General features: G+C 42.9%; 1 protein-coding gene across 4 annotated transcripts; it reads right to left on the bottom strand.

Annotated features, from left to right (window-relative positions):
- Positions 1-44,150: 44,150 nt before the first annotated feature.
- Positions 44,151-112,627, bottom strand: GLDN (gliomedin). Of its 4 annotated transcripts, none has more exons than XM_060005239.1 (10): positions 112,182-112,627; positions 82,711-82,762; positions 68,458-68,475; positions 67,983-68,090; positions 57,713-57,850; positions 55,304-55,432; positions 52,529-52,612; positions 52,306-52,431; positions 50,617-50,767; positions 44,151-48,239 (listed from the first exon to the last, which is right to left on the bottom strand). In XM_060005239.1, exons 1-10 carry the CDS (start codon positions 112,581-112,583, stop codon positions 47,762-47,764), a joined length of 1,686 nt encoding a protein of 561 aa, XP_059861222.1. In that variant the 5' UTR covers positions 112,584-112,627; the 3' UTR covers positions 44,151-47,761. The 4 variants fall into 4 exon arrangements, with proteins under 4 accessions (XP_059861222.1, XP_059861224.1, XP_059861223.1 ...); XM_060005241.1 differs by having other exon boundaries at positions 112,221-112,627; XM_060005240.1 differs by lacking the exon at positions 68,458-68,475.
- Between the last annotated feature and the right edge of the window lie 31,552 nt (positions 112,628-144,179).

Below are 144,179 nucleotides of genomic sequence, written 5' to 3'. Positions count from 1 at the left end.
CTAAGCCTAACCCTTACCCAAAGCCTTACACTAACCCGTCCCCAATCCTAACACGTCCCCTAACAAGTACTTTAAGCCTAAACCAATGTCATACCCAAACCTGGACCCTCAACAGTCCCCGTTCCTAAGCCTAACCCTTACGCGAAGCCTTTCACTAACACATCCCCAATCCTAACCCATCCTGAAACACGTACTCTAACCCTAAACCTCCTTCATACCCTAACCAGTACCTGAAACAGTCCCCATTCCTAAGCCTAACCCTTTCCCGAAGCCTTACACTAACCCGTCCCCAATGCTAACACATCCCCTAACACGTACTCTAACCCTAAACCTCTGTTGTATCCTAACCTGGACCCACAACAGTCCCAGTTACTAAGCCTAATCCGTCCCCAATCCTAACCCGTCCCCTTACCCGTACTCTAACCCTAAACCTCTGTCGTACCCTAACCTGGACCCTCAACAGTCCCCGTTCCTAAGCCTTACCCTTACCCGAAGCATCACACTAACCTGTCCCCAATCCTAACCCATCCCAAAACACGTACACTAACCCTAAACCTCTGTCATACCCTAACTTGGACCCGCAACACTCCCCGTTCCTAAGCCTAACCCTACCCCAATTCTAACTCATCTCCTGACACGTACTCAACCCTAAACCACTGTGGTACCCTAACCTGGACCCTCAACAGTCCCCGTTCCTAAGCCTAACACGTGCCAGTCCTAAGCCATCCCCTAACAACTACTCGAAACGTAAACCTCTCTCGTACCCTAACATGGACACTCAACAGTGTCCGTTCCTAAGCCTAACCCTTACACGAAGCCTTGCACTAATCCACCCCAATCCTAACCCATCCCCTAACACGTACTCTAACACTAAACCTCTGTCGTACCCTAAACTGAAACCTCAACATTCCCCATTCCTAAGCGTAACCCTTACCCGCAGCATTACAATAACCTGTCCCCAATCCTAACCCATCCCCTAACACATACTCTAACACTAAACCTCTGTCGTACCATAACCTAGACACTCAACAGTCCCCGTTCTTAATCCTAACTGGTCCCCAATCCTCACACGTCCTCTAACACATATTCTAACCCTAAACATCTGTCATACTACAACGTGGACACTCACAGTCCCCGTTCCTAAGCCTAACCCGTCCCCAATCCTAACCCGTCCTCTGACACGAACTCTAACCCTCAATCTCTGCATACCCTAACCTGGACCCTCAACAGTCCGTGTTCCTAAGCCTAACACTTACCCGAAGCCTTACAGTAACCCGTTCCCAATCCTAACCCGTACCCTAACACGTACTTTAACCCTAAATCTCTGTCGTACCCTAATCTGGACACTCAACAGTACCCGCTCCTAAGCCTAACCCATCCCCAATCCTAACCCGTCCCATAACACGTATTTTAAGCCTAAACCAATGTCATAGCCAAACCTGGACCCTCAACAGTCCCCGTTCCTAAGCCTAACCCTTACCCGAATCCTTACACTAACCCGTCCCCAATCCTAATCCATCCCGAAACACATACTCTAACCCTAAACCTCTGTCGTACCCTAACCAGGACCCGCAACAGTCCCCGTTCCTAAGCATAACCCTTATCCGAAGCTTTACACTAACCCATCCCCAAGGTTAACCCATCCCTTAACACGTACTCTAACCCTAAACATCTGTCATATCCTAACCTGGACCCGCAACAGTCTCCGTTCCTAAGCCTACTCCATCCCCAATCCTAACCCGTCCCCTAACACGTACTCTAATCCTAAACCTCTGTCGTGCCCTAACCTGGACACTCAACAGTCCCAGTTCCTAAGCCGAACCCGTCCCCAATCCTAACCCGTCCCCTAACACGTACTCTAACACTAAACCTCTGTCGTACTGTAACCTAGACCCTCAACAGTCCGAATTCCTGAGCCTATCCAGGACCCTAACACGTACTCTAACCCTAAACCTCTGTCGTACCCTAACCTGGACCTTCAACAGTCTGCGTTCCTAAGCATAACCCTTACCCAAAGCTTTACACTAACCCATCCCCAATCCTAACCCGTCCCCTAACACGTACTCTAACCCTAAACTTCTGTCGTACCCTAACCTGGATCCTCAACAGTACCCATTCCAAAGAGTAACCCGTCCCAAAACACGTACTCTAACACTAAACCTGTGTCGGATCCTAACCTAGACCCTCAACAATCCCCGTTCCTAAGCCTAACCCTTACCTGAAGCCTTACACTAAACCGTTCGCAATCCTAACCTGTCGCGTAACACGTACTCTAACACTAACCCTCTGTCATACACTAACCGGGACCGGCAACAGTCCCGATCCTAAGCCAACCAGTCCCCAATTCTAACTCATCCCCTAACATGTACTCGAACCCTAAACCTCTGTCATACCCTAACCTAGACCCTCAACAGTCCGCGTTCCTAAGCCTAACCCTTACCCGAAGCCTTACACTAACCCGTCCCCACCCTAACCCGTTCCCTAACACGTACTCTAACACTAAACCTCTTACGTACCCTAACCTGGACACTCAACAGTCCTCGTACTGAAGCCTAACCCGTCCCCAACCTAACCCATCCCCTAACACGTACTCTAAACCTAAACGTCTGTCGTACCCTAACCTGGACACTCAACAGTCCCTGTTCCTAAGCCTAACCCGTCCCCAATCCTAACCCGTCCCCTACCACGTACTTTAAGCCTAAACCAATGTCATACCCAATCCTGAACCCTCAGCAGTTCCCGTTCCTAAGCCTAACCCTTACGCGATGCCTTACACTAACACGTCCCCAATCCTAACCCATCCCCTAACAAGTACTCTAGACTTAAATCTCTCTTGTACCCTAACCTGGATGCTCAACAGTGTCCGTTCCTAAGCCTGACCCTTACTCAAAGCCTAGCACTAACCCGCCCCAATCCTAACCCATCGCCTAATACGTACTCTAACCCTGAACCTCTGTCATACCCTAACCTGGACCCTCAACAGTCCCCGTTCCTAAGCCTAACCCATCCTCAATCTAACCCGTCCCCTAACACGTACTCTAACCCTAACCCTCTGTCGTACCCTAACCTGGACATTCAACAGTCCCGTTCGGAAGCCTAACCTGTCCCCAATCCTAACCCGTCCCCTAACACATACTCTACCCCTAAACCTCTGTCTCACTCTATGGTAGACCCTCAACAGTCCCCGTTCCTACGCCTATACCGTGCCCAATCCTAACCTGTCCTCTAACACATACTCTAAACCTAAACCTCTGTCTTACCCTAATCTGGACCCTCAACAGTCCCCGTTCCTAAGCCTAACCCTTACCCGAAGCCTTACACTAACCCATCCCCACTTGTAACCCGTCACCTAACACGTACTCTAACCCTAAATCTCTGTCACATCCTAACCTGGACCCCCAAGAGTTTCCATTCCTAAGCCTAACCCTTACCCGAAACCTTACACTAATCCAGCCCCAATCCTAACCTGTCCCCTAACACGTACTCTAACACCAAAACTCAGTCGTACCCTAAACTGGACACTCAACTGGCCCCGTTCCCAAGCCTGACCCGTCCCCAATCTTAACCCATCCCCTAACACGGATTCTAACCCTAAACCTCAGTCGTACCCTAACCTGGACCCTCAACAGTCCCCGTTCCTAAGCCTAACACTTACCCGAAGCCTTACACTAACCCGTCCCCAATCCTAACCCGTACCCTAACACGAACTCTAACCCTAAACCTGTCGTACCCTAACCTGGACACTCAACAGTCCCCGTTCATAAGCTTAACCCGTCCCCAATCCTAACCTGTCCCCTAACACGTTCTTTAAGCCTAAACAAATGTCATACCCAAACCTGGACCCTCAACAGTCCCCGTTCCTAGCCTAACCCTTACCCGAATCCTTAAACTAACCGGTCCCCAATCCTAACCCATCCCAAAACACATATTCTAACCCTAAACCTCAGTCATACTCTAACCAGGACCCGCAACAGTCCCCGTTCCTAAGCCTAACCCTTACCAAAGCCTTACACTAACCCGTCCCCAATCCTATTCCATCCCCTAACACGTACTCTAACCCTAAACCTCTTGTACCCTAACCTAGACCCTCAACAGTCCGCGTTCCTAAGCCTAACCCTTACCTGAAGCCTTACACTAACCCGTCCCCACTCCTAACCCGTTCCCAAACACGTACTCTAACACTAAACCTCTTACGTACCCTAACCTGGACACTCAACAGTCCCCGTTCTGAAGCCTAACCCGTCCCCAATCCTAACCCATCCCCTAACACGTACTCTAAACCTAAACCTCTGTTGTACCCTAACCTGGACACGCAACAGTCCCCGTTCCTAAGCCTAACCTGTCCCCAATTCTAACCCGTCCCCTACCACGTACTTTAAGCCTAAACCAATGTCATACCCAATCCTGGACCCTCAACAGTTCCCGTTCCTAAGCCTAACCCTTACGCGAAGCCTTACACTAACACGTCCCCAATCCTAACCCATCCCGAAACACATACTCTAACCCTAAACCTCTGTCGTACCCTAACCAGTACCCGCAACAGTCCCCGTTCCTAAGCCTAACCCTTACCCGAAGCCTTACACTAACCCGTCCCCAATCCCAACCCGTCCCCTAACATGTACTCTAACCCTAAACCTCTGTCGTAACCTAACCTGGACACTCAACAGTCCCCGTTCCTAAGCCTAACCCATCTTCAATTTTAACCCGTCCCCTAACACGTACTCTAAACCTAAACCTCTGTCTTACCCTAATCTGGACCCTCAACAGTCCCCGTTCCTAAGCCTAACCCTTACCCGAATCCTTACACTAACCCGTCCCCAATCCTAACCCATCCCGAAACACATATTCTAACCCTAAACCTCTGTTGTACCCTAACCAGGACCCGCAACAGTCCCCGTTCCTAAGCCTAACCCTTACCCGAAGCTTTACACTAACACGTCCCCAATGTTAACCCATCCCTTAACACGTACTCTAACCCTAAACATCTGTCATATCCTAACCTGGACCCGAAACAGTCTCCGTTCCTAAGCCTAATCCGTCCCCAATCCTAACCTGTCCCCTAACACGTACTCTAACCCTAAACTTCTGTCGTACCCTCACCTGGACACTCAACAGTCCCAGTTCCTAAGCAGAACCTGTCCCCAATCCTAAACCGTCCCCTAACACGTACTCTAACCCTAAACTTCAGTCGTACCCTAACCCGGACCCTCAACAGTCACCGATCCTAAGCGTAACCCTTACCCGATGCCATACACTAACCCGTTCCCAATCCTAACCCATCCACTAACACGTACTCTAACCCTAAACCTCTGTCGTACCCTATCTGGACCCTCAACAGTCCCCGTTCCTAAGCCTAACACGTCCCCAATCCTAACCCGTCCCCTAACAACTACTCTAACCCTAAATCTCTCTCGTACCCAAACCTGGACCCTCAACAGTGTCCGTTCCTAAGCCTACCCTTACACGAAGCCTTGCACTAACCCACCCCAATCCTAACCCTTCCCCTAACACGTACTCTAACCCTAAATCTCTGTCGTACCCTAACTGGACCCTCAACAGTCTCCGTTCCTAAGCCTAACCCAACCCCAATCCTAACCCTTCCCCTAACACGTACTCTAACCCTAAACCTCTGTCGTACCCTAACCTGGAACCTCAACAGTCCCCGTTCCTAAGACTAACCCGTCCGCAATCCTAAACCGTCCCCTAACACATACTCTACCCCTAAACCTCTTACTCTAAGCTAGGCCCTCAACAGTCCCCGATCCTAATCCTAACCCGTCCCCAATCCTAACCTGTCCCCTAACACGTACTCTAACCATAAACCTCTGTCGTACCCTAACCTGGACCCTCAAGAGTCCCAGTTCCTAAGCATAACCCATCCCCTAACACGTACTCTAAACCTAAACCTCTGTCGTACCCTAAACATGACCCTCTAAAATCCCCGTTCCTAAGCCTAACCTGTCTCCAATCCTAACCCATCCCCTAACACGAACTCTAACCATAAACCTCTGTCGTACCCTAACCTGGACCCTCAACACTCCCCATTCCTAAGCCTAACCTGTACCTGAAGCCTTACACTAACCAGTCCCCAATCCTAACCCGTCCCCTAACACGTACTCTAACCCTAAACCTCTGTCATACCCTAACCTGGACCCTCAACAGTCCCCGTTCCTAAGCCTAACCCTTACCAAAGCCTTACACTAACCCGTCCCCAATCCTATCCCGGCCCGTACACGTACACTAACCCTAAACCTCTGTCGTACCTTAACCTGGACCCCCAATAGTTTCCATTCCTAAACCTAACCCTTACCCGAAGCCTTACACTAATCCGTCCCCAAACCTAACCTGTCCCCTAACACGTACTCTAACCCTAAACTTCTGTCGTACCGTAAACAGGACCCAGAAGAGTCCCCGTTCCTAGCCTAACCCTTACCCAAAGCCTTACACTAACCCGTACCCAATGCTAACCCATCCCTTAACACGTACTCTAACCCTAAATATCTGTAATATCCTAACCTGGACCCGCAACAGTCTCCATTCCTAAGCCTACTCCATCCCCAATCCTAACACATCCCCTAACACGTACTCTAACCCTAAACCTCTGTCGTGCCCTAACCTGGACACTCAACAGTCCCAGTTCCTAAGCTGAACCCGTCCCCAATCCTAACCCGTCCCCTAACACGTATCTAACCCTAAACCTCTGTCGTACTGTAACCTAGACCCTCAACAGTCCGCATTCCTGAGCCTATCCTGGACCCTAACACGTACTCTAACCCTAATCCTCTGTTGTACCCTAACCTGGACCTTCAACAGTCCCCGTTCCTAAGCATAACCCTTACCCAAAGCTTTACACTAACCCGTACCCAATGCTAACCCATCCCTTAACACGTACTCTAACCCTAAATATCTGTCATATCCTAACCTGGACCCGCAACAGTCTCCTTTCATAAGCCTACTCCGTCCCCAATCCTAACCCGTCTCCTAACACGTACTCTAACCCTAAACCTCTGTCGTACCCTAACCCGGACCCTCAACAGTCACCGATAATAAGTCTAACCCTTACCCGAAGCCTTACACTAATCCGTCCCCATCCTAAGCCATCCCCTAACACGTACTCTAACCCTAACCCTCTGTCGTACCCTAACCTGGACCCTCAACAGTCCCCGTTCCTAAGCATAACCCTTACGCGAAGCCTTTCACTAACACATCCCCAATCCTAACCCATCCTGAAACACGTACTCTAACCCTAAACCTCCTTCACACCCTAACCAGTACCCGAAACAGTCCCCATTCCTAAGCCTAACCCTTTCCCGAAGCCTTACACTAACCCGTCCCCAATGCTAACACATCCCCTAACACGTACTCTAACCCTAAACCTCTGTTGTATCCTAACCTGGACCCACAACACTCCCAGTTACTAAGCCTAATCCGTCCCCAATCCTAACCCGTCCCCTAACCCGTACTCTAACCCTAAACCTCTGTCGTACACTAACCTGGACACTCAACGGTCCCCGTTCCTAAGCCGAACCCATCCCCAATCCTAAGCCATCCCCTAACACGTACTCTAACCCTAAACCTCTGTTGTACTGTAACCTAGACCCTCAACAGTCCCGATTCCTGAGCCGATCCCGGCCCCTAACACGTAGTCTAACCCTAAACCTCTGTCGTGCCATAACCCGGACCCTCAACAGTCACCGATCCTAAGTCTAACCCTTACCCAAAGCCTTACACTAACCCGTCCCCAATCCTAACCCGTCCCCTAACACGTACTCTAACCCTAAACCTCTGTCGTACCCTATCCTGGACCTCAACAGTCCCCGTTCCGAAGCCTAAACCGTCCCAATCCTAACCCGTCCCCTAACACGTACTCTAACCCTAAACCTCTGTCGTACCCTAACCTGGACACTCAAAGTCCCCGTTCATAAGCCTAACCCGTCCCCAATCCTAACCTGTCCCCTAACATGTTCTTTAAGCCTAAACAAATGTCATACCCAAACCTGGACCCTCAACAGTCCCCGTTCCTAGCCTAACCCTTACCCGAATCCTTAAACTAACCCGTCCCCAATCCTAACCCATCCCGAAACACATATTCTAACCCTAAACCTCAGTCGTACCCTAACCAGGACCCGCAACAGTCCCCGTTCCGAAGCCTAACCCTTACCAAAGCCTTACACTAACCCGTCCCCAATCCTATTCCGTCCCCTAACACGTACTCTAACCCTAAACCTCAGTCGTACCCTAACCCGGACCCTCAACAGTCACCGATCCTAAGCGTAACCCTTACCCGATGCCATACACTAACCCGTTCCCAATCCTAACCCATCCACTAACACGTACTCTAACCCTAAACCTCTGTCGTACCCTACCTGGACCCTCAACAGTCCCCGTTCCTAAGCCTAACCCGTCCCCAATCCTAACCCGTCCCCTAACAACTACTCTAACCCTAAATCTCCCTCGTACCCAAACCTGGACCCTCAACAGTGTCCGTTCCTAAGCCTAACCCTTACACGAAGCCTTGCACTAACCCACCCCAATCCTAACCCTTCCCCTAACACGTATTCTAACCCTAAACCTCTGTCATACCCTAACTGGAACCTCAACAGTCTCCGTTCCTAAGCCTAACCCGTCCCCAATCCTAACCCGTCCCCTAACACGTACTCTAACCCTAAACCTCTGTCGTACCCTATCCTGGACCTCAACAGTCCCCGTTCCGAAGCCTAAACCGTCCCAATCCTAACCCGTCCCCTAACACGTACTCTAACCCTAAACCTCTGTCGTACCCTATCCTGGACCTCAACAGTCCCCGTTCCGAAGCCTAAACCGTCCCAATCCTAACCCGTCCCCTAACACGTACTCTAACCCTAAACCTCTGTCGTACCCTAACCTGGACACTCAAAGTCCCCGTTCATAAGCCTAACCCGTCCCCAATCCTAACCTGTCCCCTAACACGTTCTTTAAGCCTAAACAAATGTCATACCCAAACCTGGACCCTCAACAGTCCCCGTTCCTAGCCTAACCCTTACCCGAATCCTTAAACTAACCCGTCCCCAATCCTAACCCATCCCGAAACACATATTCTAACCCTAAACCTCAGTCGTACCCTAACCAGGACCCGCAACAGTCCCCGTTCCTAAGCCTAACCCTTACCAAAGCCTTACACTAACCCGTCCCCAATCCTATTCCGTCCCCTAACACGTACTCTAACCCTAAACCTCTGTCGTACCCTAACCTAGATCCTCAACAGTCCGCGTTCCTAAGCCTAACCCTTACCTGAAACCTTACACTAACCCGTCCCCACTCCTAACCCGTTCCCTAACACGTACTCTAACACTAAACCTCTTACGTACCCTAACCTGGACACTCAACAGTCCCCGTTCTGAAGCCTAACCCGTCCCCAATCCTAACCCATCCCCTAACATGTACTCTAAACCTAAACCTCTGTTGTACCCTAACCTGGACACTCAACAGTCCCCGTTCCTAAGCCTAACCTGTCCCCAATACTAACCCGTCCCCTACCACGTACTTTAAGCCTAAACCAATGTCATACCCAATCCTGGACCCTCAACAGTTCCCGTTCCTAAGCCTAACCCTTACGCGAAGCCTTACACTAACACGTCCCCAATCCTAACCCATCCCGAAACACATATTCTAACCCTAAACCTCTGTTGTACCCTAACCAGTACCCGCAACAGTCCCCGTTCCTAAGCCTAACCCTTACCCGAAGCTTTACACTAACACGTCCCCAATGTTAACCCATCCCTTAACACGTACTCTAACCCTAAACATCTGTCATATCCTAACCTGGACCCGAAACAGTCTCCGTTCCTAAGCCTAATCCGTCCCCAATCCTAACCCGTCCCCTAACACGTACTCTAACCCTAAACTTCTGTCGTACCCTCACCTGGACACTCAACAGTCCCCGTTCCTAAGCGGAACCCGTCCCCAATCCTAAACCGTCCCCTAACACGTACTCTAACCCTAAACCTCAGTCGTACCCTAACCCGGACCCTCAACAGTCACCGATCCTAAGCGTAACCCTTACCCGATGCCATACACTAACCCGTTCCCAATCCTAACCCATCCACTAACACGTACTCTAACCCTAAACCTCTGTCGTACCCTACCTGGACCCTCAACAGTCCCCGTTCCTAAGCCTAACCCGTCCCCAATCCTAACCCGTCCCCTAACAACTACTCTAACCCTAAATCTCCCTCGTACCCAAACCTGGACCCTCAACAGTGTCCGTTCCTAAGCCTAACCCTTACACGAAGCCTTGCACTAACCCACCCCAATCCTAACCCTTCCCCTAACACGTATTCTAACCCTAAACCTCTGTCATACCCTAACTGGAACCTCAACAGTCTCCGTTCCTAAGCCTAACCCATCCCCAATCCTAACCCTTCCCCTAACACGTACTCTAACCCTAAACCTCTGTCGTACCCTAACCTGGAACCTCAACAGTCCCCGTTCCTAAGCCTAACCCGTCCGCAATCCTAAACCGTCCCCTAACACATACTCTACCCCTAAACCTCTTACTCTAAGCTAGGCCCTCAACAGTCCCCGATCCTAATCCTAACCCGTCCCCAATCCTAACCTGTCCCCTAACACGTACTCTAACCATAAACCTCTGTCATACCCTAACCTGGACCCTCAAGAGTCCCAATTCCTAAGCATAACCCATCCCCTAACACGTACTCTAAACCTAAACCTCTGTCGTACCCTAAACATGACCCTCTAAAATCCCCGTTCCTAAGCCTAACCTGTCTCCAATCCTAACCCATCCCCTAACACGAACTCTAACCATAAACCTCTGTCGTACCCTAACCTGGACCCTCAACACTCCCCATTCCTAAGCCTAACCCTTACCTGAAGCCTTACACTAACCAGTCCCCAATCCTAACCCGTCCCCTAACACGTACTCTAACCCTAAACCTCTGTCGTACCCTAACCTGGACCCTCAACAGTCCCCGTTCCTAAGCCTAACCGTTACCAAAGCCTTACACTAACCCGTCCCCAATCCTATCCCGTCCCCTACACGTACTCTAACCCTAAACCTCTGTCGTACCTTAACCTGGACCCCCAACAGTTTCCATTCCTAAACCTAACCCTTACCCGAAGCCTTACACTAATCCGTCCCCAAACCTAACCTGTCCCCTAACACGTACTCTAACCCTAAACTTCTCTCGTACCGTAAACAGGACCCTAAGAGTCCCCGTTCCTAAGCCTAACCCTTACCCAAAGCCTTACACTAACCCGTACCCAATGCTAACCCATCCCTTAACACGTACTCTAACCCTAAATATCTGTAATATCCTAACCTGGACCCGCAACAGTCTCCATTCCTAAGCCTACTCCATCCCCAATCCTAACCCATCCCCTAACACGTACTCTAACCCTAAACCTCTGTCGTGCCCTAACCTGGACACTCAACAGTCCCAGTTCCTAAGCCGAACCCGTCTCCAATCCTAACCCGTCCCCTAACACGTACTCTAACCCTAAACCTCTGTCGTGCCCTAACCTGGACACTCAACTGTCCCAGTTCCTAAGCCGAACCCGTCCCCAATCCTAACCCGTCCCCTAACACGTACTCTAACCCTAAACCTCTGTCGTACTGTAACCTAGACCCTCAACAGTCCCCATTCCTAAGCCTAACCCGTCCCCTAACACGTACTCTAACCCTAAACCTCTGTCGTACCCTAATTGGACCCTCAACAGTCCCCGTTCCTAAGCCTAACCCTTACCAAAGCCTTACACTAACCGTCCCCAATCCTATCCCATCCCCTAACACGTACTCTAACCCTAAACATCTGTCATACCCTAACCTGGACCCTCAACAGTCCCCGTTCCTCAGCCTAACCCGTCCCCAATCCTAATCCATCACCTAACACGTACTCTAACACTAAACCTCTGTCATACCCTAACCTGGACCCTCAACAGTTTCCATTCCTAAGCCTAACCCTTACCCGAAGCCTTACACTAATCCGTCACCAATCCTAACCCGTCCCCTAACACGTACTCTAACCCTAAATCTCTGTCGTACCCTAACCTGGACCCTCAACAGTCCCCGTTCCCAATCCTGACCCATCCTCAATCCTAACACATCCCCTAACACGTACTCTAACCCTAAACCTCAGTCGTACCCTTACCTGGACACTCAAAGTCCCTAATCCGAAGTGTAATCCATCCCCTATCCTAACCCGTCCCCGAAAACGTACTCTAACCCTAAACCTCTGTCGTACCCTAACCTGGACCCTCAACAGTCCATGTTCTAAGCCTAACCCTTACCCGAAGCCTTACACTAACCCGTCCCCAATCCTAACCGGTCCCCTAACACGTAGTCTAACCCTAAACCTCTGTCATACACTATCCTGGACACTCAACAGTCCCCGTTCCTAAGCCTAACCCGTCCCCAATCCTAACCCTTCCCCTAACAAGTACTCTAACGCTAAACCTCTCTCTTACCCTAACCTGGACCCTCAACAGTCCCCGTTCCTAAGCCTAACCCTTACCTGAAGCCTTACACTAACCCGTCCCCAATCCTAACCCATCCCCTAACACATACTCTAACCCTAAACCTTTGTCGTACCCTAACCTGGACCCTCAACATTCCCCGTTCCTAAGCCTAACCCGTCCCCAATCCTAACCCATCGCCTAACACGTACTCTAACCCTAAACCTTTGTCGTACCCTAACCTAGACCCTCAACAGTCCCCGTTCCTAAGCCTAACACATCCCCAATCCTAACCCGTCCCCTAACACGTACTCTAACACTAAACGTCTGTCGTTCCCTAACCTGGACCCTCAACAATCCACGTTCCTAAGCCAAACCCTTACCCGAAGCCTTACACTAACCCGTCCACAATCCTAACCCGTCCTCTAACATGTACTCTAACCCTAAACATCTGTCCTACCCTAACCTGGACCCTCAACAGTCCCTGTTCCTAAGCCTGACCCATCCCCAATCCTAACCCGTCCCCTAACACGTACTCTAACCCTAAACCTGAGTCATACCCTAACCTGGAGACTCAACAGTCCCCTTTCCTACGCCTAACTCGTCCCCAATCCTAACCCGTCCCCTAACACGTACTCTAACCCTAAAGCGCTGTTGTACCCTAACCTGGACCCTCAGCAGTCCCCATTCCTAAGCCTAACCCATCCCCTATCCTAACCCGTCCCCTAACACGTAGCTTAATACTAAACCTCTGTCGTACCCTAACCTGGACCCTCAACAGTGCTTTCCTGAGCCTATCCCGTCCCCTAACACGTTATCTAACCCTAAACCTCTGTAGTACCCTAACCAGGACCCTCAACAGTCCCCGTCCTAAGCCTATCCCTTACTCGAAGCCTTACACTAACCGGTCCCCTATCCTAACCCGTCCCCTAACATATACTCTAACCCTAAACTTCCGTCGTACCCTAACCTGGACACTCAGGAGTCCCCGTTCCTAAGCCTATCCCATCCCCAATCCTAACCCATCCCCTAACAAGTACTCTAATGCTAAACCTCACTCGTACCCTAACATGGACCCTAAATAGTGTCCTTTCCTAAGCCTAACCCTTACATGAAGCCTTGCACTATCACGTCTCCAATCCTAACCCGTCCCCTAACACATACTCTAACCCTAAACCTCTGTCGTACCCTTACCTGGACCCTCAACAGTCCCCGTTCCTAAGCCGAACCCTTAACCGCAGCCTTACATTAACCCGTCCCCAATCCTAACCCGTCCCCTTACTCGTACTCTAACCCTAAACCTCTGTCGTACCGTAACGTGGACCCTCCACAGTCCCCGTTCCTAAGCCTAACCCGTCCGCAATCCTAACCCGTCCCCTAACACGTACTCTAACCCTAAACCTCTGTCGTACCCTACCCGGGACCCTCAACAGTCCCCGTTCCTAAGCCTAACCCGTCCCCTAACACGTACTGTAACCCTAAACCTCTGTCGTACCCTAAACTGGACCCTCAGCAGTCCCCATTCATAAGCCTAACCCTTACCCGGAGCCTTACACTAACCCGTCCCCATCCTAACCCGTCCCCTAACACGTACTCTAACCCTAAACCTCTGTCGTATCCTAACGTGGACCCTCAACAGTCCTCGTTCCTAAGCCTAACCCGTCCACAATCCTAACCCGTCCCCTAACACGTACTCTAACCCTAACCTCTGTCGTATCCTAACCTGGACCCTCAACAGTCCCCATTCCTAAGCCTCACCCGTCCCCCATCACGTACTCTAACCCTAAACCTCTGTCGTACCCTAACCTGGACTCTCAACAGTCCCCATTCCTAAGCCTAACCCTTACCCGAAGCCTTACACTAACCCGTCCCCAATCCTAACACGTCCCCTAACACGTACTCTAACCCTAAACCTCTGTCGTACCCTAACCTGGACCCTCAACAGTCCCCGTTCCCCCAGCCTGTGTCTTTTGGATTCTGGTCTACTCAGGTGATAGGCCCATCAGTGGTCCTACCAGATCATATGGTAGCTTAACTTTTACCTTTAAATCATCTCCTTTCTGTTCTCACTACTGGCTGTTACCAGTTTACATCCCACCAGCTGCTAGAGTGTCCACAGTTCTCTAAAACCGCTTCAGCATGTATTGTTTGTGGACTCTTGCTGATGATCATTCTGACTATTGTGAGGTGAACGTTTTTGTAGGCTGAATTTGCATGGTTTTATTAATTGCTGATGTTGAGCATTTTTCCATGCCCTTTTATCGTTAAAAAAAAAAGAAAAGAAAAAATGTGAGTAAAATATGCCTCTTGTAATTGTCTTTTACAAAGGTTGCCTTCTTTTGAATTTTGTGGTCGATTTTCGACCCCAGGATTAATTTTTTCGGGGCAGGTGTCATTTGCAGGCCTGCAACAATTGTGAATATTAAGTGACCATTAGCACTGGATTTAAAGCTGTTGTTGCAGGAAATGGAGACAAGGCTGCAGCATTTCTCCATTCCCAAATCTGGTTACTAAGGCAGCAGAGCCTTTCTGGAAGTCGTGTTCCTAGGTTGTAAATTAGAATGGAATGTGCCAGGAAAAACCCCCATAAGTTGATTTGTCATTACTTGTTCGTTTTTCTAAATTTAATTTCTATTTTTTATCACAGCAAATTTGATTACAATATTTTGTTTGTTCTAGGTGTCCAAGATGTGGTTCTTTTACACATATACATATATCTATTCATCTTAGGATCCATTTCTCATGTAGGTGATGACACAATGTTGAGTAGTCTTCTCTTGGTATTCCCTAGGTCTTTGCTGATTATATATTTATCATGTGTTTGTATATCTCTGTTAACCACAATATCCTAATTTATCCAATCCTCACACCTTTCAATTTGGTTAACCATAAGTTTGTTTAATGAATCTCTGATTGCCTTTCACTGTGGAAATATCTTCATTGGTATCAATTTTTAGGTAACAGATATAAGTGATATCACAGGATATGTCTTTGGCTCTCTGTCTTACTTCAAGTTGTGTGTGATTATCTCTAGACTCATCTACGGTGCTTCAAATGGCATTGTTTCATATTTTTCCTTGGCTAATATTCCATCTGTACATGTACCAGTTCTTCTTTGTCCACTAATCTGTTGATGGACTTTTTGGTTGCTTCCATGTCTTGGCTATTGGAATACTGCTGCAGTCAGTTTTGTGTCTTTCCAATTCTGTCTTCTTAAGTTATAGGCCCAGGAGTGGGCCTGCTGGATCATATCGTAGCTCAGTGTTACCTTTAAAGACACCTCCATTCTGTTTTCATTAGTGGCTCTTACCACTTTACGTCCCAATTTAGGTTGAGGGTATGCATTTCTCCACAGCCCTTTCGGCATTTAATTGTTTGCAGGTTTTTTTGCTGATGGTCATTCTGACTGGTGTGAGCTGATACCTTTATGTAGTTGGATTTCCATGCGTCTAATAATTCCTTATATTGAGATATTAGCCATGTCTTTTTTTTTTTAAAGAGTGAGTACATCTTACCTATTCAAATAGTTTTCTGGAAGTATGTGTCATATTTTGAATATTTTAGGCCATTACCTCCCTCAAGACATTTTGAGGGCAGGTGTCATTTGCAGCCCTGCATTCCTTGTGAATATGAACTGATCATTAGCACAGGTTTTAAAGCTGCTGTTGCGGGTAACGGCCACAGGGCAGCAGCATTTCTACATTCCCCACTCTGGTCACTAGGGATACAGAACCCTCCTGGAAGTCTTGTTCCTTGGTTGTAAATTAGAGTGGAATGTGCCCGGACAAACCCCCAAAGATTATCAGAGTTTATTTAATTAGAGTGGTATGATTATCTGGGTGTATAGAATCTGGTCAATTATTCATATATATATATCTGTTCATCTTCTGATCCTGTTCCCATGTAGGTTATTACAGAGTGTTGAGTAGACCTCCCTTGGTAATTGGTAGGTGTTTGGTGATTATATATTTTATATGTATTAGTGATTATATAATTTTTATATTTTATATGTTTATATACATATAACATACATGAGTATATGTATGTTAAGCCCATAATCTTAATTAATCCATTCCTCCCACCTTTCATTTTGGTTAACCATTAGTTGGTTTTATAAGTCTGTGAGTGTCTTTTTCTGTGGAAATATGTTCATTGGTAACAATATTAGGATAACATGTATAAATGATATAATACGGTATTTATTTTTCCCTTTCGACTTATTTCACATAATATGATTATTTCTAGGCTCATGTGTGGCCATGAAAACGGCACTGTTTCATTTTTTCCGAGGTTAATAATCCATTAGATACATGTACCATTGCTGCTTGGTCCATTTATCTGTTGATGGACATTTTGTTTGCTTGCAGGCCTTGGCTATTGTAAATATTGTTGCAGTGCATGTTTGCCTGCCTGTGTCTTTCCGATTCTGGTCTTTTTAGGTTATAGGCCCATTACTGGATCAGCCGGATCATATGGTAGCTCAATTTTTACATTTTAAACACAGCTCTATTCTGTTCTCATTATTAGCTGTTACCAGTTTACATGCAACCAACAGCATAGTGGGTATGTATTTCTCCACAACCCCTTCAGCAGTCATTGTTTGTAGACTTTTTACTGATGGCACTTTGAATGTTGGGTGGTAATAACTTTTTGTAGTTTGGATTTGCATGCGACCAATAACTCCTGATATTGAGCTTTTATCCCTGTCCTTTTATTCCCCTAAATAAAAGAGTGAATAAAACTTACCTCTTTCAATTGTTTTCTTGAAAACGTTTGCGTGTTTTGAATTTTTGGCCATTCCCTACCGCAGGATGCTTTTTCAGGGCAAATGTCATTTACAGCCCTGAAATTATTGTGAATATTAAGTGACCATTAGCTCTGGGTTTAAAGCTGCTGCTGTGGGAAATGGCCACAAGGCGGCAGCATTTCTCCATTCCCAGATACGGTTACTAGGACAGCAGAGCCTTCCTGGAAGTCGTGTTCCTAGATTGTAAATTAGAATGGAATGTGCCAGGAAAACCCCCCGTAAGTTTATGTCCATTACTTCTTGTTCGATGTTTTAATTCTTTAAATCGGGGTAATGATTAGAATACTGTTTGTTGTAGGTGTACAAAATCTGGTTTATTTGTACATTATATCTATATATTCATGTACAGATCCTCTTCCCATATAAATTATTACAAAGTGTTCAGTAGACCTCCCTTGGTATATGGTCAGTCTTTTTGATATACGTATTTGATAGGTATTTGTATACGTATGGTAACCCTAATCTTAATTTTTCCATTCCTCCCACCATTCCTTTTAGATAGCCATAGTTTGTTTTCTAAGTCTGTGAGTGTCTTTCTCTGTGGAAATAAGTTCAATTGTGTCAGTTGTTACCTAACACTTATAGGTGATATCATAGGATATTTGTCTTTTGCTTTCCAACTTACCTCACATTCTCTGATTACTTCAAGGCTCATCTATGGTGCTACAAAGAGCAGTGTTTCATTGTTTTCAAAGGCTAATATTCCACTGTGTACGTGGACTTCCTCTTCTTTGTACATTCATCTGTTGATGGGTATTTTCATTTTTTCCAAGTCTTGGCTACTGTAAATATTGCTGCAGTGCAGGATTACCAGCCCTTGTCTTTTGGATTCTGGTCTTCTCTGGTGACAGGCCAAGCCTTGGGCCTACCAGATCATATGGTAGCTGAGTTTTTACCTTTAAATGCACCTCCATTCTGTTTTCACCTTCAGCCATTACCAGTTTACATCGCCCCAGCAGCTAGAGGGTACGCAGTTCTCTAAAACCCCTTCAGCATTTATTGTTTGTAGACTTTCTTGCTGATGATCATTCTGATAAAAGCTCAACATCAGGAATTATTACACTCATGCAAATCTAATCTACAAAGAGGTTTCAACACAAAGCAGTTGAATGCCCATCAGCAATAAGTCTACAAACACTAAATGCTGAAGGGGTTTTAGAGAACTCTGTACTCTCTAGCTGTGGGTGAGATGTAAAGTGGTAACAGCCAATAATGAGAACACAAAGAAGCTACATTGAAAAGTAAAAATTGAGCTACAATTCGATCCAGCAGGCCCACGGCTGGGCCTTTCACCTGAGAAGACCAGAATCAAGAAGACGCAGGCCGGCAAAGGTGCACTGCAGCAACACTCACAATAGCCAAGACATGGAAGCAACCAAAATGTCCATCAACAGATGAATGGACAAAGAAAAACTGGTACATGTAGAGATGATATATTTGCCAAGGAAAAAAATGAAACAATGCCATTTGCAGCACCATAGATGAATTTAGAGGTATTCACACAACTTGAAATAACTCAGAAAACGAAAGACACATATCGTATGAAATCACTTACAGGTATTACCTAAAAACTTATACCACTGAAGATATTTGCACAGAGAAAGACAATCACAGATTCACTCAACAATCTCAAGGATAACCAAATGGAAAGGTGTGTGAGGATTGGAAAAATAAGGATATTGGGATTAACAGAAATATACAAACACATGTGACATATATAATCACCAAAGACCTACGGAATACCAAGAGAAGACTACTCAACAGTGTCATAACCTACATTGGGTAGGGATCCGAAGATAAATAGATATATGTATATGTGTAAAATAACCACATCTTGCACACCTAGAACAAACAAAACATTGTAATAAAATTTGCTGTGATAAAAAATAAAAATTTAATTTAAAAAAACGGACAAGACGTAATGAGACAAACTTATGGGGGTTTTCCTGGCACATTCCATTCTAATTTACAACCTAGGAACAGGACTTCCAGGAAGGCTCTGTTGCCCTAGTAACCAGATTTGAGCATGGAGAAATGCTGCAGCCTTGTGACCATATCCTGCAACAGCAGCTGTAAACTCAGGGATAATGGTTACTTAATATTCACAATAATTGCAGACCTGTAAATGACACCAGCCATCAAAAAAAAATCCTGGGATCGAAAATTGACCAAGAAATTGAAAACAGGACATTTCAACACAATAATTTCAAAAGGTGTATTTTCCTCCACTTTTTTTCTTTTTTTTAAACAACAACAAAAAAGGCGTGGCAAAGTGCTCAACATTAGGAATTATTAAAGACATGCAAATCCAGTCTACAAAAACGTATCCGAATGACCATCAGCAAAAATTCTGCAAACAATAAATGCCGAAGGGGTTGTGGAGAATTGCATACCCTCAGCTCTAAATGGGATGTAAACTCGTAAGAGCCATTAATGAAAACAGAATGGAGGAGCCTTTACAAGGTAAAAATTGAGCTACAATTCAATCCAGCAGGCTCACTGCTGGGCCTATCACCTGAGAAGACGAGAATCAAAAAGACACAGGCTGGCAATCCCGCATTGCAGCAATATTTACCACAGCTAAGACTTGGAAGCAACCAAAATGTCCATCAACAGATGAGTGCACAAAGAAGTGGTCCATATACACAATGGAATATTACTCCGAGAAAAAATATAAATTAAATTTAAAAAACAAACATAAGGAAGGAGACATAAGCTTTGGAGGTTTATCCGGGCACATTCCACTCTAATGTAAAATCAAGGAACACAACTTTCAGGAAGATTCTGTTTCCCTAGTACCAGAGTGTGTAATGTAGAAATGCTACCACCCTGTGGCTGTTACCCACAATAGCAGCTTTAAAAGCTGTGCTAATGCTCACTTCATATTCACAATCACTGCAGGGTGGTAAATGAAACCTGCCATCTAAATATCTTGAGGGAGGTAATAACGAAAAATATTCAAAATGTGGCGCATACTACACGAAAACAATTTGAATATGTAAGTTTTGCTCACTCTTTAAAAAAAAGCATATGGCTAATATCTCAATATAAGGAATTATTAGACACATGCAAATTCAACGACAAAAAGGTATCAGCTCACTCCAGTGAGAATGACCATCAGCAAAAATCTACAAACAATAAATGCCGAAGTGGTTGTGGAGAAATGCATACTCTCAAATTTAAGTGGGACGTAAACTGGAAACAGCCACTAATGAAACAGAAAAAGGTGCATTTAAAAGGTAAACTTTGAGCTACCATATGATTCAGTGGGCCCATCCTAGGCCTATGATCTAGGAAGACAGAATTGAATGACACTGGCAGGCAATCATGCACTGTAGCAGTATTACAATAGACAAGAAATGAAAACAACCAAAAAGTCCTTCAAAAGATGAATGGCCAAAGAAGAACTGGTACATGTACAGATGTAATATTAGCCAAGGAAAAAACTGAAACAACGTTGGTTGCAGCACCATAGATGAGTCTACAGGTAATCACACAACTTGAAGTAACTCAGAAGGCAAAAGATACATATCCTATGGTATCACTTATAGGTGTTACCTGAAAACCGATATCCGTGAAGATATTTCCACAAAGATAGGCAACCACAGATTCATTAAAGAAACATGGTTAACTGAATGGAAAGGTGTGAGGATTGTATACACTAGAATATTGGGATTAACAGAGATATACGAACACATGTGAAATATATAATTGCCAAAGACCTGTGGAATTCCAAGTGAAGACTACTCAACATTGTGCCATGACCCACAGAGGAAATGGATCCGAAGATGAATAGATATATGTATATGTATCAAAGAACCACAGCTTTCACAACTACAACAAATGAAACATTGTAAACAGATTTGTTATTTTAAAAAATAAAAATCAAATTAAAAAAATGAACAAGAAGTAAAAAGACATAAACTTATGGGGTTTTTCCTGGCACATTCCATTCTTCTTTACAACTTAGGAAACCTACTTCCAGGAAGGTTCTGAACACTCTGTTTTAATTTATATGGGAAAAGGATCTGTACATAAAGATATATATAATGTTCAAATAAACCATATTGTGTACACCTAGATAAATAATATTCTAAACATTACCCTGATTTAAAAAATTAAATTAAAACAACAAAGAAGATGTACTGGGACATAAATTTATGGGTTTTTTTCCTTGCACATTCCATTCTAATTGACAACCTAGAAACACGACTTCCAGGAAAGCACTGCTGCCCTAGTAAGCAGATTTGGGAATGAAGAAACGCTGCCACCATGGGCCGTTTCCCACAACAGCAGTTTTCAACCCAGTGCTACAGGTCACTAAATATTAATATCAATTGCAAGCCTGTAAAAAACAGGCGCCCTCAAAAAAAATCCTGGGGTCGAAAATCGACCAAACAATTCAAAAGAGGGCAAGGTTTTAAGAAGACAATTTCAACAGCTATATTTTACTCGCACTTTTTTTTTAACAACAACAAAAAGGGAAAATGCTCATCATTAGGAATTATTAAAGACATGCAAATCCAATCTCCAAACACATATCAGCTCACACCGGTGAGAATGACCATCAGCAAAACTTCTGCAAACAATAAATGCTGAAAGGGCTGTGGAGAAATGTGTACCCTCAGCTCTAAGTGGGACTAAACTGGTAAGAGCCACTAATGAATACAGAATGGAGGTGCTTTTAAAAGGTACACATTGAGCTACCATGCGATTCAGCAGGTCCGCTCCTGGGACTATGACCTAAGAGGACAGAATCAGAAAGGCAAAGGCAGGCAAAACTGCACTGCAGCACTTTTACAATAGCCAAGAGAGGGAAGCTACCAAAAAGTCCATCAACAGATGAATGGAAAAGAAGAACTGGTACATGTACAGGTGGAATATTCACGAGGAAAAAAATGGAACAATGCTGTTTGCAGCACCATAGACGAGTCTAGAGGTAATCACAACTTGAAGTAAGTCAGAGAGCAAAGGACATATATCCTATGATATCACTTATTGGTGTTACCTAAAAATGGATACCAATGAAGATTCTTCCACAGAGAAAGGCAATCAAAGATTCAATCAACAAACGTATGGTTAACCAAATGCAAAGGTGTGATGATTGGATAAATTAGGATATTGGAGTAAACAGAAATATACCAACACATGTGAAATATATAAGAACCAAAGACCTACGGAATACCAAGAGAAGACTACTCAACATTGTGTCATAACCCACATGGGAAATGGATCCGAAGATGAATCGATATATGTATATGTGTAAAAGAACCACATCTTGCACACCTAGAACAGGCAAAACATTGTAATCAAATTTGCTGTGATAACAATAATTAAATTAAGAAAACCAACAAGAAGTAATGAGACTAAAACATACGGCGGTTTTTGTGGCACATTCCATTCTAATTTACAAGTTGGAACATTACACCCAGGAAGACTCTTTTGCCATAGTAACCAGATGTGGGAATGGATAAATGCCACAGCCTTGTGACCGTTTCCTGAAAAAGCAGCTTTAAACACACTGCTAAGGCTCACTTAATATTCACAAGAATTGCAGCATTGTAAATGACACCTGCCCTCAAAAACAACCCTGGTTTCAAATATCGACGAAAAAGTTCAAAAGAGGGCAACCTTTCAAGAAGACAATTTGAAGAGACATATTTAACTTACATTTTTTCTTTTCTTTCTTTTTTTTTTTGGTTTAACAATAAAGGCCATGGAAAAAGCTCAACATCAGGAATTAATAAAGACATGCAAATCCAATCTACAAAAACTTTTACCTGACAACAGTCAGAATGATCATAAGCAAAAATCTCTAACCAATAAGTGCTCAAGGGGTTTTAGAGAACGGTGTACCCTCTAGCTTCTGGTGGGATGTCAACTGGTAACAGCCAGTAGTGAGAACAGGGAGGAAGTGCGTTTAAAGGTAAAATTGAGCTACCATATGATCTGGTAGGCCCACTACTGGCCCTATCACCTGAGCAGACCAGAGTCAAAAAGACACAGGCTGACAATCCTACACTGCAGCACTATTTACCCTAGCCAAGTCTTGGAACCACCAAAATGTCCATTAAGAGATGAATCCACAAAGAAGAAGTGGTCCATGTACACAAAGAAATATTACTCCTTTAAAAAATGTAAATTAAATATAAAAAACAACCATAAATAAGGAGACATAAGCTTTCAGGGTGTATCTGGGCACAATCCACTCTATTTTACAACCAAGGAACACTACTTCCTGGGAGGTACTGTGTCCCCAGTAAACAGAGTGGGGAATGTAGAAATGCTGCCGCCTGGTGGCCTTTTGCCACAACAGAGGCTTTAAAACCTTTGCTACAGGTCACTTCATATTCACAAGGACTGCAGGGCTATAAATGACACCTGTCAACAAAATGGGTTGAGGGAGATAATGGTCAAAAAATTTCAAAATATGGCACGTACTTCAAGAAGCCATTTGAATACGTAAGCTATACTCACTCTTAAAAAAAAAAGGGACATGTCTATAAGCTCAATATAACAAATTATTAGACTTACGCAGATCCAACCACAAAATGTATCAGATCACAGCGGTCAGAATGACCTTCAGCAATAAAATACAAACAATAAATCCTGAATGGGTTGTGGAGAAATGCATACCCTCAAATTTAAGTGGCTTGTAAAATGGTAAGTGCCACTAATGAAAACAGAATGGAGCTGCCTTTACAAGGTAAACACTGGGATACTGTATGATCCCACAGGCCCACTCCCTGGCCAATAACATAACAAGACAGAAACATAAAGACACAGGCAGGCACCACTGCACTGCAGCAGTATTACAATAACCAAGATATAGAAAAAACTAAAAAGTCCATCAAGGGATGAATGGACAGAATAACTGGCACGGGTACACATGGAATATTAGCCACAGGGAAAAAAAGAAACAATGCAGTTTGCAGAACTATAGATGAGTCTGGAGGTAATCACACAACTTGAAGTAAGTCAGAAGGCACATATGCTATAATATCAATTTTAGGTGCTATTTAAAAATTGATACGAATGAAGATATTTCCACAGAGAAAGGCAATCACATATTTATTAAACAAACTTATGGTTAACCAATTTGAAAGTTGTGAAGATCCTAAGATATATTATGATATTGGGGTTAAGAGAGACATACAAACACATGTGAAATATATGGTCACCGAAGACCTACGGAATTCCAAGAGAAGACTACTCAACACTGTGTCATAACCTACATGGCAAATGGATCCCAAGATGAATAGATATATGTATAGGTGTAAAACAAATGCATCTTGCACATCTAGAACAAAAACAAATTATAATCAAATTTCCTGTGATAAAAAATTAAAGAAACGAACAAGAAGTAATGAGGCATAAAATTATGGGGGTTCTTCCTGGCTCATTCCATTCTATCTTACAAGCTTGGAACACAGCTTCCAGGAAGGCTCTGTTGACCTAGTATCCAGATTTGAGAATGGAGAAATCCTGTAGCATTTTGGCCTTCCTGCAACAGCACTTTTAAACCCAGTGCTAATGGCCAGTTAAAATTCACCTCAATTGCAGGCTTGTAAATGACACCGGCCCTCAAAAAATTTCTGGGGTCGAAAAGCAACCAAAAACTTCAAAGCAGGGCAATCTTTCAAGAAGAAAATTTCAAGAGGCATATTTTACACACATTTTCTCTTTTCTTTTTTTCTTTTTCTTTAACTTAAATAAAGGGCATGGAAAAATGCTCAACATCAGAAATTAATAAAGACATGCAAATCCAATGTATAAAAACATTCATCTCACAACAGTCAGAATGATCATTGGCAAAACAGTCCACAAACAGTACATGCTGAAGGGGTTTTAGAGAACTGTGGACCCTCTAGCTGCTGGTGGGATGTAAATTGGTAACAGCCAGTGGTGAGAACAGAATGAAAGTGCGTTTCAAGGTAAAAATTGAGCTACCATATGATCTGGTAGGCCCACCTTTGGGCCTATCGCCTGAGAACACCAGAATCAAAAAGACACAGGCTGGCAATCCTACACTGCAGTAATATTTACCTCAGCCAGGACTTGGAAGCCACCGAAATGTCCATCAACCGAGGAATGCACCAAGAACTGGTCCATCTACACAATGGAATATTAGCCATGGAAGACCATGAAACAGTGCTGTTTACACCACCACAGAAGGACCTAGATATAATCACACAACTTAAAGTAAGAAAGAAACTGAAAGAAAGATATCCTATGGTATCACTTATAGGTGTTACCTAAAAAATGATACCCATGGATTATTTCCAAGTAAAGGCCACTCATGGATTACGAATCCAAAATTACGTTTAACCAAACGGAAAGGTGTGAGGAATGGATAAATTAGGATATGGGGGTGACAGACCTATACTAATACATATGAAACATATAATCACCCAAGACCTATGGAATACCAAGAGAGGTCTATTCAACACTCTGTAATAATGTATATGGGAAATGATCCAAAGATGGATAGATACATAGATATAATGAGCCAGATTCTATACAACTAGAAGATACACAACATTTTTATCAAATTTGCTGATAAAAAATAAAAATTAAATTTAAAAACAAAGAAGAAGTAAGGAGATATAAGCTGTTGGGGCTTTGCCTTGGCACATTCCACTCTAATTTACAGCCTACTAACACGATTTCCAGGAAGGCTCTGTTGCCCAAGTACCCTGAGTTGTAAATGTAGAAATTTTGCCGCCTTCTGACAGTTTCCCGCAAGAGCGGCTTTAAATCACGGCTAACGGTCACTTAATATCCACAAGGACTCAGGGCTGTAAAGGACACCTGCCCTCAAAAATAGGTTCTGAGGTAAGGAGTGGCCAAAAAAACTCAAATGAGAGCAAATTTTTCAAGAATTTCGTATGAGAGGTAAGTTTTACACACTCTTTAAAAAAAATGGAAAATGGATAAAAGGTCAACATGAGGAATTATTAGACTCATGCAAATCTAATCTACAAAACGGTTTCAACACACACCAGTCGAATGGCCATCAGCAAAAAGTCTAAAAACAATAAATGCTGAAGAGGTCTTAGAGAACTGTGTACCCTCTAGCTGCTGGTGAGATGTAAAGTGGTAAGAGCCAATAATGAGAACAGAAAGGAACTGCGTTTCAGAGTAAAAACTGAGATACCATTCAATCCAGCAGGCCCACCACTGGGCCTTTCACCTGAGAAGACCAGAGTCGAGAAGACACAGGCTGGCAAAGGTGCACTGCAGCAATATCCACAAAAGCCAAGACATGGAAGCAACCAAAATGTCCATCAACAGATGAATGGAAAATGAAGAAGTGGTCCATGCACACAATGGAATATTAGCCATGGAAAACAATGAAACACTGCTCTTTGCAGCACCATAGATGATCCTAGAGATAATCACAGAACATAAGTTTAGTCGGAAAGCAAAAGACAAATATTTTATGATATCACTTATAGGTGTTATCTAACAACTGACACAAATCAACTTATTTCCACGGAGAAAGACACTCACAGACTTAGAAAACAAACTATGGTTATCTAAAGGGAAAGGTGGGAGAAATGGATAAATTAAGATTAGGCTTACCACACGTATACCAATATATATTAAATACATATAACAAAAAGACCGACCGTATACCAAGGGAGGTCTACAGAACACTCTGTATTAATTTACATGAGAAGAGGATGTGTACATGAATAGATACATATAATGTACAAATGAGAGATTGTGTACACCTAGAACAAATAGTATTCTAATCATTACCCTGATTAAAATAATTAAATTCACACAACGAAGAAGATGTACTCAGATATAAACTGATGGGGGTTTTCCTGGCACATTCCATTCTAATTGACAACCTTGGAACATGACTATCAGGAAAGCTCTGCTGCCCTAGTAACCAGAATTGGGAATGGAGAAACGCTGCCGCGGTGTGGCCGTCTCCCACAGCAGCAGCTTTCAACCAAGTGCTAACGGTCACTAAATATTAACAACAATTGCAAGCCTGTAAGTAACAGGCGCCCTCAAAAAAAACCTTGGGGTCGAAAATCGACCAAACAATGCAAAAGGGGACAAGGTCTTAAGAAGACAGTTTCAACAGGTATATTTTACTTGAACTTTTTTTTTTAACAATGACAAAAAGGCGTGGAAAAATGTTCATCATTAGGAATTATTAAAGACATGCAAATTCAGTCTCCAAACACGTATCAGCTCACACCGGTGAGAATGACCATCAGCAAAACTTCTGCAGACAATAAATGCTGAAGGGGCTGTGGAGAAATGTGTACCCTCAGCTCTAAGTGGGACTAAACTGGTAAGAGCCACTAATGAATATAGAATGGAGGTGCTTTTAAAAGGCACACATTGAGCTACCATGTGATTCAGCAGGCCCGCTCCTGGGACTATGACCTAAGAAGACAGAATTAGAAAGACACAGGCAGGCAAAAATGCACTGCAGCACTTTTACAATAGCCAAGAGAGGGAAGCTACCAAAAAGTCCATCAACAGATGAATGGAAAAGAAGAACTGGTACATGTACAGGTGGAATATTAGCCGAGGAAAAAAATGGAACAATGCCGTTTGCAGCACCATAGACGAGTCTAGAGGTAATCACAACTTGAAGTAAGTCAGAAAGCAAAGGACACATATCCTATGATATCACTTATTTGTGTTACCTAAAAATGGACACCAATGAAGATTTTTCCACAGAGAAAGAGGAAATCAAAGATTCAATCAACAAATGTATGGTGAACCAAATGCAAAGGTGTGAGGATTGGATAAATTAGGATATTGGTAAATAGAGATATATCAACACATGTGAAGTATATAAGCACCAGAGACCTGCGGAATACCAAGAGGAGGCTACTCAACATTGTGTCATAACCCACATGGGAAATGGATCCGAAGATGAAGAGATACATATATATGTGTAAAAGAACCACATCTTGCACACCTAGAACAGGCAAAACATTGTAATCAAATTTGCTGTGATAACAAAAATTAAATTAAGAAAATCAACAAGAAATAATGAGACATAAATATATGGGTTTTTTTCTTGGCACATTCCATTCTAATTTACAAGTTGGAACATTACACCCAGGCAGGCTCTTTTGCCCTAGTAACCAGATGTGGGAATGGATGTACTGAGACATAAACTTATGGGTTTTTTGTCTGCAGCATAACCCCCATAAGGGCTTTTGGGGGTAAGCTGGGACGAAGTGAGAGAGTAGCATGGACATATATACACTACCAAGTGTAAAATAGAGAGCTAGTGGGAAGCAGCCACACAGCACAGGGAGAACAGCTCAGTGCTTTGTGACCACCTAGAAGGGTAGTGATAGATACACAAGAAGGGGAAGATATGGGGATATATGTGTATGTGCAGTGATTCACTGTGTTATACAGCACAAACTAACACACCATTGTAAAGCAATTATACTCCAATAAAGATGTTTTAAAAATAAATAAAACTGCCAACATACAAAAGTCCAGGACCAGATTGCTTCACAGGCAAATTCTAGCAAACACTTAGAGAAGATCCACCAGACAGCAGAAGCAAGAAAAACTACAATCCTGCAGCCTGTGAAACAAAAACCACATTCACAGAAAGATAGACAAGATGAAAAGGCAGAGGGCTATGTAGCAGATGAAGGAACAAGATAAAGCCCCAGAAAAACAACTAAATGAAGTGGAGATAGGCAACCTTCCAGAAAAAGAAATCAGAGTAATGATAGTGAATATGATCCAGGACCTCAGGAAAAGAATGGAGGCAAAGATCAAGAAGATGGAAGAAATTTTTAACAAACACCTAGAAGAATTAAAGAACAAACAAACAGAGATGAACAATACAGTAACTGAAATGAAAACTGCACTAGAAGGAATCAATAGCAGAATAACTGAGGCAGAAGAATGGATAAGTGACCTGGAAGACAGAATGGTGGAATTCACTGCTGTGGAACAGAATAAAGAAAAAGGAATGAAAGGAAATGAAGACAGTCTAAGAGACCTCTGGGACAACATTAAACACAGTAACATTCACATTATAGTGGTCCCAGAAGGAGAAGAGAGAGAGGAAGGACTCTAGAAAATATTTGAAGAGATTAAAGTCGGAAACTTCCCTAACATGGGAAAGGAAATAGCCACCCAAGTCCAGGAAGTGCAGTGAGTCCCATACAGGATAAACCCAAGGAGAAACATGCCAAGACACATAGTAATCAAACTGGTGAAAATTGAAGACAAAGAAAAATTATTGACAGCAGCAAGGGAAAAATAACAAATAACATACAAGGGAACTCCCATAAGGTTAAGAGCTGATTTCTCAGCAGAAACTCTACAAGCCAGAAGGGAGTGGCATGATACTTAAAGTGTTGAAAGGGAAGAACCTACAGCCAAGATTACTCTACCTGGCAAGGATCTCATTCAGATTCGATGGAGAAGTCAAAAGCTTTCCAGACAAGCATAAGTTAAGAGAATTCAGAACCACCAAACCAGCTCTACAACAAATGCTAAAGGAACTTCTCTAAGTGGGAAACACAAGAAAAGAAAAACACCTACAAAAACAAATGCAAAATAATTAAGAAAATGGTCATAGGAACATACATATTGATAATTACCTTAAATGTGAATGGATTAAGTGCTCCAACCAAAAGACACAGGCTTGCTGAATGGACACAAAAACAAGACCCATCTATATGCTGTCTACAAGAGACCCACTTCAGACCTAGGGACACACGGACTGAAATTGAGGGGATGGAAAAAGATATTCCATGCAAATGGAAATCAAAAGAAAACTGGAGTAGCAATACTCATATCAGATAAAATAGACTTTAAATCTTACCAGAGAAAAGGAAGGACACCACATAATGATCAAGGGATCAATCCAAGATATAACAATTATAAATATATATGCACCCAACATAGGAGCACCTCAATACATAAGGCAACTGCTAACAGCTCTAAAAGAGGAAACTGACAGTAACACAATAAGAGTGGGGGACTTTAACACCTCACTTACACCAATGGACAGATTGTCCAAAGTGAAAATAAATAAGGAAACAGAAGCTTTAATTGACACAATAGACCAGATAGGTTTAATTGAGATTTATAGGACATTCCATCCAGAAACAGCAGATTACACTTTCTCCTCAACTGAGCATGGAACATTCTCCAGGATAGACCACATCTTGGGACACAAATCAAGCCACAGGAAATTTAAGAAAATTGAAATCATATCAAGCATCTTTTCTGACCACAACGCTATGAGATTAGAAATGAGATACAGGGAAAAAAACATAAAAAACACACAAAAAAATGGAGGCTAAACAATAAGTTACTAAATAACCAAGAGATCACTGAAGAAATCAAAAAGGAAATCAAAATATACCTAGAGAAAAATGACAATGAAGACAGATGATCCAAAACCTATGGCATGCAGCAAAAGCAGTTCTAAGAGGGAAGTTTATAGCTATACAAGCCTACGTCAAGAAACAAGAAACATCTCAAGTAAAATATCTAACCTTACACCTAAAGGAACTAGAGAAAGAAGAACAAACAAAACCCAAAGTTAGCAGAAGGAAAGAAATCATACAGATCAGAGCAGAAATAAATGAAATAGAAACAAAGGAAACAATAACAAGGATCAATAAAACAAAAACCTGGTTCTTTGAGAAGATAAATAAAATTGATAAACCATTAGCCAGACTCATCAAGAAAAAGAGAGAGGGGACTCAAATCAATAAAATTAGAAATGAAAAAGGAGAAATTACCACAGACACACAGAAATACAAAGCATCCTAAGAGACTACTACAAGCAACTCTATGCCAATAAAATGGACAACCTAGAAGAAATGGACAAATTCTTAGAAAAGTATAACCTTCCAAGACTGAACCAGGAAGAAATAGAAAATACGAACAGACCAATCACAAGTAATGAAATTGAAACTGTGATTAAAAATCTTCCAACAAAAAAAGTCCAGGACCAGATGCCTTCACAGGTGAAATCTACCAAACATTTAGAGAAGAGCTAACACCCATCCTTCTCAAACTCTTCCAAAAAATTGCACAGGAAGGAACACTCCCAAACTCATTCTATAAGGCCACCATCACCCTGATACCAAAACCAGACAAAGATGGTACAAAAAAAGAAAATTACAGACCAATATTACTGACAAATATAGATTCAAAAATCCTCAACAAAATACTAGCAAACAGAATCGAAAAACACATTAAAAGGGTCATGCACCATGATCAAGTGGGATTTATGACAGGGATGCAAGGATTCTTCAATATACGTAAATCAATCAATGTGATAAGCCATATTGACAAACTGAAGAATAAAAACCATATGATCATCTCAATAGATGCAGAAAAAGCTTTGGATAAAATTCAACAGCCATTTATGATAAAAACTCTCCAGAAAGTGGGCATAGAGGGCACCTACCTCAACATAATAAAGGCCATATATGACAAACCCACAGCAAACATCATTCTCAATGTTGAAAAACTGAAAGCATTTCCTCTCAGATCAGGAACAAGACAAGGATGCCCACTCTCACCACTATTATTCAACATAGTTTTGGAAGTCCTAGCCATGGCAATCAGAGAAGAAAAAGAAATAAAAGGAATACAAATTGGAAAAGAAGAAGTAAAACTGTCATTGTTTGCAGATGACATGATAGTCTACGTAGAGAATCCTAACGATGCCACCAGAAAACTACAATAGCTAATCAATGAACTTGGTAAAGTTGCAGGACAGAAAATTAATGCACATCAATCTCTTGCATTCCTATACACTAATGATGAAAAATCTGAAAGAGAAATTAAGGAAACACTCCCATTTACCACTGCAACAAAAAGAGTAAAATACTTAGGAATAAACCTACCGAGGGAGACAAAAGACCTGTATGCAGAAAACTATAAGACACTGATGAAAGAAGTTAAAGATGATACCAACAGATGGAGAGATATACCGTGTTCTTGGATTGGAAGAATCAATATTGTGAAAATGACTATACTACCCAAAGCAATCTATTCAATGCAATCCCTATGAAATTACCAATGGCATTTTTTATGGAACTAGAATAAAAAATCTTAATAATTGTATGGAGACACAAAAGACCCCGAATAGCCAAAGCAGTCTTGAGGGAAAGAAACGGAGCTAGAGGAATCAGGCTCCCTGACTTCAGACTATACTACAAAACTACAGTAATCAAGACAATAAGGTACTGGCACAAAAACAGAAACATAGATCAATGGAACAAGATAGAAAGCCCAGAGATAAACCCACGCACCTATGGTCAACTAATCTATGACAAAGGAGGCGAGGATCTACAATGGAGAAAAGACAGTCTCTTCAATAAGTGGTGCTGGGAAAACTGGACAGCTACATGTAAAAGAATGAAATTAGAATACTCCCTAACACCATACACAAAAATAAACTCAAAATGGATTCGAGACCTAAATGTAAGACCGGACACTATAAAACTCTTAGAGGAAAACATAGGAAGAACACTCTTTGACATAAATCACAGCTAGATCTTTTTTGATCCACCTCCTAGAGTAATGGAAATAAAAACAAAAATAAACAAATGGGACCTAATGAAACTTCAAAGCTTTTGTCCAGCAAAGGAAACCATAAACAAGACGAAATGACAACCCTCAGAATGGGAGAAAATATTTGCAAACGAATCAACGGACAAAGGATTAATCTCCAAAATATATAAACAGCTCATGCAGCTCAATATTAGAAAAACAAACAACCCAATCCAAAAAAGGGCAGGAGACCTAACTAGACATTTCTCCAAAGAAGACATACAGATGGCCAAGAAGCACATGAAAAGCTGCTCAACATCACTAATTATTAGAGAAATGCAAATCACACCAGTTAGAATGGGCATCATCAGAAAATGTATAAATGACAAATGCTGGAGAGAGTGTGGAGAAAAGGGAGTTGGTGGGAATGTACATTGATACAGCCACTATGGATAACAGTATGGAGGTTCCTTAAAAAACGAAAAATTGAATAACCATATGATCCAGCAATCCCACTACTGGGCATATATCCAGAGAAAACCATAATTCAAAAAGACACATGCACCCCAATGTTCATTGCAGCACTATTTACAACAGCCAGGTCACAGAAGCAACCTAAACGCCCATTGGCAGATGAGGGGATAAAGAAGATGTGGTACATATGTACAATGGAATATTACTCAGCCATAAAAAGGAACGAAATTGGGTCATTTGTAGAGACATGGATGGATCTAGAGACTGTCATACAGAGTGCAGTAAGTCAGAAACAGAAAAACAAATATTGTATATTAATGCATGTATGTGGAACCTAGAAAAATGGTACGGATGAACTGGTTTGCAGGGCAGAAATTGAGACACAGATGTAGGGAACAAATGTATGGACACCAAGGGAGGAAAGTGGTGTGGGGGTGGGATGAATTGGGCAATTGGGATTGACATGTATACACTGATGTGTATAAAACTGATGACTAATAAGGAACTACTGTATAAAAAATAAATAAAATTTAAAAATTAAAAAAAAATATTTAGAGAAGAGCTAACACCCGTCCGTCTGAAACTATTCCAAAAACTTGCAGAGGAAGGAACACTCCCAAACTCATTCTATGAGGCCACCAACACCCTGATACCAAAACCAGACAAAGATTCCTCAAAAAAAAAAAGAAAATTACCAGCCAATATCACTGATGAACATAGATACAAAAATCCACAACAAAACAGTAGGAAACTGAATCCAATAATACATTTAAAGGATCATACACCATGATCAAGTGGTGTATGATTTAAGTGGAGATTTATCCCAGGGATGCAAATATTTTTCAATATCTGCAAATCACTCAGCATGATTCACCACATCAACAACTTGAAGAATAAAAACCATGTGATCATCTCAATAGATGCAGAAAAAAATTTTGACAAAATTCAACACTGATTTATGATAAAAACTCTCCTGAAAGTGGGCATAGAAGGAACCTACCTCAGCATAATAAAGGTCATGTATGACAAACCCACAGCTCACATCATTCTCAAAAACTGAAAGCATTTCCTCTAAGATCAGGAACAAGACATAGATGTGCACTCTTTCCACTGTTATGCAACATATTTTTGGAAATTGTATCCTCAGCAATCAGATAAGAAATAGAAATAAAAGGAATCCAAATTGGAAAAGAAGAAGGAAAACTGTCGCTGTTTGCAGATGACATGATACTATACAGAGAAAATCCTAAAGATGCTACCAGAAAACTGCTAGAGCTCATCAATGCATTTGGCAAAGTTGCAGGATACAAAATAAATACAGAGATCTGTTGCATTTCTATACACTAACAATGAAAGATCAGAAAGAGAAATTAAAGGAACAATGCCATTTACCATTGTATCAAAAATAATAAAATACCTAGGAATAAACCTACCTGAGGAGGCAAAAACCTGTACTCCAAAAACTATAAGACATTGATGAAAGAAATCAAAGATGACACAAACAGATGGAAAGATATACTATGTTCTTGGACTGGAAGAATCAATATTGTCAAAATGACTACATCACCCAAGGCAATGTACAGATTCAATGCAATCCCTATCAAATTACCAATGACATTGTTCACAGAACTAGAACAAAATTTTTTTAAATTTGTATGGAAACACGAAAGACCCTGAAGAGCCAAAGCAATCATGAGAAAGAAAAACAGAGCTAGACGAATCAGTCTCCCTGACTTCCAACTATACTACAAAGTTACAGTAATAAAGACAGTATGGTACTGGCACAAAAACAGAAATGTAGATCAATGGAACAGGATAGAAAGCCCAGAGATAAACCCACGCACATATGGTTACCTTATTTTTGAAAAGGAGGCAAGAATATAAAATGGAGAAAAGACAGCCTCTTCAATAAGTGGTGCTGGGAAAACTGGACAGCTACATGTAAAAGAATGAAGTTAGAACACTCCCTAACACCATACACAAAAATAAACTCAAAATGGATTAAATACCTAAATGTAAGACCGGATATTGTAAAACTCTTAGAGTATTATAGGCTGAACACACTTCAACGTAAATCTCAGCAATATCTTTTTTGATCTGTCTTCTAGAGTAGTGGAAATAAAAACAAAAATAAACAAAAGGGACCTAATTAAACTCAAAAGCTTTTGCAGAGGAAAAGAAACCATACACAAAATGAAAAGACAACCCACAGAATGAAGGAAAATATTTGCAAACAATGAGACCTAGATTAATTTCCAAAATTTCCACACAGCTCATGCAGCTCAATATCAAAAAAACAACCAATTGAAAAATGGGCAAAAGACCTAAATAAATATTTCTCCAAAGACATACAGATGACCAAGAGGTACATGAAAAATGCTCAACATTACTAATTATTAGAGAAATGTAGATCAAAACTACAATGAGATTCAACCTCTCACTGGTCAGAATGGCCATCATCAAAAGGTCTACACACAATAAATGCTGGAGAGGGTGTGGAGAAAAGGGAACCTCTTATATTGTTGGTGGGAATGTAAACTGGTATAGCCACTATGAAGAACAGTATGGATGTTCCTTAGGAAACTAAAAATAGAGCTACTCTATGATCCAGCAATCCCACTCCTGGGCATATATCTGGAGAAAAACATGGTTCGAAAGGATACATCCACTCCAATATTCATTGCAGCGCTGTTTACAATAGCCAAGACACAGAAGCAACCTAAATGTCCGTCAACAGATATATGTATAAAAGTGTGGTACATATATACAATGGAATATTACTCAGGCATAAAAAAATGAAATAATGCTATTTACAGTAACATGGATGGAGCTGGAGATTATCACACTAAGTTAAGTAAGTCAGAGAAAGACAAATATCATATGATATCGTTTATATGTGTAATTTAAAAAATGATACAAATGAACCTATTTACAAAACAGAAACAGACTCAAAGACTTAGAGAATAAACTTATGCTTATCGGGGGCAATTGTTGGGGGGAGGGATAGATTGGGAGTTTGGGATTGACATGCACACACAGTACTATATTTAAAATAGAAAACCAACAAGGACCTACTGTATAGCACAGGGAATGCTGTTCAGTATCCTGTTATAACCTAAATGGGAAAATAATTTGAAAAAGAATAGATACATGTATATGTATAACTGAATCACTTTGCTGTACACCTGAAACTAACACTGTTAGTTTAACAACACTGTTAATCAACTATGCTCCAATATAAAATAAAAATTAAAAAAAAGAAATTGAAGGTACAAATAAATTCTGTGCTCATGGATTAGAAGAATCAATATTGTTAAAATGTCTGCTCTACACAAAGCAACCTACTGATTCATTGAAATTCCTATAAAAATTCCAAGGACATCTTTTCACAGAAATAGAACAAATAATCCTAAAATTTATATGGAACCACTGAAGACCCCTAATAGTCAAAGCAATCCTGAGAAAGAGGAACAACACTGGAGGCATCACACTTCCTGATGTCAAACTATATTACAGAGCTATAGTAATAAAAACAGTATGGTATTGGAATAAAAACGGACACGTAGGTTAATGGAGAGATAAGTTAATAAGTTAACAGAATGGAGAGCCCAGAAATAAACCCAACCACATATGGTTAACTAATTTATGACAGAGGAGCCAAGAATAGGCAGTGGAAAAAAGGCAGTCTCTGCAATAAATGGTTTTGGAAAAACTGGACAGCAACATGCAAAAGAATGAAACTAGACTACTATCTTATACTATACACAAAAATCAACTCAAAATGGATTAAAGACTTGAATATAAGACCTGAAATCATAAAACTCCTAGAAGAAAACATAGGTGGTAAGTTCCTTGGTATAGGTCTTGGCAATGATTTTCTTGGATTTGACACTAAAAGCAAAGGCAACAAAAGCAAAAACAAACAGGAATGAAAAACAAGTTTTTCATCAAACTGAAAAACTTCTATACAGCAAAAGAAACCATTAACAAAATGAACAGGCAACCTACTGAATGGGAGAAAATATTTCAAATCATACATCTGATAAGGGATTAATATCCAAAATAAATAAAGAACAAACTCAATAGCAAAAAAACACAAAACTGATTAAAAATTGGCAGAAGATCTGAGTAGATATTTTTTCAAAGAAGATATACAGATGGCCAATAGGTACAGGAAAATATGTTGAACATCACTAATCATCAGATAAATGCAAATTAAAACCATGATGAGATATTACCTCACACTTCTCAGAATGGCTATTTTCAAAAAGACAAGCGGTAACAAGTGTTAGTGAGGATGTGGAGCAGGAACCCTCTTGCACTGTTGGTGGGAATGTAAATTTGTGCAGCCACTATGGAAAACAGTATGAGGGTTCCTCAAAAAATTAAAAATAGAACTACCATATGATCCAGCAATTCTACTTCTGGGTATTTAGCTGAGAAAATGAAAACACTAACTCAAAAAGATATATACACCCCTATATTCATTACAGCCTTATTTACAACAGCCAAGATATGGAAGCCACCTAAGTGTCTACTGTTAGACGAATGGATAAGGAAAATGTGATATACATACAATGGAATATTATTTAGCCATGAAAAGAATGAAATCTTGCCAATTTTGACAACATGGATGGACCTCACCAGCATTATGCTAAGTGAAATAAGTCAGACAGAAATACAAGTACCATATGATTTCTTAAAAGTGGAAAATATAAATCCCAAACTAATAGATACAGAGAACTGACTGGTGGTTGCCAGAGGAGGGTGTTGTGGTGGTGGGGGAATAGAAGAAGGTGTTGAAAAGATACAAACTTCCATTTATATAATAAGTCCTGAGGATGTAATGTACAACATGCTGAGTATAGTTAATAATACTGTATTACATTTTTTTAAGCTGCTAAGACAGTAGATCTTAAAACTTCTCACAAGGAAAAAAAAGTTTTAACTATGTGAGGTGATGGATGTTAACTAAACTTACTGTGATAATCATTTTGCATTATATATACATATACATACATTTATCAAATCATTATGTTGTACACCTAAAACTAATGCTATATGTCAATTATATCTCAATAAAACTGGAGGGAAAAAAACCAACCAAACCAATGATTGCCTGTTCCCCCCAAATGTGAAATAAAGACTTAAATGTGCTAAAGGTCAATGTCACCAGCAGATCTGTACAATAAGAAATGTAAAAGGAATGTAAAGGCAGTCAGTCTTTGAAACCAAAAGAAAATGATACCAGATGGATGTTTGGATCTACACAAAAGAGTGAAGAGCACCAGTAGCAGTAACTATATAGATAAATTATATAAAGACTTTTACCTCACTATTTATATCTCTTTAAAAGACAACTGAATATATACACTACTATGTATAAAATAGATAACAAATGAAAACCGACTGTATAGCACAGGGAACTCTGCTCAATGCTATGTGGTGACCTAAATGGGAAGGAAATCCAAGGAAGAGGGGATATACGTATACGTGTGGCCGATTCACTGCTGTACAGCAGAAACTAACACATTGTAAAACAGCTATACTCCAATAAAAAAAAGACAATTGATTGCTTGAAGCAAAAATAATAAAAATATACTTCTGGTTTTATAACCTATGTACTGGTGAAATACATGACAAAAATATCACAAAGACTAGGAGAGAAGAATGAAAGTATATTGTCAAAAAGTTCTTACACTATGTGTAAAATGGTGTATTGCTTGAAGATAGACTGTGATAAACAGTATAAACTAAAGTAAAATAACACAAAATAATGTAACTAATAAGTGAAGAAAGGAAGTAAAGTGAAATTATAAAAAAGTTTTCATTAGTCCACAAGGTAGCAGAAGGAGAGAAAAAAAGGAACAAAGGACAGATGAGACCATAGCAAGATGGTAGATTTAAACCAATCATATCAACAATTACATCATACGTAAATGTTGTAAACCACAGATCAGCAAACATTTTCTTAAAGGCCATATAGTACATATTTTACCTTTGCAAGTTATAAAGTCTCTGTTGTCACTACCTAACTCTGCTGTTGTAGCACAAAAGCAGCCACAGTCAATACATAGAGAAATGGATGTGGCTGTGTTCCAATAAAACATTTACAAAAACAGGCAGCACAGCAGGCCATAGTTTACTAGCCCCTTGTTTACCTCAATTCAAAGACAGAAATAGATTGGGGAAAAAAGCAAGACCTAAATATATGCTGCCTACAAAAAAATATTTTAACATGATACCTACCGATTAAAAGTAAAAGGATGGAAAAAGATATACCATGTTAATATGAATCAAAAGAAAGCTGGAGGGCCTATGTTAATATTAGCCAGAGTACACCTGGAGAGCAAAAAGAGGGATACAGTGCAAAGAGAGTTAGCAAGCAGAAAGATGGCTACATCTTCTGCCCAATGGATCAGGTTGCCAATACGTATTTCAATGCCAGACTCCTAGGAATGGGGCCAACCAAGTAAGACAGAAAAGGACTCGTCGAACCTCCTTCATGTGGGTGTGCCTTTAGCCCTTGCTACTGTACTAGAAGGGTCAAAGGAGCTGGAAAGAAGGGAGGAATACTAAGCTTCTTTCTGAGAGGCAGTAAAGAATAGTTACTAACGGTGTGGGCTCTTGTGTCAGACTGCCTGAATTTGAATCTTAATTTTACCATTTACAAACCGAGTGAGAGTGAGTGAGTTTATCTCTTTTAATCTGGAAAATGGGGATAAGATTTGTACCTTATGGGCTTCCCATGAGAATTACATGAGTTAATACATGTGAAGCATTTAGTACAGCACCTGGCACATAGTCAGTACTTAATAAATGTGAACTATGATGATGACACTGATGTTGCCAACCACTGTGGTATTCCTTTGGAGAAAATGAAGCATTGTATCCTGTTTGTGCAACAATCTTTAAGTTGACACAATGACCCCCATCCTGTAGGAGTAAAATGTTCTTAAATATAAGTACCATTTGGAAAATAGATAACTAATAAGGACCTACCATATAGTACAGAGAACTCTACTCAATACTCTGGAATGAACTCTATGGGAAAAGAACCTAAAAAAGAGTGGATATATGTATATGTAAAAAAAAAGTACCATTTGGGGTGGCATGACTTAACCCAGGTGAATAAGGAAAAACTCAGTTTTCCACATTTCCCCTTTACTCTCACACTCCTACAACACACAATACTTCTGACACCAGATGTGTGGGAGTTTTCTCCCACTATGAAATTCTTGGATACTGGTTGGTGTCTTAAAATTCAACTCAATTCTGACATTATCTACCTGGAGATAGCATGAGAGCCCACAGGATAAAGGCTCAGTGCTACAAGGTTGCCCCTGCTTCAGATGCCAATTGCAAGTCCACATTGTTACCTGTGCTTCTGACTAACCGGCTATAGATCAGAAGTTCCAATGACTTCCTCTTTGGTTTTGATTAATTTGCTACAGCATCTCACAGAATTCAGAGAAACATTTTCCTTACTAGATCACCAGTTTATTATAAAATGATAAAACTCAGGAATAGCCAGTTGGAGGAGAAGCATAGGGCAAGGTATGGAAAAAGGACTTGGAGCTTTCATGCCCTGAGGGCACCACTGCCCCCAAATCTCCACACGTTCACCAACCCAGAAGTTCTCCAAACCTTGTCTTTTTTGTTTTCTTATGGAGACTTCATTATACAGGCATGATTGATTAAATTATGCCTACATAATTAAATCATTGGTGATTGATTCAACCTCCAGCCCCTCTCCCCTCCCCAGGGGTTGGTGTGGGACTGAAAGTTCCAACCCTCTAATCATGGTTGGCGATAATGGCAACCTGCCCCTATGCTACGTTACCTAGGGGCTTTCCAAAAGTCACTTCATTAACAACAAAAGACACCTTTATGGCTCTCATCACAAGAAATTCTGAGGTCTAGGAGCTCCGTGCCAGAAAGGAGACAAAGACCAATATATATTTCTTATTATAAATCACAAGATCACACCAGGTTTCAGCAACTTGAAACCAGGTGTAGGTGAAATCTGGCCCACACCTTTTTTGTGCAGTCTGCAAGCTAAGAATGCTTTTTATGTTTTTAAATAGTTAAAACCATTTTGTGACACATGAAAATGATAACATTCAAATTTCAGTGTCCATAAGTTGTATTGGAATCAGCTATGCTCACTCATTGGCGTACTGTCTGAGTGTTTTCAGCCACAACAGCAGAGTTCAGGAGTTGCAACAGTTCAGAGACCGCGTGCCCCACAAAGCCTAATATATTTATTATCAGACCTTTCACAGAAAAAAATTTGCCAACAAGCTTGATTTAATGCATCCTTGAACTTCCCCCTTGTTTCTAAATGACCACAAACACTACACAAACTGCAACTTGGAAACTGCCGACCCAGATTATCTCCATCCCAAATGGCAGAGTCCCAATCTTCCTCTGGCCAGGTCCTCACCTGGGTATAGCGACTTTCTTCTGTTGGGAGGTTAATCTTCTTTGGAGCGTGGCAAAAAGCTTCTTTGGAGCTGATCTTCAAGACTGGGGTCTGGTCCTCAGCTTTTTCTGCCCTTCTACTTCAGGAGACAAGAGCCTTTTTGTGCGCTGCTAAGGAGGCCCTGAGCTTTCCCACATAGCTTTCAGTTGGCAATTAATTGCTCTCAGCTTTTTATTATCTTTTTCCTTTTAGAGGGTCAATCAAGCTTAGCAATAGCCACCTGATTTCATTATCCTTTTAGTCCCTATTTCTCCATGATCTCAAACACCTGATATAAAACATTAGCTGATGTATTTCTTTCCACTGCTATACCAAGTCCAGCTTCCCACCAATGAAAGTTCTAATGACTGGACCACCACATTGTTCCAGTGGCTATCTGTGCTCAATCTACTCTCAGCCATGAGGTCCTTATTGCAAACAGGGTGGTGAAGCACTCAGCTCCAAAGCCCCATCAGTGGCTTCATTCTGGGACCACATATGGTTAGGGTTCCCAGACTTGGTAAATGTAAATACAGGACTCTCAGTTAAGTAAGAATTTCGGAAAAACAAAAATTTTTAGTGTAAGTATATCCCATGCCTTATCCGGGACATATTTATATACTAAAAAAATTGTTGTTCTTTACCTGAAATTAAAATTTAGCTGGGTATCCTGTATTTCACCTAGTAACTCTACAACCGGTTGCGTTCCTCAGGAAGCAAACTCTGAGATGGAGTTTAGCTAGTAGGATGTCATTAAAGAGTGCCCTTTTTATCAGTACCTTTGGAAGGATTGGAGGAGAAGGAAGCAAGAGGGCAGAAGGAAATGTCAGTCTGTGATGCAGGTCCAGTGACAGATTTGGCTGAGCCCTGGGGATCTCTGGCACTAGAATGGCCCTTTAGAGTAGTTCCAAGTTGGGCTGAGCTGTCCAGGCCCTTATACTCACACTGATCCGTCATTGGATGAGGGAGTGCTTTCTGGATGGAGGGGATCTCTGCAGACGAGGCAATTCCTGAAGGGACTGACGGCTGAAGGCTATAATGCCAACAGCACTCCCAGCACCAGGGGCAGAAAGTCTTTCCTGAAGTGGAATCCATGCGGTGAGTGCATCACAGTGTCTACTACGCTTGGAGAGAGGATTAAAACATTGAGCAGAGAGAACAGATGATATTTAAGGACTTTTCCACTTGAGCATCTATGATTAAGTGAAATAATGTGTTCAGATTGCCTAGAAGAGACCATGGCCCATAGCTGGTAAACAACAGGCAGTAGTTGTATTGCTGTCTCTAAAACTTTGGGCGGGAAGGATTGTCCAGTGGTGGTGCAGTTTTTAGAGTAACAGGTGGTGCTGCTTCAGCATGCTTATCTACCAACAGTCAGAAGGTGATGACTGTTGAGAAATTCTTTGGTGGGGAGTGTTCTCTGCCTGACTAGGCTTGATTTGGCATTTTCCTCTAGATAGAGCTTTTCAAAAAGGAATGCCTTTTGAAACAATCTTCAAAGTTAATTATTTTCTCTTTCCTGTTACAGAGACCAGATCTTTCCTTTGAAAGTGGCAGAGTTAGGTGGAAAACTTGATCATAAAGTCAGCAAACAGTGTCTCATGTTTACCTTGGCACTTAAGCTGTGATGTTGGGTGAATCTTCTCTGGCCTCACTTTTCTAGGCTTTTAAATGAGAGGGGGTTGGAGTGGGTATTCTGTGAAGGTTCTATCTAGTGTTGACCATTTGTAATCCTGTGATTGTGTATGTGGCCTCTTGGCAAATGAGTTTGGGACACTGACCATGCCAGATTGCTAGACACAAGACTTCAACAATTTTAAAATTAATTTTTTAGATTTTAGAAAGTAGTTTAACCACCACTTTTCAAGTAGCTCAGTTTTTGAGACTGATCATGGCAAATTGCTTGGAGGGAAAGGTAGGAAGACAAGTTAATTTCTTTCTTATTTTAAATCTCAGAGTGAACAGCTATAAGATTGGATATGTTAACATCCCATGCAAGGTCTGAATGGTTCAATTAAAGGGGCAAGGCTATGTTCTTCATGGACTTTTATTTCTTTTTTGCTTTGTATTATTTTAAAGACAAAAGTCATCATTAGCGCATGCCTGGGCCTCCCAGTAACAGAGACACTTCTAGGGAAGGTTATAAAGAAGCTGTGTAGATCAAGGCAGCAGGTCCTTGAATTGTTTTTTCATTATTTGAGGGCAGTTTTATTGTAAATTTGTGTGTGACTAAGGGACCATTTTTTGGTGACATGAAGTGTTAACTACCTCACCAAACAGACCAATAGATAGAAACTGTTGATGCTGTGCCCCTCACTCATCTCTGCAGCCCTTGAATAAGGCTGTAAGAATAACAGGGTCACCCTGGTTCCCTGTAGGGATGAACTATAAAAGTTGCATTTATAATTTATTAAGAATCATATAATTTTTAGAGCGTTTCTCATTTCACATAGAAAAATCAAAGGAGGTACATAGTACTATTATCCACATTTTACATATGAAACAGAGGCTCTGAGGGATTGAGAGACTTGCCCAAATTCACACAAATCCAATTTAAAAAATTTCTTCTTCTTTATTTTTAGCCTAAAAAGTCATGTCCTTTGTAGTTGCCTCACCTAAGCCAATAAGTTAGCAAATACTCATTGCATTTATGTCTGTAAGTATCTAGTTTTAGTAACTAGTTGTACCTTTTCCATGTTTTCCTATAGAGAAAACATAGTCCATATCAATGATTTTTTTCAATATTCAAAAGAGCTAGCAAACTGTGAGAGTTTGAACAGAGGAGCAACAAATATAACTCTACCACAATATTGGTTTTTGGTTGTTATTTCTTTTAAATGTTACATGTAAATTAATAAGAGGTAAAGATAACACTACACTTGTTTCAACACGTGATTGTGTTCAGCAATGATTATTTTTATTGACTAATTAGATTAAAGTTAAATAAATTCCAACCAAAAACGAGACATTCACCATGATTCATTTGTTGTTCAGAATAGTTCAGAATCTGTCGTTACAGACTGGATATTATGGCTTTGAATGCAGTGTGGTACACCAGGTCACAGCAGCTTCATGAAGACTGAAAAGCCTGATCACGAACTTCTCCTTCATCTGGTTTGTGAACAGCCAGTCACAGCCAAAGTGTAGTCTGCGCAGCTATAAAATGACACCTGGTTCTTCAAGCATTTTGGTGTCTCGTTTGACTTTTTTATCTTGCAAACTTGGAAGGTAAGAGACTGTGAAGGTACCTAAGATCAGAATTCCTCATTTTAAAACTTTTCCCCCAGGACTCTTTGTCGTAACACCTGTGCTTAGTGATACGTTGAGCCCATAACCACCACATGGCTTCAATAGGACACATTATCAGTTTGCAAGAAAACGCTTTGAAATAGGGTTCACCCACATTTGAGGTTGGGAGGGGTGGTTTTATTTACTTCCTGGTGGGAAGCTATCTGCTTTAGATTAAAGAAGAATTAGAGAATTATCTGGTTTGATTCTGACATCAGAAGTGCAAACATTTGGAAAGTGCTTTAAAAGTAACTTTGGTTATAAGTGACAATGTAAACTGCTAAAATGATATCTTGACTTAAAAACATTAGGTGGTACATTCTATTTTAGCAGTGAGCTCAAACCTTTCTCTCTTTTATTTTTTTTAAATCAAACACTGTTTGCAGGAAAGAATTAGTAAAATCTGAATTCTTTTCACTCTGTAAAGACAAACTTGTCACCCTTATTATGAAATTACTCATTTTTGTTTGTTGGTCAAACTCAGTTGTCCTTATATTACTCTGCCGTAGCAAAAAAAAGAGAGAGAGAGAGAGAGAGAGAAATCCCAGTATAAACTTCGCTATATGTGAGTATATGTGAGTGAGTGAGTATATGATTCCTTACCAAAAATTAAGGGTGCTAAGATAGTTCAAATATAAAGACTAGGGTTTCTAAAACTTTTTTTCTAAAAGAAATATGTGCTAACTCAATAAGTAACCTCTTTTGGCTGCTACTGTATATACAATTAGTATTGTATATATTACTATTACAACTATCACTATGAAATTATATACATATTCAGGTCCCCTATGTCCAGAAACAGCAATGCATATTTTTAAATAGTTTAAAAGAAGACTAGTATATATTAAACACATTGATCCTGAACATGAAACTCTATTTTACTTTGTTATAAAACATGAATCTGAAGAGAGTATTTTTTAAAAGCTGTGATGACATGGCACAACCAATCTAATTAAAAAGTGAGGAAAAAAGTTTCAAATACCCATTATTTTGAGAACACAACAATAATAAATTCCCTAATAGCTGCCTAGGTTTATGCAGGGTGTGGGGAGATTTAAATATTTAAATCTGTACATTCCCTAAGTTTTAAAATGCTTCTATTAATAAGGTATAAAACCAGGACTCAGGGCCACTGAGAATCGATTTGGCTCCAGTGAAAAAGTTTCAGAAGCTCTCCCCCCAATACATTCATGTACTCAGTGAGGGCAAGTTGCTGAAAAATCTTTACATAAGTATTTCCCTAGGTCTCTTTCCTGGCTGCAGGACCGCAGAAACTTTCCAGATTCCTTTCGACTCTCAGTGGCGCTGCCTGGACCTCAGTGCTGGGCTGAAGGATGTTCGAAGAACTGAATTGGCAGAAAATATGCGTATCTAAGGGCATTTAGGAGCAGGTTAAATTATATTTTCTCCTTGCATCCGAAGGAACCAGATCACATTCTTTAAAATTATATTAGGGTAAGAACAGTTCATTAACTACTTTTTGGGAGGGCCACTTAATTTTATGCTGTTCTCACCCTTCTTCTTTACCAAAAACTCAAGCCATATAAATGACCACTTTTTCATCTGGAACAAAACAAAATATAACAAACAGGCTCAGGTGAATAAGCCCTTTCAAGAATCAGGCTCACTTTATATTCTAGATCAGGGGTTGGCAAACTTCTGCTGTAAAGGGCCAGAGAGTAAATGTTTTAGGTTTTTTGGGCTGTTACTCAACTTTCTCGCAGTGATTCAGCTCTGCCAGTGTCGAGGAAAAGTAGTCATATACTATAATACATAACCAAATGCCTGTGACCGTGTGGAATAAAACTTTGTTTACAAAAACAGACGATGGGCTGGCTTTGGCCTGAGGGTCATAGTTTGCTCATCCCTCTTCTAGATAATAACCACGAATGGTGCCTCTCTTCTGAAAACTGCAAAGTGCTTCCCAAGGTTCTCGCCAGAGTAATGCCCACTAGCACAGAATTTACTCTGATAGCAGATCCATATCTGTGGCAGAAGAACCCTGCAAGACCTGAGGATTCAATGTTTATGACCCAACCTGCGTATCAGCATGATCAAAAATTGATAGGAACCTGGAAGGGCCTGTTTCTGTTTCATTAGGAAACACGAGCAGGTAGCTGTTCCTGGCTTTTGCTAATCTTGGAGTGGTAATCAGGAGCTGAGGATAATGGCCACTCTGGTGCTCTGGCAGCAGGTGCAGATGCAGAGAAAGGTAATACATTAGGGGTAATAAGGTACCTCAGCAGCCTTAAGGGGTCAGTGCAGCTTCCAAGGCACCAAGTCATCACTAAGGAATTTGTTGCTCAGGCAATCAGGCTGATCAACTCAGAGGTAAAATTGCTCAGCATGTAGCTAAAAACCAAAAAAACAAAACCAAATATGTAAAAGTTGTGAGAGCGGCAACAACTAAGAATCACAGAATTCCCTACAACTTGAGGAAATCTTACCTATCATCTTAGCCAGCCCTTTCAAATTACCAGTGGGGAAAACAAAACCTAAAGAGGGAGAGGTAACTTGCCCAGCTAGTTTGTAAAGGAATCACCAAATATCAGCCATTTTTGAGTTCCAATCTGTTATTTTCTCCTACAGAATCTGAATTAAAAGTGGGTCACCAACCATATAAGTACCCATGTCATGTGATTATGACAGCTAAGTACCTGACCACCCTTAAAGACAAGTTTTCTATTGGGATATGCATGGTACCAGAGAACAGCTGAAATTTACTGAGGGGAATAGAATGCATACCATCACTGGTTTAATGTAGCTGACAAAAACTGTACAGGATAAAGCATTAAATGGCCATCTTCCCAAGAATATAAATTCTGGTCTCTCATATTGTATGATAACATGGCAAGAACAGATGGGGAAGTTCTTAAATCGAAGTTTGCATTGATCTGTTTCCCTCCTAACAAATCAAAGGCAAATGTTATCCTCATATCTTTGGTGTCCGTGACATAGAGGATCCCTCGGGCAATGAAGGCGTTGCCAGCCTTGGATTTGGGGTACGTGGTGTTGATGTGCTGCACCACAGAGAAGGTCCTCTCGTCCAGCTGTGCGACAAGGATGCTCGAGCCATCCACACTGGAAGCATAGATAATCCAAAGGCCCTTTTCATCTACAGCTAAATTGAAGTACGTCTTGGAATTTGCAAAGAGGTATTTTCGATCAAAATACAAGGCATTTTCAAGCTTCAGAGTTTGGGATGTCTCTTTGCCAAATTCAAATCTGAAATGTATAAAAAAGTAGATATGAGCCACCATTTTTGTGGACAAGAGTGGTTTTTTAGGCTCCTCCATTAAACTGGGGTGGGGCCTGAGATACTGCATTTCTAGTAAGTTCCCAGGTTGTGCTCATTCTACTGTTCCATCTGCAGTGCTGTGAGCAGCAAGGATGTAGAGGATGGTGACTACATCTCAGTGTCCACCTACTAGCCATGTGACCCCGATAAAATTCCTTAACCTCCTGAATCCTCAGGTGTTTGCTGACCTCCTGAAATGCCCTCTCAAAGTTGCAAGGGGCCTTAAAAGATAATCTAGTCCAGTCGTTTCATTTTACTAATGAGAAAAGGAGAAGTGACTGGCCCAGGAACACAGGTAAGTATCAGAGCCAGAGTTTAAACTCAGGCTTTTGACTCCAAGTTTGGGGGTTCTTCGTCTACTCCATGCTGGAGTTTTAAGACAAAAGTTTCACAGGAGGCTCAACGAAGGAAGTCACCAACTGAGAAGCAAAGCAGCAAAGTCATGGCTGTGACGTCATTTTTCTTGTCTGGTAAGTGACTGGATCAATGAAGTGACGGCATGAAAGCCCATGCCCCTCAGCTCCCAGAGACCGTCTGATTTGGCAGACTCCACATCTAGATCATATCAAAAGTGGATTATGATTCAACTGCAGGAATGAAAATTCAGGAACTTTAGGCTTTATAAAGGAAAAGAAAAAACACTAGAGGGAGCCATTGAGCAGCAGAAGAACTGTGAAGGGTGTGAAGCTGCGGGTATGCACTGGAACATAGGGACCTTGAAACCAATCAAGAAACCCTGAAGTAAGCTTGAAAAGAAACAAGAGTGAGGGCTTGAGAAGGCCCTGCTTGCCCATCTCAGCTCTCGGGGTTCTCCTTCCTCTGAATGCCCGGGATTCAGGACTGCCATTGGGTTCCTGACTAGTACTGGCACCTACAACTGCATTCCTTGATGAGGCTTGCCTCTCCCAGCAAAAAAAGCGTCTAATTCCAGTCTGCCTCTCCTTCTCCTCCCAGTCTGTGGCCTGGCACTGGAGCAGGGCCCCAGCATAGGTCTCCTAACCAGTGCCTCACGCAAACTTAGTGTCATTAGAAGACTCTTTCTTAGGGTGGCCAGTCCTCCTTTGGGCTCATTTACCCCAGAGCTCCCCTCCTACCACCCCATGTAACAGCGGTCCCCGGGAGCCACAGGATTGAATGAAAACAAATGTCACAGAAAGGAGTGTGTCTGGGGAGAGAGGGCCTCTCAACGGGAGGAGGGTCAGTTATCTTGTTCTGTTAGCGCAAGATGCTGTCCAGATGACGAGGTAGTGCAGAAGTCCAGTAGAGGGGGGTAAGAGGCACAGGAGGGGATGCTTGCAGCCACGGCTGACACGTGTGTCTAATGTGGCTGGTTTAACTGCACGATGTACTAGGAGACCTACCCCGATCCTAGCCTAGCTCTGCAGCACCAACAAGGTTGCTGAAGCTGGATCTCACAGAGGGAGAGAGAGAAGGGACCCAGTCCTCCCTCAAGATCCTTGTCTCTTGTTTGGAATGACGAGGACCATGGCTTTCGTAACACTGGAATTGTCATTTCAGAGTGGAGGGCTGCAGAGGCTCTGGTCCGCCTTTGCATTTTTAATGAGGACATGGAGATCACAGGAGGCGGAGTCTCTCCCCTGAGGCCACGAGTAAGTAGGCAGGAGAGTTGGAACTTGAGTTCACTGCTCTCTTGATTTGCCCAAGATGACCCGCTTCTGCCTCTAAAGCCCAGAACTCAATTTCTTCCGGAGCCATGCAGACAACTTTCAGCAATTCTTGTGTGAAGCCAGGAAGCTTGGGCTGCTGCCCTGGGCACCGACTACCCGTGTGGCCACCTCCCCTCCCCGTGGGAAAGCGGAGGGAGCAGGGGAGGTGGCCTGGCGAGGGCTCCGTCAGGATGACAGAGCGATCTGAAGGCGGGAACCCTGACTTTGCCTTGCAATCTCTAGTCCTCGGTGATCTCAGCCGTGACATGAAATTCTTCATACCCAACATTTTTCAGAGCAAAACTGATTTCAGGGTATGATACCTTCCTGCTAGAGGGAGCTCAGGGTTCCACTGCTTCCTTTCCCAAAGGATGAGAAAGCTCCTGCTGTTATCACTCCAGGCCTCCTTCTCTCTGGCCCTGACCTTACTCTTGGTGTCCAGACCAGCAATAAATGCAGATATGGGGCTCACTCATCGTGTCCTGTGGTTCATTTGGTCAGCAAACCCTCACTGATCTCTGGCTGTGTGTCACCCCTGGGGACATAAAGATGATGGAACCACAGTCCCTTCCCCTAAGTCGTTGAAGGATGGGCTGTGGGGCAGAGAGGAGGGTGCCAGGGGTCCCAGGGGACTCACCTCACTATGGTGTTGGAGCCTCCTTTGTGGTAGTAGAGAGAGTTGTTGTGAACGGTGTGCCCACAGCCATGGAAATAGTGCGGGAGGTGGATGAGCGTGTAACTGCCGTTCAGCAGTGAGGGCTGGTCCTGGAATTCCTTCACCCTGAGGCCTGCAGGAGAGAAGCCAGCGAAAGGCAATCACAGCTTGGCAGTGAGTCGGGGGAGGAAGTTAAAAGGATGGAAGGTGAGAGTGAGATGTCCTGTAAGGGTGCTTGTCCACTTTCAAGAGTCTCAGGCTCTCAAACTCAAAGGCCAATTCTCTTTTATGGATTCCCAAACCATCGTTTTTTTTTAGTTTTTTTTTTTTAACGTCTTTACTGGAGTATAATTGCTTTACAGTGGTGTGTTGGTTTCTGCTGTATAACGAAGTGAATCAGCTATATGCATACGTATATTCCCATATCACCCTCCTCTTGTGTCTCCCTCCCACCTCCCTATCCCACCCCTCTAGGTGGTCACAAAGCACCGAGCTGATCTCCCTGTGCTATGCGGCTGCTTCCCACTAGCTAGCTATTTTACATTTGGTAGTGTAAATATGTCAATGCCACTCTCACTTCATCCCAGCTTATCCTTCCCCCTCTCCGTGTCCTCAAGTCCATTCTCTACGTCTGCGTCTTTATTCCTGTCCTGCCCCTAGGTTCTTCAGAACCATTTTTTTTTTAGATTCCATATATATGCGTTAGCGTACGGTATTCGTTTTTCTCTTTCTGACTTACTTCACTCTGTATGACAGACTCTAGCTCCTGCCACCTCACTACAAATAACTCAGTTTTGTTTCTTTTTCTGAACCATCTTTTCAACATAGTAACCACAGAGTTGGCTTTGATCCTCCCAGGAAAATGGCATCACCCTCTCCCCTACGATTTTATAACATTTTCTATCAGGCTGACATAGGCCTGTATCGGGAAGAGCACCGTGCAGTCACCGTCTGCCTCTTGCACTCCACAGTGGCCATGCTGACTCATGACCTTGTTCTTTCCTTTTGAGCCACAGAATCCTTCTCAGCTGGTCATCCAGGCAGTCACTGCCAGCTGACGTGTGAGCCTTGATGAAATGAAGCAGCGTATCTCAGCTATTGCTCTGACTAGTAGGTATGGCCAGGCCTCTTCTGTCATGGGGCCACTGCTACTACCACTGGCAATTCCAGACCACATTCCTTTGAGGCAGTGTGACCAGGGTCATGCTCAGATGCAGCAGACCTGCAAGATGACACTTCACCCTCTCCCCTGGGCTCTCTGCCCACGGATATCTTAGAAAAGTGGCCAAAAGTACTCTCCTTAAAGAAAGATAGACCATGCAGAAGAATTTGTCTCCGACATTTCTTCCACATTACGGTTTTTGGGGTTTATAAACCCATAAGTCATAATGCTATTTGTTTCCTTCTGGACACTTTGCTGAAAATTGGAATAAGCTACACTGAGGGTTCCCTGGTCATGCCCCTGTGACCTGAACTGCAAGTCTTGTCACCAGTGTGCTCAACTGAGAAAAGTATTCTGCCTACTCATTTGGGCTTTCTAAAATAAAGAGCAAGTCTGTTACACCAATTAGCAGGGACTTCAGACACAGAAATAGGATAAGCCTGAAAGGGGGCAACTGATGAAAGGTACAATTACAACACAGATATGGATCATCCGCCAAGTGAAAGCACCTGAAAAATGTTCAGTAACCCAGATCCGTTCATCACTCTTGTTAGCAGACTCTCTTATCCAAGTCCCAAACGTCTCTTTAACTTTCAAAACTTGTGTTGGGTTTCCAATGGACGTGATCATGGATTCTACCAAAAGAAGAGAAAGGAAAGTTACCCACCTACCAATTATGACTTTTAGCCATCTGATTTCTGAATTTTAAAACAGGATGCTTTGTTTCTGTACCTGCTTGCAGGGAATGGTGTTCACTGACTTTCTCATCAGCTTTTCCAACCAAGGTATCATCATTTGGTACAGCACACGTCTCACCTAAAACAACAACAATGATAATCAGAGCAAACTAGTTGGCACAGTGAGATATATATAGCTTTATAACTGGTTACATAACCTCAATCCAGACTCTAGTTCCATAAGCATCCTTTACAATAGGCTCACCGAGGTTTTTGCTTGCTTGCTTTTAAGCCCCAAGTCATACACTTCCAAATTTTTTCCCCTCCCCGGGGAGTTTCCAACAAGCGTTCCATGACAATAGTTGCTAAGATACTACAATCAGGAAAATGTCACCTGAGTCAGCCATCCAAGCCCTGAGCAACCTGGGAGAAAGACAGGCTTACTGATATGTTCCTGGTCCCTCTGGGCCAGTGGGAATCTATCACAGTCTGCATTCTTCTGGAGGGATTTTCACTTTCAGGGAAGCTGATGGGGATGAGGGAGCAGTCTCATGATGGGATGACCCACTTTACCCTGTCTTCCTGAACTGCCAGGGAGTAGAATCACAGAGGAAGAAGGAGCCTAGAGGCAGCCCAGCACAGAGAGATTTGAGCCCCTTCCCACCCCATTTCCCACCTGTTTCTGCTTGAAGGCCTGTAGGACCCAGGTCCTTGAGGGGCACCTGATCCATAGTTGGTTTGAGGCTACAACTGAGCTCAAAATCATCCTCCTTGGCTTGTCATTGTTCCCCTTAGCAAACAGGCTTAATTCAGACCTTTGGTGGAGAGGTGGCTCGGGGTGGCAGAAGCAGGACAGGAGGCAGGGAGGAATATGGTCATTGTGAAGATGAGAGGGAGTGGACTGCCTGGGGGTAAGGACCCCCTACCTGGGGGCAGGTTGGGGCAAATCAGGCTTTCTGAGAAAGGCCAGGCCCACTTCCCTAGACAAATTCTGAGGATTTCCAATCACTCTGTGGTTGCTTGATAGAAAGGAGCACCTCAACTGTCACTAGGGAAACTCCCAGAATAAACTAGAGAGGTTTCTTTATCGGCAAAATAAGGAGGCAGGACCCTCTGTGGTCTCTAATCTTCCTTTAGCTGGATGAGCCTGTGTCTCTCTGAAGCCCTTTGTCACCCAAAGAGAGCAGTCTCGGGATCTGTTAGACTCCCCCACCACCACGCAATGCTGCTGTCCTGGGTTTCGTCTGGAGTTTCCTCTTAGGGGCTTGGGCTTTGCACAAGAGGGGGACAGAGAGACCCTCCCATTCTTAGTCTGAAGAAAAGGCCCTCATTAAGTCATGTAGCGCCCACCAGCTTCTAAGGCTGTGGGAGTGGGATGGGGGTTAAAGCAAGGGAGTTGGAGCAGGAGAGAGGGTCAAGTTCAGATGCTGGGTGCAAGGAGGACTCATTACCAGGAGGAAGAGTGGAAGATAATGGGCTCTCTTTTAAAGCAGTTTTCACAACCCTGGAGCCCATCCCCTGCAGACCAGCCTCTTGGTGGACAGGCGGGGTGGAGGAGAGCACCTCTCCAGCACCCCTCTCGCTGCTGACAGAGCCTCTGGCAAATCAGAATTCCCAAAGAGCAAGGTCAGACCTCGCCTCCACTCGGGGGAAGGTTCCCACTGAGCTCACAGTCCAAGGGAGGCTGAACAAAGGGTGATGCTAATGGAGGGGGTGGCACTGACCCGGGGCGGAAGCAGCTCTGTGGTGATTTAACAGGCAGATAACTGCTGGGCAGGATGTAATTAGGCTCCATTTACTGGGGGTGGTAACATCTTTGAAAGCTCAGATTCACCCACTCTGACTGTGTGTGCTCCCCAAATGTCTTCCAGAAAGAACAGTGCACCAGACAGAATGAAAGACGGTTTAAGAAAGTGGCAATGAAATCCACAGCAAGTGACAAAGAAACTCCAGTCAGGACCCTCCTCTCTGCCAGGAAGCAAGGCATCAAGTTGTGCTTTCTCACGGCCTAAGTTAGGTGAATTAGTCCCCGGTCACCACTGTGGGGAGAAGTTCTAGCTCTACCCTAGAAGGATTTCCCGTTAATAGGGCCCTTGATTTCTCCTTAGCTTTCAACCCCATGGCCACCCCTGTAACAACTGGCCGAAGAACAAACCGTCCAGGCCTGCCAGAGACCAGGTGTCCCTTGGCCTTGACTGCCTTATTCTCAAAGTGTGGACTTCCGTCTCTGAAAGGAAGATGCTCTGAGCAGGGGCTTTACACGCAGGCACATCTGGGTTTGAATCCTAGCTCTGTCACTTACTAACTGAGTGACCGTGGACAGGCTATGTAGTTCCCTGGGGTTTCAGCTTTGTCTCTGTAAACTGGTAAGAATACGACTCCTATATCATAGGACTGTTGTAGAATTAAATGAACTGAGCGCTTAGCCCTGTGCCTGGAACATCAACATTAGTGGTGGTCATGGTAGTACTGGGGTGTTGTGGGAAGTTAGCCGATCTGAATCTCCCCATCATCTCCATCTCCCCAGCATCAGTCAAGCCCTTCATGCTCCAGGGATGGCGGATCTGGCAGGGAGAAGCAAAGAGTCTGGTGATAAGTGAAGGGAGAGGGATGAGGCCAGGGGGTGGGAGGCCCAATTCTAAACCTGCCGCCAGTCCTCACCCCAGGCAGACTGCTCAGGCCTCCCAGGAACATGTCGCAAGGTGGGGACACTCGCTTTGGGCAAAATTTCCCTCTGTTTAAAACAAATCTGGTCACAAAGCCTGGGTGAAGCCTGAGAGTTTGGGATCATTAACTGAAGAGGTGGTTCCCTGGGGCAGGGCTGGGTGACCTGGGCACTGGCCGTTGAACATGTTTGGCTGACGAGGGCCTTTGGATCTTCTGCTTCCGGGGGGCCCTGGGGGACCCGGAGGGCCCGGGGGCCCAGGTGGGCCGGGTGGGCCTTGGTCACCTTTGGCACCTGGAGAAAGAGAGAGAGAAGCAGGGATGGGGGTTGATTAAAGAGCCATTGGCAGAGATGGGCTTCAAACAAGGGAGAAGGGGACCCAGCATCTCCAGGAAGGCTTGCTGAGTCCCCCTTCCCAGACACAGATGTCCTCCAGCACTTGTTCACACAGAGTCGAGGGAGCACCCATAGCAGGGGCTGAGTTCCAACTATGTGCCAGAAATTGTGCTAGGAATTTTATAAATCTCCTCCCCTTTGTCCTTCTCAGCCACTCTGTGAGACAGTATCAGCGGTTCCGCAGTGACCCGAGTCTCAGGGAAGTTCAGTGCTTTGCCCCAGGTCACAACTGGAATAGTGCTGGGACTCACCCTTAGGGGTGTCTTGCTCCTAAGCTCAACCTTTTTTCATTGGCTGATGTTGGGAAGGCTCAACCCTGACTACTTATTAGAATCACCCAAGGGGCTCAAACACAATTCTAATGCCTGGGCCCCCTCCCGGATCAATTAGATCAAAATGGTGGGGAAGCTGGTCATTTGTATTTTTAAAAACTGCCTAAGATGTTTTCTTCCTAAGATGTCAGGTATGAGAAACATGCCTCTATGTGGTAGAAGAAATCAGGGGCTCCTGTCCTGCTCTGTGACCTTGGGCAGGCAGCTTAACCCTCCGAGACTGGTTCTTCATTTCCAGATTGTCTCATACTCCCTGTCCTGACTTGTGAGAATCCACTGAAGTCATCGGGGTGAGTGCTCGGACAGTTGGATTCTCTACACATCAGCAGGTGGAATCCCTACACACTTCCAGCTTCAGGCGGCCAGTGTGGGTACAGCCCTTTGCAGGGGCCATTGGTTATGGAACTTTCATAAAGATGCCGCTAGGCTGGGATATTCAGTCCTTTTGTTCTACCCTCCTTTCCTGGGCTGACTGGTGATCTAAGATCTCTTTAGCTGCCTCCTCCCAGCCCCACCAAATAAGCACTTTCAGTTGCTTTGGAGTGGGCAAGCAGGGGTCACAGAGGCTAACAGTGGGTCTAAGCCCACTGTGGAAGGGGCAGAGATCTGCAGGCAGGGCAAACACAGTCCAACCCTCCTATTCCTTCTCTGCTCTCTGGCCAAGAGGACACACTCAGCTCTGGCCTGTTCTCTAGAACTGGGGTACACTCAGAGATGTTGCTTTCCTGAATGGTTTGTGGTCACCCTCACTTGTCTGGTAGTATAGGGGAGTGTGGTATTCTGGATGTGTAGATTTCCCGTATAACTGTGTATAACATGACCTTATATTTTCAAAGTATATTCACATATATATGATCCTGTCAAAACACTTATTACATTTTACGTATTTTGCATGGCAACTCCCCTGTTTGTTAAACAAAGCATGCTAAACCTAATTTGATCTTTCCTTGGTGCTTTGGTCTTAGCACAGTACCTGGCAAATAGCAGATGCTCAATAAATTTTGAATGGCTGGATGCGCAACTGATTCAGGGTCATTGTTCTGAACATCTATCATCCTAGCTTCTTGAGGACAGATATTATGTCTTAACTCATTTTCATATTCCTATTTCCAGCTACTAGCAAAATCCCTAATTCATAAATGGTGTTCTCTGATATTAAAAAATGCTTATTGACCACATTAATAGGATAGTTATGTTTTTATGGTATAAATGGTCTCCAAAGTAGTGTGCTTTTAAAATTCTTCTGCCTCTTTCTGTGCCATGACCATCAGCTGTCGCCTACTCTTTCCACCATGTAATTGTCTTTCTGAGGCTTGCTGTGCCTCCACCTCCTCCCCCATAGACAGCAATTATCTGTTTTTAACCTGGGCTGGAAACCAGAAAAAGAAGATCAGCAACGCTGTCTCCCCCAATTCTATGTCAAAAGTCTTAGGATAAGGGCCTGAGGATGGCTCTAGCTCAACTCTGAAGCTGTGCTTTCTGTCTGTTGTCCTCTGAGGTATCTGAAATTGCTCGCTTACTTGTCTTGTTCTGGATTGTGCTGGATTTAATAGCTATTTGGAAAAAGGAAGCTTCCTTCATCTGAAATCCATCCAGCCATGACACTTAGACCTGCATTATCTCAACTGCTCATGCTTAGATATCAGATTTGGTCTCACCAACAAACATTGGGCTTACATGCATGGTTCTCTCCTTGTTGAAAGCACAGAACTCTAAAACATGCTGAGAAACAGATGGGCACATAGGCAGCTAAGGAGAGAAGACCCGGAGCAGCCTTGGTGCTAGAAGCCAGGCCAAGTTCTGGGCCCATTCACCCTGGGAGAGAGCCTGAGCGCCAGCCCCTTACCTGAAGGAAGTACATCATTAGACACGTCCCCTTTGTCTCCCTTGTCACCCTTCTGCCCTGCTGGGCCCTCGTTTCCAGTCAAGCCCAGCTCACCAGGGTCTCCCTTTTCCCCTGGAGTTCCTGTGGCTCCAGGTGGCCCTGAGAAAAAAATGATTAATTAGCCTGTTGTGCAGGGAATTCTGGCACACTAACTACTTTGTAATATCGTACTTTGTATTTTTAAGGTGAAGTAGCTTCAGAAACCAAATACATAACACTTCATAACCATTTTAGGACAGCAGCATGTTCTCAATTCATGAACGAATAGTATCTCCAGGGGGTTCTGTTGAATTCTTTTTAGAGACATTTGGCTGGGCCAACAGGTTGGAGAGGAGTGAACCCCTAGAAGGACAGTCACAGCAAGAGCAGAAAGAAGGTAAAGCCTAATTGGAAGTCTGCCCTCCCCCACCCCATGCCCTCCTCACCCCAGCAGGAAGGACTGAGAACTCAGAGGGGTTTGTTTGGCACCATAAGGGTGGATGTTGTCCTCTGCATTATCTGGTATATTCCTCACAACATGGGAGTGGTAGGCTGGCCAGTTATCCTTACTCTCATTTTACAGAAGTCGGAACTAAGGCCTCAGGGGTTACAATTGATGCTAAGTGAGAAGCAAAAATCTTGATTCCAACTCCAATGCCCTTTTCTGTGACATTCCAATGCAAAATGCTTTTAATCAAAGTAGCAAAACAGGTAAAGCTGCTTTAGGACAAGCATTACAAGGGATGGTGATAGTGTGAACAAAATATAATGGAGGAAATCTCTGTCTCTGCTCACAGGGAGGCATCACTATAGGAACTACAGTCCTACCACCCACAGCTAGGAATAGTCAAGATCTATGCAGTGACTCATCTCAGCATTGTACGACAGCAGCATAGTTAGTATTCTGATGCCTGGGAGAAAGGAAGCAAACAACATGCATAATATGATTGCCTCGGCTCATAGTAGTTTCCACACAGCAGCTCAGGGACGGGGAACCTAAACAAGGCCCACCAATTTCACTGAGGTGAGGAGACAAAAAGTAGAGTTTGGGGAGATAAAGGTGGCTAGGATTCATGAGACAGAATATGAGAGAGTGGGTAATCATGTAGAAAGAGCTCTGGAGAACTTCAGAGGTGTTTCCTCAAGTCTGTGTCAGAGTAATAGTCTGTGCAGGGTGAAAATCTACAAGGTAGAGAAAAGAATGAAAAGAAAGCCACTCACTACACAACTCTCAGAGCTTGCACAGGGAAAGGTTCTCATTCCCACCAGTCAAAGCAGAGAGATCTCAGAGAATGGTGCGCTGTTAGGTCGAGTCCTTGGAAAGTCTTCTCTTAGTAGTGAGGCTAAATTAGCCCAAGAGTCAAGGCTGCCGTGGATCTATCATAACAAAGCTTAAAAACAAGCTTCAAAAGGATTAAACTGAGCAGAAAGTAGTTTAACTACCCAGCCAGATGTCTCTAAACTGTAGTTTAAACTACTGAAAGTAGTTTAATCATTTAGTCAATGTAATGTAGCATATTAATAATTTAAGCAAGAAAAAAATTATATGACCATCTTGGTGGAGGCAGAAAAGACATTTGATAAAATACAACACCCATTCTTAATAAAAATTCTCATCAAATGAGGAATAGAAGGGGACTCCCCTGGTGGTGCAGTGGTTAAGAATCCACCTGCCAATGCAGGAGACACAGGTTCGAGCCCTGGTCCAGGAAGATCCCACATGCCGCGGAGCAACTAAGCCTGTGCGCCACAACTACTGACCCTGCTCTCTAGAGCCTGCAAGCCACAACTACCGAGCCCACGTGCCACAACAACTGAGCCCACGTGCTGCAACTACTGAATCCCGTGTGCTTAGAGCCTGTGCTCCGCAACAAGAGAAGCCGCTGCAATGAGAAGCCTGCACACCACAACGAACAGTAGCCCCCACTCGCCACAACTAGAGAAAGCCCGTGCGCAGCAATGAAGACCCAAAGCAGCCAAGCAGCCAAAAACAAATGAATAAATAAAAATTTATGAAAAAAAAAGAGGAATAGAAGGAAACTTCCTCAATCTGAAAAAGGGCATCTATGAACAAACCTACAGCTAACATCATCCCTAATGATGAAAGACTAAATGATTTCCCCCTAAGATCAGGAAAAAGACAATGGTATCCATTCTCATCACTTTTATTTCACACTCTACTGGAGGTTCTAGCCAGTGCAATAAAGCAAAGAAAAAGAAATAAAGGCAAACAGATTAGAAAGGATGAATTAAAATTGTCTTTATATGCAGACGACATGATTATTTATGTAGAAAATCTACAAAAAGGTTGCTAGAACTCATGAGCACCTAGGCACACTGAGAGGGAAAGTGATTACTTACTATTGTGCAAAGGTATTGCCAGATATGGATCAGTTAATACGATACCCTATTGCAGGGATCATTTGCTCATTTTGACAAGAGCCTCCTGGAGATACTGCTCAATAGAGATATTTTTCAAAGGGGCAGAGATTTCAGGCAATAGGGAAGAGCCAGAGGCAAGTTTTAGTGCAAAACTTCAGTTTCTCTCAACCTCTTTAACCAAGAGGGCTTAGCATTCATTGTTTTTTCTAATTACCTTGCCAGTCCCAAGCCCCTTCTTATAGGTTCTGGCTGAGTGACTGCCCATTCACCCCTCTCCTGTGCCCCATCAACTCGGCCAATCCCCATTCTCCAATTGTCATTCTGTGCCATTGCAATTGTCTTCCCCCCAGATTTAAGACCAATTCTGAACCCTACCCCCAACTTCCTACCAGCCCCATAGGATTCTTATACAGCTGTCCAAAGAGAATCATAGAATTCCAGATCGGAAGGCACCTTAGGGGTCACTTAGATTAATCTCCCATCCAACCCTGAAAGCCCCTCTCCACCACCCGACTGGCTCCTTTCAAGCCCTTGCAGCAATGGGGAGGTTATTGTATCACATCACACCACAGATCGCGCTGGAATACTCTGCACTGCCATCGGAGGCCATTATTCCCTAAAACATACATCTGGAGCTCTTAGCAGCTTTCTCTTATGCCGAGGGAATGATAAGGACTTCCAGACTCAAGGCACCCTACACAGACCATCCCAAGGAAGTCAGCAGTATATGAAAGAAACTTAAAGTGTTGATCACTGTTAAAAAATGTGGTGAACAAAGAAACATTCACTAGATTTCAGCCAACTACTAAAAAAAACAACTCAGTGGAAACCATGCAATTCAGCTGTAGATGGGGGTCAGAAGCCCCTGGTTCCCTGCCTCTGCCAGGGGTGATCTTGGGTGTCATCTTGCACTGATGGAGTTGCTGCGGACACAGTGGAAGAGGATGTGAAGAAGAGCAGGGACCTCTCTTAATCAGGGACCTCTGCATGAGCACATGTTCTTTTGTCAGTATTTTAAATAGGCAATTTAGCACATTATCTGAAGGACACAAAAGAGAACGTTGCCATAGTGTCCAGCCAGCACAATGCACCAAGTATAACTGATACCTTCTAAAGGTGTCACATGACCTACATTCAGCAATGCTCAGGGAAATTGTATCTTCTAGTTACTTAAGGGGTTTCTTTTTCAGGCATTTATTCTAGTCACAAAGAGCCTCTCTGCATCATCGTTTGATTTCCCCTTCTTTTCTTTTATTCCTTCCTCTTATGCATTTTTACCCCTTTCTCAAAAAGGCAAGGCGTGAAATAGAAAAACGTTCATACTGTAATGCAGCTGCTATAATGCAGCCTGCACAGGGGCAGGTGTTTAAAGCTCAGGATATTAAGGACCTTTGCTTATGGATGTATTCTGACTCTCAGCTATGTCTGCATGATAATTTTTAAGCTTTCATTAAGAAAGGGTAGGGGATGTTTTGACTACGTACCGTCTTTGCTGCCTCCACAAAGTTTTCCCTTGTCTTGGCCACGCACTGGCCATGGTGTGTCAGAAGTATACCGCCACCTCATCAGAGGACTTGAATGTGGCACTTTCTACCTTCCCCTGACTCAGCTGTGCACAGGGACACTGTTAAACATTGTGTGGCCTGGACCTCGGCATTGTTGTCCCGTGATTCCTGGCAGGCTTTGAGTCAGCACATTCTGCCAGGAAAGAAAGGCCAGATTCCTCTTGCTTTGCTCGGGCGCTGGGTGTGGCTTTCTGCTCTTTTCCTTCCCCGGTGGCGCCCACTCAAAACAAGCTGTTTTCCCAGCTTTAGAGTTTGGGGTTGTGTGACCAGCTGGGGTCAACGCCATCATCTTCACTGCAAGGGGTGAGGGAGGACATCTTATTTTTGGCAGGACCATCTGTGACCGACTGAGGCAAAGGAAACGGAGCCAAGGGTGTTGGGAAAAACCCAGACCCAAGACTGGGATGAATAAGGAGGAGGGCGTTTATTTCTGTTTTGGTGGAGATTCGATTCTTAGAGAAGACACTGAGGCATTAAGTCTTGAGTGAGAAAGTGAGAGGCAGATGGAGGGAAAGAAAATGCTTGGTTTTGAGGCATAGCACGTCAAACTTCAAAAAAGACGCTAGTTGCATAATTGACAACATGTAAGTCCAATTCTTCTCTCTAAATCTAAGTCGGTGTTTTCAAATAAATACAGGCATTTCCACTCAGATTTCCTTCCTCACCCTTGGAAACAACAACAACAGTAATATCTAACACTAACATAGCACTTGCTATGTGTCAGGCCCTATTCTAAGCACTTTATATATATATTAATTAATGTAATCTTCCTTACAACACTATGAGGCTGATACTATGACTGTTCTCATTTTACAGATAAGGAAACAGAGTGATTAAGTAACTTGCCCAAGTGCACACAGCTAGTAAGCGGAAGATCCGGGACCCAAACCAAGACTTCAAGCTCTGGCTCTGGCCTACTGCACCCTTGTTCTTAGCATCCCTAAGGTCAGACATTGAGGGTTATCTTCATATTTCAATATCCTGGAAACAACTGTTGGTCTAAAGCTCTAAACTCTGGTTTCGTCAGGTTAGTCTTCTTCTCAAGAGCCCGCAGTGGCTCCCGGCGGCCTCCAGCAGACATGGAGCTAAAGGCCCTGACCCCACCCCAGGCTCACCTGGGTCCCCTCTTATACGCAGGGGCAGCCTCCTTAGAAGTTCCTCCGAGCGTGGCCTTTCTGTTCTCCCCCCTGCAGTTCCCTCCCCATCTCCCCTCTGTTTGTGTCCAAGATGTTGATCACACTTATCTCTTGTCCTTTACACTTGTCTCTACTGTACAATCCGTCCTCTACACTGGATCCTATTTGTTCATTATCTGCACAGCAAAGTTCAGATTTTTCTTCCAGCAGTATTCTCTGGTGTGTAGTATAAAGCATCTTCATATCAGAATAACCAGTTATTGAATTCATCCTGTATATACACTATATCTTCTCTTTCAACAGGACTGTAAGCTCTTATGGACAGAAATTATGTTCTATTCTTCTCATTCATGCATTCCTTCATTTTTCACTCATTAATTATTTACTGTGCCTCAGCTGGGGTTGGCTGAGAGCTATGCCAAGTAATAGTCTCTCCTTCATAGGCAAACACTAGAGCAGGCTGTTTAAAAACCGGAAGCCATGCTAGAGTTGTTGGAAGACAACCTCCTTAGCGTACAGAGGAGACCAAGGCCCGATGAGGGACTGACCTACCCAAGGCCTCAGAGCCAGTCGGGGTTCGAGGCAGGTGCTCCCGGAACTCCTTTCCTGGCTCCCCTCTGCCAGGAGAGCAGGGACCATTCTTTCTGCCTGACAGGTTAGTACTCATTGAACTGTGCGTTCCTGCACACGTCCTGCGGGCCTCTCTGAAGGGCTGGCGCTCTCCCAGCCTCCCGGGAAGACTCAGGGTCAGACTCAGCATCATCCTTCGACAATTAACAGCACTAGCTCCCAAGGCCCAGCCTTCCTTCCCTCGGCTCGGGCTAATGCCGCTCTCACAGCTTGGGCCCGACCTCCTCAAGCCTAGACGTTTAGTGCAGTCGTGTTTAAGAGCAGGGGTCCAGGAGTCAGAGAGGCCTGGGTTCAAATCCCACCTCCTCCACTTATTAGCTTTTGGACATTGGACAAATTACGTCCATCGGTTCAACCATGACTTGATTGCCCTCTTTCGCTGGCTGTTCCAGGCTCTGGAGGTTGAGTCTAAGCGAGAGTGACATGGCCTGGTTCTCACGGACCTCACGTTCTCCCTAGGGAGTCAGACCATCAGCATATCAACAGGCAACACTGGGAGAGAATTTCAGGGAGGGATATGTTATTGGAAAAGAGCAGGGAATGTGACTGAGTTGGTGAGGCAGGGGCCAGACACAGAGGTCAGGGACGATCTTGAAGAGGAGGTGACTTATAAGCTGAGATCTGCTCTGTGGGAAAGACGGGCCTCAGGAAGGGCCGGGCCACAGCAGTGCAAAGGCCCTGGGACAAGGGTGGGCCTGACCTGTTTGGAAAACAGAAAGATAAGGTTTCTTCATCTGGGAAAAATATGGCTGGTAAAAATACCCATCTCCTTGGGGTTGTTGTGAAGACTAAATGAGGTGAGTGTAGAGAGGACTAGGTAGTGTGCCTGACAGTAAATGTCAGCTATTTACTATTGTCCAGAGGATCACTGCTAGAGGGCATGGTCCAGCCTAACCCAGTCCTATCTCTGTGGAACACAGTCTCTTTTTCCTGATTTTGGTAATAGCACTTGTTGTTCCCTCTTTCTGGAACGCACGCCCACTCCTCCCCTCTCCCACCCCTTGCCTGGCAAACCACTAACGATCCTGGAACTCTCAGCTGAAATGACGGTCCTTTGTTCTCCACAGCCATGATCCTGGCCCAGCAGGTCACATCCTGCATGAGTCCCTGTGGCTGACAGAGAGACCCCAGACCACTAACCTGAAGGCTCTGGAAGGGCCTGGCCCCCGCCTCCCATCTCACCTTGCTGCACGCCCCCTCCCCCAGCTGCCCCAGCAGGGCCTTGGCAGGTGTGTGCCCTCCACCTGGGCAACCCTCTGCCTCGCCCTCATCCTTCAGGTCTGACCTCAGACGTTACCTCCCGACCCGCCCTCTCTGCACTGTAGCTTATAACACCCTGATCTTTCCTTCAAATGTGCACCTCACATTGTGATTACAGATGTATTTGCGTTGACTATTTATGTCTGCCTCCCCACCAAAGATGGAAAGTTCCACAATAGGGGCTACGTCTATTTTGTTTCCCCACTAGTACTTGGAACCCTCTCAATAAGTATTTGCTGATGAATGTTCCCATCCTCTCCTGCTGTTCTTCCTGCTGCTCAGTCTGTCCTTGGCCTCCTTTGCTGGCTCCTCCCCTTCTACTTGGTCACTAGACGCTGTTACTTCTCAGGGCTTGACCCAGGCTCTCCTCTGCTGGTAGCTCCCTCCCTAAGGGACTGCACCCTGGCCCACAAGCCCATTGCCTTGGGTGACACCCTAATGTATACCTCTAGCCCCAGGGACTTCTCCAACTGCAGACCTGCATCTTCAAGGCCCCCCTCCTCCTGGGTGTTTCAAGGCATTTCAAACTCAGCACATCCCATGCTGAGCCATGACTGTCTCCCTGGACCTGAGCCGGTCTGGGGCCCCTCACCTCAGGGAAGAGCAGTCAGGCAGGATGAAAATCTCACAGTCAGTCTTGGTGACCCCTTCCCCTTCCTTCTCATATCTACCTTCCCCCAAGTCCTGCTGATTTCACCCCCAAATGTCACTCAGCTCATCGGCCTTTGCACACCCCACCTGCATCCCTTCCGCCCTCACGCTGAGTAGCTTCTGCCCTGTTTCCCTAACAGCAGCGCCTGTGCGCTCACTCCAGTGTGTCCCCCACCAGCAGCGGCGGGGGTATTACAGAAAGGCAGATGTGATCATGTCACTCTCCTACCTGAAACCCCTTCGTGGCTTCTCATGGCTCCTGGAATAAAGCCAATTCCCCTCCGTGGGCCTGCCAGCTCTCGTCCTGCCTCCCACTTCCTGCAATTCTGTTGATTGCTGGGTGGGATGGGAATCCATCCTGGGCTCAGGAAGGGATCAGGGGAGGGAAAGCATAGCTATGTGGCTTTGGCAGGGTGACGGGGACAGCACAGCCCCTGCTCTGGCGTCGGATGGTCCAGGCTAGAGTCTGAGCTGGCCGAGGGCTGAGTAATGCTTCCAACAACCTATTCATAGAGGTAGCCTTTTCAAAACCTCCTCCTTTCCCTCCTGCAGGCTCCTTTGTGTGGCTGCCAGGGAGGTGTGCAGGGCAGGTGTCTGAGTACAAACCCCAGTTCTTAAAATGCTCAGGGCTAACCTGATTTGGTCTTGTTACCTCTCTGGTTTCAACTTGACCATGCTCACCTCTCATCCTTTCTGTCCGGCTACGCTGGCTTCCCTGCCACTCCTCAGCGTCTGCAGGTACACTGGACTTACAGGCTCCACTGGAACCCTCTCCCCCAGACAGTCCGCCACCTGCGCTCTCCTCTCCTCCAGGTGTCTGCTCAAAGGTCCCTTCTGAGGGGGCTCACCTGGCCTCCCAGCCTACAGTCACGCCCCACCCTACACACTTCCTATCCCTTCCCCTTGCTCTATTTTTCTGTTTAGCACTTAGCACCGCGTAACAGACAATATATTCTACTTATTTCTCTTGTTGATTGTCCGTCTGCCCAGACTAGGATGTCAGCCTCATGAGGGCAGAGATGTTGTCAGCTTTTTCATTTCTGGATCTCCAGCATCTAGAATAATACCTGCCACATAAATATGTCTTACAGAAATAAATAGACTTTTTCTTTTCTGCCCTCACTGGGTTGTGGGCTGCATGCTAAGCATATCTCTTCAAAGCTAGAGATCTGTCTCAGACCTTTTTGTAGCTACCCCTTTCTCACCTGACCCACATCCAGTGCTGCATGGTGGTCCCTCCCCCTCACTGTTGGCTCTCATAATACTCATTACTGAATCCTCAGGACTGGATCACATTTCTGGGGTCTTTCTGGGATAAACCAAGTACCTGAACACTGACGGTCATCATTAACTGATGCTGATATTCATTTATAATTATAGTTATTATCTGACATGTAAGGGTCCATTCTGCTCTGCAGTTCTGGCTGTAACTGCTGGACTTCTGGGGACGGAGTTGACATGGGCTGCGTGGGCCCATTTTCACAGAGGCTGCCCCTGGGAGCACAGGTATGCAGGCTTTTGGCAAGTGGCAGAGCCCCTCAACAATTTTCTCCCTTTCCACTGGCTCTCACTCAAATTGTTTAAGAGCAGAAACGCTGGAAGGGGTTCCTGTGTTGTCTGGAAGAGTTGTTCTAGTGGTTCTTCTAGCCTGGGGCCTGTCCAGGTGAGTTAGGGCAGTGTAACCAAGAGATTGAAAATAGATAAGAGGGTTAGTGGAGCCTCCACCCTCAGCTGTGGCTAAGAACCACGCCTTCCTTGAAGCGTCCTGAGGAGTCTCTAACCCCTGCCCTCAAGCCTCCACTGTGCCATGTGCCAGCTCTCTTCAGGTGACTCTGCCCCGGCCTCCCCCATGGACTTCCCAGGACTGGTGCTCAGAGCCCCTCAGAACTCACCCTGCCCCAGCCCCCAGACCCTGCCAGGCCTTACCTGAGCCCCTGCTGGTCACTGCTCCCTGACACATCTGACACCTTGGTGTTTCCAGGTCTTTGCTTGAGTGGTGGCAATGCCACCACTCACAGCAGGGCACAGGAGGTCTCTCAGAGATGCCAGCCACATCTTCTTAATAGTCCTGTGACCCCTGGACAGGAGACCCTGACAGCTGGGACCACACAACCTGAGTGTCAGCCTGGATGCTGCCTTTCTACTCAAATCATTCTGGTGATTCCTCCAGCCAGGAAAACCTAGAGGTCAGTATCAGTCAACTGATTTTCAGTCAAACACAAAAATCTGCTGGGCAGGAGCAGGCAGTGAGAGGGTCGGGCGGGAACGACCCTTGAGAGAACTTGGGGTACCAGCACAGACAGCCTTCACAGCCCGTGTAGTGCCCCTCCCCAGGACTGCTCACTCTTGCCCCTTCCATCTGTCTGTCTGCATCAGAGCAAGCAGAGGAGTGGACATCAGCTCTCAGGTATACTGCTTCTCTCGGGCAGACTGGATATAAATCTTATCAGGGTTGGACCAAAGAGAAGGCCCTTGCTGCCCCAGAACACAGCAGCTTCCAGGCAAGCATTAACCAGCCTTGCATTCAGAGATGCAGCACTTTTCCCCCACTGTGCCAACTTTGGTTCATCCAACATGCAATAATGGAGACAAAAAACAAGGAAATGAATTAGAAGAGTGACAAAATACCCATTTTTCCTCTTTTTCCATTTGCTCCTTTTTCGCCTTTTGGGCCCTGGGGACCAGGCCGTCCATCTGATCCGTTGTGTCCTGGTAACCCACCAATTCCTGGAGGTCCTGCATCAAAACACAGGAAATGGGAACATTTAAAAAAATCTTAACAGAAGTTAACATGACTTCCTTTAGACAGTGAAACTGGCCAGGCATTGACGCCTCTTCCAGATCTTCTCCTGCTTCTTCTTTTCCTTCTCTACCTTCCCTGCCCCTGCCTGAAGCAGTGACAGGTGGGGAATGGTGACAGCAAGTTCTCAAGTGGGAGGGAACAGGAGAGCTGGTGATTGGGGCAGAGAGGAGGGGGACACAGTGATAGTCAAGGCTGCCTTCAGACTCTTCTTCCTTCCCTGCCTCAGTCCCTTATGAGTGATCCTGGGGGGCCAGCCACCCATATCCTTCCCATGAACTTGGAAAATCCATGGGCTCTTACCTGCTGGGCCAGGTGGTCCTACAACAGAAAAAGAAATTTAGATGATAAACCACAGATGGAAGAAAGTGAAGCCAACACCACAACCCAAAAAACAAAGAGCACCTTCCCCCTCTTAAAACGTACTAATCATCTATGGGCCCTAAGGAACCACCTCATGCCTTTTATTTAGAACCCAGTATATTTGCCCAAAGATTCTTAAAAACAATTCAACAAAGACCCGTTTGCCAATCAAAACCACTTTTGCTGAAGTTCCAATGGACTAAGAATAATTTCTAAGTGGCTTCACTATAGACTCATAAATCAGTCATCTCTCAAGCAATCAATGTAATTAAATGAGGTTTGGTGACAATGTGGGTGGGCACTAGTGAAGCCCCGGCACAGGTAGGTGTCAGGAAGTGCTGCTTTTGCATGGCTGAGATCCAGGTGTCCCAGGAGCAGCCCCAAACACGCTCATCCAGCCAGCCTGTCTCTTCTACGCCACCAAGGGGAATTGAGAGCAGAAGCTGGTTTGCTTGGTCTCTATTTTGTTGCATAAAATAGCCTGAGAAAACTCGAGGGCCCAGATCAGGTAACAGATACCTTTCTTAGTGTGTAATTACCCAAGGATCTAAGGGGTTCACGTGAATAATTTACACATAATCTAACACAATAATTTTGCTTCCACAAATAGTCTTAGTGTCAATTATTCCATTTAAGCACTCGGACAAGCCAGTGAGGTCGCAACATGAACAGTTGAGGGTCTTTTGTTTCTCCGGAACACATATAACAATCACCAATATTGGAGTGGGTAGGTCTTTCTAAAGATCCAAGCCTGTGACTCTTCAGAAAACCACCATTTATACTGATGAACCTAGTGGCAGGGCAGGAATAAAAATGCAGATGTAGAGAATGGACTTGAGGACACTATGGGGGAAGGGTAAGCTGGGACGAAGTGAGAGAGTAGCACTGACATATATACACTACTAAATGTAAAATAGATAGCTAGAGGGAAGCAGCTGCATAGCACAGGGAGATCAGCTCGGTACTTTGTGACCACCTAGAGGGGTGGGATAGGGAGGGTGGGAGGGAGGGAGACGCAAGAGGGAGGAGATATGGGGGTATATGTATACATACAGCTGATTCACTTTGTTGTACAGCAGAAACTAACACACACAACATTGAATAGCAGTTATACTCCAATAAGAATATATATATATATACACACATATATATCTATGTGTGTATATATATATATATATAAATATATATATATATATATATATATATATATATATATATAAAAGAAAACCACCATTTACTAAGCACTTCTGTGTGCACCAAAATCTTCCCATAAGTAGAAATCTTGATCCTTGTGTCTGCTGTGTTTGCAACCTATCTGAGGAAGGTGAATACTTTGAAACCACAATGAGATGAGGGAGCTACAGAGAAGCAAACCCCTACAGAGGTACCGGGGAAGTCTGGGCACATGGCAGTCAGAGGAGGCCCTCAGAGAGAGTGAGCCTTGAGCTGTGGCTCTGAAGACACAGTGGCCTGAGATGGCTGCAGAGGTGAGGGCTGGGCATCCCATGCAGGAGACCAGCTGGAGAAAAGGTACAGGGGTGGGAGCTTGCGTGATTCAGGGTGAGAGAAAGGAGGAAGAATGGCTCAGCTGGAGTGTGTAGAGATGAGGCTGAAGTGTATACTTGGCAGAGGGATGTGGGGCAGCAGCACTTAAAGACCAAGTGGAGGCGTGTAGACGGTATGTGCAAGGCAGTGCGGAGCTACAGTAGATTCTTAAGCAGCGGGGGATGACACTGATATCTGCGTGTGTTTGATATCCTCTCCGTAGATGGATGTGGAATAGAACTAGGGAATGAGAAGGGAAGGAAGGGGGTGGGGCAGGGAGAAAATATCCAGAGGATCTTTGTAGTTAAAGTTTGGGACAAGGTTGTAGATAAATGCGGTTGGTGACTGTAGAGTTCTAGAGGGAGCTAGACATTCGAGAGGTATTTCAGCAGAAGAATGGGCAGGACATGTCCATGTCTGATTGGGTAGGAGACAGCTGAGGAGGCCTCTCAGACGACTGAGCCTGGATACTGATGAGCCTATTTGACAGACATGAAAACTTTTGGAAGAATAAGTGTTTGAAGGTATGCTTTCAATACATACAGTCCTATGTTGGGCAAAAATGATTTGCTGAAAACGGCACAGCATTTTCTAGGGTCAGTGTAGCCTGTAGTCAGTGTGGTCAGTTTACCGCCAGATGGCACACACATGCCCTGGTAAGGAGGTGATATGGCCCTTTGAGAGCTGTCAGGAGAAATCAATCAATCGTCAGTCCCGACTGCAGATGGAGCCAAATTCAGATGTGCAGATTGGTAGAAAAAGGTAAACAAGCAAGAATCAACTGTATATAGTAGGTTTCAAGAGTTCTCAGGGAGGGATAAATTGGGAGATTGGGACTGACAATATACACACTACTATATATAAAATAGATAACTAATAAGAAACTGCTGTAGAGCACAGGGAACTCTACTCAATACTCTGTAATGATCTATATGGGAATAGAATCTAAAAACGAGTGGATATATGTATATGCATAACTGATTTACTTTGCTGTACAGCAGAAACTAACACAACATTGTAAATCAACTATACTCCAATAAAAATTAATTTAAAAAAAAGAGGACAGTCCAATAACCATTTCCATGCAGTGGAGTATTGGAGAGAGGGCCTGGCTGGAGCTGTATACTTAGGACACATTAGTTATGGCCAAGGGTATCACTATGATGAAGTGTTTAGATTAGGGTTTCTTGACACTGACTGACCTGAGATCCTTGATACCCTATGGCTACAGTTTTTACACATTTGAGGCCACAAAATCAACTAGAATGCTTGTAAAAATGCAGATACCTAGGCCCCATCTGGAGGTTCTGATTTGGTTTGGATTTAGAGTAAGGCCCAGGAACTGGCATTTTTACCAAGCACCACAGGTGTATGGGATGCAGTTGGTCCTGGGTCCCCTCGACCTGATGTGAAAAATTTCTGGGAAAAGAGTCAGTCACTCTCCTTAAAGGGGTTCCTGACCTTAGAAATATTGGGAGCTACTAGCCTTCAGGTAAGAGTGAAATGTCTGAGCCAAATTTGGGGATGTAGAGAGGGGGACATACCCCATCTGGAGGGAGGCAGGTGATAGAAGAAGCACCAGGAAAGAGAGAGTGATCTGAAGATGGAGGAGGGAAGCCAGCAGGTCTCATGCCTTGAAGCTAGAGAATTTCAGAAGAGAAAGGATGACAAACGGTTCCAAAGAGCTCAGGAGCAGAGTGCTACAGTGATGATGACTGTCCCAATATCCTGGGACGCCAACTGAGCTGCTCACGGCCCCTTACACCCAGAAGAAGCCCCAAATATAAGTCATTATAATAATGTCAAATGTCAAATGTGTGCCTACTAGCTATTTAGCAAACCATCTTTCAGAATTTTTTTTAGCTCCTGACCCTTCTCCTCTTCTGGAATAACAGACCCTCTAGGAACACGTGTGGGCAGCCACATTCATGTTAACACTGTACGCAGGGCTGTTTCCTGGGCCTGCCAGCAGTGCAGCTACACAGGACTCCACGCTAAGAAGGGAGCTCCCTGCTTGGGTTTAAATCCTCTGCAGTTGCCGTTTGGACATTCTTAACCATTTTTTCTTTGAATTTGTGCTTTGTAAGTGAAGTCTGATGGGACAGTGGAGCACGGCCCAGGGGCTTTGAGTCTTGGTTGGTATGTGGCCCTGCCTCCTATCTCCTCCCTGCCTCCCTAGGACAGATTTTCCACTGCCTGCTCCTGTGCCCCTTGACGTGTCCTCCCCACTCCCTGTCCCATCAGTGTCTGCTGCCACCTGCCACCCCAGTGGGGGCCCAGGCTCGAGTGCAGGGGAGGCTAGCGTTGGGTGTGTGCCCTGCACGCTTTTGTCCCAGGGAGCCCCTATGCCTGTGAGGGTCTGTACTCATGCGGTGAGTAGCCCATGCCTCAAGGAGTACAACATTAAGTAGCAAATAAAAAGCCCCACCGTGGCAGGTCAAGAGAGGCTGTGGACGACAGGAAAAAGCCTTTTTCCTGCTTCATGAACAAGGGACCCTGCATTTTCATTTTGCACTGGGCCCTGCAAATGGTTGGGTGATTACCCCACCCAACACTCCTAGCTGGAGTTGATTAGAATTGGGTAGATGCATGGTAGGAGCTGAACCACTTAGATTTTTTTCTCCTTGCAGTCTAAAGTTGACCCACAATGTCCTTACTTATGTAAAGTAGAGGTCTGTGGACGGCCATGCACAGTGAAAACTGTCAGTCTGCAGAGAGAAGAAAATGAAGGAGAGAGAAGCAGAGATGAGGGACTGGGTGTCTGCTAGAGAGTCAGAAAGGCTGAGAGAGGAGCTGTGTGGGTTCCCAGTGGCTTTCCAGTTCCTGGCTCCAGCTCCCTGGGTCAGGCTGCTCCCACTGCCCTCCTGGTCTGTCTGTGAGATACCCTTCTGTCTCATGAGGCAAGCTTTGTTTTCACCAGACTGGGTTTCATTGTCATCTTCCTGGACCCACAGACAGACTGCGTTTCCCTGCCTTCCTTCCATGGTGGGGGTGGGGAAGTGAAATACCTCCAGGCCTGACCTTTTAAAGCACCCAATGGGTGCCATCCTTTGTTCTCCTCTCTTCCCTTGGGAGTGACCTTGGTGCCTGGTGCTCAGATGATGGAGCTACAAGACAGCAGCACTTGGATCTCTGAGTCCCCAGAACTGCCTAGGAGAGTCACCCAAATTTCGCTGGACTTTGTGCAGTGGGAAATAAGCCTTTGCTATGTTAAGCTGCTGAGATTTTAAGGTTTAATTTTTACCAGAGCATGACCAAACCTAGCTTGACAAATACATCCCTCTATCTTTTTAATAATTTATAATCTCTCACCCACTTTTCCTCAGATAAGCTCTAATGGGTCCCTGCTACAAGCAAACAGTAGAATCTTAATCGAGACAGGATATATAGGCACCAGAGTTATGGGGAGTGAACAATAAAGAAGTGTAAGTCTCACTTCCTGTCTTCAAGGACAGGCGCTGACCAGTGGCTAACACTACAGGCTTCTGAAAAACCTGACTCCTTGGATCCTCCCACCACAGCCATTCCAAGTCATAGGAGAAGATGTTTATCTCTAATTTCCATTTAGTAGCCTCCCTTTTCACCCTGGATTGGTGTCAGAACTGATGTTGCCTGACCCAAGTGACCTGCTTAGCACATCAATGACCACAGAGGAAGTGGCTACACACTTCCCAAAGCCTTGCTGGTAGAGGAAAATAAGAAGCCAAAAAATCCAAATAGATTTATCATTGCAACAAAAAGAATAAAACACATAGGCATAAACCTACCTAGGGGCACAAAAGACCTATATGCATAAAACTATAAGACACTGATGAAAGAAATTAAAGATGATACAAACAGATGGAGAGATATACCATGTTCTTGGATTGAAGAATCAACATTGTGAAAATGACTATACTACCCAAAGCAATCTACAGATTCAATGCAAACCCTATCAGACTACCAATGGCATTTTTCACAGAACTAGAACAAGAAATTTCACAGTTTGTATGGAAACACAAAAGACTCTGAATAGCCAAAGCAATCTTGAGAACGAAAAACGGAGCTGGAGGAATCAGGCTCCCTGACTTCAGACTATACTACAAAGCTACAGTAATCAAGACAATATGGTACTGGCACAAAAACAGAAAGATCAATGGAACAGGATAGAAAGCCCAGAGATAAACCCAGGCACATATGGTCACCTTATCTTTGATAAAGGAGGCAATAATAAACAATGGAGAAAATACAGCCTCTTCAATAAGTAGTGCTGGGTAAACTAGACAGCTACATGTAAAAGAATTAAATTAGAACACTTCCTAACACCATACACAAAAATAAACTCAAAATGGATTAGAGACCTAAATGTAAGGCCAGACACTATCAAACTCTTAGAGGAAAACATAGGCAGAACATGCTATGACATAAATCATAGCAAGGTCCTTTTTGACCCACCTCCTAGAGCAATGGAAATAAAAACAAAAACAAATGAGACCTAATGAAACTTAAAAGCTTTTTCACAGTGAAGGAAAACATAAACAAGATGAAAAGACAACCCTAGAATGGGAGAAAATATTTGCAGATGAAGCAACTGACAAAGGATTAATCTCCAAAATATACAAGCAACTCATGCAACTCAATGTCAAGAAAACAAACAACCCAATCCAAAAATGGGTGGAAGACCTAAACAGACATTTCTCCAAAGAAGATATACAGTCTGTCAACAAACATGTGAAAGGATGCTCAACATCATTAATCATTAAAGAAATGCAAATCACAACCACAATGAGGTGTCACCTCACACCAGTCAGAATGGCCATCACCAAAAATCTACAAACAATAAATGCTGGAGAGGGTGTGGAGAAAAGGGAACCCTCTTACACTGTTGGTGGGAATGTAAATTGATACAGCCACTATGGATAACAGTATGGAGGTTCCTTAAAAAACTAAAAATAGAACTACCATAAGACCCAGCAATACCCTGAGAAAACCAAAATTCAAAAAGAGTCATGTACCACAATGTTCACTGCAGCACTATTTACAGTAGTCAGGACATGGAAGCAACCTAAGTGTCCAATTGACAGATGAATGGATAAAAAAGATGTGGCATATATATACAATGGAATATTACTCAGCCATAAAAAGAAACGAAATTGAGTTATTTGTAGTGAGGTGGAAGGACCTACAGTCTGTCATACAGAGTGAAGTAAGTCAGAAAGAGAAAAACAAATATTGTATGCTAACACACATATATGGAATCTAAAAAAAAAAAAAAAGGTTCTGAAGAACCTAGGCGCAGGACAGGAATAAAGATGCAGACGTAGAGAATGGACTTGAGGACAAGGGGAGGGGGAAGGGTAAGCTGGGATGAAGTGAGAGAGTGGCATGGACATATATACACTACCAAATGTAAAATAGCTAGCTAGTGGGAAGCAGCTGCATAGCACAGGGAGATTAGCTCAGTGCTTTGTGACCACCTAGGAGGGTGAGATAGGGAGGGTGGGAGGGAAACGCAAGAGGGAGGAGATATGGGGATATATGTATACATATAACTGATTTGTTATACAGCAGAAACTAACACAACATTGTAAAGCAATTATACTCCAATAAAGATGTTAAAAAAAGTTAAATTATTAAAAAAGAAAAAGGAGACATGTACCACAGTGTTCATTGCAGCTCTATTTACAATAACCAGGACATGGAAGCAACCTAAGAGTTCATTGACAGATGAATGGATAAAGAAGATGTGGCATATATATACAATGGAATATTACTCAGCCACAAAAAGAAGTGAAATTGAGTTATTTGTAGTGAGGTGGATGTGCCTAGAGTCTGCCATATAGAGTGAAGTTAAGTCAGAAAGAAAAACAAATAACCGTATGCTAACACATATATATGGAATCTAAAAAAAAATGGTTCTGACGAACCTAGGGGCAGGACAGAAATAAAGTTGTAGACGTAGAGAATGGACTTGAGGACATGGGGAGGGGGAAGGGCAAGCTGGGACGAAGTGACCGAGTAGCACTGACATATATACACAACCAAGTGTAAAATAGATAGCTAGTTGGAAGCAGCTGCAAAGCACAGGGAGATCAATTCGGTGCTTTGTGACCACCTAGAGGGGTGGGATAGGGAGGGTGGGAGGGAGACGCAACAGGGAGAATATATGGGGATATATGTATACGTATAGCTGATGCACTTTGTTATACAGCAGAAACTAACACAACATTGTAAAGCAATTATACTCCAATAATGATGTTAAAAAAAAAAGAAAAGAAAGTAAGGCCTGGTTCTGCTGCCAAAGGAAGAGCTAGTGAAAGATGCAACTTCATAAACCTGATATTTCCAGGCCTGGAACACCTCCGAGGTCTGTAGTCTTGACTCTTTCCTACTCCTGCTCCCAGCAAGGACTCCCTGGGGCTCAGGATTCATGCGAGCCACAGCTTCAGTGCCAGAGAGGAGCTCTGGCCAGAGTGGGGGTGATCCCCTCTTTCCCTTGGGAGGCAGGCATGCTTGGCTTTCCTTACGGGATGGCCTGACAGGGTCCAAGCCCGAATCCACATTTGGAGCCCGAATCCACCAACACTAAAACAACTTGCTAGTTTGCTCAGTGAGGCCAGTTGAGTGAGAACATCATCAGCTACACTAGCTGTTCTGAGAATGGCCTATCCATTTGTTTACCAAGGGTTGAACTGTCTACAGATTTGAGGCCTCAGTTCCCACTCTCTGTGTTGCTGGTCCATCCTCTGCAACCACCCCTGCTGCCAGCTATTCTGCCAGTCCCAGGGCACCTGACATGGGAAAGTATGTATCTTTCCTCACATGCCCCCATTAAACTGAAGCTTTGGTCCAATCTCATTTATTTGGTGCATTTCAACTTTGGATTATGACCATGGCAACCTTAAAAATGAGTACAGTAGGGATGGCAAATACGTTTTTTTGTTTTTAATTTCATTTTTTTTTGCCACGTTGGGTCTTAGTTGCGGCACGCGAGCTCTTTGTTGCGGTGCATGGGCTTCTCTCTAGTTGTGGCGTGCGGGTTTTCTCTTCTTTAGCTGTGGCGTGCAGGCTCCAGGGCGTGTGGGCTCTGTAGTCGTGGCGGGTGGGTTCCAGAGTGCGTGGGCTCTGTAGTTTGCAGCACGCGGGCTCTCTAGTTGAGGCGTGTGAGCTCAGTAGTTGTGGTGCGTGGACTTAGTTGCCCCGTGGCATCTTAGTTCCCTGACCAGGAATCGAACCCGTGTCCCCTGCATTGGAAGGCGGATTCTTTACCACTGGACCACGAGGGAAGTTCCAGCAAATAGCTTTTATTTCAAGTGCCAATTCTAATCAATTAGTACAACTTTCTGCAACACCAGAAAAGAATGACCTGAGACCCAAGGCCATGCTTGGCAGCAACTGTGATCCACTATTGATGTCTGCCTGGAAATAGGATAAGAAGTGTTAGCACTGGGTTGGAGTCTCATGGCTGCAAGGAGAATGGGCACTGTGGATTTCAAGCAACTCTGTTGCAACAAGCAGTTCAGCAATATTATGGTTTAGAGATTTTCCAACAAGCCCCTATGTGGAGGCCACTGAAGGTGAAGAATTACCCAAGACTTGCGTTCTTCAAGATATCTGCTCTTCCAGAAGATATGCTTCTGGGGTCCCAAGGAAACCTGGGCTCAGGGGTAAGATGCATCCAGAAAACCACATGTCATTTGACAAACTCTGCACTAGCAAAAACCCCAGACTACTCTAGCTAGTGAAGTGCCCTCACTATTCACCTGAGATGTCACCAGCTGCACAAAACTACACGGCATCTGTCTTTGTCCCCAGAGCAACCACACCTGAGTCCTGGGAAAGGGACAGGAATGGGGTTTCATGGTCACAGCTGGACTAGCCTCAAGTCACATGCACCTGCTTTTTTAAAGATGAATCCAGTGTGGAGCTACATCTTGTTCTCAGGCTCCAAGCCCAGGGTCTGCCCTGGCAATCCTTCCTGAAGGCATTTTCTGGGAGTTCTGGACCAAGGCTCTCTGCCCCTCTCCCCGAAGTTCCCCAATTCAGTCCTGGGTCCTGTCATCTCCCCGCCCCCAATCCAGGCAGCTTGGCCTATCCCTAGGTACCTCCTTGCCTTTCAACTTGCACTTTTCACACCTAAGTTTTAATTGAAGGGCTTTCTGTGTAAAAGGAGACCCAATTTCAAGCTATCATGAAAAATGAAGGGGCTGGCATTTGAAAAGCATTTTTAGGTGCCAAAGAATAACCTCCTCAACCCATTTCCAGCATAGATGCGATCCCGCCAGTCTCTCCTAAGTGGTCTCAATAGCTCCAGCCCACATTCACTGAACAGCTTGGCTCTCATTCTATCACTATAAAATTCAGAAAGAAAGAGGCTTTTCCTGTGCCTCTCAACAGGGCTTTTGTGCCTGTAATTCCATCCATTTGAGCATTTCTCTAGCGCTCATTACTGTCACACACGGGAACGCTGAAAAGGGACTCCCGGAGATGGAAGAAAGGTGCTTAAGCCACAAGGGTTTCAGAATAAAGGATCAAGCTGTTCTGAAGATATTTAATTTTCTGTGAGGGCTGAAATGTGACTTGAGTAACTCAATTAGCATTTTCTAAGAAGCCACAGGATTATGGCTTTTCTCTCTGAGGCTAAACTAAGCGAACAAGAGTCAGACCTGGACACAGAGTTCCTCAGAGAAGCATCTTTCTTACCAGCCCACCACTCCTATTAATCACTTACATAAATCACAGGTTTAGTCATTCAACAGACTCAACCAGAGTTGAGCTCCTAACACACAGCAGGTAACGAGAGGTACTGGGGAGAATATTGCAGAAGAGGTTTCTTATAACTGCACACACACTGTGCACTGTGAAGTGACCAGGACCTCCCCAGAGCCTGGGGCCATAGACTGAGGAGATCCAACACAAGCTTCAGATGGCTTCAAAGTCTTGTGGTTATCTTTAAAGTCCATGAGAGCTGTGCATTTACTCCATAAAAGGATTTTTTCTTTCTTTTTTAAATTGAAGTAGAGTTGACCTACAATATTATATTAGTTTCAGGTACACTACATAGTGATTCAACATTTATATACATTATAAATTGATCACCATAAGTCTAGTAATTTGTCACAGTACAAAGTTACTGCAATAATATTGACTATATTCCCTATGCTGGACACTACATCCCCATGACTCATTTATTTTATAACTGGAAGTTTGTACCCCTTAATCTCCCTCACTTATTTCACTTACCCCCTAACCCCCCTTTCCTCCCTGTTTGTTCTCTATATCTGTGAGTCTGTTTCTGTTTTATGTTTGTTCATTTGTTTTGTTTTCTAGTTTCCACATATAAGTGAAATCATACAATATTTGTCTTTCTCTGTCAGACTTATTTCACTTAGCATATTACCCTCTAGGTCCATCCATTTTGCCGCAAATGGGAAAAATCTCATTCTTTTTTTTTTTTTTTTTTTTTTGTGGTACGCTGGCCTCTCACTGTTGTGGCCTCTCCTGTTGCGGAGCACAGGCTCAGGACGCGCAGGCTCATCGGCCATGGCTCACGGGCCCAGCCGCTCCGCGGCATGTGGGATCTTCCCGGACCGGGGCATGAACCCGTGTCTCCTGCATCGGCAGGCGGACTCTCAACCACTGAGCCACCAGGGAAGCCCTCATTCTTTTTTAGTGGCTGAGTAGTATTCCATTGTATATATATATCACATCTTCTTTAGCCATTCATCTATCAATGGGCACTTAGGTTGCTTTCATATTTTGGATATTGTAAATAATGCTGCAATGAACATAGGGGTTCCTTCTGGCTATGAAGTTTCTGCTGAAAAATCAGCTGATAGTCTTATGGGGGGTTCCCTGTACATAACTAGTTTTTTATTGCTGCTTATAAGATTCTTTAACTTTTGACATTTTAATTATAATGTGTCTTGGTGTGGGCCTCTTTGGGTTCATCTTTCTGGGGATTCCCTGTGCCTCCTGGACTTGGATGTCTATTTCCTTTGCCAAGTTAGGGAAGTTTTCAGATATTATTTCTTCAAGTAGGCTTTCTGTCCCTTTCTCTCTCTCTCTCTTCTTCCTATGGGACCCCTGTAATTCAAATGTTTGCTTGACCCAGAGGTCCCTTAAATTATCTCATTGTTTAAAATTCTTTTTCTTTTCACTGTTTTGATTAGGTGATTTTCACTATTCTGTCTTCCAGATTGCTGATCTGTTCTGCATCCTCTAATCTGTTATTGATTCATTCTAGTGTATTTTTCATTTCAATTATTGTATCCTTCAGTTCTGATTGGTTCTTTTTTATATTTTCTTTCTCTTTGTTGAAATTCTCACTGAGTTCATCCATTGTTCTCTGGAGTCAGTGGGTATCTTTATGACTATTACTCTGAGCTCTTTATCTTATAAATTGCTTATCTCTGTTGAATTTAGTTCCTTTTCTGATGTTTTGTCTTGTTTTTTCATTTGGAAGGTATTCCTTTGTCTCTTTATTTTGCCTAACTCTCTGTGTTTGTTTCTATGTATTAGGGATGTTGGCTAAATCTCCTAGTCTTGCAAGAGTGGCCTTATGTGAAAGGTGTCCTGTGGGGCTCAGTGGTGCAATCCCCCCTGGTCACCAGAGCACTGCTGTGGGCATGCTGATGCACGGGACTGGCCTCAGTGCAACTGACTTTGAGGCCAGTCTGGGACTACTGTGGGTGCTCTGTGGTATGGGGCTGGCCCCCTGGAGTGGGAGCCACTTTGGAGGGATGCTGGTGCCAGCCAGGGCTGCCCAGCGGTTGGGGCAGGGCAGAAAGTGTTTTGGAGGGACCAGCTGGAGTGGGTCCTCAGGGGAAAGTCAGGGTGGGGCACACAGTGTTAGTCAGGTTGATGGACAGTGACAGAAATGGTGCCTGCCAGTGCTTCCATCCCCAGAACCCTGCCCCTCCAGCACACGCCTTAAAATTCATCAGTGAGTCTCCTTCTCATGTGACCCAAGCACTTTCAAGCTGCTGCCTCTGTGCTGGGAGTCAGAGTGAATGAATGTGTGTGAAAGCCCCTCAGGAGAGTCTCAGTCTCCCACAGCCCTTCCACTCGCCTAAACGTAAACCTTACTGGTTTGCAAAGCCAGGCATTATGGGGGCTTGTCTTCCCAGTACAGATCTCCCAGGCTGGGGAGCCTGATGTGGGGCTTGTAGCCCTTGCTCCTCAGGGGGAATCTCTGTGGCTGTGACATCCCTCCTGTGTGTGGGTTGCTGCACTGGGGGTGTGGGTTGGACTAGACTGTGTCTCTGTCACTCCTGCCTGTCTCACTGCGTCCTTTGCTTTCTATTCTTAGTTTAGAAAATCTGTTCTGCTAGTCTTCAGGTGGTTCTCAGAGATAGTTGTTCTATAAGTAATTGTAGTTTCGGTGTGTCTTTGGGAGGGAGTGAGCTCAGGGTCTTCCCACTCTGCCCTCTGGATGTGGACCTCTCCCTAATACACATTTAATGCAAAAATAATTTCCCTCTGTTTCCTCTGAATGCTACACCCCCTTCTCAGAGGCAGGAAATGCAGTGTCTGAAATTAGGCACCGTAGGCCCATCCTTGGGCCTGGTTAGTGCCTGGCTGGGGCAGAGGGTGATGAATTAGGTGACTGGCCTCAGCACAAGGTACCACACATTTCTAATTACCCAAGATCAAGTTATTTTCCATGGCCATATTGAAAATATTATTATTTTTCATAATTACATTATAATTGGTTTTTAGCCCAGTAAAAACATATGGTAAAAGCAAACCAACATGTATTTTCATAACCTAAAGAGTTCCTAGGTATTCATTCTGTCCCTGGCCCATTGGCCAGCAAAGGTGCTCCCCACATGAGCTTCTGAAGGGCAGGAGGCAGGCGTCCCTGCCCTGAGACAAGAGGCTGGTCTCTCTCAGACTCTGGAATAATCACATCAAGACCATTCCCCTGGGACTTCCCTGGCGGTCCAGTGGTTAAGACTGTGCTTCCACTGCAGGGGGTGTGGGTTCAATCTCTGGTCAGGGAACTAAGACCTTGAGCAGCCAAAAGGAAACAAGAAAAAAGACCACTGTGCTCTTCCCCTGCCCCATCCACCAGCCATTCCAGGTCCTAAGGCTTCATGTGCCTTGAGGTTAATTCCCTCCCTCCTTTCTACTTGTCCTTGATTCACTGCGTGGAGGGGGACAGAGTATGACCAACCTCCAGTCCCACCCAGCACATAGTAGGCACCACACAAAGCACTCTTCATAAAAAGTATTTTCTTAACTAATTAGCAGTTTGCATCTAGAGCTTCCCATTCAAGCTGTATGTATGATATAGGGAAATAATTACTTCTGGTAAGAGCTCTCTACTATTTAGCGAGGTCTTTTTCCTTTCTTTTCCCGTTTAAAAAACTAATGGAAATAAGGAAAACATCAATGACCTCAGTTCAGGGTACCACATATTTCTAATTACCCAAGACCTAGTTATTTTCCATGGCTGTATTTCTGTGGCAATACCAAAAATATTATTATTTTTCAAAATTATATTACTATTGATTTTCAGCCCATTGAAAACATCTGGTATACAAGTAAATCAACATATATTTTTATAACCTAAGGAGTTCCTAGGCGTTCATTCTGCCCCAGCCCTTTGGCCAGCATATGTGTTTCCCGCATAAGCTGCTCTTGGTCAGTGCTCGGCCAGCCTACCTGTCAGGCAGATACCCCTGGTGCTGTTGCACAGGTCCACCATCACTCGGATCTGCAGGAAGAGAGAACCATTAATAGCGGTATGGTAGGCAGTGGACCCTGAACTTGCCCTTTATTCAGACAAGCAGAAAGCAATGATAAAAATTAACAAAATAACTTCAGGAGAATATGTAGAAGTCTGAGGAAAAGTTAACCTAAAACTGAAAAGAAACCCTTAAAAGATCTAAAGATTTTTTTTATATCTGCAGCTCATCTATCAACATTGTCAACAGAATCTCCTTGATTTCTACCAAACTCTGAGAAGGCCGAGGATGGGGAAGGAATCACCAAATCTACAGCCAGGCTGGCCCCCACAGTGTCTGAAGGGCTCAATCTGTGGGTCTGAATAAAGAGGGCTGGTGAGCTTAGCAGTCAGAAGCAAACACTTAACTATCTGAGTGAGTACGGGTGAGGTACTTAACTCCTTGACACTTTGGTTTCCTCTGAAATTGTAGATTATATGAGTAGCTGTCTTGAGGGTTAGGCAGCTCCATGTCTGGCATGTGGAAACTGCCCTTAGAGGAGTGATTCTCATGCCATGTGGACAATGCCTACTTGCCACTGGATGGCCACCTGGGATACATGGTCACTGCATTGTGGTACCATCCTGACACCTGGTTCCCACACACCACTTTACACTCCTCCCCCCATGGATTTTCCACGCTGCTGCTAATGAGCTTCACAAAACCCAAATCTGATCAGGTCAGTCCTGCTTCAAACACTTTTGTGACTCCTTGCTGCTCTGAAGATACAGCAAAATTCCTCCTTCTCCGGCCTCAGCTCACACCATTCCCCCCTCCCTTTCTGTTCTATAGTTCCACTCTGCCTCAGTTTGCTCATCTGTAAAATGGGATATTTGTAGTACTTACATCTTAGGATTGTTGTGAAGCTTTAGTAAAGTTATATGTGAAGCTCTTAGAACAGTGCCTGGCATGTAGGAAGCACACACAAAAGTGTTTTCTGTTTTGTGGAGGCAGCAGAGAGTGCAGATAGAGGCATGAATCCTGAAGTCAAACTGTTTGTGTTCTAATCATGGCTTTGCCATTCACAAGCAGTGTGACCTTGGGAAAATTACTTAACCTCTCTGTGCTGCAGTGTCCTTGTCTGTAAATGGAGTTAACAGTACCTACCTTACTTAAAGCATGGTTATGTGGATAAATGAGTGAATACATGCAATACTCTTACAACAGGGCCCGGCATATGATAAGCAAACTCTATTTATGCTACTCTTTTGATGGTTCCTTGGATATGCCTGGAATGACTTAGTTAATTTATCAATTTACCATCCAAGAATTTAAAATTTATACATAGAGCAATTTTTAGACCCAAATAATGTGGCATTTCAAAACTGTGGGAAGAAACATTATTAGTTGGGAAATGGAGTTGAGACAGCTGGATAGAAATGTGGGGAAAAATTAAAAAGATGGATCCCTATTTCACTCCTTACACTAAACAAGTTAAGTGAGCCCCATTAATCAAAAAATTCAAAGTTAAAAACAAACTAGTGAAAATACTGAAGGAAACCTTGGGAAAAATATTTATAATGGTATTAGAGTAGGAAAGACTTTTCTAAGAAAGAAACAGCCCTCATGCTATATATAGGAAAAATGTGATAAATTCAACTGTCTAATAATTAAAAATTTCTGCAAGAGGTAAAATATTACAAACAATAACAAAGGAGAAACACAAACTTAGAAAAATAATTGCAAAGGGCTTGTATATAAAGAGCTGTTACAAAGCAATAAGTAAAGGGAAAAAAACAAAAACAAAGGAAAATGGGCATTGGAACCAGGCAGAAAGTTCAAAGAAAAAAAATAGTGCCTTATCTTCACTTACAGTTGAAGAAAAACATCAAATAATGAAATACTATTTTTACTTCTTAGGTTTGCTAATAAAAAGAATAACAGAGCACTTCTCACAAGGGTGTCAGGAAAGTAGCACTCTCATATTGTGTTGATGGAAATGTAAAGGGATACTGCCTCTTTGGATGGCATTTTGACAATATCTACTAAAATTTAAATGGATCTACATTTTGACTCATCAATTACACTTTGAGATTTATTCTACAGATACACTCATATATGCATGAGAAGATGTAAGTACAAAGATGGTTGTTGCAAAAATGTGGGCAAAAGCAAAAACTAGAAACAACCTAAATAATTATCAGTGAGGTCTGGTTAGAGAAATTGTAGCATATTCACATAAGGAAATACTGTGAAAAAGAGTAAATTTAAATCCATAAAGCTGATATTGAAAGATCTCCAAGATAAACGAAAAAATACAAGGTACAGAACAGTATGTATAGTGTCCTTTCATTTATATAAAAAAAGTAGTACATACGAAAATGCTACTTTATGCTTCTCTCTTGCTGCTTTCCAGATTCTCTCTTTGTCTTTGACTTTCTAGAATATTTCTGGAGAGAAACCTAAGAAGGAGAACTGAAACCTAAAAACTCCTCCTCAAGTAAGGAGCAGTAGAGAGCCAGGGTCAGAGGGAGCTATACTAAGCATGATTGGCCCTTCTGTTTTATTCAAAATTTTCGCTGATTTCTCTCTCAATTAAACTCTTTGTAAAAAGAACATGTTTTGGTTTGAAGGGAAAATTTGTTTTGTCTTCTACCTAGGTTTATTTTGTTTGCTAGGAGATCCAGAGGGAAACTTGTACGGTATTTACTTTTTGTGAAGTGTGTCAGCAGGTGCTTACTAACTGCTTTAGAAATTTATTGTGAAATATATCATACATGTCACAAAAATATGAAAGGTGTGCCAACAGTTTAAAGATGAATAATAAAACAAACATGTATACACCACCTTCAGCTAAGCAAGGCTTTAGAGCATCCCAGGTGCCCCTCAGAAAACACACCCTTCCCTCCCAGACACAACCACTCCCTGAGCTGAAGTATATTGGGCCATGAAACTCTCCCTTTTGTACAGATAGCAACAGAGAGGCTTAGCGAGGTGAGGTCATTTATTCGGTCACACAGCTTGCTCTTGGAAAAGACAGGCTCAGCTCCAGGTTTCCTGATTCCAGGTTTACTGCACTTTCTATTATGGCTCTGATGAGTATCTTAACGTAACCAGAAGAAATTTCGATTCACTGTGTTTAGTCACACTCACAAATTAATGCAATCAGCTGCACTACAAAATTTATCATCTTAAAAAATGTATAATTGTCCATTGAGAGGACCATTAGAGGCTTCACAATGCTTCATCTGTTGCCTGGGGGATCACAGCAGAAGGAGTAGTTAGAAACAACAGAAGCATCAATAGGGAAAATTAACCTTTCTCTCTTTTATGCTCATCACTGGTCTGCAGTTGGCACAGCTTCTATAAAAAATGATGAAGAAGGAGTTTTCATTCCCTGATCTTTTGGCTTCATTTATATGCTAAAAGTTAATTTAGATAAATTGTGTTAATCTTCACTTGGGAATATTCTTTTAACAAACATGGTCTATATAAGATTGTACCAAGGTAAAACATGGTATGAAAAGGTATGGCCATAAGAAAATCAGAAACTTTTTTTTTTTCCTGATAATAATGATTAAGAGTTTGGAAGAAAATAAGAAAAGTCAAAATTGAAAGTCACAAAATCTAGCTTGTCAAATTAAGGAGTCATATTTGGTATACAAGGCTTCCTAGATCTTGATTTAGGATTTGAGAACGGTGAAGCTGGAAGAGGTCTTAGAGCTCATTGTCCTGGGGGTGTCAGGCAGGACCCATCCAGGAGGTAGCCCTGCCCCTTGTCGAGGCCATCTCCCCCTGCTCTCCCCCATTGCTCTGCTCCAATCACACTGGCCATCATCACTGGTCTTTGCCATGCCTTATAAGGCATGGGGACTTGTTTTCAGCTTTGACAACATATGGCAGCAATGGGAGAAAAGACAGCCAAAATGGGTCCCATTAGTGGCCTGACCAGACCTTCCAGTTTTCTCTCTGGATACAGAACTGGTCTCACTGGATCAGTAGGACTCATGGGATCTTAGGAAATTCATGGGCAAGGAAGGGGCCCCTGAAGAAAAGTAATGGACTTCTTGCTAATCTGGCATCAGATGGCTTGAGCTGGATCTAATTCAAACTAAAAATAGATGGGACTAATTTGGCAGCCTCTATGAGAAAGAAAATGCTATGAACTGGGAATCTCACTTGCAGGAAGCTTATACAAGGATATCTGGGCAAGAATGCTTATTGCAACATTGTGATGGCAAAGGCATGCAAAAAATCTAAATGTTCACCAGTAAGGCACTTGTTAAACAGATGAGAAAGAATGAAGTAGATCTATATGTACTAATCTGGAAAGATGGCCTTGGCATACTGTTAAGTGATAAAAGCAAGGTGCAGCCCAAGCCATATAACACAATACAACTTTTTGGTTGAAAAAGAATATTTAGATATGTCTGGATAAGCACAGAGAAAAGTTGGAAGGCTCATGAACCAAACCATTAACAGATTTTTTTTCTCCTGGAGACTGAGACCAGGAGATAAAAGGGGGATTTTCATTTCTTAGTTTGTATTGTTTTAAAAGATATGTTGGGATTATGGGTGAATTTTACTTTGCTATGCTTTTAATAATTCAGAGAGAGAGAAGAGAGCATGCAAGCATTATATGAAGCCAAAAGATGGGTCTAATGATCCAGCTTTCCCGGGAATCCAAATATCATGCCTTCACAATAACCCCCATCACTTGGAATAACCTGGACAGATCTCTGTTGCTTCTAGACAAATGGACATAGAATGAACTAGAACAGCTGTCTAGTGAGTTTCAAATTGTTCATTAGTCATAAGATTTTTCTTTTTCCCACATAAATTGCCAACCCTCCAAATAAAAAAACAAATAGAATGAAGCTAGTCTGGGTTAACTTATCTGTAAAATGAGAGGGTTGGACTAGATAGATGATTTCAAACTCTGCTCCCAGGAGGAATCAGGGGAGGAAGTGGGGAGGGACACCTGGAGACCTAGAGTCAGGGGAGGAGGGATAAGAAAGCTGAGGTCCAAAGAAAGCAAGTGAAGTAGCTGGCCCAGCCTCCCCTAGCTGGTTCCAGAATAGAGTCCTGGAACATCCTGGAACAGTCCTCCGCATCTACTTTTTCATACCATTTAGCCTTTGCAAAAGGAATTGTCTGAAATTCAACAGGAAATGCAAATTTTTGCTTTAGTTTACTTTGAATGTGAATAAGATATTAGATTTTTACCAGTTGATTATGCATCAACTTCAAGAAATCTCTTCTGTGCAAAAGAGAAAGGTTTAATCAAAAGTGTTTCTCATCAGAATGAATAGAGCTAAATGCTGTGTGCTGCCACTGATCATCAGAACACAAAACCTCAGGTGGTTGGCTGGCCTCCCTCTTGAACTCCCTTCCTCTCACCTTTTACTCTCAGGACTGATTCACAAAAAAGTAAGGGAGCAAACCTGCCTGTCATCACCAGTTTATGTATTGCTAAAATAATGTGTCCTGTCATGGCTCCTCTGAAGTTCCCCAAGTACAGGTTCTGGTTTGCTGGGGGGAACAATGTTTAAATTCCAAGTCACCTTTCAGATCTGACCTATTTTGTAACTTAAATTCCATTTTCTTAGACAACTGAATACCCTTTATGGTGCTCCTTAATTATGCAAATTGCTGTTATTTTGTGTACACAAATGATCCTTTAGAAAACATTGAGCTATGAATGTGGTGGCCCAGCTGCTGCAGGTTTAGACCACAGGTATTGGCGGAAGTCCTCATGGGGTCTGAAGCTGTGGTGAGCTACCCTGGACTCATCCCTCTGAAAGGCAGGAATTCACACTGGGACCAAGACGTGGTGATGACAATCTGCAAACCCCAACAGGAAGGTGGGGTTTGCTATGTACGGGGTGAAATACTGAGTCACGACCTTCTTCCTGCAGCTTCACAGGAAGATCAGCCAAAGGTCTAGGCATTTGTCGCAAGTGAACAAACCCTGGCCATCCCACACTAATGGCCTGGGGCCGAGTGCTCTTGTCAGTTGAAACTGGTATCCTCGGAGCCCAGCTAAATCCTAACGAGTCTTCCCCAAAGACACCCATTCCCACTAACTGCCCCCTTTACAGCCCAGCAGCATCACCACATGGCTGCTTGTTGGCACGCTCTGTCATGTTTTTCGGGCTCCTCAACCAGATAGGCTCCTATTGGTAGAGACGTACTCTTCCTGTACACCGCATTCACTCATCTGGTCCCTTTGCCAGCATTAGAATGGCATTGAGCACATAGTAGATATTCAATAAATACTTCATTATTGACTACTCAATCAATTGGGAGGGGAATGTGCTCTTCAACCAAAGATATTATTCCTTTTTTCACCAGCAGTATATGGGAACCGAACATCTAGCATGTGGTTACCTGTTTCTCTTTGTGCCCGTTTGCTTAAGATAAACTTTTTGGCAAACACTCCACTAATCCTTAGAAAATAGGAGCTTGGAGATGCTAGGGTTATCCTATAGGGTCCCTGATACATGGCTAACAGAAAATAACAGAAACACTTCATGCTGTCTTGAGTAGAAATACCTGGTTAGGGCTGAGTTGGCCAGGTAGAGACTGGGGTGCTGAATGAAAAGGAGTCTCAAACATCAATGAAAATGCAATGCCATAGGGAAAACATGGTATTCCCCAGCTCTTCCTGCTTTGCTAAGTAGATCAGAATGGAGTTGAAGACCAGCCTGCCCTCCAAGGAGCAGGGGTCTCAGACTACTTGTCCCTAAGGCATTTATTTTCCTGAGTAGCTTACAAGGGCTGAACTGAATTGCTAGTGACGGTGTGGCCTCCCATTGCCCTCTTTCTCACCCTGCCTCAGTAATTGCCTGGATTCTCTAATAAAATGCTGAACAAACAGTTAACATGTATTGCTTTAGAGTCCACCCACAGCCTTGGCCAGCCCTCTTGCACACAAAGGCTGGGGAGTCACAGAAGTTGAAGCAGCTCAGGCTGGGCCCAGGCCTCCTCAGCAATCCCAGTTGGAAGGGGCAGTTCCAGCAAATGCCCTCACCCAGTGTCTCCGGCAAGATTACTTTCAGCTCAGATCAGGGCCTGGGGGAACAGCCCTGTGACATTTATTAACCCTGGGGACACCTAAAAATGCATGACAGAAGTCCCTGAAGGAGTAATTCCTTCCCCGGCTGTGCTTGGAGGCCTTCTTTAGGTCTGACCTGATGGGGGAGATGAGTGACTTGCTTCTTGTTGGCTGAGCAGGATCCCCTACTAGCTCCCCAGCCCCTTGACAAAACAGGACTCATGGCAATACTTACCCCAGGGAGTGGCTGTGAGGAGTAAATGAAGGAGTCCTTATAAAAACAGCTTTTTGGTGTTCGTACTAGTGTTACATAAACATGATTTCTCATGATTTGAATGTAAATCAGCTGATTCTGCTTTTTAAAAAATCGTCAATTCATACTATTTTAATCAAAGCCTGATTACTAGCTTCGAAATGTAAAACAGAGTAGGATTTATAGAAATAGCCAGATATAAATTGATAATTGCCCTAACCCATTAAATATAAGCCTCGATTGGTATTATAACTCTCTTCCTAAACCATTCCCTTCTCCCACCAGGAGCCCCTCAGGTGCCAGCAAGCCCCAGTTCTCAGCCTTGTCCTGTCTGCAGTTCAAGCAGCTGCCTCTCAGGAATGGCCTGTCCTTTTGCATTTCCTTCTGTCGCCTGCTTAGTTGGGAGCTGCTGACAGCCTGGACTCCTCACGCTAACATGCTGACCCGGCTCCAGAACCAGGAGTGATGGGCCACTCTCAGAGGAGGCTCAGAACGCCTTCTCCCACTACCTCCTGTGCTCACACCTTTCTTCCTCCAGGTCGCAGATAGACCCAAACATGGAGACAACATGATGTTTTATGTACTTATACTGCATCTCATCCTGACACAGTTCTCCCCCAGTCATAAGAAAAAGTAGCAGCTAAAAATCAAGTTACTAAGTTCAAATCCAACTTTAAGAAGTTGTTTTGTATTGAATTGCCTATTTTCAAGCCCAGCAATTGTACAATTTATTCTGGCGAGTTGTTTCTTAGAGGGGAAAAGCTCTTTCTATCTCTGTGTATTTTAAACACATGCAAATGTAATGGAACAGCTTTCAAGTGAAATTATATGTAACTATGAGAAAATATTGGTAACTATTTGATCTTGAGACTTGAGGTAGGAAAGAACATTTTAAGCATAAAAGCAAAAGAAGAACCCATAAATGAAGGACTTTATAGATTTGCCTACATGAAAATGGAAAATTTTAAATACTCCCCACCAAAAAAACCCCCAGCAAACAAAATTAAAAAATAACACCCAGGGCTGAACGGTGTGGTGTAAAGAACATGAGTTTTGGGAGTCAGATACAGCTAAGTCTGATCTGAGTGCCAATTCCTTCACTCACTGGCTCTGTGTCCTTGAGCAGGATGCTCTCTAAGCCTCAGCGACCTGTCTGTAAAATGGGAATAATCATAATAATGATAATAATAGCAACTACCTCATAAGGTTGTTACTAGGATAAGGACTTTTTTGACACACATATGTAAAGCTCTTAGCATAGTGCCTGGCAAGTTTTAGGTTCTCAATAAATGTTATAATCATTACTAAGGGAAAAATATTGCAACATGTGTAATACACTAAAAGCAAATAGCTTTTCTATATAAAAGGTATTTGTTAGTAAGAAAAAATTTTTAAAAACAAATTAAAAAATGAGTTAAAACATGAAAAATCTCCCACAATGATTTCAAATCACCAATAAACATATGAAAAAAAATTCATCCTCGCTGTAATCAAACACCTGCAGCCCCCTCCCTGATGTTAGGGATGCAACCTGTCCCAGGGTTGGGTCCCGCTTATTTATTTATTTATTTACTTAGTGTCCTACAATTCAACTAATTCTTCCTTTCAAAAACTTGTGTTTCAGGTGTACAGTATTATAGTTCAACATCTGTATACAGTAGAGTAGACTACCATAAGTCTAGTTACCATCCATCAACACACAGTTGACTACTTTCACCCAACCCTCCAACCTCCTTCGCCTCTGGTAATCACTAATCTCTTCTCTGTATCTATGAGTTTGTTTTATTTTGTTTCTTGGGTTTTTTGTTTAAGATTTCACACTTGAGTGAAATCATATGGTATCTGTCTTTCTCCATCTAATTTCACTTAGTATAATACTCTCAAGGTCCATCTATGTTATCACAAATGGCATGACTACATTATGTTTTATGGCTGAATAGTATTCCATTCCATCTTCTTTATCCATTCATTCATCGATGGGCACTTAGGTTGTTTCCATATCTTGGCTATTGTAAATAATGCTGCAATGAACAAAAGGGTGCATATATCTTTTCAAATTAGTGCTTTTGTGTTCTTCGGGTAAATACCCAGAAGCGGAATAGCTGGGTCATATGGTAGTTATATTTTTAATTTTTTGATGAATCTCCATACTAATTTCCATAGTGGCTGCACCAATTTACAGTCCCACCAATAGTGCATAAGGGTTCCCTTTTCTCCACATCCTCCCCAATATTTATTATTACCTGTATTTTCAATAATAGCCATTCTAACAGGTGTGAGGTGATATCTCATTGTGGTTTTGATTTGTATTTCCCTGATAACTAGTGATGTTGAACGTTTTTTTCATGTGCCTGTTGGCCTTCTCTATATCTTCTTTGGAAAAATGTCTATTCAGATCCTCTGTCCATTTCTTGAATCAGGTTTTTGTTGTTGTTGATGTAGGAGTTTTTAAATATATTTTGGAAAATAACCCCTTATCGGATATATGATTTGCAAATAACTTCTACCATTCAGTAGATTGTTCTTCGTTTTGTTGATGGTTCCCTTTGCTGTGCAGAAGCTTTTTAGTTTGATTTGGTCCCATTTGTTTATTTTTGCTTTTGTTGCCCTTGCCTTTGGAGTAAGATCCACAAAAACATAGCTAAGACTGACGTCAATCAGGTTACTGCCTATGTTTTCTTCTAGTAATGGTTATGGTTTCAGGTCTTTCTTTCAAGTCTTTAATCTATTTTGAGTTAATTTTTGTGTATGGTGTAAGATAGTGGTCTAGTTTCTTTCTTCCTTTTTTTTTTTTGGCATATGGCTGTCCAGTTTTCACAACAATATTTACTGAAGAGACTGTCTTTCTCCATTGTATGTTCTCTACTGCTCCTTTGTCATATATTAATTGTCCATATATGTGTAGGTTAATTTCTTAGGTCTTAATTCTGTTCCACTGATCTATGTGTCAGTTTTTGTGCCAGTATCAGTATAGTATAGTATAGTATAGTATAGTATAGTATAGTATAGTATAGTATAGTTTGAAATCAGGGAATGTGATACTTCCCCAGCTTTGTTCTTCTTTATCAAGATTATTTTGGCTATTCAGGGTCTTTTGTAGTTCTGTACAAATTTTAGAATTATTTGTTTAAGTTCTGTGAAATTTGCCATTGACATTTTGATAGTGATTGTGTTGAATCTGTAGATTGCTTTGGGTAGTTTGGACACTTTAACAATATTAATTATTGCAATCCATGAGCACAGAATATCTTTCCACTTATTTATGACTCCTTCAATTTCTTTCATTAATGTCTTGTAGTTTTCAACATATAGGTCTTTTACCTCCTTGGTTAATTTTTTAATATAAATTTATTTATTTTATTTATATTTATTTTTGGTTGTGTTGGGTCTTTGTTGCTGTACCCAGGCTTTCTCTAGTTGTGGCAAGTGGGGGCTACTCTTCGTTGTGGTGCACAGGCTTCTTATTGTGGTGGCTTCTCTTGCAGAGGAGCACGGGCTCTAAGTGCACGGACTTCAGTAGTTGTGGCTCATGGGCTCTAGAGTGCAGGCTCAGTAGTTGTGGTACATGGGCTTAGTTGCTCCATGGCATGTGGGATCTTCCTGGACCAGGGCTCCAACCCGTGTCCCCTGCATTGGCAGGCAGATTCTAAACCACTGCACCACCAGGGAAGCCCCTCCTTGGTTAATTTTATTCCTAGGTATTTTATTCTTTTTGATTTGGGTTTGCATTGCTAATGGGTTTGTTTTCTTAATTTCTCTTTCGGATAGTTTGTTCTTAGTGTATAGATATGTCACAGATTTTTTTTTTTTTTTTTTTGCCCACACCAAGCAGCTCTGAGGGATCTTAGTTTCCTGACCAGGGATCGAACCTGGGCCTCCTGCAGTGGAAGCGCAGAATCCTAACCACTGGACTGCCAGGGAATTCCAACTACAGATTTTTATATATTGATTTTGTATCCTGCTACTGTTCTGAATTCATTTATTAGTTCCAACAATTTTTTGATAGAGTCTAGGGTTTTCTATGTATATTATCATGTCATCTGGAAATAGTGACAGTTTTTACTTCTTCCTTTCCTATTTGTATACCTTTTATTAATTTTTCTTGCCAAGTTTCTATGGCTAGAACTTCCAATACTATGTTGAGCAACAGTGGTTAGAGTGGGCATCCTTGTCTTGTTTATGATCTTAGAGGAAAAGTTTTCAGCTTTTTGTTGTTGAGTGTGATGTTAGTTGTGGGTCTGTCACATATGGCCTTTATTATGCTGAGGTATGTTCCTTTTATACCTACTTTGTTGAGAGTTTTTTTATCATTAATGGATGTTGAATTTTGACAAATGCTTTTTCTGCATCTATTGTATTAAAATATATCTAGTCTAAAATGTGAAGTGGATAGCTGGTGGGAGGCAGCTGCATGGCACAGGGAGATCAGCTCGGTGCTTAGAGGGGTGGGATAGGGAGGGTGGGAGGGAGACACACGAGGGAGGAGATATGGGGATGTATGTGTGCATGTGGCTGATTCACTTTGCTGTACAGCATAAACTAGCACAATATTGTGAAGCAATTACAATAAAGATGTTAAAAAATAAAATACATCTGGTTTAATGTGTCATTTAAGTCTGCTGTTTCCTTATTGATTTTATTTCTGTATGGTTTATCCATTGATGTAAATGGGGTGTTATAGTTCCCTACTATTATTATATTGCTTTTAATTTCTCCCTTTAAGTCCATTACTATTTGCTTTATATATCTTGGCGCTCCTCTGTTGGGTGCATATACATTTATAAATGTTACATCTTCTTACTGGATTGACCCCTTTATCATTATCTAATGCCCTTCTTTGTCTTTTATTACAGTCTTTGTTTAATGCCTATTTTGTCTGATATATCTACTCCAGCTTTCTTTTCTTTTCCATTTACATAGAATATTTTTTCCATCCTTCAACTTTGGTCTGTGTGCATACTTACTTCTTCTTCTGTTTTTTTTTTTTTCAAAAATCTTACCTCTTCTTCTTATTTTTTTGTTGCACTTTTTTTTAACTTTTTATTTTATGCTGGAGTGTAGCCAATTAATAATGTTGTGATAGTTTCAGATGCACAGCAAAGCAACTCAGACATACACATACACATATCCATTCTCCCCCAGACTCCCCTCCCATCCAGGCTGCCACATAACATTAAGCAGAGTTCCCTGTGCTATACAGTAGGTCCTTGTTGATTATCCTTTTTAAATATAGTAGTGTGTGTGTGTACTTGCTTCTGAAGTGAGTCTCTTGTAGGCAGTTTATAGATGAGTCTTGTTTGTTTGTTTTTTTCAATCCATTCAGCTACTTTGTTTTTTGATTGGAAAATTTATTCCATCTACATTTAAAGTAATTATTGATAGGTATTTACTTATTGCCATTTTGTTAATTGTTTTCTGGCTGTTTTTGTGGTTCCTATTTGTTCCTTTCTTCTTCTCTTTCTATCCTTGTGTTTTGGTGGTTTTCTTTAGCGGTATATTTCAATTCATTTCTCATTTTCTTTTGGGTATTTACTATAAGTTTTTCCCCTGTGGTTACCATGAGGTTCACATACAACATCCTATGTAAGTTAGCAGTCTGTTCCAAGTTGGTAGCAACTTAAATGTGAACACATTCCAAAACTTTATATTTTTACACCCCTCCACATTTATACTTGTGATGAGACATTTTAAATCTTTTAATTTTATGTATCCCTTAACTAATTATTTTAATTGTAGTTAATTTTACTACTTTTGTATTTTTAACATTCCTGGTTGCTTTATAGGTGATTATCCACCAGCTTCATATAATATTTACTTTTTCCAGTGAAATCTTTTACTTTCATATGTTTTCATATAATTAATTAGTGCCATTTTTTCAGCTTAAAGAAGTCCCTTTAATATTTCTTATAGAGCCAGTTTAGTGGTGGTGAATGTCTTTAGCTTTTGCTTAACTGGAAAACTCAATTTTTCCTTCAATTCTGAATGATCGCCTTGCTTGGTAGAGAATTCTTGATTGGAAGCTTTTTCCTTTCAACACTTTGAATATGTTATGCCACTCCCTTCTGGCCCATAAGGTTTCTGCTGAAAAATCTGCTGATAGTCATATGGGGTTCTTCTTGTATTTAACAAGTTGTTTTTCCCTTGCTGATTTTAAGATTCTCTCTTTATCCTTAACTTTTACCATTTTAATCATAATGTATCTTAGTGTGTGTCTGTTTGGGTTCATCTTATTTGGAACTCTCTAGGCTCCCTGGTCTTGAATGTCTGTTTCCTTCTGCAGATTAGGAAAGTTTTCAGCCACAATTTCTTCAAATAATTATTCTGGCCTTTTCTCTCTCTCTTCTCCTTTTGGAACCCCTATAATGCAAATGTTATTCCACTTGATGTTGTCCCAAAGTTCTCTTAGGGTATTCTTCATTTTTTTAAATTATTTTTTTCATTTTGCTGCTCTGTTTGGGTGAGTTCCATTGCTTTGTCTTCCAGTTCACTGATTTCTTCTTCTACCTCATCCAATCTGCTGTTGAACCCCTCTAGTGGATTTTTTTCAATTCATTTACAACTTCTGTTTGGTATTTTCTTATATATTCTATCTTTTTGTGAAATTCTCACTGCATTTGTCCATTCTTCTCCTGAGTTCAGTGAGCATCTTTATGATCATTATTATGAACACTTAATCAGGTATATTGCTTATCTCCATTTCACTTAGTTCCTATTTTGAGGTTTTGCCTTGTTCTTTTAATTGGAACATATTCCTCTGTCTCCTCATTTTGCCTAATTTTCTGTGTTTGTTTCTATGTATCAGCTACCTTTCCCAGTCTTGAAGAAGTGGCCTTATGTGGGAGATGTCCTGTGAGGCTCAGAAGTGCAATCCCACCTGGCCACCAGTGCCAGTAATCAGGGGTGTCCCCTATGTGGGCTGCATGTGCCCTCCTGTTGTGTCCAGGTTGTAGCTACTCCTGCGGTACATTGGTGGGTGGAGCTGGCCCCATGAATGGTTGTGCAGCCTGGTTGTGGTGGCTGTTGTATGCTGGTGGGTGGGGCTAGTCCTTGAAATGGCTGTGTGGCTGCCACGGTGGCTTCCATGCACTGGTGGATGAGTTATTGCACAGCTGGCTGTAAGGCCTGGCCAAGGCACAGGGGTAGGCAGGGCTCTTGGTGGGGCATGCCCATTGATGCTAACAGGTTATATATAGATTTCCAAAATGGTGCCCTCCAGTGCCAGTATTAGCAAGGCAGCCTGAGATCACAAAAATGGCTCTCGTCAGTGTCTCAGTCCCAGGGTAGTGTCCCAACTGGTTCCTGCCTCTTTGGCAGATACTTCAAGATTAGTAAGTGGGTCCCCCTCACCTATGGTCCAGGCACTTTCAATCTGGTGTTTTTGCACTGATTTTCAGGTTGAGTGAGTCTGTGCATGAGCTCTTTAAGCTGTGGTTTTCTGTTCTCTGGAGTTCCATAATTTTCCTGGACATATTTCCTGTTGGTTTTCAAAGCCAGGTGTTTTGGGTGCTCATCTCTCCTGTGCATGATCTAAGGGCTGGGGTGCCTCATGTGGAGCTCAAATCCCTTGCTCCTCAGAAAAAACTCTGCCTTTGTGATCCTTCCCGATTGTGGATTTCCATGGCTAGGGTGTGGTTTTATTCCTTGGCATGACCATATTTCTGTTTCTCTTGTTCGCCTTGATGTTGTCCTTTTACCTTTTGTTCTGGAGACTCTGTTCATCCAGTTTTCATGTCCTTTTTAGAGCGAATTATTCCATATGTAGTTGTAGATTTATTGTGTCTGTGGGTGGAGGTGAGTTCAGGATCTTCCTATGCTGCCACCTTGAACCCTCTCCTGGGCCCTCCTCTTTTAAACATCAAACTACCAAGCCTCTAATATCTTCTCCCACCTGATCTGGCCAATGATTCTCCAATTTAGGATGTATTAGAATCACCTAGAGTGTAATCTACATACAGATTTCCAGACTCAACCTCCACTGATTCTGACTCAGCAGATCCAGAATGTAGCCCAGACATCAGCATTTTTAAACAGATGCTCCCAGGTCTCTTTGATGAAGATGACCCCCACCCACACTTTGAGAAGTTCTACCCTGTACCATCAAAAACAAGGGCTTGTTCCAGCGTCTTTCAGTTCCTGCAGTCTCTCTCTCTCTCTCTGTTTTCCTCTCCCAGAAAACTCCCTAAGAACTCAGACCTTGAGAACAGAGTCCTGACTAATGAGGTGGGGCTCTTTTTGTTCTTCTCCTGATGATTCTTCAGCAATTAAAAAAAAAAAAAAAACCAGAAAGGATCACAGGGTAATTTCTCCATAAGTCACCATGCTTTGTTAACTTATTGATGTGCAAACCACTTTTAAAATTAGAGTTTTTATATCTTTCTGTATTTTCCAAGTTACTATAATATGGAAACATTAACAATCAGAAAAAAGTTGCAAAACTCCTAGTCATTCTCACACTTCGTGTATCATTCTAGCGGTAGCTCTGATGTCGCTTTCCCAAAAGTCTTTCTTCCCCATCTCAGGTTGGAGATGTTCTTATCTCCCCCACAGCATCCCTCACTTCTCCCATCAGGGCACTCTTGTCATCGCCTGGTTACTTGTTTGTTCCCCACTAACTGTAAGCACTTCGGGGAGGGGAAGTATATATCTTGTTTATTTTTATAACCTCAACACATAGCCAATAGCTTTCCACACAGTAAGCTGTGAATGAATGAATTCTTCATTCCTCAGCAGGAAAGAGAACATTCAAGAAGCTAGAGGCGGGCTTCCCTGGTGGCGCAGTGGTTGAGAGTCCGCCTGCCAGTGCAGGGGACATGGGTTCGTGCCCCGGTCCGGGAAGATCCCACATGCCACGGAGTGGCTGGGCCCGTGAGCCATGGCCACTGAGCCTGCGCATCCGGAGCCTGTGCTCTGCAACTGGAGAGGCCACAACAGTGAGAGGACTGCGTACCACACACACAAAAAAAGAAGCTAGAGGGAAGACTGAACATGTTAAATAGCAAATTAAAAAATATTTAAAAACACCCAATTCCAATTTATAGAAATGAAAGTTAGAATGTCTGAAGTGAAAAGTACACTGAGTGGGACTAAGAGCAGAAGAAAGATTAATGAATTTGAAGACATAACAATAGAAACTAGACAAAATGGAACACATGGAGAAAAAAGACTTAAAAAGCAAACAGGTCATCAGTGAGCTGTGGAAAAACTTAAAGTAGCCCAATACATGTGTAATTAGAGTCCCTGGCTGGCAGGGTGGGCAGAAAAATATCTGAAGAAATAATGGCAGAAAATTTCCCAATTTTAATGAGAACTATAAACCTACATTTCCAATAAGCTCAGCAAAACACAAGCAAAAGAAACATGAAGAAAATGACACTAAGGCATATAATAATAAAACTGCTTAAAACATTCAGTAAAAGGTAAATCTTAGGAGCAGCCACAGGAAGAAAAGACACAACCCACAGAGAGGAACAAAGACAAGAACAGCAGGCTTCTCATTGCAAACAGGCAAGTGAGAAGATAGTGGGGTGACGTCTTTCAAGTACTAAAAGGGAAACATTCTCAATTCTATACTCAAAATAATTTTCAAGAATGAAGGCCAGGACTTCAGACATTTCTTACATCTCCCTCTATCATGCTCCACCTAAAACGAACTACCTGCCGTTCAAGGGCCTTTTTCCCTTTCTGAAGCCATGCCCATCTCCCAAGTTTCAGCTCAAATGCCACCTTCTTCTTGAAACCTTTTTTGATTGCCCACTGGATTTTATTCTTACTTCTCTTCGGGTCTTACTATCCTTTGTTCTGTCATATGTGCTTGAGGATTTTCCCCTCCCACTAGCTGATGAGTTCCCTGAGGGCTCCTTTCTTGTTTTTCCTATCACCACAGTGTGCACCCACACTGCCTGGAACAGGCACTTAGCATCTGTTATACTGACTTACATATTACCTAATCCCTGAAAGATTTCTTTTAAACTTCTTTCCAAGGTATTTCTGACGACTTAGAAGTACCTATTTATTCATTAACAAATACTTGATAAGTTGGGCCCTATGTTTATAAAGGTAAGACAATCTCTGGGTACAAAAAGCTTGCAATATAGTTAATTAATATAATTTGTTGTTTATACAAGAGTTTTAAGTAAAATAATCTGGGTTTAATAAGAAGTAGATAGACTCTTGGTTAGAAACTCCCTGTGTCCAGGTCATGAGTATTATCATGCTCAGCATCTCCACTATTTCCTGGGTATACCTCCAACTGGAATTCCTTCCCTCCCAGACTCTGGTATTCAGCTGCCTCTTCAATATCTTCACTTGAACATCTAACAGAAATCTCAATGTCAACATACCCCAAACTGAACTCCTGATATTCCCCTCAAAATTATTCCATCTGCAATTCTTCTATCTCATTAATGGCAATTCTATCTTTCCACTGCTTGGCCACTAACCCTGAAGTCAGTGAACTCCTTTTTTCCCCCCCTCATATTCAAGCTGTCAGCAAATTCCATCAGCTGGACATCAGACATATCTAGACACCGTCCATTTATCATTCTACTGCTACCACCCTGGCCTCAGCCACTGTCTTTTTTTACTACAGTAGCTAAATAAATGGCCTCCCTGCTACCACTGCCCACCCTCCCCACACAGAGAGTCTAGTCCCATCATAGTGATCCTTTGAAAAGGCAGGTCAGATCATATCACTCCTCTGCCTAAAATCCTCCAAAGACTCCCCATAAAGGCTTTACAACAGCCTGCAAGGCCCTACTTGAACTGGTCCTCTTGTCTTTCCTTCCCCCAGTTATCCTCTCCCAGTCTTCTTGCTGTTCCTTGTGCTCTGGGGACACTCTCCTATCTCAGGGTCTTTGCACTTGCTGTTCCCTCTGCCTAAACAGCCCGCCCCTAGATTTCCACATGGCCCACTCCCTCACCTCCTTCAAGTTTTTGCTCAAATGTCACCTTCTTAGTGAGGCCTTCCCCACCCAGAAGACTTCCAGTTGCATCTTCCCCTTCCTGCTCCCTAGTCCTCAACGCTGCTTTATTGCTCTTCACAGCACTCATCACTTTCTAATATTGTAGATAATTTACTTACTTTGGTTCTTGTCGGCTCCTCCCCCCTTCCCCCACTGAACATAAGCCCCAACAGGACAGGGATTTGCATGGTTTGTTCATACTGTTTCTTGTGCACCCACAGTTGTGCCTGTGATATAGTAGGTGCTCAGTAACTACATGCCGAAACTAACACACACGTCCAAAACTCTTAGTATGAAAAGGAACTAGGTTCAGAGACTGTCAGATACCTTAGTCTATATTTGCCCTTGCTGAGTTGTGGATGCATTTTATGAGTGAAGAGGTATTCATCAAATACCTCACTAGAGGTCTAGCGAAGAGTGGAGATATATTTAAAGAGACAAGGTGACCAAAGATGACAAATTAGAGACCAAAACTGTACACAAACAAAGTTTTAGTTGTGTGATACAGACAATAAGTGCAGAAGAGGTTAGGGGTGGAAGAGATGAGTGTTTTGAAGTGAGCTAAGAATCACTTGTCTCCCCCAGGTCTCTAATGGAGTTTTCTGAAGCAGGAGTACTGCTGGAATAATCTCTCACTAACTGTTAATAACAATATTTTGTGCTCACATTGTTTCCTTCAACAAGCATCTTCAGTTAATTTTTGATTTTTATCTAAGCATTCTTATCTTCACCTTATAGTCAGAAAAGTATACATAAACCATAGTTAAGTAACTTGTCCAATGTTGGGGGAATGGACAAAGAATTAATCCATTATCCCAAACTCTGCCCTTTGGCATTCTTTGTACATAGCAAAAACATTTGTGAAGATGTTTTGTCAACCTACTCCCTGCTCAGTCTCCTCCTCCCTCCGCTCAGAGAATAGCTACAAGTGGTTAGCCCAGAAAATATTTAGAGGAGGTCCTTGGGTTGAGATGCTCACCCACAAAATAATTGTTGATGATGTTAGCATCAGAACACTGGCTGGATGGAACTGTTGGTTTGACAAACATGCTGTTCCTATGGGGTTCAAAAAGATTTGGTCTATGAAAGGATAAATGCATGAGTTCACCTTGAACATGAATAAAATATTTGCAAATTATCCTTAGTATAATTAACGTCCCTAAATTCAATACCAAGCATATATATTGAACCCATGAACCATAAAAATGACTATCTGGGAAATAACATTCTTTCTAGAAGTCTGTGTGTTTCCCTTATGGCACCCGAGATGCCAGACCTTGGAGTTATTCTAGAACCTGCCCTTTCTCTGGCAAGTTCTATTGATTCAATCTCCATTGTTTTAATTACAAGGCTTCAAAAGTCCCTGAAGCACAAAAAGGAAGGATTTGAGAAATACTAAATATCAGTAACAACAAGCTAACATATATTGAGTTCTAGGCACCATGCTAAGGACTTCACATAGATTATTGAATTGAATCCTTACGATAACATCTAAGGTAGATACTACTGTCATTGCCTTCTTAAGAATGAGGAAACTGAGATTCAGAGAGGTTGAGTGATCTGTTAAAGGTCACACAGCTAAGAGGGGAGCTAGGAGTAAACACACATAAAGGCTTTCGGGTCTGTCTTTTAATTTTTAGACTTGTAAAGACCTCTCTCATAGAGAAGACAGAATTCTTCTTGGAAGAAATGGGTTCTCCTTTCCTTGAATATTCTTTTACCCTTCAGTTTTCCTTTTCTCTTTTTCCTCTCATATTCAGTCTCAAAACAAATTTAGCATCCTCACTTCTAAACTAACCCACTTTAGGTTCCTCAATTCTGTCCAAGATGCTACCATCTTTGGATGGATCTGGACCAGGTGGCTCCTTTCTCTTTCTTATATCCAATTAGTTCCCAACTTCAATGCATCCTTATTTCTTGGTATTTCTAGGATCTATATCTTCTCCATTTCTGATGCCATCACCTTAGCCAGACAGAACCATTTCCTGCCTGGACTAATACAATAATTTCCTAACTTTCTTCCTGTCTCTTGTCTCCCCTGTGCAGTCCTTCCTGCATTGTACAGCCAGACCTGTCCTATAAAACCACATTCTTCATGATTGCCCCTTGAAAAATGCTCCCAATTGCCCATCAGATTCATTCTCAACTTTTCAAATGTAGAAATTCAAGGCTCTCTCTCATGTAGCCATCTTAATTCCTCTCCCACAGCCCAAACTCCCCAGTGCAGGAAAGCTTCTTGCTCTTCCAAGACTTGTACTACATTCATTCCTGTCCCTAGACCTTGGCTCAAGTTATTACCTGAACTTGGAATGATTTTCCCTCCTTGCCTGCTCAAATCTCACCAACGCTTCATTGCCCATTACAAGTTCTGTCTCCTCCATGAAACCTGCCTTCATCACTTTAGTGAGGATTGATTTTCTCTCTTTGTCACTGCCCTGATGCTTACTGTAAAGGATTTTTCTCTAAAGGTCTTCCTGTTCACAGGGATTGATTCCAAGGTCCTCAAATGCTGCCTAAAGGGAGAAGGCCTTTTCTACCTTTGAGAGAAAGGATTCCAGACCCCAATCACACTAAGTTACTGAAAAACTGGGGAATTATTTTGCAGCTGCCAGCCCATCATTTTAGCTTGGGTACAGTTATCCAAAATGCATTTCCAAGTCCTTCTCAGTTTTTACATACAGCCAATGCAGGATCTCCAAAGTTCCCAGCACTTTGATAAGCACAAGAAACTTTCTGAGTGGCAAGATGAAGGGGTTTTTCTACCTATTGTGTTCAGAACAAATTGCATTTTAAGTGATCTTTAGTTGGCCTTGTTGTTTTAACTCTACCTTTCAGTAAAGAAAATTGTGTCTCAACTTTAGTCAGACTAGAAGTAAATTATATCTACTTAAAATATAGAGCTATTAAAACCCAAAGAGCTACATAAAAAAAAAAGCAACTGATGGGCTGAAAAATGCTCCCTTTGTAGAAGAATTACAACCTAAAATCATCTTCTTGTTTTACACAACATGACCTTTAGTCTGTAGATAAAATGCATGTAAATGAAGCTTGAATGTCAACTAGATTTGGCGAAGGATTTTTTCTGGTGCGGGGGGAGGGAGGGAAGGAGAGTTTGAATAATGTAGATTTTTTTTTTAAATGTCTTTTTTTCCAGATAAGTATGTTTTATCAGATATAAAGACTATTTTGATAGTTCTCACATAGGTACCTATATCCTAGAGAACATGAGACCCCTAAGAAGTAAATTGTTCTCCTTTCTTAGAAGTTTTTTGCTCTACCTTCCACTCACATTTTGTCAATTTTCCAAATGAAAGCACCCAAAACTTTTTTCAGGACTGCCACCAACAGGAATCAGCAGGAGTTAACAACAGCTACGCCAGTCAGAAATGGGGTGAATGTGACTCTCTTCTAGTGGGTGTCAAACCTCGTCATCAGTGGCCATGAAGAAGGGGTGAGGCCCCAGGAAAGCCTGAACTGTTGAAGAAGGCTTGTTCCCATATCAAGGCTAATTCTGTTTTGTTTTCAATGACAAGATGATTTAGGTTGGTGTGATGCCACCCTAGGCTTCAAAAGGCCAAATATGATCCCGAAACAGCAGCTGATAAAAGCACATATGATCAGACAACTTGGCATTCTGAAGAAAGTGGAGATGAAGAGTAAACCCAGAAACAAGATACTGAGGGCTTTGGACAAGGAGGGCTGCATGATAAAGTCATAGTGGTTAATCTCAGTAACAGCAACAATGAACACTTACTGGAAATCTGACTATACCAGGCACTGTCCTTTACCTACATTATTTCCCTTAAACCTCCTAACAGCCCTATGAGGTGCATACTATTATCTTAATCTTACAGAGGAGGAAACTGAGGGTTGGGGAAATTAAAAGACTTGCCCAAGGTCACACAGCTACCAAGCTGTGGGCCCGGGATGAGAATCCGTCTGACTCGTGCGTCAGACGACTGCCACAACATACCTCAGGGAAGCATCAGGGAGAGAGAATTGGGCTGCAAACCTGACTGTGAAGAAGGAATCCCAGGCCTCTCAAGTTAAGGGCAGGAACACAATGGCTGAAGGTGGCAGTAGCACCATGTGGAGGTGAGCTTGGAACAGCCAAAGATGGATCCTGAGACATGGGCTTTACAGAGGATGAACAGCCCCTTGGCATTGGAAGACCCGTGATCTGAGCAGTTGTTTTGCAACTCACCCAGACAGGGCTCTCCGCCCAAGGATCTCGCCTGTCATCTAGTGGGCAGTGGTACAAAATGACAGGCAGGTCTGAGGGATTCTGCTGTCTCTCCAGAGTGGAGTGGCACTTTTCCAGGGGGGGACCATGACTTTGAGTTCATTTTATCCTTGGCACAGTGGCAGTGAAGGTTGAAGGAAAGGCAGGGAAACAGCAGAAAAAGATGAGAGTGGACAATTCACCAGGCCCAAGCAGGTCCAACCTGCTCAGGCTGTAAAGGCTCAGCAGGCTTGTTCCTGTTGCCCTCACCTCTGCTGCTTTGGCTAGAAAGAAGCTAAGAACTTTTGAATAGCCACAGGACCTGAGAGCAGGTCCAAATGGTTTAATGCCTTTCATGTGGTCAACACAACTTCCCTGTCCCTACGGGTCCAGATGCTCAGTCTTGACCCATTTGTTTCTCACATAAATCCTTAGAGAATCATGACAACTGTACATCTACACTGAATGCTTTATTTTCATGTGTGCAAAATATGTGTCAATGAAGAAAGTGTCTGAAGGATGTAGCTAAGGGGCCAACTCTCTCCTGTCTTCCTCACATACCATCATGACCTGATACGTGAGTGAAGTTTATGGGTGTGTTCACAGTACCAATACCAGACACAGTCTTAGCAGAGATGTAGCTTCAAATTCTCTCTTACCCTTGATACCTGGAAATGGCTTCTAACATGCAAATTAACCCCACAGTGTCAGGTGTGACATCCCAAGTGCCCACGTGCACATGCTGCTATGAGGAAGGCCACAGAAACCCACCTCCCAGTCTCTCCGTGTGGGTTATTACTTTGGCTGCCCAGTCTTTTTTTGTTCTGCTCTATCAGGCCTCTGAGCTCTCATTAGGGTCCACTTCATGTGACAGGACCTAATGGGGTATATGTTTCTCCCCTTCAACTGAAGAGAATAGATGCGGTGTGAAACAAGGCCTAGATATGGGGTTAAATGGGTGGCTAAAAGCTGTCCTAACACTGACTGCTCTTGACTTGGGAAGTCAGCTTATGGGGAGCAAAGGCTTAAGGGCTGGTTCAGCCCCACAGCCTCCCTCTAGAGTGAAACCACAGTCTCAGGGCAGCTCTGTCCTGGGCTCTGTTTCCTTGTGGGAGGTCTTAAACTCCAGGGTTAACCCTATGCTGGAAGAACCCTGATTTTACTAAATTAGCTCTCCAAAGGAACCATCCCTAGCACCCCTCCGTTCCCATGGACCACTGTCTAAATGAGAGGTTGGCAAAGTTTTCTGCAAAGGACAAGACAGAAAATATATTAGGCTTCGTGGGCCGTATGGTCTCTGGCACAACTACTCAGTTCTCCGGTTGTCATGTGTCAAGCAGCCACAGACAGTACATAAACAAGTGGGCATGGATGTATTCCAGTAAAACTGTATTTATGGTTACTGAAACCTGAATTTCATATAATGTTCAGGTGTCGTGAAATATTATTCCTCTTTTTATTTTTTTTTTCCTATCCATTTATAAATTTAAAAATCATTCTTAAGTCATGGGCTGCACAAAAACAAGTAGCAGCCTTGATTTGACCTTAGGCCATAGTTTGTTAACCCCTGGTCTAAATCCTCAGCTTTTACACCCTGGAAGTGACCCAGTTCGAGTGGGAAAGGCAGGGGTTACCTTCCTTTCCTTCAAGGAAATATAGCATCCATACAAGCAGAAGTTGTAACTACAGGTAATGTAATTTTTGTCCCCTGTAAACAAGATAATGCATAGATCCATATAAGTGTACCTCATAGCAATCATCATGAAAAGTTCTGTTTGCTATAATGCATTACTGCTTAACATAGCTGGAATCTCCTCCTTGAGAATGACCTTCAGAACACATGTTTGTGAAAAGCCATAGTGACAGGAAATCTCCATCCTCCGAAGGTGGAGTTAATGTTTAGAGACAGCCAGAAACAAAACAAAATGAAACAAACCAAACCAAACTGAATGCAAAAAACCATCTCCATTTAACCACCAATAATGATAACAATGGTCTAGATACCACTATCCTTTCAGAACCAGGCTGGGAAATCAGTGGTGGGGGTGGAGGTTGTGCTGGAACTAAATAAAGCCATTTTTGTTCAAAACTACTCATTATTATGAGGTGAGCCTGCTGCAAACTAAGCTTGGAAGTCCTAACTTGGCCCCTAACAATGTGAGTGTTGTTTGCCCAACACACTGCCAGTCAATTCAAAAACATTTTGAGGGAATTTTTGTCAATACTTCAAAGCCAAGAGATTTCACATAAAATGTCAGATTTTTTACTTTTCTTGACAAAATTAAAAGATCAGGCACACTGGGCTCTCGTTCTCATACAGCAGCCACAGCAAAAGCCTCCCCTATAGACACAGCACATGAACCGTGGGCTGGAGCAGTCCCTACCATGCCCTATGGCCCCCAGCCCAGGGGCAGCTGCCATGCAACCTTGTGCTTATGGCCTTTTCACTCACGATAAGAGTAACACAATCACATGGTTCAAAAGTCAAAATGATGCACAAAGCTATGCAGTGAAAGGCTCATTCCCACCTCATCCCCACCCTCCCTAAGTAAATACTTTTGTTAATTTCATTTATTTTTTCCCCCTTCTTCCTTACACTTTTGTCACTTAAAATATATCCTGGGGATTGTTCCCATAGCAGAACACAGAGAATTTACTTATTCTTGTTTTACAGCTACCTCGTATCCCAGTGGATGTATAGGTCAGTTTATTTAACTAGTCCTGTAGTGGACACAGGTTAATAGTCTTCTCTTTTTACAAATATTCTGCAATGAATAACCATGTGCATACGTCATTTCAGAGGTGATAAAGTCTGTTGTGCAGGATAAATTCCCACAAGCAAGATTACTGGGTCAGAGGGTAAATGGGTTTGTAATCCAAAGGTATTGCCAAATTGGCTTCCATATGGGTTGTAGCATTTTGCACTCCAAACAGCAATGCAAGAGCATGTCTGTTTCCCTTCAGTTTCCCCAACAGAATATGTCGACAAACCTTTGCAGTTGCCATTCTGACAGGTAAAAATTATATTTCAGAGCAGTTGTAATTTGCATTTTTGAATCAAGAGTTCTTTTCCTGTGTTTTTAAGAGAAATTTGTATTTCTTTTCCTGAGAACTATCTGTTCCATACTCCTACTGAATTCCTATTTCTGTTGCAGATTTCCCCATTAAATTCTTATCTTTTTAAATCAACTTCTAGAACTGCTATATATATTCAGAAGAGTAGCCCTGTACCTATGATATGAGCTGCAAATATTTCTTTCCAGTTTGTCATTTATCTTTTGCCTCTGTTTATGGTGTATGCATCTGTTTTTATTGTTTGTGATGCAGTTTTGTTGTTGTGTGTGCCTTTTAAATGTGGTTAAATTTACTTATTTCATTGTTTGCTTCAGGCTTTTGAGTTATAGTTTGAAAGAAAGGTATTCCCCATTCCAAAATTAAAAATGAATTTACTCATATTTTCTTCTAGCAATTTTAGAGTTTCATTTTTTAAATGTAAATCTTTGATCTATTTAAAGCTTGTTAAGGTGCACATTGTGAGAAGTGAAACTTTCTTGGGTGCTTGACCTAAGATTTCAGGGAGGATGATAAAGCTACCAGAACATCAATAAGAGTGAGATCTGAAGAATGGGTGAGAAAGAGCAACTGATGAGAGGAAGAGGGAGAAGAGGGGTGGTGAGGGAGTGGAGACTAAACAGAAGCAGCATCTCCTGCAGGAGTTCCTGGCAGATGGGTTCCATTACTCACTGGTACCCAGGGCCCCTTTTATTACTTTTCTCCAAAGTAGCCACTTACTTTTAAAGATTTAATGTGTTTGGCCGTACCAAACTAACTGTACTTAAGTAATAATTAGTTATGTTGCCCTTTCAACAAAGTCATTTACAGCTGCCAATCAGTTTCCGGTCAGACTGTGCTAACCAGAATGACCACGCTGAGTTGATGTACTTTCAGCCAAAAGCACAGAACTTAGAAGTGTCAGTTGGCTTAAGAAGACTTTTTTGGAAGACTTTTTGAAATGCTGAAATTAGTCTGCATACAGCTTACTTCTTTGTTCCTAGATCTCTAAGGACATGGGGCTTCTGATTTCACCCTCATTCAAGACCTACTGGTGCTATATAAAAGGGCAAGGGAAAGTGTAGACTTCAACCTTCAAAAGTGAGCACATTGAACTCCATGCTGTACACTAAATAGTTCTCTTAGCAGCTTTTCTACTCAAGGGGCCCTGAGAAAGTTCTTAAAAATTGTTTCCTCATGTGAATAATGCTCTGTTCTGAGAAAAACAGAGAGTAAAAATGAGAAAAATCTGCAAAGGTGAATGGTGAGAGTGTTGCTAAAATAAAGTATGTAAAGGGCTTTTCACCAATTAAGTTGGTTCCTCTGCCCAAAGTAGAGGCCTCAAGGGAGAACTGATGAGCGTGCGATGCTTAACACAGCTGACCGTCATCAGGAAGGCATGCCAAGGTCCTTTGTGTTGGTGAGTGGGCACCACCCCTATCAATTAATTCAGAATCTCTGGGAGGTGGGGCCTAGGTATCAGTCATGTTTAAACTCCCCATATGATTTCAATGTGCAACCACTGCTCTGGAACGGTGTTATTCAAAGTGTTTTTCTCAGACCAGCAGCACTGATGTCAGCGGGAACTTGCTACAAACGCAGAAGCTCAGGCCCCAACTTAGACCTTCTGAATCAGAATCTGTATTTTAACAAGATCCCCAAAATATTCACATGCGCATTAAAGAAGCCATGGGCTAGAGGAGCTTTTCTCAAAGTGTGGCACCTAGACCACCTGTATGAAACTCATCAAGGGGTTGGGAAGGTGGGGGAAATGGGGATCAGGAAGGAAGCCAATTCTGGAGATTATAATTCTACAAATCTGAGGGTGGGGCCCTGAAATCTGCATTTTTAATATGTTCCCAGGTGATCCCTAAGCCTACTGTTTGAGAACTACTCCCAAGAGGAATATGATAGTGGCTTTCTCCTGGCCTGCATAGAAAGTCCCTCAGTGACTCCAAAAGGTCAAAGCACACCCATTGCAAGTGGAAGATGAGTTGGGGATAATCTACAAGTGCTTCTCAGCCTGACAAATGTAATGTTTCTGCTGACTTGCAACAGAGCAGGTGGTGGTAGTTAAATCAGCTTTCATATTGACACAGAAATGAGTCTCTGCGTTCTCTTGGGTTAGCGACCGAACAGGATGCAATTTGGATACATAAGCCTCTACCTTAAAAGCAGGATTAAAAATATAAAATGTTGATGTTCAGATGCATCCTTCTCAGATGATTTCAAAAACCCCTCAAAATGCGTGGTGGAGAGCCAAGAAAGAGTGAATTCTCTTAAGGAGATCTCTTTGTTTTACAGAGTTCTTTTTTTCGAAATTTTTGCTTGGGCCCAGATTTCTAAATGATAACGTGGGTAAAAACTGAATCCAGGAATGGAAAATGTGATCTTTCTCAAAAGATGTGTTTGAAGTGTGTAGTACTTCCATGTAGTTTTACTTTATCTTTTTTATATAAAATACTCCTTGATTGATTGATTGATTTTTGGCTGCGTTGGGTCCCTGCCGCTGCCCACGGGCCCTCTCCAGCCGCGGCGAGCCGGGGCCACTCTCAGCCGCGGTGCTCGGGCCCCTCATTGCAGGGTCCCCTCCTGCCTCAGAGCATGGGCTCCAGGCGCGCGGGCCTCAGCAGTTGTGGCTCCCAGGCTCACTAGTTGTGGCTCACGCAGGGGCTCCAGAGCGCAGGCTCAGCAGCCGTGGTGCAGGGGCCCAGCCGCTATGCCGCATGTGGGATCCTTCCGGACCAGGACACGAACTCTTCCCCCACCCCCCTCCTCCCCTCCCCCCTCCCCCCTCGCATTGGCAGGCGGACTCCCAACCACTGGGCCACCAGGGAAGTCCTCCATGTAGTTTTAAAAGCACTTCAGCTCATGTAAGATATTTTTAAACTTCTATAACAGGTTTAAGTGGATTTATCTTCAAATACCTAGGATTCCAAAATATGGCTCACACGTGACTTGAGGTGACAGAACTGAAATCTTTGTAATTTTAAAGTGAAATAAGACCATAGTGGTTGTAACGGATAATGAAATGAAATGGGGAACTGCAATGTGATCTAAATGTATAATTACTGAGTTAAAATCAGCAAAAGCAAAGAAAGTTAACACTAGAAAACAGATTTCTGAGGCTTTGCTTTAAATACTTTTTTTAACAGCAGTGTTTCTTAAACCTTCTGGGGGTACTGCAATGGAGCCCCTTTGAAAATCTAACGAAAAGCTATGGACTCTCCCTAGATGCACGCGCCTGCGAGAGCACACGCTGACATTTTCTGAAGTTCCATAGACTTTTTAGAGCCCATATGATGAACCTCAGCTTTGACATTGCGTTTTAAGAAAATTGCGCTATGTTGATTTCCACTATTTTTAAGCACTTTAGACACAAGATTAAGTTTCTCCGTAGAAAGGTCCCGGGGTTGGTAAAATTAGGGCTGATTGTTTTCACTTAAACAGAGACTATTAGGTCGGCAGTCTTGTGCTGATGAGCCGAGGCCAGGTGAAACGCCAGACCACTAGATCATGCCAGGGAAAGAAACCTTTATTGAAGAAGCCTGCGCTCTCTCAGAAATGCTACCTCCGTGCTCTCAGGGGGCCCCTACGAATTGCACAGGCACAGCCCGGGGCTGCTGTGGCTCCTGGCACACCAGAAGGTGAAAACTTATGTCCAAAGTTAGGAAGCAGGCTCTTAAAAACACTGCCTACTCCGCTCATTTATCTGCAGACTGAACGACGTCAGAGGTGGAAGACTTACCCCTTCACTCCCTCCCCCATTTAACAATGAAGAAACTGACCCCAGAGGGTTAAGGTGCTTGCCAAGGTGACTTCCCCAGAGGGCTCACACCCAGGACCTCTCCCCACGGCACCTTGCCGTCTGGCCGGGGGAGGAGAGGGCGTCTAGGGCTCTCTCCCCACACTGTACGCCGCTCACCCCGGCGGGGGCGTCAGGGGGAGCTGAGACCCCGCCTACCGGCACCATGGAGTAGGTCATCATCAACAGCATGTCGTGGCTCTCGGCGCGGATGTGCTGCGCCGGCTCCCCGCCGTGGCTGCGCTTGTTGCGCGCGGCGCTCACAGGATCTGGCGGTGGCGCGGGCGCCCGGCGAGGTGCGTGACTCAGCTCCGCCAGGAAGGCGCGCAGGGCGCTGTCCTCGCGCTGCTCCCGGCCACGCTGCGCCTCCAGCGCTCGCAGCGCCGCGCTCAGCCCGCGCCACTGGCACAGCGCGAACACCGTGCCCACAGCATTGATCGCCGAGAGCAGGGCCACGGCGGCCAGGGCGCCGCGCAGCCCCCAGCCCGCGTCCCCGCGGCCTCGCTCCGCGCCTCCGGCCATACTCTGTGCGCCTCGGGCCAGGTCGGGCAAGGCTCTGCCACCTTTCAACCCCGCAGCCTTTATACGCTGTGGGCAAGCTGTGGGCTGGTGGCAGCGCCGTGAGTCACGCCGCCCTTTGGCCTGGCTGGCGGGGCGGGTTGGGGACAGTAGTGGTGGCGCCCGAGCAGCCCGGAGGGACAGGCAGGCGGAGAGGGGGAGAGGAGCGAGTGGAGACAGTCCGCGGAGAGGGGCAGGGCTCACGCTCCTGGTGCCCGGCCAAGCAAACCAGCAAACCCGTCTCTCCTTCCTTTTCCCCCGCTGCCCTGCGCGTGGGCATTGCCGTGGCCCAGACGGGCAGAACGAGGGTCAGACTGAGGGGGAGAGCAGGAATTCTTATGGCCTGAGAAGTCGCTGGATTCCACCCCCTCCTCCCCCCACACTGCCCTCTCTGGAGAAAAGGATCAGCATGCCCTGATGCCAAGGCATGTGCCCACTGTCCCTGGGAGGTCTGCTGCTGGGCTGGGTCCCAGGCTGCCTATCATTCCTCCCCAGGGTCATAAGGCCTCATGTGGCCACTGAAGACCCCACTCGATCTTTCCTAGGAAGGGAATGGCTAGAGACAGGGCAACAGCTGGCATTGGAGGGTTAAAAAAGCCACCCATCCAGAAAAGCCCAGCCCTGCATGACAAGCAGGAATCATCTGTGAAGGGAGATTATTCAGGATGTGACAGGCCAAGAACTCTCCCATGAGACCCATATCTGGGAGGTAGCAAGGTGATGAGAAAAAAAACTCCAGAGTAGAAATCAGGAGAACTGGTTCAAACCCTATCATGCTGCTAGCCAGCTGGGGGGCTTTGACATGTCCCAAGACCACTCTGGACTGATTCTGAAGTGCTTTCTGGCTGAAGGGTTGGGACTCTGGGTCCCTGCTGGACCTTACCTTACTTAGCCTGTCTTACTTGAGGGGGCAGTTGCCTCATACCTCCTGGCTACCCCTTCACAGCCCCCACCATTTCCTGTTAGCTCATTTGCTTGCTGTGCCTCAAGGGCCACTGTCCCCCCCTCCCCCAAGTGACTGAGGTCACTTCTCAGTCTCCTCCAAGGACCTCTTCATCCCTATTTTTCTCAGCTTTCTCTAGAATGGCTCTGCCTCCCTGGGGCTCCAGGGCCTGCAGGAGGCCCTGGTCGTGTGGGAAGCCACAACTAGAAGACAAAATTACGGTTTCCACAGCCCATTATCTCAGAGAAGGAGGTGGCTCCCTGCCACTGAGCCAGCTGGAGCTTCAAGGTTCTGTGTCAAGGTCTGGATTCCTGAGTTTTAATTGGGACATTGACCAACTTGCATATTCTTAAAAGAACATCCAGGATGAGGAATCAGGAAAGCATGAAGGCCCAAGTGGTTCATGAAGGACCTCAACTATGGGGACATGATGTATGGGAGGGGATGGGGGTGATACAGAAAATGTTGTCCAGTTCCTCCCAACTCCAACATATTATGACCTATTGGAAGAACTGCCATGTGCCCTCATCTCTTTTCATCTAGGCATAGGATGTCAACTGTCAGGCTTAGGACCAATGGGGAGAAGCCATGGAGAGACAGAGTTGGAGGTTGGTCGGCCCCAGTAAGATTTTCATTATGTCACTAAAAACTTACTGAGCTCCTACCGTGTGCTGGGCACAGTAATGGGTGTTGGAGGTACAGAAATGAACAAGACAAGCAGCTTTTTCAGTGTAAGCAGTTGGAGTCCCATGGAGCCTCCTGAGCTTCTCTTTAGCCTAACATTCATACAGTTTCTATTGCCAGACCATCTGTCACCAATGCCCACCATTAACAACAGAGTACACAGCTCCTGAGGTTAGGGGTCACATCCTGTTTAACCCTGTCTCCCCCCAACAACCAGCACAGTCCCTCGCTTAAAATGGCCATTCAATAATTACCTGTTAAATGAGCAAATTAACAAACGAATGAAAGGCTCTATGGTGAGGGCAAGGCTATGTTAAATGATGTGTGTGTAGTGGTGGTAGGGCTTAAGAATGAAACCCTGCTTATGCCACAGAACAGGCCCCACCTTCCTTGGAAGGCTGCCTGTCTAATGGTCAGGAGAGTGAAAGTAGCCTGACACACACATCCCCACCCTTTCTGGTTCAGAGCCCACAGGCAGTAGAAGATGTTCAATGGACTTTAGTGTGGTTGGCTATGGGCTGTCTGAACTTGCTGATATCCATATACTGTGCCTGTGCTGTTGACCAACTTCTTAGTTCTTCCAGATCTTAGTTCTTTAGTTGGGTTATAGTATGCTTAAGGAAGGGACCTCTCTTCACTGTGTCCATCACAGCATGGACTTGTGCAAAGTAGTAATATTTGATTAATTGATTGTCAATGCTTTTTAAGGAACAGAACTTTGAGTGGGTGGTAAACTTGGCCTTTTGTCTGAATACAGTGACTTTGAGATTGGTTATGTGGGGCGCTTCAATCTGTGGCTTCCTAAGCCTCCTGAGACTTTTTGAGAGGCTGATATGTCTGTGTAGGCTGCCCTGTCTAGTATTCTCTGGATGAGCTGGTACATTCTACCTATTATTAAAAAATAAAGTTAGCTATTAATCTGGCCTGTTTTGTTGATATAGGGGGTTCAAGATACAGCGAGGACATGGGGAGATATCTGAGTTTCCTTTTCTGGAGACCAAAGAAGCCAAGAACATCATGTGCTATCTTTACGGTGAGAAGTAGTTTTTCCATTAAAAGGCAGATGCTTCGTTTCCAAAGGTTAAATAGAATGGTCCTTAGAAAATGATTCCAGCTGGTTAACTTTAGGGCCCTGGAGAATAAAATCCAATTCAAGAATATGCTCCAACTTCAATTCCATGGCATTTTCTCCTGATTGTGAAGTGAATAATTTTCATTTACTTTAAGGCCTGGCACTTGGGTATTTTGGTCCAAAGGTTGGCAGCTATGTTGTGACTTCTGATGGTGCTTTGCTGCCTCCCCAGCCCCACCCTTCCTCTTTGCCACCGGTTAGGGAGAAAGTCTCTCTAATAATTGCTAGCATGTACGTCTATCTTCCGCCCAACCACCTCTGGTTTTAACTCCCCATTTCTACATTTTAACCCCAAGAAACTTCAAGCCACCCAACCAAAGTTAGAAATTCTCTCATTTTCCTTGTTTGTTCATTCATTTAACGATTCATTTATCCACTTATTCAACAAATCGAGTGCTTACTATCTGCCAGGAACTGTGCCAGGAACTAGGAATAAGATAGAGAGCAAACCCAGACACCATTCCTGCCTTCCTGAAGCCTACAGTCTAAGAGGGGAGACAGATAAACCAAGTACTCACAGATGAGAGGGTATAATTCTAAATGAGATGATGAGATGGATGCCCTGAAATAAAGGAGTGTGATTCTGTGAGATTATATCACCGAGGTACCTGTCCTAGACGTGGAGTGTGGTGCCAGGGAAGGCTTCTCAGAGGAACTGATGGTGCTTGAGTTGGAAACTAAAGGTGAGTCGTCATTAACTAGGTAACAGTTTGGGTGGGAGAGTTGCAGGCAGAGGGGAGAGCATGTGTGAGGCCCTATAACAGGAGGTACCATGGCTTATTTGAGGAACCATTAAGAAGGCCAATGTGGCTCCAGGAGAGCACTGGAAGCAAGGAGGGGAGGGAGTGAAATGAGGCTGGAGACAGAGTTAGGGGCCAGTCTCTGTGGGTGGGACTTTGTAGGGCTGGGGTCTTTACTGTTAGAGGAGTGGGAAGCCAGTGAGGGGTTTTAAGTGTATGTGTGTGGGGGGGGGGGTTGGTTTGGTGGATGACAGATGGCAGTGTTTCGTTTTCAAAGATTACCTTTTCTTGCAGGGTTTGCAGTGGCTCCTGTCACTACAGAAACTATGTATGATCTCTGACCCGCACCAGGCTAAATCTCAGCCTTTAAACCCACTTTTCCAAATGAAATAAGAAAACATTGAGTTCTAGAAAGTGCCACTTTCTCTTTCACTGTACATTTAAAGGTAGTTGAAAAATATAACTGCAACTAACATTGAGATGATTTGGCTAATCTTGATACTAGCTGGGGTTTTTATATAATACCCAGCAGATATTTGCATTTTCTGAGAAGTCAGCCTTTGGTGCTTCAGGCTGAGACCACCAAATCAGGTTATGCCTAGGGTTAGGAATAAGGCTAGATGATATTGCTTCCCTTATGAGATTTTGGTCTAAGTTGATCAGGTAACAGATTTCCACCTATCATAGTTAGAGTTTCTTAGGCCTTTGAGCAGCCCAATTATTGTTGGACATGGAGCTATCCAAGGTTGTACAGCAGTGCTATCTCAAATTTCCCCTCTACCCTTTCTGTGCTTTGTTTCCTTTGTTTACAGTAAACATACCCCCCCATCCCATCCTGCCCCTTTAGCACATGGTAGCCAATTGTCACAGACTGGGTTCCCTGAAGCAGATACTGAGATACAATTTGGGGTGCAAGATATATATTAGGGATCAGCACCTATGAAGGAAAGAAAGAGGAAGTAGGATTGGGCAGAAGGAGAAGTCCAACTCAGTGCAGTTCTGCCAAGCCTTGGCCAGCCCACTGGGAAGCTCTGGATTGAGCATTGCCCATCAGTGTCCTGTGTCAGGCCAGAATGACTGGGCTTCCTCCCTCTTCTCTCTGGGTCACAGGGCAGATGTGGGCTGCCCTGGGGAGGGTGTGGCCTTGGGCCAGGCGGCTCTTGAAGCTGAGGCACACCTTGACCTCACTCCCTGCAGCAAGTCCTTCCTTGAAGGGGGACATGGGCACATCTCCATGTCCACATTTCCACCTGATTAGTGACAGACAGGTCCCCAAATTCCAACATTAGTAGACTCTTAATTGTAACCTTGTCAGACTGTTGAGAAAAGTCTTCTTTTTCATCTGGAGTTATGGCCTTTCAGTAAATAAAAAAAGTGATTGTTTTCAGAGGCTGAAGGAAAAATATGAAGAGGAGCTCCAAGACTGGCTTTGAAATGGCTGTATCCGTGGAAGTAAGATAATACTGCAAAGCCCCACTTAAGAAACTTGAACCGCTGTTTTTGCAAGGACAAAACAAAGCTTTATATGTGTAGAGCAGTTCAGTTTCCAAAGTACTTTCTCATGTCATTTGAACCCCATAATAAGCCTGTGAAGTGAGCAGGGTAAGTCTTACAACCATTTCACAGATGGAAAAGCAAGGCTCAGGTGGGGTTAAGTGCCTTGCTCAAGATCATCCTGTTGTAACCTCACCAGCATTTATCCATGCCCTCTTCATTGAAAGTGGGAACCTTCTTGGCCCAAATTTTGGCCAGTTAGGAATGCTCAAGATCATGGGCAGAAAGTAGGGGAAAATAGGGCAGGGAAAGGATTCAATTTGATGAAATGGAAAAGGGCTTAGAGTGGCACTTGGCTCCAAGGCTTAAAAACAAAGGCGGCGTAAGCACTGAATGCTAGAATGTGTGAGCTTCACAAGGGAGAGGAAACCAGTCCCCAGTCTAACATTTTATGGAGGGTTCACAGAGAGCAATGATGTCAGAATATGATTTCCTGGAGACTAGGTAGTGGAACCATCATCTCTGCATCTCAGAGATGAAAAGTGAACCTGAAAGAAAGGTTAAGTAGGAGTCTGAGAGCCCAGGACCTTTTCTTCCTGGGATCAGAAGCCAGAGTGACAAGCAAGATTATATATGCCTCATCTCTCCAGACGCTAAGTGGGAGGGACCAAAAGGGATTCCTGCCAATATCAAGACTGGAGAAGATGGCACTACATCTACAGAGCCAGGGGACTGAAGCCAGGCATTGGAGGACTGTCCCCAGCCAGGGGGAGTGCAGATCAGACTACAGAGCCTGACTGCGATGACTTCTTTTTCTTTTTTTCTAAGAGATGTGCACAGCTGTGATACTGGGCTTTATCTCTCCCATCCTTCTCTCTCTCTCTCATTCTTTTTTCACGATCTTACGAAACAACTAGGAATGAATTATTCTTGTGTGTCATTTTACCTTCTTTCAAAACATGTTATCGTGGTAAAAACACTTAACATGAGCTCTACCTGCTTTACAAAGTTTTAAGTATATGATACAGTATTGCTGACTATAGGTACAATGTTATACAGCAGATCTCTAGGATGTATTCATCTTGCTTAACTAAAATATTACATCCTTTGATTAGTAACTCTCTATTTCATCTTCCCTGGCTCATCCCCAGTCTCTGGCAACCACCATTCCACTCTTTGTTTCTATGAACTTGACTATTTTAGATACCTCACATAAATGAAATCATGTAGTATTTGTCTTTCATGATGACTTTTTTCATAATGCCTTTTTAGCATAATGTCCTCAAGGCTCATCCATGTTGTCTCATATTGCAGAATTTCTTTCTTTTTTAAAGGCTGTATAATGTTCCATTGTATGTATATACCACATTTTCTTTATCCATTCATCTGTTGATGGACATTTAGGTTGTTTCCACATCTTGGCTATTGTGAATAATGCTACAATGAACACAGAAGTGCAGAAATCTCCTTGAGATCCTGATTTCAATTCTTTTGGGTGAATACTCAAGAGTGGGATTGCTGGATCATGTGATAGTCCTATTTTTAACTTTTTGAGGAAACTTCATACTGTACCATAGCAGCTGTACCATTTTACAATCCTACCAACAGTGTACAAAGGTTTCAGTTTCTCTACATTCTCACCAACACTGTTGACTTTTGGTTTTTTGATGATAGCCAGTGTGAAATGATATCTCATTATGGTTTAGATTTGCATTTTCATGATGATTAGTGATGCTGAGCAGTTTTTCATGTACCTGTTGGCCATCTGTTTGTATTATTTGGAGAAATGTCTATTTAAGTAGTTAGCCCATTTCTTTAATTGGGTTATTAGTTTTTGTGCTATGGAGTTGTAGGAGTTCCTTATATAGTTTGGAGATTAACCCCTTATCAGACATATGGTTTGCAAATATTTTTTCCCATTCCATATGTTGCCTTTTTACTCTGTTGATTGTTTCTTTTGCTGTGCAGAAGCTTTTTAGTTGGATGTAGTCTCACTTGTCTATTTTGCTTCTGCTGCCTGTGCTTTTTGTGTTAGATCCATGAAATCATTACCAAGACCAATATCATGAAGAATTTCCACTATGTTTTCTTCTAGAAGTTACAGAGTTTCAGGTCTTACATTTAAGTCTTTAATAAATTTTGAGTTGCTTTTTGTGTATGATATAAGGGTCCAATTTCATTCTTTTATATATATATATATCCAGTTTTCACAACACCATTTGTTGAAGAGACTATAATTTTCCCTTTGTGTATTTCTCAGCACACTTTTCAAAGATCAATTGATTGTATATGCATGAATTTATTTCAGGGATCTGTATTCTGGTTCATTGTCTATACTTCTGTCTTCATGCCAGTACCATACTGTTTTGACTACGATAGTTTTGTAATATATGTTGAAATCAGGAAGTGTGATGCCTCCAGCTTTGTGCTTCTTTCTCAAGATTGATTTGGCTATTCATGGTCTTTTGTGGGTCCATATGAATTTTAGAATTGTTTATCCTATTTCTGTAAAAAACTGCCATTGGGATTTTGATAGGGATTGAATCTGTAGATAACTTTGGGTACTATGGACATTTTAACAACATTAAGTCTTCTAATCCGTGATCACAAACTGTCTTTCCATTTGTGTATATTTTCTTTGATTTCTTTCACCAGTTTTATAGTTTTCAGTATGTAAGTCTTTTACTTCCTTAGTTAAATTTATTCCTAAGTATTTTATTATCTTGTGCTATTGTAAAGGGACTGTTCTCTTAATTTCCTTTTCAGATAGTTTGCTCTTCGTGTATAGAAACACAACTGATTTTTGTATCTTTACTGAATTTGTTTATTCCAACGGTTTCTAATGGAGTCTTTAGGGTTTTCTATTTATAAAATTGTGTTTTCTGCAAACAAGGTCAACTTTATTTCTTTCCTTCCAGTTTGGATGTCTTTTGTTTCTTTTCTTACCTATTTGCTCTGGTAGGACTTCCAGTACTATGTTGACTAAAAGTGGTGAATGTAGGCATACTTACCTTGTTTCTGATCTTAGAGGAAAAGCTTTAGTTCTTCACTATTGAGTATGATGTTAGCTGTGGGCTTCTCGTATATGACCTTTATTATATGGAGGTACTTTTATGCTGTTCTTAGTTTGTTGAGGGGTTGTTATCATGAAAGAATGTTGAATCTGTCAAATATTATTCTGTATCTATTGCAACAATCATGAGTTTTTTTCCTTTATTCTGTTATGTGGTGGCACACATTAATTAATTTCCATCTGCTGAAAGATTTTAGCAACCCAGAGATAAATTCCATTTGGTTATGGTCTATGATTCTTTTAATGTGCTGTTGGATTCAATTTGCTAGTATTTTGTTGAGGATTTTTACATCTATATTTATCATGGAGGTTAACCTGCAGGTTTTTTTTTTTTTTTTTGCGGTGTCTTCATCTGCCTTTGTTATCAGGGTAATGTTGGCCTCATAAAATGAGTGTGGAAATGCTCCCTCCTTTTAAATCTTTTGGAAGACTTTGAGAAGGATTGGCATTAATACTACTTTAAATGTTTGGTAGAATTCACCAGTGAAGCCATCTGGTCCTAGGCTTTACTTTTTTGGGAGGTTTTTGATTACTCATTCAATCGCTCTACGAGTTACAGGTCTATTCATATTTTCTATGTCTTCATGATTCAGTCTTGATTCTTGTCTTCATGATTCAGTCTCATGAAACATACATGAGTGTATGTTTCTAGAAACTTACCAATTTCTTCTAGGTCATCCAATTTGTTGGTGTATGATTATTCATAGTAGTCTCTTTTGATCCTTTTATTTCTGTGGCATGGGTGGTAATGTCTCCTCTTTCATTGCTGATTTTATTTATTTGAGTCTTCTCTCTTTTGTTCTTAGTCTAGCTTAGGGTTTATCATTTCAAAGAACCAGTTCTTAGTTTTGTTGTTTTTTCCTGTTGATTTTCTATACTCTATTTATTTCTGCTCTAATCTTTATTTCCATTCTTTGACTAACTCTGGCCTTAGTTTGTTCATTGTTTTTCTTGAGGTGTAAAGTTAGGTTTTTATTTGGTATCTTCCTTCATTTATAGTGTAGGCATTTATCTCAATAAAATTTCCTCTTAGTATTTTTTTTGCTACATCCCGTATGTTTCAGTATATTGTATTTTGTTTCTGTTTGTCTTGAGGTAGTTTTCTAATTTTCTTTTTGATCTCTTCTTTGAGTTAATTGTTGTTTAAGAGTGTGTTGTTTAATTTCCAGACATTTGTGAATTTTCCAGTTTTCCTTCTGGTATTGATTTCTAGTTTAATTCCATTGTGGTCAGAAAAGATAATAATCTTAAATTTGTTAAGACTTGTTTTGTGACCTAACATGTGATCTACCCTGGAGAAAGTTCAATGTGTACTTGAGAAGAATGTGTGTTCTGCTGTTGGGCAGAATGTTCTGTGTATATCTGTTAGGGTCATTTGGTCTATAGTGTTGTTCAAGTCCCATGTTTTCTTATCAATCTTCTGTCTGAATGTTCTATCCATTATTGAAAGTGAGGTACTGAAATATTCTACCATTTTTCTATTGCTTTCTATTTTCCCCTTCAGTTCTGTTGATGTTTACTTATATGTTGAAGTGCTCTGATGTTGGGTGTGTATATATGTATATATATTGTTATATCTTCCTGGTAGATTGACACTTTTATCTTATATACTTATTTGTCTCTTGTAACAATTTTTGCCTTAAAGTTTATTTTGTCTGATAGAAGCTTAGCCACTTTTACTCTCTTTTGGTTACCATTTTTATGGAATATCTTTTTCAATCTCTTCATTTTCAGCTACGTATGCCCTTAATCTAAACTGAGTTTCTTGCAGACAGCATGTAGTTGGGTCTTGTTTTCTTATCCATCTAGTCACTCTTTGTCTTTTGATTGAAGAGTTTAATCCATTTACATTTAAAGTAATTATTTATAGGGAAGGATTTCCTATGACCATTATGTTAATTGTTTTCTGTTAATCTTGTAATTCTTTTGCCTGTCTTTTTCCTCTCTTGCTGTCTTACTTTGTATTTTGTTGATTTTTATGTTTGTATTGATAGGCCTTGATTCCTTTTTCTTTTGTGTAACTTTAGGTATTTTTGTGTCTATGGTTACTTTGAGGCTTACATAAAATATCTCATAGTTATAACAATCTATTTTAAGCTGATAACTTAAATTCAATCACATACAAAGACTCCACCCTTTAACTTCTCCTGACCCTCCTTATGTTACTGTTGTCACAATTTACATGTATTCATGTTGTATCTCTTTTAACATATTTTTTAGTTATAGTTATTTTTAGTACTTTTGTTTTTTAACTTATATACGAGAATTAAAAATGATTTACCCACCACCATTACAGTAATACAGAACTCTGCATTTGTGTATATATTTACCTTTACCAAGATTTTCATGCTTTCTTATACTATTGTGTTGTTTTTAGTACCCTTTTACTTCAATTTGAAGAACTTCCCTTTAGCATTTATTATTAGGAGGTCTAGTGGTGATGAACTCCCTCAGCTTTTGTTTGTCCGGAAATTCTTTCTTTCTTTCTTTCTTTATTTGCTGCACTATACAGCACGCAGGATCTTAGTTCCCCGACCAGGGATCGAACCCACACCCCCCTGCAGCAGAAGCGTGGAGTCTTAACCACTGAACGGCCAGGGAAGTCCCTTATCTTCATTTCTGAAGGGCAGTTTTTGCCAGGTGTAGTATTTTTGGTGGCAGTTTTTTCCTTTGAGCACTATGAATATATCATACCATTCCCTTTTGGCCTGCAAAGTTTCTGCTGAGAAATCACTGATTGTTTTATGGTGGCTCACTTGTATGTGACAAGTTGCTTTCCTCTTGCTGCTTTTAAAATTCTTTGTCTTTGACTTTTGACAATTTGATTATAATGTGCCTAATGTGGGGTTTTGTGGGTTTTTTTTTTTTTTTTTTGGTTCACCTTATTTGATGTGTTTTGGGTTTCTTGGATCTGGATGTCTATTTCCTTCCCCATATTTGGGAAGTATTCAGCCATTATTTCTTTGAATAAGCTTTCTAGTCCATTCTCTCTTTGATCCTTCTGGGATTCTCACAATGCATCTATTGGTCTATTTAATAATGTCCCATAAGTCCCTAAAGCTTTCTACACTCTTTTTCATTCTGTTTTTCTTTTTGCTCTTCTGACTGAATTATTTTCAATGACTTGTCTTTGAGTTCACTGATCCTTTTTTCTATTTAATCTAGTGAGTTGCTGAGCTCCTCTAGTAAATTTCTCAGTTCAGTTATTGTGTTCTTCAGCTCCATGATTCCTGTTTGGTCCTTTTCTTAACATTTTCTATCTCTTAGTTAAAATTATAATTTTGTTCATGCATTGTTCTCTTGACCCCAGTGAGTACCTTTATGACAGTTATTTTTAATTCTCTGTCAGATAGATCATATAATTCCATTTCATTAGGGTAGTTCTCTGGAGATTTATGTTGTTACATTGTTTGGCACACCTTTTCCTTGGCTTTCTGTGTTAGTGTCTGTGCACTAGACAAAGCAGACTGGCCTTGTACAGGAGGAGACTCCCACCAGTCAGCCTGGCCAGCAATTCTGAGGGCCTCTCAGTCTTTCATGCTAACCTAGTCCATTTTTTTTGTTCTTTGCAGTCTCCAGGTGTCTAGGGTCATTGGACACTCTGTCCAACTTCTTCCCTCCACAGGGAGAATCTGGGAACTGGGTTTTTTAAAAAAACCTGCTTGCTCTATGCTGAAACATGAAAGGATACTATGGTGACTGCCAGCCCAAATCTCTCTCTGTTCTCACTAGCCCCCAGGTGGCTAGATTTTGCCAGGTCACATCAACATTCCAAGACAAGCAAGTCAGATGCCAGTCCTGTAGGAAACCCCCAGAAAGTTGTGGTATTAGAAGCCTGAAGAAATCTTTCCCTTGCCAAGGAGAATCAGGCAGCTATGGCTTTTGTTTGTTCACTCTGTGCTGAGTAGAGGGGAGAAGCCATGGTATCTACCAGTCCACATAGCTGTCTCTGTTCTCCTCTGTGTGGTTAGACTGTGCTGGATACATCAGAGCTCCAAGACTGGCAAGATGGAAGCCAGTTCTATGGGAAGCCCCCTCAGAAAAGTTGGGGCACTGGACATGTGAAACAACTCTTTTCCTTCCTAGGAGAAACTGGGAGCTAAGGTTTTTCTTCTTGATCATATAGAGCTGTGCTGGGGGTAGCAATTCTGGCAAAAGGGTGTCCCTAGTAGCTTCAGCAAGTCTGGCTTACTGTTTGCCTGGGGTGCATGAGACTTTCAGTTGGTTTCTGGATTTCTCACTGAGAGAATCTGTCCATGAATTGCTGCTGAATTGGTGTGTTTGTGGGGGGAAGGAGGGCCCAGGTCTTCCTACTCTGGATCCATCTCAGATATTACTCTGAGATGACTTCTTGAATGGAATCATCCTGCTTTCTTAAAGCTGGGCACGTAAGCACCTGATCTCTAAATTGCCCCTTCTTCTGTGTTCATAAGAAGGCACCAGTATCTGGCATCAGTAGGTATCCTGGCAAAGGGACCTGGCTAGATGAGAGGGAGAGGAATCATACAGGTGCACTGAGTTTATCTTTGTTCCTGAGAGTAGGAGATGTGAGAAAACTGGGAAATGAGAGTCTTCCTCCTGTGGCCTTGATAAGGGGACTAATACCCACCATTTGTGGGTCTGCTCCTTCTTAAGGTACCCTAGCGGCTGGAACGGAGCCCAGAAAGCAGACATAAGAAAAGACTACCATAAGAGGGACGAGCAATACTTAGAAGAGGCTTGCATGAAACCAAACCAATAGTAGAGAACAATGATAACTTTAAAAATAAGATCAGGATGTAAAGATTGCAGTAGAGCATAAAAAGACTTTCTGAAACCAGAAGATAAGATCTGCAGACAAATTAAGTAGATGGAAAAGAGGTAGTACTTAAGTAATAGGAAGTAAAATTTCCAAGCTAAATTAAAGGACTGAGTCTGCTGGTTGGAAGGTTTCAGTAAGTTGTGGGCAAGACAAATGAGTCATAGCTTGGTAAATTACTGGTCTGAGAATAAAAAGAAAACCTATACTCTTCCAGAAAGAAAGTACAAGTTACTTACAGAGGAAGAAGTATCATGGGGGCATCAACTTTCTTATCTATAACACTTGAGGCAGAGAAGACTGGAGTGAATCATGCAAAGATTACCAGAAAAAAAAAACCTGTATACTGAGAATACTGTAGCAAGGTCTTACTCCCCTGTCAGAGGGATAGGAATATATTTGAGGATATGCAAGGATTCAAAGGACATGTCACCCACATCTTTTATCAGAGAAAAAGATGTTAAGAAACGATCTAACCAAACAATAAATGAATCAGCTTAAAGGCTTCAGGATAGAGGGAGGATGGAAAAGAAAACAAATAATGTTGAGCAAGAATCTGTACAATATATAATTAGTTATATTTGGATGGATAATAAAAGACCATTTAGAAATGTGTAAGAGAAGTGCTCAAAATAGAAGAGACATATTTCAAGGGAAAAAACCTGGAACTAAAAGTACTGAAGAAGAAAGAGGGGAAGTAAAAGTTTTCCACAGGTCTCATGTTGCTGTGTGAGAGTGGGAAGTGAATGCATTCTAAAGATTTCATCCTGCAGAGGAGGAAGAACAGCAGGAGAATAGAGAATCTGGAGGAAATAGTTGGACACATCTTCATATAATGGGTCTGACTGAGTGACACAAAGGAGGCAGCTGGTAGAATGGAAGAGTACAGCTCCCAAACTAACAAGGAAAATAAAAGAATTGAACAGCAACTTGAGTTAATTAATACAAAGGAAATGGGGGAGAGGGATGAAATAAATAATGAACATTAAGTGAAATAAAAGAAGTCACTGATGACTTGTTTGCTAAATACAATACATACTTTTCAGCCTAAAGGTCAGTCTTGTTTGACCTCTCTGCAACATTTGGCACTCTTCATCAATCCCTCCTTCTTGTCACTCCTTCCTCCCTTGGCTTCCATGACATTACTTTCTTCTAGTTTTCCTCCTATTTCTCTGACCATTCCTTCTCAGCCTCCTTCAACTGCTCTTCAACCTCTGTTCACCTTGATGGCCAGTATTCTCCTGGGTTTTGCCTTACAGCCTCTCTGTAGACTCTCTCTTGGTGACTTCACCTACTTCCAAAGCTTCTGACCACCACCTACCATGGAGGACTCCCAAACTCTGTCTGTAGCCTAGGCTTCTCTTTTGAGCTCTAGACTCACAGAGCCAACTACCAATGGTCTCCACCTGGAGGCCCACAGTGACCTCAAACTCAACACATCCAAACTTTCCCCAAGTCTCCTGCTCCTTTATTCCCTCAAACAAAACAAAAACCCTTATCAAGCTGATGGAAGGAAACAGCATACCATTTTACTTTTTATTGCTTTATTAGTGATGGCAAGGTTTTAAAAAATATTTTATCAATCAATTGCATGTATGTGTGTGTGTGTGTGTGTGTGTGTGTGTGTGTGTATACGAATCCTTTCCCCACTTGATATTCCTTATACCCCTTCCTTCCTCTCTGCCCTGTGCCTTAATTTGGGTCCCCATCATGCCTCAACCAGACTACTGCAGCACTTTCCCTAATGCTCTTCCTGTTCCCAGTCTGCTAGTTAATGCACCTATATTTGACTCTTCAGTCCCAGTGATATGTTTATCATACAAATCTGATCATGTCACTCCCTTGCTTAAAATATTTCGGTTGCTTCCTATTGCCTTCAAAGTGAAAAACAAACTTGCTGGCATGGTTCATACAGGGCCCCCCATGATCTGACCCCTGCCTATTCCCTCTGGCCTGTCTCTCACCATTCCACACTGTACCTTATATTCCTTCTTCCAGCTTCCGGGAGGTACCTTCTCCTTCCCTGCTCCCTGCCATAGCACCGCTCATCTCTAGCCTGTTGTGTCCTTCTTCCCTTCTCTATTTGCCCAACTTAAATTCATTCTTCAAAATTATGCTAAGTGAAATAATTCAGACAGAGAAAGACAAATACCATACGATATCACTTATACATGGAATCTAAAAAAAATAAAATAAAAGAACAAACATAACAAAACAGAAATAGATCAGATACAGAGAACAAACTAGTGGTTGCCAGAGGAGAGGGGAGTGGGAGGATGGGCAAAATAGGTAAAGAGGATTAAGAGGTACAAACTTACAGTTACAAAATAAGTCATGGGGATGTTCTGTACAGCCCAGGGAACATAGCCAATAATATTGTGATAACTTGTACGGTGATAGATGGTAACTAGACTCATAGTGGTGACCATTTCATAATGTATAAAAATACTGAGAGGACGAGAGGAAGATGGCGGAAGAGTAAGACGCGGCGACCACTTTCCTCCCCACAGATACACCAGAAATACATCTACACGTGGAACAACTCCTACAGAACACCTACTGAACACTGGCAGAAGACCTCAGACCTCCCAAAAGGCAAGAAAGTCCCCACGTACCTGGGTAGGGCAAAAGAAAAAAGAATAAACAGAGACAAAGAATAGGGACGGCACCTGCACCAGTGGGAGGGAGCTGTGAAGGATGAAAGGTTTCCACACACTAGGAAGCCCCTTCGCGGGTGGAGACTGCGGGTGGTGGCGGGGGAAAGCTTCAGAGCCGCGCAGGAGAGCGCAGCAACAGGGGTGCGGAGGTCAAATTGGGGAGATTCCCACACAGAGGATCGGTGCCGACCAGCACTCACCAGCCCGAGAGGCTAGTCTGCTCACCCGCTGGGGCGGGTGGGGCTGGGAGCTGAGGCTCGGCTTCGGTCGGAGTGCAGGGAGAGGACTGGGGTTGGCGGCGTGAACACAGCCTGCAGGGGGTTAGTGCACCACGGCTAGCCGGGAGGGAGTCCGGGGAAAAGTCTGGACCTGCCGAAGAGGCAAGAGACTTTTTCTTCCCGCTTTGTTTCCTGGTGCACGAGGAGAGGAGATTAAGAGCGCTGCTTAAAGGAGCTCCAGAGACGGGCGCGAACCGCGGCTAAAAGCGCTGACCCCAGAGACAGGCATGAGACGCTAAGGCTGCTGCTGCCGCCACCAAGAAGCCCGTGTGCGAGCACAGGTCACTATTCACACCCCCCTTCCAGGAAGCCTGTGCACCTCGCCACTGCCAGGGTCCCGGGATCCAAGGACAACTTCCCCGGGAGAACGCACGGTGCGCCTCAGGCTGGTGCAATGTCACGCCCGCACTCCGTACCCCTCCCTGCCCCCAGCCTGAGTGAGCTGGAGGCCCTGAATCAGTGGCTCCTTTAACCCCGTCCTGTCTGAGCGAAGAACAGACGCCCTCCGGCAACCTACACGCAGAGGCCGGGCCAAATCCAAAGCTGAGCCCTGGGAGCTGTGAGAACAAAGAAGAGAAAGGGAAATCTCTCCCAGCAGCCTCAGAAGCAGTGGATTAAAGCTCCACAATCAACTTGATGTACCCTGCATCTGTGGAATATATGAATAGACAACGAATCATCCCAAATTGAGGAGGTGGACTTTGAGAGCAAGATTTATTATTTTTTCCCCTTATCCTCTTTTTGTGTGTATGTGTATGCTTCTGTGTGAGATTTTGTCTGTATAGCTTTGCTTCCACCATTTGTCCTAGGGTTCTAACCGTCCTTTTTTTCTTCTTTTTAAAAAAAATGTTTTTTTCTTAATAATTATTTTTTATTTTAATAACTTTATTTTATTTTATCTTACTTTATTTTATTTTATCTTCTTTAGTTCTTTCTTTCTTTCCTTCCTTCCCGCCTGCCTGGCTTCCTCCCTCCCTCCCTCCCTCTCTCTCTCTCTCTTTCTTTCTTTCTTTCTTTCTACTTTTTCTCCCTTTAATTCTGAGCCGTGTGGATGAAAGGTTCTTGGTGCTACAGCCAGGAGTCAGTGCTGTGCCTCTGAGGTGGGAGAGCCAACTTCAGGACACTGGTCCACAAGAGACCTCCCACCTCCACATAATATCAAATGGCGAAAATCTCCCAGAGATCTCCATCTCAACATCAGCACCCAGCTTCACTCAACAACCAGCAAGCTACAGTGCGGGACACCCTATGACAAACAACTAGCAAGACAGGAACACAACCCCACCCATTAGCAGAGAGGCTGCCTAAAATCATAATAAGTCCACAGACACCCCAAAACACACCACCAGATGTGGACCTGCCCACCAGAAAGACAAGATCCAGCCTCATCCACCAGAACACAGGTACTAGTCCCCTCCACCAGGAAGCCTACACAACCCACTGAGCCAACTTTAGCCACTGGGGACAGACACCAAAAACAACGGGAACTATGAACCTGCAGCCTACAAAAAGGAGACCCCAAACACAGTAAGATAAGCAAAATGAGGAGACAGAAAAACACACAGCAGATGAAGGAGCAAGATAAAAACCCACCAGACCTAACAAATGAAGAGGAAATAGGCAGTCTACATGAAAAAGAATTCAGAATAACGATAGTAAAGATGATCCAAAATCTTGGAAATAAAATAGACAAAATGCAAGAAACATTTAACAAGGACCTAGAAGAACTAAAGATGAAACAAGCAACGATGAACAACACAATAAATGAAATTAGAAGTACTCTAGATGGGATCAATAGCAGAATAACTGAGGCAGAAGAATAGATAAGTGACCTGGAAGATAAAGTAGTGGAAATAACTACTGCAGAGCAGAATAAAGAAAAAAGAATGAAAAGAATTAAGGACAGTCTCAGAGACCTCTGGGACAACATTAAACGCACCAACATTCGAATTATAGGGGTTCCAGAAGAAGAAGAGATAAAGAAGGGGACTGAGAAAATATTTGAAGAGATTATAGTTGAAAACTTCCCTAATATGGGAAAGGAAATAGTTAATAAAGTCCAGGAAGCACAGAGAGTTCCATACAGGATAAATCCAACGAGAAATACGCCAAGACACATATTAATCAAACTGTTAAAAATTAAATACAAAGAAAACATATTAAAAGCAGCAAGGGAAAAAACAACAAATAACACACAAGGGAATCCCCATAAGGTTAACAGCTGATCTTTCAGCAGAAACTCCAAGCCAGAAGGGACTGGCAGGACATATTTAAAGTGATGAAAGAGAAAAACCTGCAACCAAGGTTACTCTACCCAGCAAGGATCTCATTCAGATTTGATGGAGAAATTAAAACCTTTACAGACAAGCAAAAGCTGAGAGTTCAGCCCCACCAAACCAGCTTTACAACAAATGCTAAAGGAACTTCTCTAGGCAAGAAACACAAGAGAAGGAAAAGACCTACAATAACGAACCCAAAACAATTAAGAAAATGGGAATAGGAACATACATATCGATAATTACCTTAAATGTAAATGGACTAAATGCTCCCACCAAAAGACACAGATTGGCTGAATGGATACAAAAACAAGACCCATCTATATGCTGTCTACAAGAGACCCACTTCAGACCTAGAGACACATACAGACTGAAAGTAAGGGGATGGAAAAAGATATTCCATGTAAATGGAAACCAAAAGAAAGCTGGAGTAGCAATTCTCATATCAGACAAAATAGACTTTAAAATAAAGACTATTAGAAGAGACAAAGAAGGACACACATAATGATCAAGGGATCGATCCAAGAAGAAGATATAACAATTGTAAAGATTTATGCACCCAACATAGGAGCACCTCAGTACATGAGGAAAATACTAACAGCCATAAAAAGGGAAATCGACAGTAACACATTCATAGTAGGGGACTTCAACACCCCACTTTCACCAATGGACAGATCATCCAAAATGAAAATAAATAAGGAAACACAAGCTTTAAATGATACATTAAACAAGATGGACTTAATTGATATTTATAGGACATTCCATCCAAAAACAACAGAATACACATCTTTCTCAAGTGCTCATGGAACATTCTCCAGGATAGATCATATCTTGGGTCACAAATCAAGCCTTGGTAAATTTAAGAACATTGAAATTCTATCAAGTATCTTTTCCGACCACAACGCTATGAGACTAGATATCAATTACGGGAAAAGATCTGTAAAAAATACAAACACATGGAGGCTAAACAATACACTATTTAATAACTAAGTGATCACTGAAGAAATCAAAGAGGAAATAAAAAAAATACCTAGAAACAAATGACAATGGAGACACAATGACCCAAAACCTATGGGATGCAGCAAAAGCAGTTCTAAGAGGGAAGTTTATAGCAATACAATCCTACCTTAAGAAACAGGAAACATCTTGAATAAACAACCTAACCTTGCACCTAAAGCAATTAGAGAAAGAAGAACAAAAAAACCCCAAAGTTAGCAGAAGGAAGGAAATCATAAAAATCAGATCAGAAATAAAAGAAAAGGAAATGAAGGAAACGGTAGCAAAGATCAGTAAAACTAAAAGCTGGTTCTTTGAGAAAATAAACAAAATTGATAAACCATTAGCCAGACTCATCAAGAAAAAAAGGGAGAAGACTCAAATCAATAGAATTAGAAATGAAAAAGAAGTAACAACTGACACTGCAGAAATACAAAAGATCATGAGAGATTACTACAAGCAACTCTATGCCAATAAAATGGACAACCTGGAAGGAATTCTTAGAAATGCACAACCTGCCAAGACTGAATCAGGAAGAAGTAGAAAATATGAACAGACCAATCACAAGCACTGAAGTTGAAACTGTGATTAAAAATCTTCCAACAAACAAAAGCCCAGGACCAGATGGCTTCACAGGCGAATTCTATCAAACATTTAGAGAAGAGCTAACAGCTATCCTTCTCAAACTCTTCCAAAATATAGCAGAGGGAGGAACACTCCCAAACTCATTCTACGAGGCCACCATCACCCTGATACCAAAACCAGACAAGGATGTCACAAAGAAAGAAAACTATAGGCCAATATCACTGATGAACATAGATACAAAAATCCTCAACAAAATAGTAGCAAACAGAATCCAACAGCACATTAAAAGGATCATACACCATGATCAAGTGGGGTTTATTCCAGGAATGCAAGGATTCTTCAATATATGCAAATCAATCAACGTGATACACCATATTAACAAACTGAAGGAGAAAAACCATATGATCATCTCAATAGATGCAGAGAAAGCTTTTGACAAAATTCAACACCCATTTATGATAAAAACCCTGCAGAAAGTAGGCATAGAAGGAACTTTCCTCAACGTAATAAAGGCCGTATATGACAAACCCACAGCCAACATTGTCCTCAATGGTGAAAAACTGAAAGCATTTCCACTAAGATCAGGAACAAGACAAGGTTGCCCACTCTTACCACTCTTATTCAACATAGTTTTGGAAGTTTTAGCCACAATAATCAGAGAAGAAAAGGAAATAAAAGGAATCCAAATCGGAAAAGAAGTAAAGCTGTCACTGTTTGCAGATGACATGATACTATACATAGAGAATCGTAAAGATGCTACCAGAAAACTACTAGAGGTAATCAATGAATTTGGTAAAGTAGCAGGATACAAAATTAATGCACAGAAATCTCTGGCATTCCTATACACTAATGATGAAAAATCTGAAAGTGAAATCAAGAAAACATTCCCATTTACCATTGCAACAAAAAGAATAAAATATCTACGAATAAACCTACCTAAGGAGACAAAAGACCTGTATGCAGAAAATTATAAGACACTGATGAAAGAAATTAAAGATGATACAAATAGATGGAGAGATATACCATGTTCTTGGATTGGAAGAATCAACATTGTGAAAATGACTCTACTACCCAAAGCAATCTACACATTCAATGCAATCCCTATCAAACTACCACTGGCATTTTTCACAAAACTAGAACAAAAAATTTCATAATTTGTATGGAAACACAAAAGACCCTGAATAGCCAAAGCAATCTTGAGAACGAAAAACGGAGCTGGAGGAATCAGGCTCCCTGACTTCAGACTATACTACAAAGCTACAGTAATCAAGACAGTATGGGACTGGCACAAAAACAGAAAGATAGATCAATGGAACAGGATAGAAAGCCCAGAAATAAACCCATGTACATATGGTCACCTTATCTTTGATAAAGGAGGCAGGAATGTACAGTGGAGAAAGGACAGCCTCTTCAATAAGTGGTGCTGGGAAAACTGGACAGGTACATATAAAAGTATGAGATTAGATCACTCCTTAACACCATACACAAAAATAAGCTCAAAATGGATTAAAGACCTAAATGTAAGGCCAGAAACTATCAAACTCTTAGAGGAAAACATAGGCAGAACACTTTATGACATAAATCACAGCAAGATACTTTTTGACCCACCTCCTAGAGAAATGGAAATAAAAACAAAAATAAACCAATGGGACCTAATGAAACTTCAAAGCTTTTGCACATCAAAGGAAACCATAAACAAGACCAAAAGACAACCCTCAGAATGGGAGAAAATATTTGCAAACGAAGCAACTGACAAAGGATTAATCTCCAAAATTTATAAGCAGCTCATGCAGCTCAATAACAAAAAAACAAACAACCCAAATCAAAAATGGGCAGAAGACCTAAATAGACATTTCTCCAAAGAAGATATACAGTCTGTCAACAAACACATGAACGAATGCTCAACATCATTAATCATTAGAGAAATGCAAATCAAAACTACAGTGAGATATCATCTCACACCAGTCAGAATGGCCATCATCAAAAAATCTACAAACAATAAATGCTGGAGAGGGTGTGGAGAAAAGGGAACCCTCTTGCACTGTTGGTGGGAATGTAAATTGATACAGCCACTGTGGAGAACAGTATGGAGGTTCCTTAAAAAACTACAAATAGAACTACTATATGACCCAGCAATCCCACTACTGGGCATATACCCTGAGAAAACCATAATTCAAAAAGAGTCATGTACCAAAATGTTCATTGCAGCTCTATTTACAACAGCACGGAGATGGAAACAACCTAAGTGTCCATCATCGGATGAATGGATAAAGAAGATGTGGCACATATATACAATGGAATATTACTCAGCCATAAAAAGAAACGAAATTGAGCTATTTGTAATGAGGTGGATGGACCCAGAGTCTGTCATACAGAGTGAAGTAAGTCAGAAAGAGAAAGACAAATACTGTATGCTAACACATATATACGGAATTTAAGGGAAAAAAATGTCATGAAGAACCTAGGGGTAAGACAGGAATAAAGACACAGACCTACTAGAGAATGGACTTGAGGATATGGGGAGGGGGAAGGGTAAGCTGGGACAAAGCGAGAGAGTGGCATGGACATATATACACTACCAAATGTAAATAGATGGCTAGTGGGAAGCAGCCACATAGCACAGGGAGATCAGCTCGGTGCTTTGTGACCACCTAGAGGGGTGGGATAGGGAGGGTGGGAGGGAGGGAGATGCAAGAGGGAAGAGATATGGGAACATATGTATATGTATAACTGATTCACTTTGTTATAAAGCAGAAACTAACACACCATTATAAAGCAATTATACTCCAATAAAGATGTAAAAAATAAAAAATAAAAATATTGAATCACTGTGTTTTATACCTGAAGCTAACATAATATTGTATGTCAACTATACTTCAATAAATAAAACACTTGACCTCTGGTGGTCCCTCTGGAGAGCCTTCCTCATCCCTGACCCCACCTCCTTGGGAGGGTTAGGTGCCCCAGCTATGTGCTCCCACTGCAATTGTGTTTACCTATCCTGGTGTACATCCCCTCATTTTACAGTTGCCTTTTTACCTATCTTCCTGCCAGGCTGTGAGCTCCTTAAGTGTAGGCCTACACCTTGCTCATCATTATATTCTCAGAACTTAATGCATGCCTGGCATACAGTAGACATTTAATGCATTTTTGAATGAGTGAGCAAATACCTGATAAAATGAAATATCTTTCCTACAGTTTCTTTCTGAGGCCTCCTTTCCTGACCACAGGATTCACTCGCAGAAGGGGAAGTAATCACAGTTGCACACTGCCATCTTCTCTGTCCAGTGAGAGAGGTTGCTTCTTTGAGAAACTCTCTCCATCCCAGGTGGTGTTTGAAGGGGGTTCTCTACATCTGCCTACCTTGTAAAACTTCCCTGCCTTTGGCCCTGGCCCTCTGGACCTTCCTGGGGAAGCACTACTAATACCGATGTCTTTCCCCAAAGGTCCTCCCTGTTTCAAAAGAGACTCTAAACCTGAATGTCCAAACAGATACTGAAAAAGGGGCCAAAGCCCCAGGGGCCAGTCAGTTCTAAAGGGTGCCTTGTTGGCCTTCCCTCCCCTTCCTGTTTGCCACTGCCTGGTTCATGCTGAGTTTGGGGTGGGGTGGGGTCCTGTGTGCTGAAGCTGGAGCCTCCTCATACAGTGCTTCAGGGTATCTTAGGGTGGACTATGGCTATGATGGTGAGAGCCCAGGACTCTGGGATGGGGGACCAGAAGGCAGGAGGCAGGGCAGGGCAAAGACATGGCTCAAACTTGTGTGAGAGTGTATTAGTTAAGGCTCTTCAGAGAAACAGAACCAATAGGATGTGTATACAGAAAAGTATAGATAATATATAGATAGTCTGTATACACCCACACACATAAACACACACGCGCGCACACACACACACACAGATTTACTATAAGGAGTTGGTTCATGTCATTATGGAGGGCGACAATACGTGGAGGGTGTTGGCAAGCTGCAGACCTGGGAGTCTGATGGTGTGCTTCCAGTCTGAATGCCAGCAGGCTCAAGGCCCAGGAAGAGTCCATGTTTCAGTTCAAGGTCTAAGACAGGAAAAAGTAAATTTTTCAATTTGAAGACAGACAGGAGGATTCTCTCTTACTTGAGGGAGTGTCAGGCTTTTTCCTCTATTCAGAGCTTCAATGGATTGGATGAGGCCTACCCACATTAGGGAGGGCAATCTGCTTTACTCAGTTGATTTAAATGTTAATCTCATCCCAAAATACACTCATAGAAACACCCAGAATGTTTGGCCAGATAGCTGGGCACCCCATGGCCCGCCCAGTCAAGTTGACACATAAAATTAACCATCACAGAGGGCAATAGTGTGAGCAGAAAACTCCTAACTCTAGCTTTTGGAAGATTCCCCCACAACAACATATACCCCTGCCCTGTTATTTAGACTTCCCAGAGAGGGTGGTTCCACCTGTTAAGAAGCATTTCTGGAAATTTATGGAGGCATTCGTCACAATGATGGGGGCGGGGGGCGGGTGGTGCCACTGATACTTAGTGGACATGGGCAGAAATGTCAGATGTTCTACAGTGGTCAGGACAGTCCACACCACAAAGGACTATGTTGCTGGACTTTCAAACATCCCACTGGATGTTCATGTCTGTGAAAGTCTTGTTCATAATTATCTGGGTCTAGCATCCAATTTCATTTTATATATAAACACAAAGGATTTTTTTTTTACAGTTTTAACATACATTGAATTTCTCAGGAGTGCAAGATTGAATGAAGGTGGTAAACTTTGTTCAGAATTTTTACTGAGGGTTGTTCACCATTCTGGAAAATAATATGAATGGCAATGCCAATCACAGTAGTTGAGTGGCCCTTAAAACACGTGTGTATCTGTGTGCATTTATATCTACTGCATTCATGGTCATTCTGCATGTAGGTGCAGACATCCAGCTACTCACTAGATCTTCCAGTTGTAGCTGTGTACACACTTTTTTCAGGTACTGACATACTTATTATTTTACTTTAAAACTGCTTTTCTTTGTTTCTTGAATATAATGTAGTGAATGTATTAATTTTTCTGAAATTATGCATTTTAGAAGGGAAATTCTTTGTATAGGCAGATTGTTTTACCTCTGGTTTTCATTTGAGCATAACAAAGGGAGAGTTACAAACGATTTGTTATAAAAAGAGCACTGGGTTTAATGTGACTGAGAGCCACTATTCCAAGTGAGCCAGTGTCCTGAAGAAATGCTCATCTGTCTGTCAGTCCCAAGCCTGGTCCCAGGGGGCCTGTGTACAGTGAGGAGACTGGGTCCCCAATAACTTTTTCTTCCACTTTGGGGTAACTTCAGAAATTAACAGATCCCTAGGCAAGTGGCTGATGTGTCCTGCTCCTTAGTGTCACTGAGACTTTACTTTGTTTAACCAAGGGGTGGAAGGATCAAGAGGCTCCCTGCTTAGTTCCTCCCAGGAGCTTATAGGCTCCGCCTCCTCCATGAAGGCTGCCTGGATCAGTTCCTCCTCAAGGAACCTCTCTCTCGCCTCTCCTGATCTTCCTACGCTTGCTCCATCTTAACTTCTTTCCATGAGTTCATTTCCTATCATCTCCTCAAATGGATTGTAAATTTCTTGAGGGGAGAGGTTGATGTGTCCTGTGTCCTAAGGTGCTCATTAAGAATGTTGAATGAATGAATGAATGAATGGATATATCATGTGGAGGAAATATTGGATTGCTTTACTAATTTAATCCCAGTGTCTGTGGAAATCAAATAGAAGGGACTGTTTTGTGCTTTATAAACAGCCCCAGCTCACCAGCTAGCCCCCTAGTGGTGCCTTGGGCTTTAATCTGCAATTTAATTAGCGCTGGCACCTGATTCTAGAAGAAATGGAGAACAGCCATGAGCTTAAGCAGGAGAGAGCTGGGCTATCACCAGCGTGACATATGGCACCATGTAACACCTGCCAGCTTCCATTTAGGTTACTTTACTTCTAAATGTTAGAAGTGTTCATTATTTTGAGGTGCTAGATAATTAAGACCTTTTATTGACTGCCTGAAACCAAGAATCTGAGCTACTTTTGGATGATTAGGAGTGTGTACAAAGTAGCTGGAGGTGTAGTGGGTGTAGGGAACACAGTTCTGGATTTGGATTCAAAAGACTGGCTTGATCCCTGACTTTTCCACCAGCTAGCTGTATGGCCATGGACAAGCCAGTTCATATTTCCAGGTTAAAAGTCTATGAGTTAATGAAATGCAGTAAACAACTGTTTAAAGGAACTACACAGTGATGCATTGGCAGAGATAGATGTGCCATGAAGCAAAAGATGCTTAAGCTTTAAAGCCCCTCATTACACTGACCCTTCCCAAGGCCCTGTGCCTTTGAGTTTGAATGCTGTCATACGTACATTGTTCCTTTCTTTAGGTACTTCACATAACAGACAATTCTGATCAAAAAAAAAATGAGTGAAAGTCTGGATACCTGGGATTTACTAGTTTTAATATTAAACTTGAGCCACATTGTACATTTTTTTGTAGTTAAGAATTGTCCCAGCAAGAATTTTCTACTGTAAGGTCCATGTCATGTTCCTATTAGTTTTGCCATAGTCTTATTCCTCGTTGTCCAGGAGTTCTGGACATTCGACTTAAATACTGCAGATGCACTTTTCTTCCTTTGTTTTCCTAGAAGAGCTTTGCCTGTGGCCTCTTGGAAGGCATGGCTGGGTTAAGTAAATTATGCATTGAGTTGACAGCGTTCAGTAGAACAGATCCTTATTCCATAGCAACCTGATTTGGACACCTGCCTTAATCAAACTGAGAGAATTTGGGGGGACTCAGGAATTCTCTTAATTGTTGGGTAAGCATGAGAGACAAGCTCCATGGTTTAGCATCATACTGTTAGCCCAAGAAGGCAGAGCAGAGAAAGCAGATGGTGAAGGAGGTGAACATCTTTAGGCTGAAATTTCTTACAAGCACCCACAAGGCATCTCTCCTCAGCTTGCTTTTCAGAACCACTATAAGGGCCTTGCAGCCTGGTTTGCATACCCACCCGGATCAAAGTGGGGACTGTTTATCTGGGCTTAGGAATTCTCTTTATTAGTTTTTCTTGTTTACTGGTATTTTATTCCCTTTTGCCTGAAGGAGAGAAAGAACTGTTTTCTTTCTTTGTTTATTCTTCCTGGTCATTTTCACCAAAAATGAGGTTACATCTCCACTTCTGACTTCAATTTGTGTTGAAGACGAGCCCCAGCATTTTGTTATTGTTTTGCCTATGACCTCTGTTTTCCCAGTATAATCACTTCCTCCTCAGAATTACGACCCACTAGGATCCGTATGGCTGACAGTAAAAACTCCAGATCGGTGGACAGCTGAAATGGGTTTACAGTTAACATTTACTTTGCCTGTCTGAAACCTGCATTATCCATTTATGCTTTTTCTCATTTAAGTTTAATTTCCACATGTTTGTTAGTTGGATTTAAAATCGCATTTAGTTTTAAAACAGCTTTGAATTTGCCTTTTATCTTTTTGGCTCCGATTTACCTTTTAGTTTATATTATTTTTGTTTCATCCTCAACTAGCCATGAACTGGATTAGAAGAACTGGGTTATACCCCAGCTCTGATCAGTGTGACCTTGTCACCTAGCATGCATTACTTAATTTCATCAGACTGGGGCTTAATAAACATGATGGTCCCTCTCTTTACAGTGTTTGAGTGTCCTATGAATTGGCTTTGTTTTATTCACTCTTGTTTCTGTTAGCATTTTTAGAACAATTTTCAAATTTATATGGGAGCACATTGTCATCATATGAGCCTAATGATAATTAGGAATGGCTAGAATAAGTGCCAGCATAGTATTTATGATTTATAAATACTGATCTTGGGAAATGCTGAGAAATGTTTACATTTAAATAAGAAGAGTGTCTATCGTGTTGGGGGGTTGGAGGGCTGTTCTCTGAGAGGAGAATGTGGGAACAGCCCAATTTTATGGGCTGCCTGGTTTTACAATAGCACTAAGCTTGTCATTGTGCCGCCCAGTCTTCAAGCGGGCTGAGAGATGCTGTGAACAGTGTCAGAAGGGCCACATTTTTGTATAGGTTAAAAAAAAAAAAAGCAAGACCTCTATGTCTCCTGGTTTTATGCATGACACAGACCCTCCTCCCTTCTGCCCTGCATGCCAGTCTCCTGCTGTCCTGTTACGGTTGGTGTCAGAAACCTTGCCTGTGGTGAAGTTCAGCCTGTGAGCTTCAGAGACTTGGAGTGTTTTCTTGTGGGGGGGAGGAATCCCTGCAGTGATTAGGAGGTGGAGAAGGGACAAAGCGTGGGGCAGCCTAGAAGGGAAAGCACTGGCATCCTTCTCTCCCTCCCGCGTCTTCTCCGCAGGCCTTGTGAATGGCAGAGCTGAAACAGAGCTGACTTAGGGAGTGGGCTGCTTTCAGACACACCGGCAGAGGAGGTGGTGCAGGGTGCGGACATGTAGGTCTGTGCTGAACTTTACAGTGTGCAAGTGCTCTCACATCATCTTGTGGGGGTAGGTCAGAGGCTCCAGAATCATTTTATAGTCATAAAAATTGGATTTCAGAGCGGTTAAGTGAATTTCCCAAGAGCACACAGTTTTTAAAGAAAGGGTAGGGCCAAACCCAAATCCAGAAATCTGGCATTGGAAGCCTCCCATGCCACAAAACATCTCCCTCTCTTGGTTCATCTTTGGTGCCTCAAGTTCAACTCTTCAAAATTAATTTCTGTGGGAATGTAATGGACTTTTTTCTCCTATGAGACATCCGTATTTCAATTCTTGAGGAAACATTAAGCCTGAGCGTGAGTTAGTCAGATGGCTCCTTCCCACTTGAGTGCAGACACTATAGAAGGAGTTTCTCGTCAGGCGGGAAGGAGAGGGCTGGAAAAGCCAGGCGTGGCTGGCAACTGCAGGCCACCCAAGGGCCTGGACTCTTGGGGTGGTGGGGCTGTGAGAATGAGTACAAAGAAGGCAGCCCAGGAGGCCACTGGAAGAGGAAGCTTGGGAGGAGGGCAGAAGGTCAACTGCCTTCTTTTTACTGGGCCAGCTAAGGCCTGTCCAGGGCCCTTGTGGTTCCAGCAGTCATTTGGTACAGCAGAAAACACTGAATTCCTTGGAGCCATTGAAAGGCTTTCATTCAAGCCTCAATGGCTTTCACTGGAGGCTTGAAAGTTTGGAAGCTCTGTGTAAGAAGCAGTTTAGGAACAGTTCAGCCAGAAGTGGGTTGTGTTCCCTGCAGACCTATAATTCTAGGAACTGCACTGTTTCCTAATGGGATCACTGGTTATGGACTCATGGAACTGAAAAAGACTCCAGAGCCAGAGCAGAAGAGAAACTTAGAGGTCCTGCTGTCAGGGACTTGCCCAAGGCCACACGGTAAGTTAGTTTCACCCCAAACTGTTGCAATCAAATGTACTCACAAAGACCTCACAAGGGAGTTTGGGGAGGGAAGGTGGAAAACGTGTTGTCAAACATTAGAGTATGACAAGTTCTCCTCAGAAAGTTCTCTATTCTACCAGGAATTTTAAAAGTGACAACTGAATGGGGCCTATGATATATTTTTAAGCGGTTTGGTGGTGTTACTGACATCTGAGTATTTCCAGTTTGTTTTTACAGCTTGGGTGGTGAACAGCAGCAGCAGCAACAAACTCTTACATCACACTTCTCTCTAAAAGCCAAAGCAGTTCCCTTCTGTAAATACAGTGTACAAAATGAGAGAGCCATTTGCATGTAGTAGCTCTCTGTATTAATTTTCCCCTTGTGCTTCCAAATCAGGCTAGGGGCTGCACAGTTCAGAGAAAGCCTCCATCTGTTCTCAGCAGGAGATCAGGGGAAGAACACTGCCTGGCAAGCAGGCTGCCTTCCTCCAAAGAGGCCAGGGCCCTTAAAACTCATAGATGAGCTACCCCCGCCCCCGCCAGCAAGGAGGCAGGAAAGTGCTCGCACCTGTGCACTCAGTCCACCTCAAGTTCAGGAAGCAGCCCTGGCAGCCAGCGGCGGGAAGGCCGCACGTACAGGGGCATGGGAATGGAGTTGCGTCTCTACCTTCTCACCTCTGGCACAAGGCAGGAGCGTGCTCCCTGGCTTAGCTGCTGCTGTCAGGAATTTCAGTTATCAGGCTTCTTTTCTAAACAGCGTTTCTCTCAGTGTAGTTCATAGGATGTTGTTGAATTCTTTCTTTTCAGGGAGCTCCTCTCCGTGAGGGCCTAGGCCTCCCCTTTCTCAGGACAGGGTCCTTCCTGCCTGCACACTCTCTCATGGGCCTCCAGGGCTAGAGGATGAGTCCCTAGTGCTGTCCATCTGCTCTGTTTCCGCCTGCTCAATCCAGCAGATGTTCACTGAGGACAGACTCTGGGTCAGGCCTGGCGTGTGTGGCAATGGAACTGTCTGTTGTCTGACCTTGTGGAGCCTACAGGCCAGTGAGGGAGACAGCTATGGGGTCATGAAGGGAGAGGGCTGAGAGGGACCTCAGGAGTGGGGTTGATGATGCAGATTCCATGTCTCCCCAGACTGAGGTATCTCTTGTCTTGTTGGGGTCACAGAGAACTTCAAGAATTGCCAGTGTCCGTAAACAGAGACTCTGGGAATGTCCTTCTGTCTTCCCCACTCACTTGGCACCTGACCGTGTACTGTTTTTTACTGGACTGTTACTTAGCTGTGTCTCTGAGTTCTTGCCTCAGCCAGATGACAAGCCTCTTCAGGTGGTGCCGCCGAATCCCATCTGCTTTCCCTAGCACTTCCTCAGCCCAGGGCCCGGGGTGGAGGCAAGTGCTCCCTCCACAGGTGTTTGGCAACCACACTTGTGCTAGGGGAAGTCAGGCAGCTGGGACCTGGGGTAGGGCTCATGGCCAGTGGAGGTCTCAGGGGCTTGGCTGGCTTCCTTTGGCCCCCTTCTCCCCCGAGTGTGGCTCTTGACACAACCTGATTTGCTCCCAGACTTAAGGCCAATGGCTCATGACATAGTGGTGAGCAAGGAACCAGGCCACAGGGTGTGCCATCGCACAGAGGGGAAAGAGCATTTGACACGGGGATCTAGGTTTGGACCTCAGGCCCTCCAGTGCTTGTTAACTTGGGTCTCCATGTCTGTAAAATGGGATGATGATGTCTAGCTCCTAGCCTTGCGAAGATTAAAAGCAAATGTGTGTGAAAAAATGACGAATGTTTGATTGTTGCTTCATGGCTTATAAGGGATTTCTCATCCCTGATCTCATTTCAACCTCATAGTAGAGCAGGCATTATTATCATTTCCATTTTACAGATGGAAAACCTGAGGTTCAGAGAATGTTGACCTACTAGAGATCACACGCTATTAAGAGGTAAACTGGGCCTGGAGCCTAGCCTGATTTTGGCCAACCTCTGTTGCTACCTGTCTAAAAGGACAGCTAGTACGTGTGCAGTGTGGTACAGGGTTTTAAAGTCCTTTTGTGCCCACCAGCTGCTTATTTTTCCTAGAGGAATGTATAAATGCAACATATTGCTATATATAAAATACTTAGGGCATGATTTTCATGAAACTGCTGCAGCCAATGAAGCAATGAACCTTTGGTAATCATGTGGATACCACTGCTTAACTGGCTATCACTTATTGGTGACAATGACAGGTTATGAGGATTGTATAAAAACTGTAAGAATGTCTACAAGGTTTAATTATTATCCCTGGTGAGATATTTTGACTATGCTACAACATGTGAAAGTGTTTGTAAGAACTGTATGTGCTTCTGCTTCTGACACAATCTGCTTATATCTTCAGAAAACTTTGTTATGAACAAATTCAAAACAGAAATATAGATCAATGGAACAGGATAGAAAGCCCAGAAATAAACCCATGCACCTATGTCAATTAATCTATAACAAAGGAGGCAAGACTACACAATGGAGAAAAGACAGTCTCTTCAATAAATGGTTCTGGGAAAACTGGACAGCTACA

This window comes from Delphinus delphis, chromosome 2, assembly GCF_949987515.2.
Source record: "Delphinus delphis chromosome 2, mDelDel1.2, whole genome shotgun sequence".
NCBI classification, from domain to species: Eukaryota; Metazoa; Chordata; class Mammalia; order Artiodactyla; family Delphinidae; genus Delphinus; species Delphinus delphis.
The sequence above is the reverse complement of the archived record's forward strand: the minus strand, read 5'-3'. Positions and strand labels throughout refer to the sequence as shown.

Bases quoted from the DNA above. Each gene is read 5' to 3' on its own strand.
- GLDN (XM_060005239.1), bottom strand. From the start codon at position 112,583: ATGGCCGGAGGCGCGGAGCGAGGCCGCGGGGACGCGGGCTGGGGGCTG. The intron at 82,763-112,181 runs GTGAGCGGCGTA...CTCTTCCTGCAG, and splicing joins CCCCTGACGCCCCCGCCGGG to ATCCGAGTGATGGTGGACCT. The intron at 52,613-55,303 runs GTCACCCAGCCC...TTGTTGTTTTAG, and splicing joins GTTCAACGGCCAGTGCCCAG to GTGAGACGTGTGCTGTACCA.